This window comes from Epinephelus lanceolatus, chromosome 11, assembly GCF_041903045.1.
Source record: "Epinephelus lanceolatus isolate andai-2023 chromosome 11, ASM4190304v1, whole genome shotgun sequence".
Taxonomy (NCBI): Eukaryota; Metazoa; Chordata; class Actinopteri; order Perciformes; family Serranidae; genus Epinephelus; species Epinephelus lanceolatus.
In genome coordinates this window covers 32,572,709-32,687,176 of record NC_135744.1, presented here as the reverse complement: position 1 = coordinate 32,687,176, position 114,468 = coordinate 32,572,709, and the positions used below count along the sequence as shown (strand labels likewise).

The following is a 114,468-nucleotide window of genomic DNA, read 5'->3' as shown; positions in this document are numbered from 1 at the left end:
TAGTAGGCTATTTTGACTATTATTAGCCTACTGTTATTGTAAGTCATAGCAGTAGCAGGCCTGGTAAATTTAGACTTGTAAGTTAATACAGTAAAAGATGACATAGCTCATCAAATATAGCTTGTAGCCTACTATTGATTTTTAGAAACTAGAAGCATTAGAATAATGTTTAGCAGCATTTCTACACCATATTAATATAAAATATAACTTAGTGAGACATAGTTTCATCATGGTTTTATTCAGAATATTTTTTTTTTTATTGTTATAGGTTTGACCTGGCGGTGCATGAGTGCGCCTGTAGTTGGACGGCTCGGACACATGGTGGAGCTGTTGCGTCGTTTTTAGACTTGAGTGGGAAGTGATCCAGGATCCAAACCGCCGCTGGTGACACACACACACACACGAACACACACACAAACACCGAGGACTATTTTTGTCACAGTACTGTAGGGACTCAGTGTGCACAACAGTGAGTTTATAGTGGTTTTATATCGTGTTTCTCTTTAATCTGCCATGTTGTTCCTGTTTTTCAAGGGGCTGCTGTTGGGCGCGCGCATGTTTCTGTATTATTAGGTTCCTTAATTGTGCTGCTTTTTTTTTTTTTTTTTTTTTTTAAGATTGTTACTTATGATTTAATCTTGCTTTTGACATCTACACTACTTTAAATTTAACGTGAATAAATGATATTTATGATGCGTAATTCACCTTTAAAATGACCTTTTTATACTAATTCAGCTTCTTATGATATAAAAAATGTACAAACTTAGATACACTTCAGGTGTTCAGTCTGACCTGACTGGACTCAAATGAACAAATCTTTTATTGTGTTTATAAATGGGTGATATTAAGAGATAACAGTTTGGCATCCAGCTGTTTTAATTCTAAAATGTGCTTTTATCTTTACGAGAGAACTCATTGTCACTTTGCATTTCATCTCATTACATCAAATTTTAAGCATTTCATTTAAAACATCCTATGACAGCTGACATTCACAGATAAATATCCTCTTTCATATTTTTTTTTTAATAAACTGATACAGATGCTTTCAGCGCACTCGGATCGATCCAAACACCAGAGCCTCTTAACACTCCTCCATTCACATATATATATATTTTTCCCTTGACTGTGAGCCCGCTTAAATCCTATACGGGCTGATCCACCACTGTCTCTCTCCCTCTATAAGCAGGAAACTGGAGCATAAAAGACTCTTATTCTCCATAATCAAGGTCAAGAGCGTTTTTCAATAACCTTTGGGAATTAAACCCTGGAACCGCGCCAGCTCGCCCCTGCCAATCATTCCCACAGCCGGCTGAATAATACAAAAGTTGTTGACCTTTTGCACCTCGACAGATCAATACGCTGTAGCTTTATTTTATTAAAAGGGTTCACGGAATTATCTATTAATATTTGTATTTTGTTTGGAGTCCCTCTCGGCGGGCGTGATAAATTGTTTCAAATAACAGATGGTGCTGGAGGGAGAGACAAAGCAGCGAAATCTGGTAGCAATTATCCTCAATTATGTTCATTGTTATTTTGAGCTAATTATTGTTATTGTCACTTTTGTTTGTGAGTCTTGCGGCGCAAGCCTGCAATAAGCAGGCCCGGGGAAGACAATGGGGAGCAGGGATATGTTGTGACGATGAAATATGGCTTTTAGAATTGAGCTTAACCAGTTGGTCTAAATAAAACTCAGATGTAAATGTACAGGCTGCGGGTTTATATCAAATTTACCAAATGTCTGCAGCTAAAATTAGTCTAATAATGACCCCAGAGTATTTGATGCGTAAAGATATTAAATGTTTTCTTTCAATTACCGTTTTTAAGGCAGTAAATCCTCCAGAAAAAATAAATTTAGTTAATGGGATTTTATAGATTTTATATGGGAAAGCTTAATTTTATGAATAAAAATTAGAAATAAGTAAATAATATTTTCATGCAAACCAGAAGCATTTTTGTTTCCTTATTTATTAATATTTCCTTGATGATCTGTCGTGCGTAAAAGTAGATGTTTGATATAATGAAGTCGTGAGAAGCGTCCATCCTGCTGAAGTGCCACTGAGCAAACTGGACTTCTCCCAGTAACTGAGCGCAGATCTGCAGCCGACTCTGCTCTGCATGAGCAGAAAGAAACTTTCCCGATCGATTGCAGTGTTGAAGTGCGCACAGGAATTGATCTCCACATTTACAGAGAAGAGTCGCTTTTGCAGAAATCCCTGTAACAGGCACAGAGAGTGTGTCCGGACCGGGCAAAGGGAGGACAGAGGGACAGAGGAGAGGAGCTCCGACCTGACTCCTCCACTCTCGCCTTTGTTTGGGGGCGTCTCCTCTCTCTGCTCTCCTCCCGTCCTGTCCCCTCCCCTCCTCTCCTCCGGTCCCCTCCCCTCTTTCCCTTCCCATCCTAGCTCCCTCTCTCTCCCCCCGGGGCGGGAGAAGCCCGTGTTTGGTTCTCAGAGAGAGTCCTTTGGGAAGAGTCACAAAGCGTTTTCCTCCGAGAGGGAGCGGAGTGGCGAGAGCTCGGGAGTCATCCGCAGGAAGCAGCGCTGCTCTGGACACCGCAGACCTCAACACGTCCCGGACCGCTGGGCTGAGGGGAGCACAAGAGAGCGCAAAGAGCCAAAAGAGGAAGAAAGAAGTGTCAGATAATGATGACATCTGATCCGGGTGCGAGTTGATCTCTCTTTTCTGTCTGACAGCTTGAACTGTGGATCTCCAAAGCGCACCGGGAGTGACTTTTTAACACCTTTTCACACCAGGTCTGCCCGCGTCCTGCCATCCTTCTGGCGATTTTAATCCGTCTGTGGACATTTTGGATTCTAATGTTCCGATATGATTTTCCTTCCGTTTTAGAGCACACTTTCTCACGAGGACTAGAAATAAAGGAATAAACAGTCTTGATCTGAAGCGAAGCGCACGCGGCAGCCGCAGCACAGAGCGCACCCACGTTGCTTCTCTTGAGTCCGTGTGAAGGATCTACAGGAGAACAAGTGCACAGCCAGCCGGGGAGAGACCGAGACACAGAAGGACAGGCACCGAGCTACGGAGGTTTGTTAATGTTTGGGATCCAGGAGAGCATCCAGCGAAGCGGCAGCAGCCTGAAGGAGGAACCGCTGGGAGGCATGAACACTGTCCGGAGCTGGATGCAGGGGGGCGGCGTGCTGGACGCCAACACGGCCGCCCAAAGGTGAGCTCTGCTCGGGTGACAGAAACACGCTACCACCTTCCTTCACTCACGGAAACAGCGTGGTTTTGCTGTCAGGACCCTGCAGCCGCCCGTGCAGGACACGAGGCTGCTGATGGGGAGAAGCAGACGGAGCTGCTGTCCGGAGGAAGAAAATTGGATTTCTGTTGCTAGGATAATTTGTGTAATTAAGATTCGTGTGCAGGATATAAAATTCCAAACACATTTAATACGCTGTATAATTTTAAAAGAAGGCACTAAATAGTTAATGGCAACATGTGTTTGTGGTACAGATTTTTACGCACAGGCAACGTGCGCCTTCTGGACATTGTTGGCTGAGGTTTAATGAGCATGAAGGCAAAGGGACAAATAGATAATTCTAGGCCTGTGTTTGGGGGTTAAAGTATGGGGGAAAATCAGCCCATCTCCCCTTTTTTCTAAACATACATGGCTGTAGGAGAGGGGAGCAAGATTCTTAATTTTGCCCACAGAGATGTAAAGGTGGATAAATCATGACCTCCTGTCTGAGATTACCATGACAAGAGCAGACTTCAACACAAACACATTTGATTATATTTTCAGAAAATTGTAGATTTAGGTTTTGTTTTTCAGAAAATAAACTTTCATGATAAGGAAAGATTAGCCTTAGTAAAATCAATACAGTATAAAATGGATTACTGGCTGCGTATAGGTCCTGAGATTTGTTTTTACCTGCCTTTACAAAATCAAACTTTTTAGCCTCTAACACCGACTCATCCACGCCTGTGTGTCCGCAGTGGAGTGGGTCTGGCCCGGGCTCACTTTGAGAAGCAGCCGCCCTCCAACCTGCGGAAGTCCAACTTCTTCCACTTCGTCCTGGCTCTGTACGACCGGCAGGGTCAGCCGGTGGAGATCGAGAGGACCAACTTCGTGGACTTCATCGAGAAGGAGAAGGTCGGTGCAGACACTCCCGGTGGTCTGATGATTTCTTATTGTTATTAAATATGCTGAAAAACAATTTAGATTTCCCAAAGGCCTGATTATACCACTGTGGAGTCTGATAATGGTGACAGTGTTACATTTTAAATACTTACAGTAAGTCATCAATAAAATATTTGCTGCATTTATAAACCATTATTATTATTATATTTATTTTTATTATTAGTAGTAGTATTATTAGTAATATTATTGTAGAATAATTTGGATATAAATAGACAGCAATATGCACATGTTGTAACTCAAAAACTTCTTTCGAGCCAGCTGCGATATTTGACAAATAAGAAAACTACTCTGTGCGTTTAAATTGTTTTAATTTACAGCTGGATCCAACACAGACACTTGTTCTGTACAAACTGCGGCGGGGCAACCGGTCTCCTCATCAATTATGACACCGTTTAAATTAGCTGAAATGCAGCGGGAGAATTTAGTGTGGGATTTATTTGCCCTCCAAACACAACCAGTAATTACAGAGGAATTAAAAAGCCACAATAACACCCTGATTACACGTGGAGAAATGACAGGGCTGCCCTGCTTTAATATGTCCGCTCTGAACATAAATCATTTATTTAATGTGTGACCGGTGTGAGGAATTCAATAAGTCGGATGTACACTTCACGGCCCTGCATGTGCAGAGAGATGCGTTTTAATTTGTCCTAAAAATATTTCATTAAACAGCTCAGTGTGTGTTGTGTGTGTTAAGGAGACGAGCGGAGAGAAGACCAATAACGGGATTCATTACCGGCTGCAGCTCCTGTACAGTAACGGTGAGTGAGCCACACACACTCATTAAGTTATTTACAATAAATTTAACCAAATCAGCTTGATTGCGTGTTCTTCTCTTGCAACATAATACCCAGAATGCACACAGGAAGCAGATTATATATTTTTTAGATTTAATGTGGAAAACTGTGCAGCAGAGGGCCAACATGCTGCCACAATGTGTTTATATCAGTGTTGTGTTGCGCTATTGTGTAATCTGACTGATTTCTGAATAAATGTCGTGATTTCATAGCAGCTGTTGCGGGTGATTCACGCCAGCTTTATGGCTTCATCACTGTCACTGTCCCTAAATGAGCTTGTCCAGTCTGAAGTGGGCTGTGTGACAGTTGCATGTTGTGGTGGTTGTGGATTGTGGTGGAAGGGAGACAACATAAACTGGCACCAGCCTCCTCTCAGATCAAGACATGAGGACATAATTTGTGAATTAGTATTATTATTTTAATATCATTTGCATGTGGAAATAGACAACAAAGCTGCACCTACAAACCATTTATCAGTATTATTGACTGTTAATATAAAGATGTGTAAACCAAAAGCTGAAGACATTTAACTATTAACGTGTGTGTGTCATGTGTTCAGGGTGATTAAATCACAGCTGTGTGGAACAGAGGTTTGAAGGTGCTGTTGTACATGTGCAAAGGCCTTTGGGGCAAAATTGTGATTTTGAGATATCTAAAAAAAATTAACTTGACTCAGGCTCAGTATTACAGTTTAAAAAAAATATTATTTACTATTATTTTTACAAACACAGCACACACACACAAGCTTCTCCAGGGGTCACCCTTTAAAGTGAAGCTACGTCAGGTTACCTGCTCCACCAGGAATGATTATTGCCCCTCAGATTGTTTAACTTTGCTAATTTTTCCAAGGCCTAAATTATTATTTTTAAAAGATAGGAAAAGAGAGTCTAAAAAAAAAAATTGTATATCAGAAATATGTTTGTTATCCTCCTATGACCCCTAATTTTCAGGGGAGCTTCCTCCTGTGTGAGGCAGGAGTCTATCACTTTTTATGTTTGCTTAATTTGACACATATACTAATGCAGTTTTGTATGTCGTTCTGCTTTTCTTTTTTCTTCTCTGCATCCCAACAGGCATCAGAACAGAGCAGGACTTTTATGTTCGACTCATAGACTCCATGACTAAACAGGTAAACACACATTTCAAAACACACACACATACACACACACACTCTCACAGAGGTCTGTCACCTCTCCTGTTACCTCTCTGACAATGAGCTGCTCCACTGATCCGCCTGTACTCCGCCGCCCTCCTCTATCTGCATGTACTCACACACACAAAAACGTGTGTTTATGTGTGTGTGTGTGATTCTGTGGGTGGGTGTTTCCACAGTGTGTGTGGGTGGGGGCACACACACACACACACACACACACACATACACATACACATACACACCGCATGGCTCCAGGCGTTTTTGCCTGTACTTCTCTTGCTGTGATTAGAGCGAGGAGGCAGCGAGCGGGTGTTGAGGAACAGGGGCGTAATTCTGCTGCTCACAGTAGGAAGTGGAAAGATATAACAGCACCTCTGGGATTTGGTCTGCCGAGTGTAGCGAGCATTTTCTGATCAGATCCAATTTTTCTGTTAATGTTTGTGTTTTTGTTTATATGTACCTTTATGACAGAGAGGTAGGGAGGGAGACAGACTGAACAACAGACAGAAGACAGACAGGTTTAGTGTTTGTTCTCAGTGTTCCTCAGGTAAACTGAGTTTTTGTGTTTTTGCACAATAAACAGAGAGTGATGCAGTGTGTGTGTGTGTGTGTGTGTGTGTGGTATGAGGAGCCAAGAAGCCACGCAATACACTGAATACTTGCTAATGTGACTGCAGGCTCTGATAGAGTCTCACATTGCTGCTGCCACGCTGCAACACATACTGTGTGTATGTGTGTGTGAGTCTGGCAGGCCTAAGGGACCACACTGTTCCCTAATAACACTGTTTAGCTTCAGCTTGGTGGGGTGACAGCCAGCTACACACACACACACACACACACACACACACACACTCAGTCGGCCCTTGCGGTGGAAGTCCAGGAGAGGAGGAGGAGTGGAGTTTTGACCTCCCAAACACACACACACACACACACACACACACTTCCACGCACACACACATACACATACATTTTCATGCCTGAAAAATTAAATGGCTGATTTCTTTTTCGCCTGTGCGCAGAGATTTTAAGTTTGAAAAGGAAAAGTCATTTTTCCTCAAGACGCTGATGCAGGCAGGTGTGTGCTGCACCTGTGGGCGTCTGCAGGCTGGTGTGTGTGTGTGTGCATGGCTGAGTGCTGGTCTGTGTGTGTGGAAACATGTGTGGTAGTGCAGGGGTTCATATGTGAGTGAGAGGGAGAGAAAGAGATGAACTAATGGGAAACAGTGCAGATATTTAATGCTGTACGTATGTATGTGTACAGGCAAAAATGCACATCGAGCAATAAAGCATGCTCTGTTGCATGTGAGCGTGTGTGTGTGTGTGTGTGTGTGTGTGTGTGTGTGTGTGTGTGTGTGTGTGTGAGAAAGTGTGAGATTCCCAGTGGTAGAGGATTGGAACATTAACAGGTGGTCAAACCAAAACAGCCGTGTGGTTGGCTTAGTTGGTCAGTGATGTCATGGCCACTGTCCCTCTAACACACACGTACACGCACACGCACACACACACACACACACACACACACATACACACTGCTGGTCTGCCCTCTCATTGTTCCATGTCATTGTTGTCTCACTAAACAGGAAAACTGAAGCGTCTCAACAATACAGAGTTTGGTGTCTATCTGATCTCACTTTACCGATAAAGACACCCTTTTGATCTAAAACAGAATCACGAGACTGGAATCTTCCGTCATTAATAGTTTTATTGACAGGTTTTTTAATATACAGCCAACAACCAAGCTATTAATGTTTTCAGATATAACTTCTTTAGGCCGTACAACTTAACCTTGCTCAAGAGTACGCCGTGCGATTTACTATATTAGTCCAGACGGAGAGGTAAAAAAAGCAACAAAAAAATCCCCACAAGCCCGCGGCTGTCGAGGGTTTAACGTCACCAGCTTGACACACTGAAGCTGGACAAGTGGCAGCGGCTACAAGAACTGGCTGGTCACTTTCCCTAGTCTTTATTTGGTTGCAACCATAGCATCAGCTGTACCCGTCTTTAAAGATACACTATGCAGAATTTTTCTAAAAAAAACAACAACAATGTACAGACTCATACAGACGTAATCCCTCTCAGTCATCACTTATGACCCAGTACAAGTGTGTGGTAGTGTATTTGTCTGCAGAGACTCTGCCCTCTACTTATTTTCTGTGCTCGGGACATTTATGGGTGTAGACCGCCACGGGGCTCAGGTGAGGTCTGGGAATTTTTGCAAAGGTAGCAACCAGGTGCCAGACAGTAAGGAGCACGCATCCAAGAGACACAGCACCAAAAAAAAAAAAAAAAAAAAAAAGCTAATACATGAGGGAAAACGCCAATGAGAGTGAATCTGAGGTTGGCTTTTAATTTCACTTTTGCTGGCGATAGTCTTTGCAGCCAGTAATCGACCATCCTGCCTGGTGTACCTTTAAAGAAAAGCCCCAAAACAGAGAGAGGCGGAGTTAAAGATAAGGTTGAAACAGTTTAAATGTCGTATAAAAACTCGATAAATGTCATGAGTCACAAAAGAGTCAGATAGCAAATCCTTAAAGGAATACTGTACTCGCATAATGATCACTGTTACTCACCTTGTGTTATGCTAAATCGTGAAGAAGACTTTGTTTTTGCACGTCTCCATGGTGAACGAAGAATCCACAAATGGAGAAAATTCTTGATCAATTGTAGTAAAAGGGAGGCCGCGTTAAACAACAGCAAAACTATATCATAGCTACTTCAGTTCATTAAGAATTTTCCTTGTTTTTGGATTCTTCGTTCACCGTGGAATTGTTCTTTACAAATTCAGCATAACACAGAGTGAGTAATTGATACAAATGATCATTTTGCTGGTGAAATATTCCTTTAAAGTAGTGATTTCTCTTAGATTAGTGGTTCCCAAGCAGTGGGTCGCGGTCCAAAAGTGGGTTGCGGGTCCACGCTGAATGGACCACAAGTGGGTTGAGAACTTGTCAAAAACAGCACATTTTGAAATACAGTGAATTTCTGGCACAGAGCCTTTAATTTGAAGTGTTGTTTCCTGCTGTAGTGTGAGAGACTAATAGACAGCTACATGACAGAGACAGCAAACTAGGCTAACGACATGTCCAACCACAAGTATGATGCTGACTGTATTAAACTGTGTGAACCTTGAACTAATGACTAAAGAAAAATTTGGACCCTGTGGTGCACCACTGTCTTAGAATATGGGCAGTGAACCCCTGTAACACATTTCATATTTTTATAAACTCCAATCAGTGAAAGAAACCATTAATGAGACATTGCTTTGGGTCACAGAAACTAGTGGCGTATCAGCTTTCAGCAAACTTTGACTCTATCTTATTTGTCTATGATTAATTCAGTAACATGCAACTTTCTTAATTTTTGTATACACATGGGTGCATTTTATCCAGTCAAAATGTACCAATGGGATCCTTAAAGTGCTTTGTATGTTAATCAGGGTTGTCAAGAATGGAAATGCACGGTCTTATATTTTTGTATTATGCTGAGTATATTAGGCTCATATCACTGATTCTGTTTATTTCACAGTTCTGACTGTGATTCTTCTCCCGGGAAAGTAAAGCCTCCAACGTTTGGCACCTAAAGCTGGCACTTACATCTGTTATTCTGCTATTTCTGTCTGTCTACCTGCTTTGTGTGTGTGCTGAGAGGGCCAGCACTGATTGTGTTAAATGGAGGGGGAGAGTGCCTCCCAGTCTTCATAAGCCGAGCGTTGAGCGTCGGTTGATCACGACTCTGTCCCGGAGAATAAAGCATCTGTCACTGCGGCCCTGTCGGATCACTAGCTCGCTAGTCGACCTGACACTAACGCAGGAGGAAGTGTGTTCCCCTGCTTAACGGCTCCTTGTTTACACGCCGCGCATGTCACGCTACTTCAAAGGTGGAGGAGAGAGAGCGGTGGAGATGCTGTATGAAACGGCCTGGTGGTGAGGCGGAGAGGGGGAGGAGGCAGAGGAGGAAAAAAGCAGATGAAAGACAAGAGGAGAGCGAGCGAGGTGACAGTGTGATGAAGACAAACGTGGGCTGGGATGGTGAAAGAAGTTATGGGAGAAGAAGTTACATGGTTACACAAGAGCCTGCCACAGAAGCAGGATTAAATATTATTTTCAGATCATTCTTTGATCCTGATTGGAGCTCCAGATGCCTCAGATTGCAGAGCAGGACAGACTAAGTGATATTAGAAACTTTAGACCTCAGTTTTAGTTCATTTTTCCGTGATTGGGAACTGTTCTTATCCCACAGTGTTTGAGCAATCATGATGCAGTGAAGGGCACCCCTCATGGTGTCCAACCAGGGGGCCAGGATTGTTAGACTTTGACCCCAGTCTGCCTCAGAGGGACACGACTCAAAAGTCGGCAAAGCAGGGAGTGTGCTGGGAATAAGTGGATATAATCTACTGTATATCTACATAGTGAAACAGTGACCTGCTTACTTAGTTTATCACTTCCTGCATAGAAAATGATCTGTTACATAAGCTGCATTGTTAGCACCACTTTTGCTCGTAGAAACTTGACATGATCAGATTAAATTTTGCAGGGTTTAACACAAAATAGAGATGTGTTTCAGCGCTATTGACTTTTCTGCTACGTTTGCCACCTCTGTATGAGTTTAGACAAAATATTTCACTTCTCACTCCCCTTGTTGAAGAACTCCTGCTGCTCACAGACATCTGTCCTCTATCCAGCTAAAGTTATGGTCGACTGGGATAAAGGAAATATGAGTAATGTGTGTGTCATCGTATCAGCACTATGAATTCTTCTATATTTACCAGCTGCGACAGCGGGGCTGGTATTGTTTTCGCCTTGAGAGCCTGTGTGTGTGTCATTGTGGCAAAATGTGATCCTGGTGACATCTAGTGTAGCGGGAACTACCACAGAAGCTGTTTGGAGTATTTTGCCAGGTGTTTATTTGTCTGTCTGTATGAGATTTTGTCACTGCGATTGCGTCACAGCTGTGCAGTCATGAAAGTTGCAGGTGTGTCGATGAGATCATGATCGAGGCAGAGTTTGAAGATGGGTTTGGTCCAAGCCATAGGGCTGGGAATAGGAAGTAGGCAAGGGGCCATTGTCCGTCCTCTTTACTCCCCTGGTCCACATTCATTTCAAGGTGCAAATTGCTGTATGGTGACTGTAGTGACCCCATCACAAGATGGTCTCTAGTTTTAATGCTGTATGAATTGATGTCTGTTGCAGAGGTGATAGATTTAAGTAACCTAAAAAAGGGCATGTAAGGATTTATTGACCTATTCTGTGATTTTGGAGAATAACTCAGTTACATCAGACCTAATTCTGTTCATAAAGATAAATGTATTCACCTGCCCCAAGGTGTGAAGGGTTTCTTTTGTGTGTATGTGTAAGAGAGAGAACAAAAGAGCAAAAGTGCATAAAGAGAGAAGACGAGAGAGGTTGAGATGGCATTGATGCATGTTTCGTCCAGGGTAGGAAAGTTCAGAGGAAGCTGCCTGGCCCACACTTTTCCCATGGCACAATGAGCAGGTCTAATCATAGACAGAACTATGGCTTATAAAGTGCGTCTCTTCTTCAGACTCTCTCTGTTGTATCTTTTCTTACAGTTCCCACACTCACATTTGTTTTCATTAGGCCACAACTGAAGGAAAATATTACAGTTCAGTTTGTGATGGAGAGGGATTAGAGAAAGAGTTTCATATGTCTTGGGGTTGGATCAGCATCAGTGGTGTGTCAACGGGAGCTTCTTTGCTTCGGCCACAGCCAGTTGAACTCTTTTCAGTATGGATATCATTTTATTCTGCTCTCTGGATTGGTTCATTAGTTTCTCATTTGGCTGAAGTTGCACATCAGCCATTGCTGTACCATCCTGTCTGTCACCTTGTAGAACAGCTTCTTGACATCTTAGCATAGCACCAGCTCTGTCTCGCTCTGTTGTTGCACTTTTTGCCTGGAAATTAGATTATTTTTGATTCATATCACACAGCTCATGCCTGCACTGACTGGGCGTACACAGAACTGGAGTCCTGGACCACCAGGAGCCCTTTAGGCTTCAGATTCATGCATCGACTCAATTTCTGCAGACGTTTTTTAGCAACTGGAATATGTGCACATGCATTGAAAATTGTTACTGACAGAGGCCCCGGGCCCTGAAACAAATGGGGGCTCCAATTCCAGAAAACACAGAGGGTCCTGGAGACAAGTAGCTATTAGTATGAAACGCTTTAGGCTACAACAATATTGTAATGGGGCCCTCAGACTGCACAGCCCCTGTTGCTGCTATCCATTAATGCCGCAAAGCTCCAAGCTACTTTCTGAGGACCATGTTTGGCTGTAGTTTCTACAAATGAGGGGCTCAGTCTACATTTCGGTTCATGCTGGGGCCCCGTGTGGAACATGTTCGCCCTGGGGCCCCTGGTGGGACAGTCCAAGCTCATAGGCAAGATTTTTACAATGCTAGTCTTTAAAAGTCCTCTTCTACTTTTTCACATAACTGCATCATCTGTGAATTGTTTGAGCCCAATTTTTACAAATGTCAGACTTCTCCACTGCCAGTCAAAGGTCTACTGAGAATAATACTGAGTCTCGTTATTTGATTTATGACATCAGAACTATGCAGCCTTGAACTTTGCTTTTTTAGTGTGAAGGACTAAGAAAATGTGTGACCTTAGTAGACCAATAAAAGGTTTTCGAATGTCCAGATATCATCAGCACAAGTTGTTGCAAATTGTTTTGATTTGTTAAAGGGACAGTTCACCTTGAAATCAAAACTACATATTTTTTTTCTCACCTGTAGTGCTATTTATCAGTCTACGTTGTTTTGGTGTGAGTTGCAGAGTGTTGGAGATATCAGCTGTAGAGATGTCTGCCTTCTCTTCAATATAATGGAACTAGATGGCACTCAGCCTGTTGTGCTCAAAGTGCAAAAAAAAATACATTTGAAAAACTCAGCAGCAATGTCTCTTTCCAGAAATCATGATCCGGTTACTCAAGATAATCCACAGACCTTGTTGTGAGCAGTTTCATGTAGGAACTATTTTCTTTCAACCGAACTACACCCGCCAACTGTATCACCATGCAGAAGCAATCATGCATCTACTAGCACCACTGAGCTAGCTAACATTACAGCTCAGCCGAGGTGGACGCCATTAATGTTTACATCTCGTGCTGTCACAAGCACAATTCTCTTGTCCATGAGTAGATGCACGCTTCCTTCTGCGCAGTGATACAGTCAGCAGGTGTAGTTTGGTAGAAAGAAAATAGTTCCCAGATGAAACTGCTCACAACAAGGTCTGTGGATTATCTTGAGCAACCAGGTCATGATTTCTGGAAAGAGACATTGCTGTTGAGTTTTTGTATTGTATTTTTTTGGCACTTTGAGCGCCACAAGCCGAGTGCCATCTAGTTCCATTATATTTGAGAAAAAGCAGACATCTCTACGATCGATATCTCCAACACTTAGCAACTCAAACCAAAACAATCTAGACTGATAAACAGCACCACAGGTAAGATAAAAAATATGTTTTTGATTTTGGGGGTGAACTGTCCCCTTAAGCTTTCACTAAGCTGAATGACCTTTATTTACAAACTCAAACTAACGTTCAGTTGATGGCAGCAGGTAGTCTGAACCCCCGCTGAAGACTATTGGAGAGGACAGTGAAACTTCTTCAGCGCTCTCAGAGAAAAGTGAGCTTGTCACTCGGTGAGACTTGCTGGAGTTTAGAACGACAGATCAAACAGACTGGAATAGACCAAAGACAGACGGGGTGTGTGTATTGACTGATAGATAGCTTAGTGGTGTGTGACTTGTGCTTTCGCTTTATTCTGAGCTTCCTTACCAGAAGCAGGAGGACTGCATAATGGAAGCAGGTAAAGCCTCAACTGAAACTATGGCCAAAGCTTTTTAACATTAGACTTCACCTGATGTGAGCAGAGGAGGAGATGTTGGTGTCATTGTTTAGATTTTCTAAAACAAGGTGTGTGAACAAGGTGTGCGTGTGGTGATGGTGGTGGTGGGGGGTGACAGACTCCCAGTGAAAAGACAATGGGTGTGAGTGTGTGTATGTGAAGTAGAGGTGTTACTGCTAAACTTCGTGTTCTTTTAGGTGAATTGAACCTGTTACCCTCAAAAACACCCCAATGGAAGAAAATCACACCACAGCTACAGCATGAAAAAAAGAATCAAATTCCTCTCAGTTTGACATCATCTTTGTGTTTTCCCATAGCGCACTGCTGCAGAATATAGTCATCTCCTCTCATCAATTTGGTAGATGTAGAGTGCAGTGGTCTGAAAACATGCAAATAAGTTTTTATGCATCCATGCACCGATGCAGACAATGACTCGCATCTATGGGAGGGTCTGATTGGCAGCGCTTTGTTGACTCTGACAAGATTATGAACAATGTGCCTATGCTTAGTCTGAATTTTGAAAATAATGATATGAAGTTTTATAATATGAGGATGCAACTAATGTTTGGAGATTTGTCTGTAATTGAAAGATATGGCAGGTGATATTGTATGCTCTTCATATTGTCAGCAAATTCCAACAGTGAATTGATCCTACTAATGTCTACTAATTGTCTTTTCAGCCAAAGCACAAAGTACTTTATTTCTCTGTGCCACAGAGCTCCATTGTTGTCCATAAAAAACACATTAATAAACCACATTTTGCACTGGGTGACATTACCTTCATTGTGATGAGCATTGGCACTGTAGTTAATTTTCAGTTAATCCCACATACATAACAACCTTGTGTCATAAACACTCACTTAGAGCACCAAATGCATATTAATCCGCAGTTAAAAGGTTCAATCGAATGCACCGTTTACTCCTGTTTGAGTCACATTAGCTAAAACCACAGTGCCCAGCTGTTTTAGGAAATCACTCAAGTTTTTTTGTAAACTTTTTTGTATTGAAACTATATATTGCAGTTCCTCCAGGATTTTTCAGGCTACTTTGGGGGATTGTTGATGGCTAATTTCATGGCAGCTTTTCTAAAAATTGTTTACATGTTGCAACGTTTTTAGGTAAGTGCAGTGAAGTTGCAGGAGCATGCAAAAATTGCAAAATTAGCTGCAATTTTTTCTGTGTAATTCTTTAAAAATCAAAAGCAACTTGTTCCAGTGGGAATAAAACTGCACTGTTCGGACTACACTAACATTACCGTTAACCTTGCATGTTTAATCTAACTCACCTTGATTCTGTCAGCACTTACTGTAGATGTGTATGCAGTAGCCTCCGTCATGGTGATCTGTCTATTGTCCTCGCGTTTCAGCCCTTTTTCGTGTGTGTTGTGTAGTAGAAAAGTGTTTGTCAATGGATGTCATTTGTGTTCCAGAACAGGAAAGTTTACCACCGCTTTCGTGCAGGACATCAGGGGACTAGCTTGCACAGTTTTAATCGTAACTTTTGTTGGTAAATTTGAGACGTTTGTGTTGCACATGTCTGCATCTTCACAACCAGAAACAACAAAGTGATTTTGCTCAAGGTCCGGCAGAATTCATTGTTAATTGTTGCAATCGCGACATTGCAACATCCTTGAGGGGCTGATATTGGTCACCAAGTTAAAAAATGTTAACCTTCACAGACACAATATCTTTTCTCCTATTTATACAATTCTTTGCTGTTGACAGCTTTATTTAACAAACAAATAAAAGAAAATTGCACTGATATGACTTTGGCTACCATGCTGTAGAATGGCTCATTTTGAATCAATTGCACAACACAGACATCCTAAATCAAACAACTTAAACACTTGTTTTTGTTACCATATCTCAATCCTTCCTCAACTTGGATGAAGCACACTTGAAACTAGCACCCTAGCGAAGATGGAGAGGACTATTTGCTGGATCTGAACTTTGTGTTAATTCAGTTTTGCTGTCTGTGAGCTAACAATGTGTTTTCTACCCCTCTCTACTTTGTCTCTCTTAACAGGCAATTGTTTATGAAGGCCAAGACAAGAACCCAGAGATGTGCAGAGTGCTGCTGACACACGAGATCATGTGCAGGTGACGATGAGTGCATCAAAATTATTTCCTCTTCCCAAACTATCTTCACACGATTGTTCTCGCTTTACTTTTCCTTCCATCCCCTCTCCTCTCCCCTCCTCTTTTCTCCCGCAACATACTTTGTTCATCTGCAGAAAGTTCTCACCAATCACCTCTCTGTTCTCAATACATTTCTTATTTTGTCACCCTCATTAACCCCCCCACACATACACACCCAGACGCATGCATACACATCCACATGAAGCCGTATCTGTTGAGGAAGATGAGTTTTAGCTCTCAGAGTCGTTGCTTTAATTATAATCTAAAGATGAATTTCTTCGGAAGTAGGTTGGGAGGAAAGAGATCTATTTATAGAGGCATTTTACCAACCTATCCTATACAATAGGAAACGTGTGTGTGGATGCATGCGTGGTGTGTGTGTGTGTGTGTCTGTGACGCCTGGTTAATTAGGACACAGAGAAACTCATTAGTCAATCTGAACCCTCCTGTTGTTTCATGGCTAACAAATGGGCCTTCCTCCACAATCTGACTATAAAATATAGGCAGGGTCTCTCTCCCTCTCACTTACACACACACACACACACACACACACACACACAAAGAAGTATGCATATGCACGCTCCCTCATGCACACTACAGTTATAAAAATTCAAATTTAGCACATGAATTAAGTTGTTCTTATTCCCTGACCTTGTCACTGAACAACTTTAACTGTAACAATATAAATTGGGGTTCATCTATATGCACAAGCAGGGACTTTAGCCGTGAAATCAGGCCCACTAATATTTTATTCTATAGCTCACTGAATAATCTGCAGGCAGCTCAGTTACAGAGCTTTATACTATAGAAACCCCTTTGAAATTCTGATATGATTTACAAGGAATTTATGAATAAATACAGATTTTATCGTAAATTATTGTTGTTCATCATGTTTGGGACGCACCGTGAACACAGATAAACTGTTATGTACAGTGTACATGAACTTGTACAGCAGAATGGCCTCCAATATTCAAACATTTCCCATTGGGGAGCAACAGTGCAGCGGCAGCAGTGCAGAAAGTACGTAAACACTCGCCTGTCTGCGGCAGCCACCGAGGTCAAAGTTACGGCTGTTGCCTCGTGTTCTCACATGCTGATTCTGCAGCGGGGGCCTCACACACAACACGCGACGTGGAACACACACACAAAGAGCTCAGGGCGTCCATTAATCAGTGTGGCTCATTGTCATGGTGGTGCTATTAGCCATATGCTCCCAGCCAATCTGCCACCACATAGACCTGCGTCGCAAACTTGGTTGGAGCTCTGGCACGAATACATAAAAGGTTTTACTACAGAATGGACGACAGAGGCTGCTGTACTGTTTATATCATGTGTTTAGCACAGTTTTTGGCTTTTCAAACAGTTGTCCCTTTAGTTTAAGGTTGGGAAAATATCTTATCCCACACATTAAGATATGTATCAGCTTTTTCCAGCTCGTTGTGGAAGATACGTGATGTTTCCACTTGCTCTGTTCCATCAAATTGAAATATTGTAAATATTTTGTGCATCATTTTATACACCAATTCAGTCCGGCATATTTGGTTTCTCTGGAAACTTCTTGAATAAAATGTGAGGAAATCATTCCCAGCGCCTAAAAATGACACTGTCAAATTGCTTGTTAAAGATATTTAATTTCAAATGGTACAAAGCAGAGAAAAGCAGCAAATTCTCACATTGAGACGCTGGAACCTTTTTCATTTATTGACTAATTGATTAATTGCTGGCTGACCTCATCTAAAGCTATTGTAAACCTTTATTACTTAGATTTTCACATATAGATCTGGTGTAAGTGGCACCTCCAATTCATGCTATTGAGACTCTATTGTTTACAAGTGTGTGTGTGTGTGTGTGTGTGTGTGTGTGTGGTGGGAGGAGGGGAGATGCAGGGGGGACAGCAGATGATTAGATCACCAGGATCCAGAGCAATAAGTGCTACATTACCCCCGTCCCGCCCCTCGTTTTCCTTCCCACTACCCCTCCATTTATAACATCTTCCACTCTGTTCCCATCTCCTCTTCCTCTTCTGTCCTCCCTTAATCTCCCCTCCTCATCTACCTCCCCACCCCCTCCCCCCTCTCCACCCACCCCTCCCTCCTCAGGCTTTCTCTCTTCCTGTGCTCCCCATTTTCCCATTCCCCCCATCTCCGGTATTCCTCCTCTCACCTCCTCCTGGTGCCGGGGCCGGGGCCGCGTAGTGACCCAGTTCATAGAGCAGCAGAAAGGAAATGACAGGGAGAGAGCAGAAAGAGACGCAGAGCAGCAGATAGTAGAGACAATGTGTAAGGTGTAACGTATCAGTCTCTTTCTTTCCACCTCTGCCATCTGTGACGGTGGGAAACCTGAGACGTCTCCCCTTCCTCTTCTTCCCACCCAAACCTCTCCCCTCCCATCGCCCCCCCTCCCTCTCACCCTCTTGTTTTAGCTTTCCCACCCACGCTCATCCTTTCACTCTTCATCACCGCTCCTCCCACCCCCCCGGCTTTATCCTTCCCCTCCTGCTTACACCTTTATTGATAATTGATGCACGCAAGAAAGCTTTGACAGACTTGCAGTACATATGTGTGAATTTTGGAGTGCATGCCAGTTTTTTTTACTTGTCTGTGTGTGTGTGTGTATCCCACCCTCTCCTCCTCTTCTGAGCCTCAGGCCTATTCAATTGTCTCCACCCTCCACTTCACCTGTTCGTCAGTACAATTAAGATAGAGTGGAAGTTGTCATATAGTGTTTAAAAAGAACTTGCATGGTCCAAATTCAATTAACTTCTTGATTAAAAAAAAAAAAAGTGATTCTTTCTGGGTTCAAAACGATATAATGTGTTGCTCACGACCTCAAACGCGTACACACAGTTTCCAGGAGATGAGAACACAGACATCAAAATGATCTCTGAACGCAATTTTTATACAATACAGTTGAAAAATCAAAATGATTTTAGGTTTAGGGCAAGATCATGTTTTTGGTTAAGGTTACGGAACAATCATGGTCATATTTAAAGGGACAGTCCACCCCAAAATCAAAAGTATATATTTTTCCTCTTGCCTGTAGTGGTACTAATCAGTCTAGATTGTTTCGGTGTGAGTTGCCGAGCGTTGGAGATATCGGCCGTAGAGATGTCTGCCTTCTCTCAATTTTAATAAACCTAGATGACACTTGGCTTGTGGTGCTTAAAACGCCAAAAAAAATACATTTGAAAAACTCATGACCCATTTACTCAAGATAATCTACAGACCACCTGTGAGGAGTTTCATGTAGGAACTACTTTCTTTCTACTGAACTACATCCATCAAGCATATCACCATGCAGAAGGAAGAGTGCATCTACTCATGACTGAGAGGCTCGTGCTCGTGACAGCGTGAAATGTAAACATTAATGGCGTCCTCCTTGGCTGTGCTGTTAGGTAAGACAAGTTTGAGTAGATGCACTCCTCCTTCTGCGTAGTGATTAAAAAAGAAAATAGTTTCTACATGAAACTGCTCACAACAAGGTCTGTAGATTATCTTGAGCAACTGGGTCATGCTTTCTGGAAAGAGACATTGCTGTTGAGTTTTTCAAATGTATTTTTTGGCACTTTTTTTTTGAGCATCTAAGTGCTATTATGCTCGAAAGAAGACAGACATCTCTACGGCCGATTTCTCACACACTCTGCAACAACTCAAACCAAACCAATCCAGACTGATAGAAAAGAAACCAAAACTGACTGTTGGTCAGCGATGTTAAAGTCAGAGAATTTGTTGACTCATCCTTCCACCTGGACGTCCTCCCTTTGTGACTTTGTGGTTCTATAATAGCATCACCTTACTTCCTCCTTTGCTCCCAACAGAAAAAAGTCACAGTTATGACCGCTGCAGGGCTTTGTCACTTGAATGTAAACCAAAGTCATTTTGGGGCACATGCTAAAACAACTGATCCGTGGTGGATGTTTTATTTTTTTTTTTTTGGAGGACAGAATGCACAAGCAACTCCTTGACTGATGATGGAGGTTTTAATCCATGTAGTTGAACTCACTACAGGAGTATTTGTGTATGTATTAAGATACAGCAGGATTTTGGAGCATATCACAAAATGGCTAAGCTCACCAGCAGGCTAGTCCTCTCTCTCAGATCCTGCCATACGCTCACTTCCTATGCCATATGGGTCTATTTTTATCCGTGCTGTCAGCATGGAGCTGCTAGACTTTCTGTAAAACTCAATTTGGTGTTAAGTTCTCTACATCAGTGCAGACAAAGCACATGGTATGCTGTAACACTCCCATTTAAACATCTAAATGTGAACTCCCGTATAAAGTACTGTATGTTCCCTGTGTCTAACTCCTTTCTCACTTTGACCCGTGTCTTCTACTTCCACTGTCTTCTCTTTTCGTAGTCGGTGCTGTGACAAGAAGAGCTGCGGCAACCGTAATGAGACACCCTCAGACCCTGTTATCATCGACAGGTACTGTCTCTCACTCCGTCTCTATCTTTGTCTCTCCTTCACACACACTCTCACACACTCTCTCACACTCACATACTGGATGATGGACTGCGGTGACCTGTTTGAATGGCGGTGTGTGACGGGATGTTTGCGTGTTTAGATGATCTGCTGTCACTCCTGAAATAGACACTCCTTAGATAGAATCGATGGCTTCTGACAGATTGAAACATTTGAAACCAAAGCTTTGCGTTTATGAGCCAAACAGCAGGACTTGTGTGTGATTTGATGAGAGGAATTAAACGTTCACACGCATGTTACACTGACATGAGCTCACTTCAGTAATGCAGTCACTGACCCGTGCAGAGGGGACATCAGCTGCTCAGTTACTCTTACCTGGCAGATTCAGGCACATGCATACACACATGTGCACTTACGCACATCTTCAGACTTGAGTGAACAAACAGCGCTTAGACAAGTGTGTGTGTGTTTCCTCTACGTAATGCAAAACACAGAGCTGTTTACTAGCAGAAGCTGTCTGTCGTTTTCACTGCCACTTTTTTTCTACCTGTCTGTCTGTCTGTCTGCGTCTTTCTTTCTTCCTGTCTGTCTGTCTGTCGAGGTGGAGGACTGAAGTTACCCCCCCCCCCCTTCCCCTCCCCCTCCTCTCTCAGTCTCTGTCTCTCCTGCAGCAGCAGCGCAGAAAAATGGGTCATGAGCAAAGAAAAAAGTGACAGAGAAAAACTGAAATGAGATCCAACCTCATTTTAATCTGATTTCTTCTTGGCAGTTGTTTTAACCCTCTGTGAGCAGGTTTCTCTCCGTGCACATCTCCGTGTGTGTTTTAAGGAGTAATTCACAGGGAGTGAAAGAGTGCTGATTGTCATCACTATCGCCACATTATCAGAGATCATTTTTTGGTTGCTGTAACCAGCAGAAGGTAAAACCCACTTTAAGTCATAGAACAAAATATATAATTTACATAGATTTTTATGGAAATACAAGTCATTTTTAATGAGATCATAGTAAATATCTTACAGTATGATCTGATGTAAGATAAAAAAAAAATCATCTGTGATTATGTGAAATAATTTGGCACTCTTTTTAAATAGAGAGGTGGAGCACTTCCCTTGTGGCAGATCACCATGGGACCTTATTTTGGAAAATGTGTACAAAGGTCAAGGACGAGAGACAATTTTTTTTTAATCCCATTTGAGTTGTGCCAGGAATTACACATATGATATTTGCCAATTTAAAAGACAATTTTGCAACTGAAGAAAGTCAGTTTGTCGTGAAACTGTTGAAGTATAAAGGCTCGGACATACACACGCAGTCCTATTTATAATACAAATGAGGGTCCACGTCAACCCACTGCAGTAAACGAGGGCTGGGAGAAACATTTACCATCCTCCTACTGCCAGGTGAAACTGAAACTAAGAACATGCAGCTGGGTCTAGAGTTTATGTCTGTCAAATATCACACTTAAAACTAACTTCACCATGGTGCAGAGGCTGCAGCAGGCTTGACTGCAGAGTTTTGGACTGACCTCTGGAGTGAAATGTGTGCAGTCCCCACTGTCACAAAAATGGGCTCAATGCAGACGTCTACACAGGAGTCTCGCAGCCCCTTGAGGACATGGGTAAATGACGTCATTAATGTCACATGGACTAAAACAAACCCTTGCAAGACACATGGACACGGAAACTATGAATTGGCCCTAAGATTGTGAGATAAGATAATTAGAAGGACTACACACTAAAAAAAAGTTGTCTAAGTGACATCATAACTTTTTCCCTCACTGAAGCTATAATGCCTGTGTGTTCGGACCAGGGTGTACTCACATGAGCAGCAGGTCTTGCTTGTTACCTCTCAGCTGATAAAAAGACCAGGAGTCGCTGGATAAAACACATCAGGCAAGATACATTTACATTTGTGCCAAGGTAACAGGAATGTTGGTGTCAGTGACGTATACTGTGCAATATGAGAGACGTAGGTCACTGAGCAGTTTCACACGAAACTTAATTGCGCTTCAACAAATTTCTGACAAACAGCGACTTCCTTGACTTATAAAAAAGGTCTTCTACATTGACAAACATCTTTTTATTTGTCTCTTGCTGTTGAGTACATATTTTTTCTGAATTAAGGTCCCATGGGGTACACTGGAAGGGGAGGCACTATGCCCTTCTATAAAAAACATAATCATGTCACTTTGTGAAGACTGGGCATCACTGTGTATTCAGCTTTTTCAAACTTTATACATACCTTTCTATACCTGGTATTTTTAAGGTACAATGGACTGCTGCCGCTATTAATGCTAGCTTTGTCTTGACTAGTTTTGGGGACGTGCTTCAGTGATTGCATGCTTATGGTTTCTTACAAACCCAATTTAACAAACTCAAGTGACTTTGAAATCAGAATATTGCAGTCTTTTATCAGTGTTTGATTCTTTGCCTTTTGGAGGGGAGGTTCAAGGTTTTAACCCCAAAGGCAATTATTTAGGACAGTTTTGACAGTTGAGACAGCCGACCCTGTACAAGTATTGTTGTTTTGTCTTCCATCAGAGACCACAAAGGAAACACATGTTTTAGGTAACGTAACACTTTCATGTACTCTCTTCTCGGGTCAAATATACATGAATTGATGTTTCATGTATTTTTCTTTTTTTTTTTTTTTAATCAAATCAAATCAAATCAAGATGAATATATCACAGTAGCTCTCAGTGTCTCCGGTGTAATTTCTGCTGTCAACATCTATTTATATATATTTTAACATTTTGAACTCACTCTTAACACCTAGACCCCAAGGAAATAAATTTCTATCTTTGTCATGTATGATGATAAACTCAACTGCTCTCCTCTCCTCTCCTCTCCTCTCCCAAATCAAACACCTTAATTCAGAGTTTTAGCTTTAAGGATTCGGCTCCACTTTCTCTCACCTCCCCCACTTATTTTTGTGTTTGGAGAAATCTTATGAAGTGGATAAACACTTGTGTCTCAAAGTGATCTTTGATGGAGCTTTTTCAAAGAGCACAATACTCAGTTTGTGTGTGTGTGTGTGTGTGTGTGTGTGTGTGTGTCCTATGTGAGACACAAAGAGCAAAAGGCGTCTTGATCGACAGCTACACATGATTGTCTTATTTATATGTGTGCGTTTGTGTGTGTGTGTGCGTGCGTGCGTGTGCATGGCCCATTGGCAAAATAACATTTTCAATTGCTAATTCAATTACTAAAGCTAGCAGAAAGAGGCAAACTTCTGGTCTTGCCCCCCAGTACCTGTCTGACCTCCTCCACCCCTTTACTCTGCCCCAGAACCCTCACATACAGAGGTGGTCTGGTTGACTGTGGAAGACTGTGGTAGATATTTATCCAGCTAAATATTTTATAACACTAATAACAGTGGAATTATTTTATTTAAAAAATGCAATTGCAATTTCTGATGAAACTGTGGGTGTGAGTTAGGGGTGTAATGATCCACCGATCTGGATGGGTATATCAGTTCAATGATCAATGATCCAGTATCATCGATGCAAAGTGAAAACATCCATCCATATCATCATCTTCAGAATACACGTTTATTTTGAAAGTCTGTGTCACCGTCAAACAGCAGCAGGCAGATGGCAAGCAGCCAAGAGAAAGATGATGAGGATGACGTTGTTTACTTGGAAAAAATTAGCAGTGTGGACATACTTTGGATTTCGGAGAAAAAAGGGGTCAACAGACAGAGCACATGCTGAACATAAATGCTGTTATGAGATAAAACACGACGCAATGTTACCTGCCTGGATGGGCGTCTCATTCTACTAACGTCTCACTTCAGCAACATTAACTGCTCTGTTTGAACAGTGTTAGGCTGAAAAAACATTGCTGTTCTGTCAGGAGACTCAATGATGTAAACCAACAGTGAGAAAGAAGAAGTTAAAATAATACATGTAATTTGTTAAGTTATGAATGGAGTAAAGTCCGCTAGCGGCTAGGCTAATTCATGCAATGTAAACATGCTTGTGCTTATAATGGGTGGCTAGCAAAAAACAACTGACATGTCTATGAACCATGACAGGTATTACTGAGCTGAATTTTATGCCTTTGTTAAATGATCTTGTTGTTAATCCATATTTTATGGCTGTTTGGAGAAGTTTGTCTTCAGGGCTTTAAGCCAGATAGACCTGAAATTTTATGAAAAAGATGATGGTTGGGTTAAAATGAAAAGATTTCTTCCAGAAAGGAATTTCTGACAGAAAGCCCTGAAGGCCAATGAATTCCATGTGCTGTGTAATATCTGATAGTGGAGTCAGTATTAAGTAAACTTTACTGCACTTAAGCAGTTACAAGTACTTAACATTATTTGTGTTGTTTTTATCTTTAATGGCCAAAAGCAAAAAAGAAAAGGGTGGCAGCTTCTTCTGTAATCAGTTTTGTTAAATGGGTAGATGTTATTGTCTCATATCGATCGCAGGCCCCTGAATCGCATTGTATCGAAATCATATCGTGGCAGACGTATCATTGTCCAAAGAATCTATATGATATTGTTTCGTGATGAAACCAGTGAATTACACCCCTAGTGTGAATGCTACTTGCTGAATAGCTGACACTACACTGCAATGCTTGCTATCAATATTGAACAATACCATTAATGTATGAATGATGAGGAATATTTTAGGGTGTTTTTAAACTCTGTTTATATACTGCAATGAAGAGGATGTGTATGACTGTCATTGGATAGCTGAATGATACCAATACTGGGGACTATTTCAAGGTTTTTGAAAGCTGACGCTACACTGCAAAGCTGGCTTAAATGTGTTAGACGAAGGTGAAGGAGTAGCAGTAGTTGGAACAGTGTGAATAGGTTTAATAAGTATGAATGTCATTGAAAATTTGAATGATAACAACACTGTAGAATAGTTCAAGGTGTTTGAAAGGCTGCCTCTACACCGCAGTGCTGGCTTAAGTGTGTAAGAATGAGGTGAAGTAATAGAGCGAAATGGGTCCAATTAGTATGACTATCATTGGAAAGTTGAATAATACCCATGGAATATAGACAGTTAACTTCACAGAGATTGAGCTGAGGATCACCTCCCATGTTTGAGATTTCCGGTCAAAAAATATAACTTGCTTTTATATAATATTGTGAGAGAGATAGGACACCCTGATGACCACAGTGTGTGAAATTTGTGTGTGTCAAAAATGTCGTTGGGGCAGCAGGTTGTCCAGTTTTGTTTGTAAAATGTCTTCAGTCCTGTGTGTGTGTGTGTGTGTGTGTGTGTGTGTGTGTGTATGTGTGTGTGTGCGCAGGACATTATAGTATCCTTATGCCACTGCCTTTTGTTTTTGTCGGCTATCTCAGACATCTCAGCTTACACCCCATTATATATTCACCTGGAAGGCGTATGTATGTGTGTGTATGTGTGTGTACGTGTGTGTGGTTGGCTGTGACTTGGGTTGGGCCACCGTCTGAAGACAAAGTGACAAAATAATGGAAATATAATCATAAGATGTGTGTTACTGAACTGTTTAGAGCGTTGATGTTTAGTATTAGTGTGTGTGTGTGTGTGTGTGTGTGTGTGGGGAGGAGCAGAGTGAATTGTGGGAGATTTCGGGGAACTTGGTCAGGATGGAATGTCAAGGTTACCGTGGATACCGTGGGATACTTCCTGTAGCCCCCCCGCCACTTTGCAGTGGTTCACAGCCTCTCAGTTTAACATCTGGAAATCTGCTGTCCGACCCAAACATGTGGAGACAGAGAGACAAAATAAGAGCTGTAAGTGTGTCGCTGCTTGTAAACACACAAATACTCTCCAAGTCCAACTGAAAATTCATCTAGTCATCCATTTTTTTGCAGTCAGAAGTAATGTTGTGTTTTTTAGATTCAAAGTTAACAGTTTTTTTTATTAGAAGGGATAAAAACAGATCTTTGGGGAAATATCAGAAATGTTCCTTCTCCTCTCAGTGGCTGGAGGGGTGTGTGGGTGTCTGTGCTTGATTGACAGCAGCTGTGAGGCTGAGCCCCAGCAAGAGAACAAGGGATTAAGTGACAAACTTGCGCTGTAGTTTACAAGTCATGTGCAGTATGTTGTTAGCAGTGGTATTAAAGAGTGAGAGCCACATCAGCACCTGAATGCACCGAGGTGACATTCACAGGTAAGTTGATGTGATTAAATGTGCTGCAGCTGTGCAGCTAATTAGCTGTCAAGCCTACGAACACTGTTCTCCAGTGAATGTTTGGTTGGTCATCCAACAAGCTGAGGTGCCAAACAAGATGTGTGGTCATGTAACGTATCCTCATACAGCGGTTTGTATGATATCTAATGATTTAGCGTCCCATGAATGACATTACGTACTTAATGTTAAATTACATAGGTTTAGGCAATTGAAATTAGTGGGTCTGGTTTAGGGAAATAAACATGGTGATGACGTAACTTAATTTTGGACCACAGTGAGGGCCAAATTACCGAGCACACTGGACAGCTGTGGAGAAGCGGAACCAGCATCTAAGACAAAAAAAAAAGCCCCCAGGAACGGTGCCTGGTTTTGAAACCAATTTTACATAATGACCAAACTTTAAATTACAACTTCCGGGTCCATCATGTGATGCCATGGGGCCCAAAAAGACTTTTTCCCATAGACTTCCATTGTGAAAGAGATGTCTGTAAATCAGTGGATACATGTTTTGGAGCATCAGAATCCCCGCGAAATGATTCGTTCCACTATCAGGATTTGATCCGTTAGGTCCGATAACATTTAGAAAGTCTAGGAGAGCTGCATGATTAAATCATTTTTATCCCCATTTAAGTTAGCAGGGCACTGAACCGGAAGTTAGGTACTCTGTTGGCAGAAGTTAGCCGCTCATCTCTAGCCTCTAGTGCTCTTGCTCTATGGGCTTTACAATGAGGAAGATCCATGTATACTGCAGAAACTCAGCTTATGTGGCTTGATGCGCCACTGAGCAACTCTAACAGGAATGAATGGGGCACCGCCTCAATCGCTGTATCCAGTTCTCTTTATACATCCATCTGTTATAAGTAGCTTGTATTAAGCAAGTTGCTCGGTGCTGCATTGCACTTCCTCCTGTTTCTGCTTTGACTGTTAGTGTTTACACGGATGGGAAGCCAGTGAGGGATCATGTTCCTGTCCCTGCACTAATGACTCCCATTTGCTGCTTATAGCACTTAGACAGAGGAGAATTACTGGAGGAAACACAAGATGTGGGGTGAACAGTGAGAAAGACTGCAGTGCAGGGTGAATCACACCAGTAAAACCATTTCAGATTTGCCTCTAAAGAATGCTTCCTTTTTCAGCAGCATGTCCTCTCTAACATCCTGTTTCAAAAGGAAATACATCGAACTGAGAAAATAAGATGGCGGCAAAATACATGATTTAAAAAGTTATGCCATTCCGGTGTTTATCTCGATATAACAAATTCAAACACTCTGCTGGCTTCTTATTTGTACGTACAAACAGGTGACAGACATGGAGAAAGGAGTGCTTGCATGTGACTGACAGCTCATTGCATGGTGTCAGTGTGGATATCAGTCCTTGTGTGCATTTGTGTGTGTGTATGTGTGTGACTGACAGCTAGCTCATCGTGCCGGTTTTTGTGTATGTGTGTGAGTGTGTGTGTGGCCCAGTTAATCCATGTTGTAGTGCAGCAAGTGTCCCGCTGCCTCTCAGGGTTAATATAGGGTTAACGACATGCAATGATATCCTATCATACGCCTGCTTGACTCCTAAAGAGCCACATCCACCTCTCCTCCTCTTGTATGTATGTGTGTTTGTGTGTGTGTGTGTGTGTGTGTGTGTGTGTGTCTGCCATTCAGTTTCTCCTCCTTGTATCTCCTACTGTCTTTTCTCACTCAACATCCTCATCTCTTCTTATGTTTCTTTCTCCTCCCACACTTTCAGTTCCCCTCTTCCTCATCTCTCTCTTTCGTCCTCTTTCTTGCCCTTGCTCCCCCTCACCCTGTCTCACCCGCCTCACTCTCCCTCCCTCCGTCTCCTTCTCTTATTCTCTTTTTCGTTCTTGACTCTGTTTTACTCTCTCTGTGGCCCTGAGGGGTTACCTACCTCACTGCTCAGTTCGCTGCCTGTTTAGACTTCCACGATTGGCTTAATAGGCTCAGGCTGTGTGTGTGTGTGTGTGTGTGTGTGTGTGTGTGTGTGTGTGTGGGTGGGTGGGTGGGTGGGTGGTTGCGAGTGTAGTTCGAGGGGGGTTATAGTCTCAGGCAGTGTGTGCTCAAGGCTTAGATCGGTGTCAAGACTTGAGGAAGGCAGTTTGAGTGTGTATGATATTGTGTGTGTGTGTGTGTGTGTGTGTGTGTGTGTGTGTGTGTGTAGGGGGGGTTATGGGTACCAGTGTGTGTCCTCGCAAAGTCTAAAGGGGCCCACATAAGCCTGAGGGGTTTAAGGGGTTCCCCGTGTGTGTGCGCACTTGTGCGTGTTTGTGTGTGTGTAATCTATAGGGTTAAGAGGGGTCACTGCTTGAGGAAGAGATGATGGGAAAGAGAGGAAGGAGGAAAGGATAGAAAAACGATAGAAGGAGGAGGTAAACATGATAAGAGAGCATTTACAGGGAGTAAAAGGGAGAGAGGAGGAGCGAGAGGAGGAAGAGGGTAAGAGAGGGAGAAGGAGAGGGAAAGGGAGAGGGAGGGGGCTTGTCTCAGCAGATAGGAGAGAAAGGAGGTGAGGAGGAGCAGAGTGGGGTTTGTTTCAGGGGATAAGAGCTTCAGTCTGGGGAGTCCTGTCAATCAAAGAGCGCCGGGTGGGGGAGGAGGGGGCTCTGTCAATCAGCTGGGAGAGTAGGCAGAGTAGGAGGAGGAGGGGGAGGAGGTGAAGAAAAGCGATAAAGGGAGCGAGGGGGATCTTCTAAACGATCTCTTCATCTTTTCTGCCTTTGTCTTCCTCCCTCTCTCTCCCTTCTCTCCTACTATCTGTCTCTCTTGTCCTAGTTACCAAAATATCTCTGCCAACCTGGTATGTCACTGTTCGCTCAACTGTCACTGTCTGACGCGCACACATACACACTCACTTATCTAAAATAGACAGTGAGATATTATGCTTTCTCCTTTCTTGACCCGTCCTCATGTCTCTTCTCCTTCTTTGGCCTCCTTTTGTTCAGATCATCTCATCCTCACAAATTTAACTTTGCTCTATTGGCATGACCACGTTTTGGTACAGTGTTGCCAGTTTAAGTATAATAATGTAGTGTGTCAGGAAGAAGACAACAAATGGATAGTACGTCCCTAAACAAAGTAAATACTACAATGTTTTGTACAGACATTCATGGTTTCCAGAGGATGACTTCTACTGAGTTAAGTGATCCCCTAACTTTTCCTCTCATGCCACCGTGAGGTTGACATTGTATTTTTGAGAAGATGTCTTAACAATCTATCGCATGGATTGTCCTGACATTATATTTAATTTGGTGATCCTTCAGCGTTTTATCTTGTGACATCCTCAGGTAAAAATTTTAATTCGTCCAACACTTTTTTTTCTTTATGATCAAATAACTGCAAAACTAATGATGCCCTCATCAGCCTCAGCTGTACTTTGGGTTTGGTAGCAAATGTTACTATGCTAACCCACTGAACCGAGACTTTATACCATGTTAGCCTGCTGATGTTAGCATGTAGCTCAAAGTATTGCAGAGCGCAAGTGCAGCTTCACAGAGCTGCTAGCATAGTTGTAGACATGCAGTCTTGTGTGGCTATAGTTTTGTTGGTCCAGATTGGGTCATACTGTTTACGTGTGATCAGACAATAGACTGTATCCAAAGATGAACGAAGTGTCTCCACTTCCTCCCACTGTACAAAAATGAAGCCAAAATATCCTGGATGTGGCCGCTGCCATCTTGCGCTGCTGATGTCATTTGGAGCCAGAGTTTGCACATTAGCAGTCTAGCAGCCCATACTTTACATCCATCTAGCCAATAACAAGCGGGGCTATTGATCGCCAGCGCACTGAATGGCACACACAGCTGGCAATCATGACATCAACTCCTCTTTTTACAGCATTAAATAATTAATTAAAACCAAACTAATCAGAAATATGAACACTTGAACAAATAGCTGAGTGAGAAGAACTACATAAAATGACAGACACCATCTTTGAGAAAAAAATATTTGAAATGTACTTTGATTTTTTATTTTGTCCTGTGTCCCATCTGCTAACATAGAGGGGCTGGGATTTATGACAGATACTGCAGCCAGCCACCAGGGGGCACACAATATGTTTTGGCTTCATTTTAAAGGAGCTGTCATGTCGTCAATCTTTATATTCCAGACCAAATGCTACTTGAATGGATACGGCTGCTCGACTGCCAGCTGTGCTAATGGTTGTGCTAAGGCAGCTAAGGCTTGCATTTGAGTTAACTTGGTTCGTAGTGAAGAACAACTGATAATTGGAATCAATGAACAAATGCATATTTTCAAAACTTATCATGTGGTCCTGTGGCTTTACTTACATTTCTCCAAGCCCTCTCCTTTTCCCACAAATTTTTCACTAAAGCTGAAACATGTCAACTTGCACAGTCGTATTTGCGTCTGTTCACATCTTTGTATTTGTATTGACTTTACATTTGCACTGAACACACCTTTAGAAGAGCCTCATCAAATCTGTCTATCTGAGAGGACTTTCTCCATCTTCTCATGACAACACATACCTTTGACACCAGACACTTTATCGGTAAGGTCCTTGGTTTTGAGGTTTTCATATAATGCTCTTTTTTTTAGATCTTAATTCTCCTCTGGATCCATTGTTTGTTGAGTTTCTTTGGCTGCAGATGCTTTTAAATTAGCGGGGTGTCATTTGGGTGTTTTCACTCTTTCAAGTAGTCCTGGTTTGTCAAGAGGGTTCCATACGCAATGACCATAAAGTGAAATTGGTTAAGATTTGAATACTTTTAGGCAAGTTTGGGTATACTGTTCATTCAACTCTCTGACTGTTTCTCTGTGTCTCTGTTGCTCTCTCTTGTGTTGCAGTATCACTTCCTGTGTTAAAGGTCAGCAGTTGCTTGGAGATGACGACTATTGGGAATTATTCATACCATCGACTTAATGTCAGCATTCACTGCTCTCACTGTGTTTGTGCTTGTGTGTGTGTGTGAGGGTGAGAGACTGAGAGAGAGAAAGAGAGAGAGAGGAGGATCTTTTATTCATTTCTTTCATTTAGTCCCTCAGTCTGCACCTGTCCTAGCATTTAGAAGCTCGGCATTCACATTAGTTGCTGATTTAGTTTAACTGCTCGCTCTAATGGACACACACACACACACACACACACACACACACCATTTTTTTGTCGACTAAGTGTCTAAACTAACCGTACTTGACTCGCTCAGGGTCAGAGCTGGAGGCTGTGTTGACAATATTGGGAGCAATTGTGCTTTATTAGTGTTTCCTCTCTCTTTTTCTCTCCTTTTATTTATCTTTTCTTTTTTCTCTGTGTATTAGAAGAAGTATTTGTCTCTAAATTTCTCTTCCTTTTCATCTCCCAACAAATATCTAAGGGCCAAGGTTGCATGCTGAGGATGGATTGCAGAAGTGTTTTTTTTTTGTTTGTTTGTTTTTGGTAGAAAATGAGATACAGAGCTGAGGAAAGAAAAAGTTTTTAATCCTCCCTTGCTTTCTTTTTCTCCATCCATCTTGTTGTCCATGTGTTAGGGGAATGAGACTGTGTATATCAGTAAGAAAACTGAACCACCACGGGCTATGACTGGAGTGGAGCCCACACAGATGTGTATCGTGTGCTTGCCTCCCCCCACACACACTTTTCCTCCCTCTGTCCTCCCCCTTTCCTACTCTTTCACCTCCCTCATCCTCCCTTCCTGCTCCTGTCTTCCACTCTGCACTCTCCCCCAACACACACACACACACACACACACACACAAACATACCCTTAGGCAGGGATCACGTTACCCTAAAAGCTACAAACACAGACATGATGGCCTCACACACTCACACACTCACACATTTTCCCATCTGCTCCTGTCGAAGTTGTTATGATGCCTCGTTTACTCTAAGAGGCTGCTTGTTGTCAGAAACTACAATTACGTTTATGCAGTGTGTGAGTGGTTCAATGGATATATAGGTTCAGGATAACTGGAGGTGTGCAACATTTAGGGTGACACTTTGATGGTGTTTTCTGCGATTAAAATGAATTAGGAAAAGTATTGGAACATGTATTAGTTTTCTTTTAAAGTGAGAATACATAAAGTGGTGCCTGTCTTGCTGAAGACATTTTAGTGTGGCAATTTAAAGTTATCATCATGAAAGTTATCATTATAAAATAAATGTTGATTGCACAGTGTAATGGCAATAGAATAATGACACCATCAGCATGTAGATTGGTTCCCATAAATCTCGCTTTCACCATGCTATTCTGTCTGCCACCGGATACGATCTCCCGGGAAGATGTACTCTCAATGTACAGCACAAAGGAAACACGTCAACCATTGCACAACCAAAACAGGCAGAAGATAATACTTATGTCTTCCCTGGTAGCTATCCCAAGTTAACAATAACTGGGTTTCCATCCAAATGTATCGCAAATTTTAAGCGAATTTTGTGAAAATGCGCAAAAGAAAATGCGAATTTATGCATGTTTTCATTCATTATTGTTTTGCGAGTATTGGGAGTCAACAGGTCGAGCAGTAGGTGGCGCTTCTCATGAAAAATAAAAATGCAAAAGAACACCCGTAGAAGAAGAGGGCGCCGTGAGATGATGTCATTGAGAGCGTCTCCACAACTGATGTAAACAATTACCAGCACATCCATGACTACGACGAGATGGAGAGATTCCTTGGGAACTTCTTGGCTATTGTGAGAGCTCTCATCACACTCATATCAGCGTTGTCAGCATAGCCTACATAATGCCGTGATGTCTGTGTTGGTACACCAGGCAGCGCACATGATGCAGCGGTATTCAACACATCCAGTCTATTCAGGTAAGCTGTGAAATAGCCTACACTCACCTGACACTGGAGTAATTACCACTCTCTAAGTTCACACAGGTGTGTGTGTGAAGTAGAAGTAGGATTCGGTAGCCTACGTCATTGTTTATTTGCTAAATCTGTTTCCATTGCCAAAAGTCGCATTTTCCTAATATCGATACGCATCTCGATCGCCCCCTGGTGGCTGGCTGCAGTAAAGGTTGTAAACCCCGCCCCTTCGTGTGAGCAGATAGGACATGGGCCAAACTAAAAACTCAAATTGGTTTGATTTCTTTCATTTGGGTAGTTCTTCACATGCGGATGTATGTGGCTTTAATTAGTTATTTGATGCTACAAAAAAGGGGGTGTGATGTCATGATTGACTGCTGTGCATGCCAATTGGTGCTCACGATCAATGGTGCTGCCTGCGAAGGTCAGACAGGTGTATGGGCGGGAACTTGAACCCTCAAGAACACTACTGTGCAGACTCTGGCTCTAAATGACAATGGCAAAGGTGGCAGCAGATGATTTTGGCTGCATTTTTGTAGAGTAGGAGGAAGTGGAGATGGGTTGTTCATCTTTATACACAGCCAATAGTTGCTAGGCTCTGAGGGAAAACAAGACAGTGATCTTGTTGTCTTTGTCACAGCAGCACTAACAATAATACCACTTGGAAATGCTGGGGGGAAAGTTGTCTGTTTCCACTTTTACAGTGTTTTTTTTATCATTATGAAGGCATCAGATAAAGTAACAAATCTACCATAAATGTGGCTACCAGATATTTTTAACAGCCACCCCAAAGGCATGGCTCAATGCCGGCCAGTTCAATACCACCAGCAAAGTCGATGTATTCTGCTTGTCGATGTCATTTTTAATCCTGCCTCCAAAAACTCTGATTGGCCCAGTTGTCTTTTCAACCAGGGAAACAAACAGCCGTCAATAAGCACAAAAACCTATTTGAGTTGCTGAAAAAGATTGGATATGTGGGCAGTGATTCAGAGGTCTGGAACCAGGCTATGGTGCAACACTCCAGGGATTTATTAGACCTGACACAGTGCATCAGAAATCATTTCAAGCCACAAGTATTCCAGTTTACTGGATATTGTATCATGGAGGGGGAAAATCCAGCCTGAGTGTGCTGTAGGCTACGTGGAACAGGAAAAATAATTTCATGCTAAATCTATATCAATCATTTCCCTTCAGTTAACTGACTAATTAGCTGACTGACTAATTAACCTACTGACTGACGGATTTACCGACTTGGCTGATTGATCAACAAACTTACAAACTGACTGACTCAGCGAGTGATTATCTAACCTACTATTGGACAGGATGACTTCTTCTCTGGCAATCAACCAAAACTAGCTGACGCATATGTGTGTGTGTGTGTGTGTGTGTGTGTGTATTTGTGTGGTATGTGGATAACCTCCTGGTGGGCCATGAGACCGTGCTTAGGAGCCTCTGGGTACCTACACACAGAGATCTCTCTTACCATGCACCCATTACTGGACAACCATTAGTCTCTCTCCCTCGCACACACTCTCTCTCACACACACACACACACACACACACACACACACACACACACAGTGTTAAGGGGGTATAGTACAGAGCGGCTCATTCACGATAGGTGGTTGGTGGTGGTGTGTGTGCATGTGTGTGTGAATATCTTAAGCTCTGTCATTAAAAAGCAAACACATTTAGTTGATCTGGAAACTCCCTGCAGACTACACACACACACACACACATTAACAGACACACGTTAACAGACACACTGATGGGAGTGGGAATTTTCCCCTTACCACAAAGTGAACTGGTGGTTGAGGTGTTTTGGGAGGCTAAGCGAGAGTGTGTTTACCTACTGTAAGAGAGTTTGTACAACTGTAAAAAGGAATTTGGAGAGGAGAGGAGAGGAGAGGAGAGGAGAGGAGAGGAAAGGAGAGAGTGTAAATGTGCCAGCCATGCATCATTTCATTATTAATAGCTGTGTCGGAATAAAAATGCTAACCTTGTCCGATCTAACGGACGGCTGAGTCTGCAAGCACTACACTCCTGTAAGTGTGTATGTGTGTGTGTGTGTGTGTGTGTGTGTGTGTGTGTGTGTGTTGGGGGACACCAGTCCACAATGAGGTCTTGTTTCCCTTTGTTAGGGCTGTGCAGGGCGAGCTGGTGAAGTCATTGTAACCCACACAGGTATAAATATCTGTGTGTGTGTGTGTGTGTGTGTGTGTGTGTGTTGGGGCGGTGTTTCCCGTGCAGAGCAAGCCAGGAAGAGAGCACCAGTGTCCTGCCGAGAGGGGCATTGTTATCTGCCTCCTAACACACACACACACACACACACCTTCACAAACACACACATCCAAATGCATCACCACTCCCAGACCAAGCTGCCTGATCTGCACACCGTCTGTTTCACCACGGTAACACATAGCACACGCCCAAACAACAACAAACACTGTTTTTTGCACCGCTGTAGACGACAAAACATCCAACCACACACACACAATCCCATGTACAGTCATGTCATTGTAACATACATGTTTATGTGAAATGGACCATCCTTTCTGAGACATGTTGTTGTAATTTCTGATCTGTTGTGCAGCTAGAGAGCGAGAAAAGAAGAGACACACACAAATACTCGCACACACACAGGCAGGCGAATGCAGTCCTATGGAACTGCGGAGGTGTAATCTGTCAGACAGGAAGCTAGCAGGGTCAGAGGTCACCAAGCACTAATCGATTAGCCGTCAGTTAGTGCCTCGCTCAAGAGGAGAGCACAGCTGAGGCCAGCTCTTCCACAGTGCGTGTGTGTGTGCTTCACGCTGAAGTGTTCAGGTTTTTGAGTTTGTGTGTGCCCATTAGGAATGTGTATTTGTTTATGTGTATTTGTGACAGCATTGCGTGGGTGCGCGTATTTTTTGGACTTACTGATCACAGAGAACTGAATTTTTTGGTCCGACCCTCCGAGGTTAAATGCTGCTCTCTCCCTCGCTCCCTCGCGTTCTTTCTCTCTCTCTCTCTGTATCTTTCTCCGAGCACAGAAAGAGAGATAGAAACACTTGAACTCGGGGCACGCTGCGTAGGTGTTAGCCAGCTCAAGTGTCAAACCCGCTGCTATCATCTGGGTGTTTATTTAAAATGAAAGACAGTTTCTGTAAATCTGCATTTCTTCTCTGTGACCTGTGGCTCTGGCATAAATATAACTGGTCTTCTTGGAGTATTTATAATGCACACTTTTAAGAGAAACTGCCCCCAAAGCCAAAAGGTGACAGCAACTTGGTGGTTTTGTTTTGTTGCTTGTGCTGACAGACAGAAGAAGACGGACAGATGAAGAGTTTCAATGCAGAAGCAGCATTTTATCACCTTAGTGATGTAACGTAACAATTTGATTATGCCCAATAATCAGAAGAGCTTTGTATTCAGAATTTTTGAATTTGGATGGTTTATATAATTTTAATTATATTCCAATTTTCACGCCACAGAACGTAGCAGATTGTTAGCATATAAAACACCTCCTCATGTCATGTGTAAACCTAAATTTCCAGCCAGTTTGCTTTCCTACAACTGCATCTTTATATCAAGTCTCTTCATGCAAATGTTGAAAGACTCTTGACTTTCTTTTAATGTCAGAAAAGGGTAAAATGTAATTTACATAGTCATGCAGCTTGTTTCGGATTAATTCATCCAGGTTTTAAGATGCATGCCGATAACTGCCCTCACTTCAATAAGGTGATGGGAATTTTGTTTGTGTTGCTCACAGCACATAAGATTGATTCCACGCTTATATCTATCCGTTTAATGTAACGCTACAGTCAGCACCCGGTCAGCTTAGCTTAGCATAAAGACTGGAAACAGTGGCAAAACTGCCAGCACCTTTTAAAGCTCAATAATACCCCACTGAGGCCAGTGAAATGTAACTGTGGACATTTCTTTTTTACATCTCTTTCTAATTCAGTCTCTCTTTCAGCCTCGGTGCCGGCTAAAGTAAAGTTCTATCTTATCTTATCTCACATTATCTTAAAAATAAGTTTCCTCTGATAAATATACAGCATTCTGTAGATAATAACAGGTGTTTAGAGAGCGCTCGTAATGACAAAACACGAGAGTCAACACATTGAAATTTCAGACCGGCTGAACACCATTGATATGCATCTTCAAACATTTAGACTACCTTGCGTGTTACAAAGCACCAAAGTTTGCAGTCCTCTAGAGGTTAACATTAAATATATGGTGTGTTTGCTTTATGTATTTTTGACATAATGATGATATATTCATATGGCGTTTATCAGATCTTTTTCAAGATTATTTTGACTGGGGTGTCGTATCCTGGATTTTGCATTAATTATCGCCCAACTATGGACCATAGTCTCCAATCAGATGTGTTGTGTGAGTCTGTGTCTCCCATGTCTGTGTCCCCGTGTCTAATTACGAGTCCCTCACAGTCAGCGGGTCTCATGGGAGGCTGGTAGGTGAGAGTGAGAGAGAGACATGAGGGGGTTAGTTTTTAGAAGGTTTAGAAGGTGACCACCTCATTATAAGACTGCATGTTCTAATGATTTGCAGTATATAGAGCATGTGTGTGTGTGTGTGTGAGTGTGTGTGTGTTTTATAATGACACTCAGAGTCTCTTCCTTTGGGAGCAGCAGTGTTTGTTGTCTTTCTCTGGGGACCCGAGCTTCTGACCTTTCACCTTCCTAACTACCCCCAAACCTACGTACCTAAGATTTCCCTGCTTTGAGTTACCAGTGGCCTTTACCCAACACACACACACACACACGCACACACACATGCATATAAAGAAAAATTCCCTTTCATGACTTAGGAGCAATTTTGGAACAATTGCAGCTTCTCACCGCAGCTGAAAGTCAGATTTATCCCCTTTACTAACTATATGTTCATTCTGCATTTACGTGTATGTGTGTGGCGGCTGTTAAGCAGTAACAGATAGCCTGAGCGCGCTGCGTGGCGATGCTGTCATTACCGTTGTGCTTCTCCGCTGATGTGTCATGGCTGATGTCACACGCTCAATTGGCCCCGCCGACAGCCGCCATCACTCAGACTGTTTACTACACTTTTACTACAGTTATCACTCACTCGCTGTCGCCGCCGCCGCTGTGACGACTAGACGCCCCACGCTGCTGCAAAAACCATGCGCTGAGATAACACCAGAGGCGTTCAAGCCTTCACACACACAAATACTTACACACACACAGTGGAGGCTGCTTGTGCTCTTTGTCTTGCACATCAACACACGGAAACACTCATTTAGGCAGGAGTGTGTGTTTGTGTGTGTGTTAGAGGAAGAGAGGGAAGGTGGGGGACAGGCCTGAAACAAAACATCTGTGGTTAAGTGTTGCATTGTTTTTAATTTTTGTGATCACTTTATTTTGTTTGTCTTTGTCTATATAGTTTATGAAAGTGTTTGTGTGTGTGAGTGTGTGTATTGTGGGTGCACGTGTCGGTGTGTATTCAAGTATAACACTGCATGAACCTGTGTATGTGTGTTTCCCCACATTAGTGTGTGTGTGCTGTGTGTGTGAATCTAGGTTATGCTTCTTATTTCCACATGATTAACTAACTCGCGTCTCTGAGACTGTTCCCTCCACCTCGGCCCGTGCCTACCCATAAGGCCGCGTGTCAGTGGGGAGCTCTTGATTTATGCCGGTTGAATATGTAACGAGAGGTTGTAAATTCACCAGCCGGGGCTACATGCATCACTATTCTGCACTGTCGTAATTTAGGTGCCACCCGCATATCTGAGATGCTAATGGGTTAAATTACTGGGTTAGTTCTGGAGATTTATACCCGACTAACGAGAGTGGCGCGAGGGGAGAGGGATGAGGTGGGGAGGAATAACTAGGGGGGTGGGGTGAGGGAGGAAGGTTGGAAAAAAGAAGGCTTGAATAAAGAGTGGAGGTTGAGGAGAGGAGGAGCGTGATGGGGCGGAGGTGGAGGGATGGCATGGAGAGAAATAGAGGGAAGACAGCGACAGGAGAGGTTTGGACTAAAGGAGAGCACCGGAGCCTAAAAATAGAACCACAAAAAAACTATCTTTTCCCTTTTTCAGAAGAGACATACCTTTATCCGTCCAGGAAAAGTCAACTTGATCTTCTTTTATAGCCACAAGCTCATGCAGTCACCTTTGAAACTGGGCTCTGTTTTATTGGAGTGTCCAAGTACGCCATGACAGTGAGACAGTGAGCCAGCATGGACAACACCAGGACCCTGAACAGCCCAGTTGCTAGAAAAGAATGATGGCATTATACATTTCTGCAAATCATGGCTACATTACACTTGTGCATTTCACATGTATCATGTCAACATTTCCATATGAGCTGACCTTGTCATGTGGAGGTGATGGGAATGGCCGCTGTTTGAGACCAACAACAGAGCAACAAAAGCAATTGCTCATTAGCAACAGGTCCTGGTGTTTTCAGCTGCAATTGTCATTGTCACATTTTTACATTTTTGACACATATATGACTGAAGTCACATTTCATTTGGAAGCTACAATCTGCGCCCACCACCACTACAAGACAAACCCATAAACATGACATATGAGGCCAAAATTAGCAATAATCCACTTTATAATTCATTAGGAAGTTGAATAATTGAAAATGTGATTCACCTTATGAGTAACTACATGTCACCCTCATCTTAACCCCAACCCTGACTGCCTTCCTTTTAACCTAACACTCTAAAGCTAGCTAAATGCTAACTCAGCATTTTCTTCAGGGCTTCTGCTTCCACAGGGAGGGGCAGAGGGGGCTGATTGCAGACTGATGTGTAGGTATGTTGAGCAAGTGACATAGTTTTTGGGCAAAACATGATTTGTTCCTGACCATAACCAAGTGATTTTTGTGCCTAAATACACACATGAACAACAGCACTGTTGAAGCGTAAAGAAACATAAAATTTCAATGTATCTGCTACATAATAACGTACAAATGTTGAATATCTTTGGTTTGCAGAAACGTACAATGCCAACATTTACGCTGGCTAGTTGGTTGCCCTGAAACCAAAGCAGCTAAATGGTACTCAGCCATGATTGATTTTTCTATTTAACATGCCAGAATGAGCGCGTTTACGTGCACACTAATAAACCGATTATTATCTGATTTCTGGAGTTACCTGATTATTCGAGTGGTCATGTAAACAGCATAATCCGATAGGCTTAATCAGATAAAAGCCATTATCTGATTATGAGAAATCAGATAAACACACCTAGCTTAGATTATTCAGTGCATGTATACCCTTTAATCTGGTTTCTTTTGGGTTTTGCTATTTTATACTCCCACTCCACTACATTTTAGAGGGAAATATTGTACTTTCTACTCCACTACGTTATTCTGACAACTTTTATTTCCTTTCAGATAAAGACTTTACATAAAATAATATATTTTTATATTCTCAGTGTTTAAATTGTCACTTTTATTTTATCTTACTTATATGTTATGCACTTTGTGTGACAAGCTTATATACAATACACTTGTATATTGCTCTTTGCAGTACTTTTACTCCGAATCTGCCCAGAGTATGTAAAATTGGCTCCACATTGATAAACTACACATTAGAATGCTCTCACATGTAATGATAAAAACAAACAGTACTGTAAGAATATAAGCTGTCAGCATGATAAGTGCTTTATTTTGCAAATATATGACTTGCGTACTTTTCAAGGTTTTTCAAGGATATGAGTACCTACTGTAACAGGAAGTTTAAGTTTTATGTCATGTACTTGAGGAGAAATCCAACTGAAGGACTGAATCATGTAAACCAGGTTTTTCTGATTATCAGATTATTGAAGTGCACGTAAACGTGTCAAATGGGATTATTACCATTACCTGATTATTCCCAGTGATCTGATTATTGTGCGCATGTAACCGTGCTCAGTGTCTATCATGAAAAGGGCCCACTGGAAAATATGTGCTTTGCTCAACAGCAACTTGACAAAAGCAGCAGTAATAAGAGTCCAATCCTTCACAGAACAATCTAAAAAAACACAACAGTGACATATTTATGAAGTTGTTTTGGCAAACAGTTGCCAATATACACACCCAGCAGACATGGAGCAGCATTATCATTCATTCTGAGTCATGTTTCTGGCCACTTGGTCAATATAAGCCCAATATTCACTCTGCTTATAGCTCTGTTTTGGTTTCCATTAACTTCTGAGAGGAATATTCAGCTTCTAAATGCTTCATTATGCTCCCCAGCTCGTCACTAACTTTATTTGTCTGCAACAGTTGCCTGCTCCTGCTGGAAACGAGGCTGATGGCAGTGGTGAGACTGAACCAAAACAATAAAGTTGTGGGCCGTAAAAGCTCTTGTCATTTAGATCGGAGGACTTGTTGACAGCTACTCACGCTAACCACCCTGCTCCTCTTTTATTCATCCCCGAGCATTTGTGCCCATTGTATCAGTCAGAATGTAACAACAAAAGGGGGCATTTTCAGATATTAAAATGCTGCCTGTTGTGAGAGTCAGCGGAGGAATGAAACCGGCATCAGACATCAGCTTGTAACGATCGGGCGGTTCTTTTGTCTGCTGCAGGGTGGATGGTAATAATTGACGCAAATTAGCTCATGTACACAAACCAACACATAGACTTGAACGACAATATATATCTTTTCATTTTCCTCCCCGCGTGCTCCTTCTCCACCTCTCTCTCTCTCTCTCTCTCTCTCTCTCTCTACCATCTGTCTGCACTCAGTGCCAGCCGGTAATTAGTCCTTGTAAAGTCAGTGTAGTGAGGAGTCCCTGTGTTTGGATACTGCTGTCTAGTCAAACACTGGGGGGAGAGGAGCGGGGGGGTGCTAACAGCCCGTGTTTTATCTGTCAAGTTTGCTGCTGTTATGCAACACACTTCAGGGTTAAGGTTAAATCTCAGGAGAGTGTTGTGACTTTATTTACCAGTTAAATCAGTTTGTTTGCCTCAGCGAACGGGCAGCCACATAAATGGTGGGAGAGAGAGAGAGGATTTAATTTTTTTTCTCAATTTGTGTGTTTTATTTTATGCAAATTCTTCGTCTTTGAACATCTTATCCATGCAGAGTTTATTTACTCACTGTTTGTTTTCTGCTAAAATCAGTCAGTTGAAACATTAAACATGCCTGCTTTATGTGGGCACACATAAAGAAAAGTCTGTCGGAAGAGTTATTATTATTATTATGAATATATTATAGAATACATTACAAATGTATGGGATTACCAGTAAGAAATCTGTGAAAGTTTATTCTGTTTTGTTTTGTAATCATGGCTTAAAAGTCAAATGCATAGACTATTAAAATGTATTTTCTCAGTAATGCAAGATGTGACAACGTGTTTTCTTTATGTAGCTTGAATATCACACAAAATAAATTCCACACAATGTCTAATTTATTCAAACGGATCAGATAAACAAAAGTTTAGTTTAGTTCTTTTACTTACCTCAAATGTGTCCGACATCATGGCCCAGAAACTTTGCCTCCTGATGTAATTATCTTGTGATACTTGTTTAGTCTTGGAAGCTCGACATAATTTGGTTTTGGCAGCTTTTCCACTATATATTTTTAATTAGTCTTTTAATTAGTCTCATAGGAAAACTCAAAAAAAACTTTCCATCTTGATCTTTATTACCTCCGCCAAGGAGCTTATGTTTTTTAGAATGGTTTGTCTGTTTGTCAGCAGGATAATGGATTTTTATGAACATCGGTGGAAGGGTGTAACATGGGCCAAGGAAGAACCCGTGAAATTTTGGAGGAGATCCGCATCATGGGGCGGATACACAAATCATTTCTTGCTTTCGTTTACATTGTGAGATGGGGCAAGTGCCCTTTTAGCTTTCATAGTTTTTGCAACGTCATTGTTTGTCTGGTTCCTTGATCATTTTCGTTGCTTACCCCACGTGGTTAGAATTTATGAAACAAATTTAAATTTTATTCACTTCAAATTCTAGTTCAGAACAAACCCTTAAAAAGTCAGAAATTCGAAATAATCCTGAAACAGATGGATGGGAGGGTAGTGCCATGGTAACTGTATGATATACTGGTTCAAACTCAGAGGCCTTACACTTGATACAACCGAGTAAAAACAGCATTTATTAATAGGACTGTTGTTATTGGTTTATGGAATGAGCACACACACACAAACACACACATGCACACACAGAAAAAGCCCCCTAAGCAGAGCTGGGCTGAGAACAAAGAGTTTGTATTTACTGTAAGCTGAGGTGACAATACATGACAAACTGAAATAGACTGGGTGGTGGTCGGCACTGTGTGTGTGTGTGTGTGTGTGTGTGTGTGTGTGTGTGTGTTTGTTCTTCCATATATTTGTGCTCCAGCATGTGTGCATTAGTGTGTGTTTGTGTGTGGTAACACCCTGGGCAGCTCGCCCCGCAGATGAGATTTCCATCCGAACAGGAAGTGGATTGCTGCCACTTCCTGTGTAGAACACAGCCAGCCCATGAATACTGTTTCATCACAACCATACATACACAGACATGTGCAGAGGCGACTTGGTTGATGGGTTTATTCTTACGGAGTTGATTTATATCTGACACTTGCACCTTTTCTGTCTGTGTATACTCTGTATGTGTAAATGCAACATGACATTTCCGGACTTCCAAGACACTCACAGACAATAGGAGGCAAGTTCAGACTGATGTTAGTACCTCTTCACTGTCTGGCCTTTTGCCTTTTTCTCCCTCTATCCTCTCTGTTCTGTCCGCCCTCCATCTTCTCCTACGTTTGTGGAAAGAAATCTAGGCACTGCTTAACTTATTCTGGATTTAATTTACAATCTTAAAACAATTTTATATTTTAACCATTTGATATAAGAAGTCAAAGTTTGTGAGCTGTGCGGTGTGTGAACTTGCAGGGACAGATTTAAATAGACATCTTATACTATCTGACTGAAATAGATGAAACCACAGATATGTCAGGGTTTACTGTAGATAAACAGACAGACAGCCAAGTGGGCATTGAGTTACAGCACAGACAGACACACAGACAGACAGGCGGGCAGACAGGGTTGGTGAGTTACTGTTGTTGCTTTTTATAATTAGTTCAGGAAGCTTTGACAATCGTCCGTCAGTAAAGAGAGGCGGTATCAATCTCCGTCTGACAATAGCAGGAAAGACAAACACACACACACACACACACACACACACACACAGCTCTGCTTTCCACCACATTCCTCCCCTGTGTGTGTGTGTGTGTGTGTGCGTGTGTGTGAGTACAGTATAGTCTAGTGTTTACCCGTGTAGCTTGTGTGCACAGTTTACCAACGGTGAGGAGACTCACACTTCTGCAAAGAGGCAGATTCCTTGTACATTCACAGAGGTGCTTCAGACTGGGAACAGAAAAGGTTGTAATCTCTCTTTCTGTGATTAAATGAAATTTTAATGATGCCAAGAGACAAACTGTCACTGCAGCAGCAAACAGCAATGGGACAAAACACAGAAAAGAAACACAGAATGAACACTGGGATAGAGAATCCTGTGGGAAAACATAAATAAAGTATGTGGTAACTTGGTAAGGCTGTAGGGTTTGAAGTATAACAACGTCAGAGTTTATTAAGGTGAAATTATCCAGGTTTCATCAAAGGCATCAGACGTACTACAGTATGTTGAAGTTATAAACAATCAGACCTTTAATGCCACATTAAAAAAAACATTTTAAAAAATTACCTTACACATGCCATGTCTTTAAACGCCTGGAAAACGTGCGGTTGGTAGGTTGCGTCTGAGGTTGTCTTCTTCAAGGCACTGTTCATGTGTGTGGGCGTATCATCCATGGGACAGATGTAAAGCTCTGGCAGCCCTGCACTGAAATGATCAACTTTTCCATATTTACCACAGACTGATATGTACGGAAGAAGGGAAATGTGGTATGCGCTGCATCGTTCCAAAAGTTGAATTCGGTTTATCTCAGGAGTGTATCTCAGGACGCAGTCGTCGTGTCCTGAAAAATAGGCACTTGGGAACGTGGTGTTGCTCTGGCGTTTGAGCACACCTGCCACGTGTCCATATTGAAAACAATGAATTTGAGAAATTTGAAAATGCGGCATGTGTACGGCCTCATAAGATGCATCATTGAGTTTAGTCAAAATCATATCACTGGTATCTGAGATACCAAGTTAGATAAATGGACCGCAGCCCAGTTGCCAGAATAAAATTGTACATTTGTGGAAACCACAGATATGTTACATTTGTACGCTTCATACGTATGACATATGTCAGATTGCATGTATATAAGCTGAGTTTTTACTATCACAAGGAGGAAGGGATGGTGGATGATAGGATATTGAAGTGAGAGGCAGCAGACCACTGTTCAAGATCAACAAGAGTGGGTGTTTTTTAATGAGAGTTCAGGACCTTTCCAGCTGTGCTTGTGGCAGCCAAACTGGGTATTCTACTGTATGCCAAAACATGATGTTTTCCTAACCCTGACCAAGTGTTTTTTATGCCTAAACATAACCACATGTTAACCACTGCATAAAATTGAAAATTGAAAAGCAAAGACACATAAAGTTTTAATATATCAACAATATGTGACCCATAGAAATGTACCATATCTGTGGTTTGCATAAGACGCACAATGGCAACATTTATTCTGACGACTGGGTTGTGGAGCAACGCGTCTTAGTATGTGGAAGATCTTAAAATGTAAGTACACTAAATATGTATGCAGGAGAAACCACTGTAAAAGCATTGATATAGAACAAAAGACGTATCAGAATGGATTTAATATATATTTTGATATACTTTCATCAACAATAGAAAAACTTGAGGTGATATAAAAATCCTTCTGACCTCAGTGTTATATTCACTTAACTGAGGCAAATAATAAATGTACAAAATCTGCCAAATTGTCTACTCCATTGCCTCTTTTCTCTGCATCCCTCCAAGTTTGTCTCCCCTCCAGGCCAGAGCTCCTGCATTTAGTCAGTAAACTGAAAATGTGTTTTTAAGGAACTGTTTTACAGCGATCCCACGCTGTGTTTACGACTCCTCTTGCCCAGGAGGAGAAAGGCCGAGCCAGCAAGCAAGGAGGCCACAAACATGAACCAGGAAGCCGCTTAACTCACACAAAGCCTGCTGAACTTGACCGGGTCTCTCCTCCTTCCCACCTATACTCCTTGCCTCCTACTTAGGCTTGTACTCCTCCGAACTCATCTCATCCCTACCATTTTCACCTTCAACCCTCCACTTCTCCCTCCCACTGCTCATATTGTTACTTACCTTCTTCTCTCCTTCCTTCATTTGTCTCCCAGCTCTTCCTCTGCGCCTTTCTCACCACCCTCTTCCTCCACCCTTTATTTTTGCTCCTTCTCCTCCTATCCTTACCACTGCTCCTCCACCATTTCCATATTGTTATTCTTCCAGAAATGTGCATGTGAAGGCATATACAGTATATGTATGTATGCATGTGCGTTTGGCCTTGTGTATGGACTCGTGTGTGTGTGTGTGCGTGTGTAAAGGTGTTCATCTCATCTCTACAGGGAGTTCAGCATCCTCAGCTTCTCCTGAACACAGAAGGACGACGGAGGAGGAGGAAGAGGAGGAGGAGGGAAGGCAGATTCCAAAGCATTTTCTTTGGTCTATCCAGACATCGCAGAGCCCTCCTTCTCCACCTCCTCCTCCTCCTCCTCCTCCCTCCATCCCTCTTTCTCACCCCCCACCTCCCGCTCCTTCACATTAATTCAGTGAGGTACTAAATATTTCTTTTAGTAGAAAAAGCGATTTCTCTCCGTGGCTCGCTGGGGCTGCCGCTGCGCTCGCCAGCGCTTTCACCCTCTCCGCACACCTCACCCCTCACCCCTGCACACATGGGAAGTGCTTTTTTTATGGACTAGCCAGAATTATAAATGTTCAGCTGTGTTTATGGCTTATTAGGCAGTTACAGGAAGGAGGGGAGCATGTGTTTTATTGGCTTAATTGGGAAAGAACAGCTTCCTTGCTGCATTAGCACTATTTTCCTCTCATCAACGGCCTTGGCTGGCGCGTCGGCGCTCCGTGCAGTCAAAGGTGCCCTCGCTGTGCCATTCTTTCTGCTGAGGACGAGTAAAGGGCTTCCGTGCATGTGTGTCTGTCTGTGCGTTTGTTTTTTGGATGCGAGTGTGCTGCAGAAAAAGAAAGGTGTGAGCTGGAGCTGAACGTGCACAGACACATTGATGCTAAACAACTAAATAAAATCTCTTCTGTCATGCGAATGCGAGGTAAATGTATGTATGGTTGTTTTCTGAAGGCTAAGAGTGTTCGTGTGTGCACATTTGTTTGTGTGTGTGTGTATGTTTTCAAGCAGGCATGTGTCCTGGTACTTGACTGTGAAGCTGCTCCTTTCATTAGTCAAGAGGAGAGACGATCCTGGATACTCCTTTGAGTCTGACAACACAGAGCGATCTTGTAATATGTTTTATCTCTTTTTTTTTCCCATCCCTCCTTCCCTCCTCCCACCACTCCATCCCTCCCCAATCCCTTTAATTCTCCCCTCTCTCACCTCCCTCCCTCTCCGGCGCGTGTTGCGCTCTGTCGCTCCCCCAGCGTCTGAGGTGGAGACTAAACAGCCGAGTTATTTATTGTGATGTTTTCGTGGCCGCCTGGTTTAAATAACAGTTTGGTCTCTCTGCAATCCTCCCTCTCATCTCTCTGCCTTTATTCTCTCTTTTTTGCTGCTTGCTCTGTCGCTTTTTTTCTTGCTCTCTCCTTCTCCCCCCTCCACACACACATACACACACACACCCCTCCTCCCATCATGCTCTGGATAATGGTACATTGTTAACGGGCTGTCTATTGTTTGGGTTGTGTTCTTGGCTAAGTGGAGGGTGAATATTTTTTAGATGACAAACATGTAAGCTCGCTGCCAGCCATTCTGATCTGCTGGGCTGGAGCTAGTTATACACAGAGCCGTCTGAAGCCCGCTTACCCTCAATCAGTGGAGATTTACAGTGCACGATGGTGTCACAGCAAGAGTTGTGTGAGCACATGTGTGTCTGTGGGTACGCCTCTGTGCGTTGGTGCATTTTTTGTGACACCAATAAGACTGCGAGTTTGAAATACAGACTTGGCCTCACTGATTGGCATTTAAAAGTTGTTGTGCCAAACTGACAGTGTTGTTTAGATTCTCGGCTTCTCGGCAGATGAATATAGCTCTCATGACTCTCATCTCCAGGGACAGAGAGCAGCATTACCCCAGTGTAATTCACTCTACCCACCTCTTAAGGATGTTACAGCTCCATTGTATAATATAATAAGTAGATTGCCAGCTATTTTATTCATCAGTGGCCATCTGCAAGTCTTTTTGTTGATGAGTAAAGGTTAATAATTAACTTTTTTTTGAGAATCATTGTCAAAGGGTTGTTTTCAACACAACAGCTCAACAGTGTCTCCAAGGTGCCTTCAATCTGGCGCTATCCAATAGGGATGGGAATCCAAAACAGGTTCCAAATTGGAATTGGAATAGTATGCCTCCGAGCTTACCAATTCCTTTCATCGATGCCGGTATGTTTTTCTTAGAGTTGCACCACTGCAAAACAATGGCATCAAACTCATGTGTCTACGCTGCTGGAAACTTGCAACAAGAAGATCCATGGCATGGCTTCATTTCTTAAAAAAGATGACATCGGTGTCGCTTGTGGTGTCTGAAAAATGATCATTTCAAATGAGGGTGGAAACACCAACAATATGCTGCAACATCTGTCTATGCAACACAGGCCTGAATTCCAGGAATGCCATGTCTTTGACACTTTGCGCACGACTCCCACTGCTTCCTTACCATGCAGTATGTGCATTACCAAGTGTAACGATCCTGCTATAACAACAATAGTGTTATAGTAGGTAGTTTGTAAATATAAATATATATATATATATATGTATCTTGTGACCTATCTCACACATCCAGAAACATATCTTCAGTCTCTCACCAGGCTTTTTAGACCCAGATATATCATAGCTGAGTGATGCATGTGTGAATGTGTGTATATACTCACATTCACACACACACACACACACACACACACACACACACACACACACCAACAGCATTTATGGCAGCAGCTCCATCGTGGACCTGATGGAGGGTGTGAAGCTGCATTTTAATGGATGATTATGTTTTATGTTTTCTCTACAATGACCTGCAGTGGCAGACCAATATTGTTCCCCTCCCATTCCACCCCTCACACGCACACACATGCACACACATTACTACTACTATGGATACCCCCCCCCCCCCCCCCCCCGCAATATCTGTCCACCACATGCCCCTCACCCAACCACCCTCACACACACACACACACACACACACACACAAACACATGGTGCCTCCTCCCCTCTCACCCCGGGCTGTGTTGGGGTGACATCAGGTGCTCTCCTTCCTCTTTGGGGCCAGAGCAGAGCGTGACTTAACATCCAGCCTTTATAGTAAAGGACATTCTCCTCTCTATTACCTACTGATGGAAAGGTCAACCAGCATGAATAGAAAGGTTGGAACCACTCATAATGTAAAACGCATGCTCCTCTCCTCTCCCCTCCCCTCCTCTCTGCTCTACATGCCCTGTCAGCACTCTCAACACCTTACCTTTCTTAATCTGACGTACAGAATAAGCGCGATAGAAAGACAGACGGAGAGACTGACAGGACTCAAAATCACATCCTGTCAGTGTGTAGACAGAGATGGAGGAAGAGGGAGAGAGAGAGAGAGGGAGAGATACCACTCCTCTATCAGTGCTGAGTGGCAGAGCGGGACAAAGAAGAAATTATTTTGAATTCTGAGGACCATTAGCATGACTATAGATGCATTAAAATGCTAGATAGTGGGAGCAGAGAGGGGGACGTGGGTGAGGAGAGTGTGTGGAAGAGGGAAAGTGGAGGGAGGAGCAAGATGTATGAGCGTATCATAGTAACTTGACTCTTGGATGCTTACTCAATCTATTCCAGGTTTATGGCAGCTTTAGTAGCTAAAGCATGGACAAAGGAGAATCATTTTAAGAGGAATTTGATTAAATTGTTTTGATCGCTCATTTCGTAGGAAGCCTGGTGGGACTGTGGAGCTGTGGAGGACTGTTGGCCTTCACCCACATGTAAATCATCCACCCTGTTAAATGTGGAGGTGGAGGACAAGGGAAAATTAATTAGTTACACAACAACTGTGTTCTTTTGGAAATGCAAAGTTTTGCCAAATAATATCCAAACTCTTCCAACACTCCACCAACTAACATGACCCATGAGCTCACAAAGTGGAGAGGGGTTTCGATACGATTAGCTGGCCACAAATCCACAGTGGCTGAGACTTTTGGAATTGACTGCATATCCAAAACACTTTGCAAATGTGAACAGAAGTGCATCAACGGAAAACACATGTGCCAAATCCACAACACAAACATAAAAGCGAACCATTGCTGCCTACACATGTGGAAGAGGAAAGGTTTTGCCCATTTGAGAGGTAAACAACAACAAAATGTGTCTGTGGTTACCATGGAGATTACTTAAAACTGTTTGCTAAAGTGTATGAAAACGACACGCCACTGTTTAATTTCTGTCGAGCACAACCAACCATAAATAAGCCTTAACGCTGCTAAGTCTCCATACATGGTACAGCTGAGGCTTCAGTCATCTGATTGACTAACGTAAGCTAAATGATGTAATGCTAACGATACTGCATAGCTAGTTTCATATTAGCCTAATGTTCAAATGCAGAGTTCATAAATATAAATAATGTTAATCGGCAACAATATTCAGCCGTTGTTCAATTGTGGCTTTTGCCTCCGTGTTTTCTATTAATGTGTTTGTATTTTTTTAATTTGTAAAGCTTTTTGTGTATGCCATTGGCTCAAAATGTCTCGGCCACCATACAGATCAAATTTAATTGCTTTCATTTTAGATTTCTTTTTCCCCTTGGACTTTCTTTTGTTTTTGATTGTTTCCTTTTCTGTGTTTCTTTCATCTGCTTTTGTTACCATTGTTGTGTCTTGTTTTTAATATCAGACTTTTTTTTAAACTTGGCAGTACTTCATATAAACCTTAACCTCTTCCCTCCTCTGCACACATCCATTTCCTGCCACGATCTTATATTTGCACAAACAAATGAACTAAACTAACAAACTAAATGAAAAACAGGCAGAGAAAGAATAGCAGTTCATTTCTTTTTCTCTCCTCTCCTCTCAAACAGTCCAGGCATCACAGTTTCAAATACCAGTGTAGTGCTCTCTCTCTTTCCATCACTCTGTCACCACTAATTCAGTTAATGTTGTCTGAGAGGAAGTGTGACGCCTCAGATACCTCCATTACATCACCAATGGAGATTACACTGTGAAAATTAACAACACGGGTCACAATGTGCACTCACACACATTTCCAGACCAAATTCTTTTCAAGTCTCTTTTTTTGTGTCCCATATGGACCGATGTGTTTCATGTTTTTAGTAGTTTTAGCAAGAATTGGTTTGGAATAAATAGAAGAGGGTTAGAGCAGCAACCAGAAACCTGTACCTGTAATGGTAACACCGTATACAGTTATTATCTCTGGGGAGGGCAATGCAAAAAACTGAAATGACCGTCATAAACTATCTGCCACATAGGATACAGTAGGAAAAAAATAAAACAAAAAGTAGTTGCCAGATGTTTTTGCATATTCTGTTACAAAGCAGTAGTTAGTTCATTCTTAAGCCTAAAAAAAGAAGCATGAGCAAAGAAGCATAACATATGATGAAAAAGCCGCTTTAACTCTAAGACCCACCAGCATTTTTGTCAATTTTAGGAGAATGGAGGGTCTTTTTGAGGAGATAGCAGGTCAACACTAAATGCCACACAGAACTGGTATACATCATCTGAAAGCTGGGAACCTGAATATTAATTTGAGATGCAGCTCAGCACTGTTTATGACAGTTTAGTGTGTGGGGCTTAGAAAATAATAATGGAAGCACATGGCGGCCATTCCCATGCTCAATTATATGTTATAAGTTGTTGCAGCAATTTCTTGTACAGATTTGGTGCTAAATATGAGCATTTTTTTTTACAACTCGAGAACTGATGAAAATGTTTGAAAATCCCCTCATATATATTACATTTAGACACCAAGACCTTGAGAGACACGTGCTGTGAATTGGTATCAAGAAGTTTTGACCTTTGGAGATTTCTGCAAGAAGTCCGTTTTCATGCGATTGGATGGCGAGCACCTCTATTTTGGAAACTGCTGAGAAACCCTGCTATTGTCAGTATCCCTATGAGAGCCATACATTCTCTGAATGCTACATGTCTCTAGTTTGGCTGGTCTCAGAGGGTTAAAGCTGCCTGAGAGAGCAGATAATTTCCAAAACAAGCCCAGAGATACATACCCCTCAATTATTATCACTTTACAATAAAGTTATGATGGACATATGAACAAATAACTTCCTGTTTACACAACTGGCAGTGCAAAAAAGGCCTACATTTGGTGTCTCTTTCTGCCACCTGATGAATGTACATTCAGTATTTTCTTTGGTTTTAGCTCTGGTTTGGTCTCCACCAACTCCTGAAGAGAATATTGTTTTTAGCTACTAGCTTTACGACTTAGCTAGTTGCTAACTTTATCCGTTGCTCTTTGCTGTGTAGAAGCAAAAATCAGGGCCTGGAAGTGGGCCAGATGGCTCCCGACCTCGTCTTCTACTTCTCCTGCAAATCGTCCTCTGAGTTGAATTAGTAGTTTAGGTTCGGCTGGCTGACACTTAGAGAAACACTGGAGTCGAGTAGAATCAGGTGCAATCGAGTTTAATGTGTTCACAAGCAACAACACATACAACTCATTGAGTCAGGCTTCGGAGCACGACTGAAGTGTCGCTCTCTGCGTTCTCCCTTTTATGCTGGTGAAGGTTTGAGAGAATCTCCACCCTTTTTCCTTTAATCCTTCCCACCTAAGCCCAAATCTACTGGTGGCAGACCTTGTCCAAACATGACCTCTGGGCCTGGAAGTCCCCAAATTCTCCCACCATTAGATTCGAGCCTGGTTTCACTTTATTTTTTAAAAATATATGAAACCTGGGGACTTTCTCTATACAGTCCCCTGTGCTTTCATGCAATGTGAGCTTTTGAGTGTGTGTCATGCTTTGAGTGTGTGTCATGCAATACAAACATTAAAGAGTGTGTGTGTGCTATTTTTAAACAATGCGTAGTGTGGTATATGTGTGCTCTTCAGTGTGAATACATAACCTTGTGTTGTGAATACATAAACTTGTATAACATTGTTTTATCACACATAGATGCATAACAAACAGTTTTATAGGACCTTATACATAAAACATGGTTATATGACTTTAACTCTTAATCAACTTATGCAGTACATCATCTTTACCTGATTAGAGATTAAATCTTACACTACAGCTGCTGTGGAAAGGCTTACAGTGGGTTTATCGGATCTTTAGCTGAGCTGGGAAATGTTGATGACTGCACAAGACGAAAAGGCTTTGTACTGTTACAGATTTGCGTTACAATTTTCTGTAGGTTCATTGTCGGTAGAAATGGACATCCACCTGGTAGCCTACATTCCTGCCAGAACAACTGGTTCACACACATCTGGCTGTGTGTGTTTGTCGTAAGAAGTAACGCCTCTACTGCACCCTACTACTTCATGTGTGTGTTGCTGTGTGTCCCAGTATCTTTACTGGACCGATTCTTTCTCCCTATATCTGCCATTAGACTCTGCCATTGTCTGTGTCTTAGCTGTGAGCTTTAATCTAATGAAGTGTGTGTGTGTTTGTGCACGTGTGTTTTTTGTGTGTCCATCTGTGTGTGCGCAAATCAATAGTGATATATAATTCACTGCATCCCGGCCCCACCACTCTTTATACCCACACATACTGCCTATTTAATATTGCATGAGGACACACACACATACAGATGTGGGGGCAGGGGGAAGGAATATATGTGTGTGCGTGTGTGTACATGTGTGTGTGTGCCCCCCTTAGGATCGTAAAAGAGGGTCTTTTACGCCCCTCTAACCTCCTCTGCCTACGTGATCTGAGTGCAGTTTTAGCTCTTTAAACTTCCCTCTTTTTTTGCTTCCGTCACTTTTTCCATCTTTCTCCGTCTTTTCTCATTTTTCCCTCTTTCTCGCTTTCTTTTCTAATCTTTGTTTTTCTCCTTCTTTCCTGTATCTATATTCGTCTCCCTCTCTCTCTCTGTATTGTTTTGAACCCTTACCCCTGGGGTCTTCACATTCACTCTTTTTCTGTGTGAATAAATAAGAATTCATCTCCACATTTAAATAGCTTCAGGGTTTCCCGGACACACACACTCACGTACACACACACACACTCCTCAGTCGTGTTTATAAATCATTAGAGTTTGGGGTCACAAGGGGTCATATCTCTCTCTCTGGCCACCGTGCTCCATCCTGATTGGTTGTTGACACTGCGGGCCACTCAGCATGCCTGTTAGCTTAGCTGTGCTTTTACCCTCACCTTGCCTCCAGTGTGTGTTTGTGTATGCTGAATTATTTAACAGTTACTGCCTCTGTTTATGTATTTCCATATGTGGATGTGTGCGTACATGTGTGTGTGCAGGAAAAAGCTCAAAGACTCACAATGCCCCCCGTCCTCCTCCTCCTATTTGTTAGCTTAGAGTTTCATCACATTGAAATGTACTTTATTCCCGTTTGCACACACACATACAAATATGTGCACAAACACACACTTTCTCCTCATCTTTCGAGCATTCATATTTCATATCCTTATGACTCTTTATGAGTTGCTTCAGTGTGTTTTATTGCAACATGAAAGAGCTGCTCCATAAACATGTTAATGGCTTTGATCACATAATGAGCTGAACAAATAGGAAACAACAGCGAGATTAAACAGAGAAGGATAAAAAAAAAAAAAAACTGTATGCACACTGCCTGTACAATCTTGGTTTGTCTGAGTGGGAGCTAATTATTACGCTCTGCCATTCTTTTACTCTGGGAGACTTAACACACACACACACACTCACACACTCACACATATGATATTTGTCATGATAACATCCACCCATGACAGAGAACAAAAGGGGGAAGCTGTTAACTGAATGAAGGCTCTAATTAAATTGGGTCATGTGTTTTTAAATTATTAATTGTTTTTCTTTGTTTAATTGATTGCAAGGGAAAGAAAGAAAGAAAGAAAGAAAGAAAGAAAGAAAGAAAGGGAACACTCATAAATCTTTTCAACAACCTGTGGTTTTTCACAGAGAAGACATTCTGACACATCACAGTCAGAAAAACAAAAGTGTAAATAAGAAGGTGTAAATGATCAAATGAATGATGGCTGGGTTCCATTTAGCTGCTTCAGTCTCATGGTCCTGGTGTTGTGAATGCTGGCTCACTGTCACTCCGTCATGACTTACTGGGACACTTAAATAAAACAGAGCCATTGTTAATATTATTATTAACATCTGTGCTTTATATGACAGGTCATAGTGTGTGCTGTAGAGAAAAGGGAGACAGCTGAGTAGATGTTTTTTTGTTTGATGAAATGCAATAACTTAATGGTTCTGATGTTGTTTATTTACCAAACAAAGACTTAAGTGTATTAGCTCTGATTGATACTGTCTGTCCTGGCTTTGCGATCCATTCTGCACATGTGCAACTCTCAACAGAGACGAGAAGGAGGCAAGGTGACTCACTCGTTAGCTACTTCAGTCATCAGCCCATCAAAAAACAGTGTGTTTAATTCAGACTTTTTAATGTTTTAATCTTTAGGAAATTAAAAAATTGGACTTTGGACCAAATTTGATTTTGATATTCAATGTGTCCAGTTTGTGTGACCAGGAAGATACTGACTTCTTTGTGTTTTGCATTTGATATACTTGCAGCAAATACACTTGGATGATGGTGATACCTGATTTAATGAAAGGAATATGAGCTTGAACATCAGGATAAGTTTTTTTTCAATGAAGTAGTATGAGAAATAAAATATCAGGCTCAATTTGCAGAACATCCAATGGCACACAGAAAAAAATAAACTGTTAATTGTTAATTCATCAGACAAATATAAAACTGCTCGGTGTATTCATGGCAAAATTACACTTCTTGTTTCTTGTAAAAGTTTATCTGTTCATATTCATATCACTTACTTCATCAGACTGCATCCAGAAGACGTTAAAAGTCTGGACTTAACCTTAGGACGAATCAGGCACTGACAGACAGATCCAGAGTCTGTTGTGTGTGTACAACTGTTGGTTGGGTCCCACAGTAAAGGCCCTGTGACACCCTCTTGCAGTTGGTGTAGACAAACGACACCATGTACAAAATGATTGTTGACTGTTGTCCCAAGAGAAATTACACCATCAGTCGTTTCAGCCCTAAAACATTTGTTCCAGTTAAATTACCAAAGCACTGTGGTGGCTGTAGTAGCTGTGACAGGAGCAGAGAAAGAGGTCGGGCGACTGAATTATAGAAAACCGCTTTTCAATTTTGGTTTCCAACCAACATTTAGCGTTGGTTTCTTAACCTCGACCACAGTCCTCCCATACCCTTAACCACGTTGTTATTGTTGTAACCATGGCAACGATGGTTCCCCTTAACCTTAACAAAGTGGTCATTTGAAGCCAGACCACAATGTTTTTCTTTAACCTAAACTAAGTACTTTCTTTAACATGAGCCATGATCTTTCCACCAACCTAACCATGTTGTTTGTGACAGTCTTAATTAATGTTCTGCCAATAGGTGCGTCAGATCAGAAGATGCATGTTTGTGTTGCAATAGACGGAAGTTACAATGTATTTTGTCAATTAATTTAAGCCTTGTTGATAGTTGTAATTAGTGTGAACAACTCAATCCGCCACGAAGATAAAAGACTTGCAGCTTCCAATTCACACCAGCAATCACCACTGCTACATGTCTCAAGATTAGTATGAAAACACCTTTGTTTCCCGCCACAGATGGGTGGGAAACAATCAAAAGTCTTCTCTTTAGTCTTAAGATAAATATGTAGGGAGTGATCTCTCTATTTTCTTTTTCATTTTCCACTTCTTCAACCAAGAGACACTGTGTCTCTCCTCTGCGTGCAGTAAAACACTGACAATGATCTGTTATAAATCTAAATCTGAACGAGAGCTGCCAATCATATTAGCAGTGTGAGATAATCAGAGTCACATTTTAAAATTAGAATCAATATGACTTGCAAGTGATGATGTAGCACTTCCTGTGAAAACTTGTCTGTTACTTTAGATGTAAAGGCGAATTAACACAAAGCGAGGAGAGGAGAGATAAGTGGAGGAGTGCAGATTTGTTTCTATTTTCATCATTATCCAGTCGTCTGTACTCTTCCTGAGTGGAGCTCCTTGTTTAGGAGTTCTGGCTTGTTTTGTAGTCAGAGCGTCTCTTTTCTTCTTGTTTCTCTTCTTCTTCTTCTTCTTCTTTTTTTTTGGTGTTTTTGTCGTGTGTCTTCCTTGTACTTCTTCTCCTGTGTTCTTGATCTGTGAGGTGTTGTGAGTTGTTTTGTCTGGTTAATTACCTACACCCCAGTTGGGAGGTGAGTGCTTGACAGTTGTCAGCGCTAAGCGTGTGTTTGTGTGTGTGTAAGAAAGAGAGAAGGAATGAGGTGTAAGTCTGATTGTATTGTAAGACCTCACTTATGTGACAGCATGTAGACATGATGGCTTTGCTGTCGTTCAGGTACTAGTCAATGCTGCTGTCTCTCTCTCTCTATCTCTCTCTCTCACACACACACACACACACACAGTGAGGAGTCTCCCATTGTACTCCGTCTCTTGCTGTCACTTTCTGTGGAGGTAGTATTTCTTTGATCACAGCAGCGACACTGATTAAAAGGAATGATGCCTGTCGTGAAGACAGCTGTATTCATAAGACTAAAGGGGGACAAGGTAGCATTTCTTTCTCTCTCTCTCTCTCACTCTCTCTCTCTCTCTCTCTCTCTCTCTCTCTCTCTCTCTCTCTCTTTCACACACACACACACACACACACACACACACATATTTTCTTCATTTCTCTCATCCTTTTCCTCCTTCCTTTCACTCTGTTTTTAAATACTCACCTTATTGTCAACTTAATTTCTCTATAGTGTTAGTGACACAGCCCACTGATTCAGTATTCACTGGTATGTATGTGAGCATGTTGGCATGTGTGTGTGTGTGTGTGTGTGTGTGCATGTATATGTGTGTATGTCTGTATGCTAAGCGGAGTGCCAGATCAGGTAGTTTTGAACAGGACAGCAGAACCTGTCTCCTTCCTCCCCTTCATCTCTCTTTAACAAGTTCATTTATTCATGAGTGTGAACACACACACACACACACACACACACACACACACACACACACACTTTTGTTGGGTGGCAGGACGATAGACTGTTGGCAGATGAAAGAGAGAGTTCCTGAGCTGTTGTTAAATAGTCTGTCAGCATCACACACACACACACACACACACACACACACACACACACACACTATCACATACTCTTGAATTGAAAGTTGGTGGTGGGGGGGAAAAATGAGCCATTTTGTTTTCAGATTTATAGATTTTAATTATTAAAAATTTAAAAGGGAGAAAATAATAAGCATTAATTATTCATAAACAGCATGTTAATTGGTTCTTGAATATTCAAAACAAAACAAGTCCATGAATATTCAGGCGTATAAAGAGAGGATTAGAGAGCACAAATGAAGAAAAAGCTGCTCTTCTAATGAGAGGAGAGGAGAGGAAAGAAATGTGATAGGTGTGCTGGAGGAGTGAGAGGAGAAGAGCAAAGGAGGAGAGGAGGACAGGGTGAGAGAAAATGAGTAAGGAGGGGAGGAGGTAGTTTGGAGGAGAGAAAATGAGATGAGGAAACAGCGACGGTGAGGAGAGAGGAGCAAAAAAGGGAAAACAGTGAGAGTCAGGGGGGTCTTTTGTGTTTTCACCATGATGGATGACAGTGTTGACTAAACGAGCTAAATTAGAAGCTTTTTCCTGCAACTCTGTTGAAATATTATTAACACGCAGCAACTTTAGTGAAACATATGATTCAGCTGCACATAATGACCTTGGCTATTGATTTGGGAATAGAGGGAGCGGTGGTGTTTTTGTACCAGAAGAGTGGGGGGTGCATCACATGGTCTGTTGCAATGCAGGTTATATTGTGTCATTAAAACATTAACTCCTGAAATGCCTTAATATACACCCTCTCCCACACACACACACACACACATATACACACACAAATTTAATAGCTTTAATTAGCCGGGCATGTGTCCAGTCTTGTAATTAGCTAATAACAGCAACATGGATGTGGTTAATTAGTGGTAGGAGGTGCTTGTGAATTAGAAAGCCAATGACACCATTACTGGACCTGCTGCAGAAACAACACTGCTAGCTGAGAGTACATACACAAAATGATGCTTTTTAAAAATCAGGAAGAAGGTGTCTCAGCAGTGTTGTTTAATGCTGGAAGTCTGTGTTATTAATTGCACATTTATCAGAAGTAATATTGTGAGTTCACTATCTAATCACCCACACTCTCTGTCTCCTCTTTTTCATGCTTCTTCCTGTTCATCCTGCTGTGATATCCACAAAGGTAAGAGAAGTGTGCTGTTTGTTTTACACTCTGTGTCTTTAAAGGGACATTACATCATTTCAGCCTAATCTCTCATTACACATGAAAAGGAAGAGATTATCTGAAGAGCTTGTCATCTTTCTTCTCTTCCTCCTCCTCTCTCCTCCTCCTCATCCTCCACTTAATTGGTGCCCCATCAACCCGTTAATCAAATTACTTCTGAACCAAAATTGACAGTTTTCATTAATTATAAAGGATTATTCTAATTGCAATTCAAATTTATTCATTTGCAACAGACGGCGCTCAGTAATATTTCAGTGAATTAGCATATTAAATGGAGTGGTTCGTACATTAGTTATGGTAATGAATGCATATTTCCTTATTTGGACCGGGTGAGCCATATGCGTGCCACGCGGGCAGTGTATGTGTGTGTTTGTGTGTGTGTACGTGCACAGGTGAGGAACCTGGACAGCGTTTAATTTGTTTGACAAACGTAGCGGGAGTTAAATCCTCCAGCCTGCCCCGTACATCTCCCTCGCCTTCTCTTTTTTTCTCCCCCTGTTTCTTTCTGTGCTCTCACTGCTTTCCTCTTCCTGTTAAGGTCACAAATAAACCTTAAGGTTGCTGTCCTCCAAAAGTAGACCTTTAAGAGTGAGACCTTTCAAACCACTTGATATATCCGTCTTTTTCTTCCTTTCATTAGTTTTCAGTTATGGGTTTTTGTGGAAAGAAAAAAACGGCAAAAATCCATTGTATCATGCCTCTGTTGGGGATGACTGAAAGAAAATTAGATCAATCATCGCTTCGCTGTTTCAGTATTGCATGAGGACTACTGGGTAGCGTCTTGGATGTCCAGCATACCAATCTGTTTCACTCTCTGCATCTCTGTCTGAGGAGACTCAGGGGCAGAATAAAAAAAGAAACCCGATGCAAACCATTTTTAGCAGTTAGAGTTAAAGGGGCAACCTGAGTGAACAGTCGGTGTCCAGATCGGACCAGAGCAGAAGAAGGAGTGTGTTTTTCTAAATATTTCATTACACAAGGATGTTGTGACTAAATAAGGCATCACCCCTCTATGGAGTACACACATAGTCCCTAAGCGTAATGCACACATGCACACAAATGGATGCAACTGCAGAGAGATACACACACTGACACTCAGATACATGCTTGAATACAATATCTTTAATTTGCAGTACCTCTGAAACAGTGTGTTTTGTTTGCATGTTTTTCTTTTATGCTGTTTTTCTGCATTATTCACTTTGTAAATGAATAGATAGTACACACCCACAAGCCCTCATATGTCAATGACCAAGGGGGTCATTTATTACTGCCTTCTGAAATGACCCATTTGACTGTCACAAGAATGGATTTATATGACTATTTTCTGGTTTCATTCCCAACTTGTCAAATACTGATGCTTGGTCAGTTGTGTCACACACAGAGGCACCCTTTAGTGGCAGTATGAGACACAGCAGGTGGCGAAAGTCTATATAGGATGGACAGAAGGGGAGGTAGATGGGTCAAACTCCAGACTTTTTCCAGGAGACCGCTGTCCGTTTCCCAAGTTGTTTTAATATAATGTAGTGTGTTAGTATATGTAGCATACTCCACTAGTAATGTATGTCATGTGACGTTACATTACGTTTATAACAATTGCACTTATTTTAAGACAAACCATGATTTTTTTTCTTAAATTAACCACAGGTTTTTGTTGCCTAAACCTAAGGATGTAAACCTAAAAATGATTTTTAGCCTACATTCTAAGTTTATTTTAAAAAGAGACTGCATGCATTTACCGACTGGAAACTGTACTTTTTCTGTGAAAAGGGAAGTTTATTTTGAAAAGACAAAATGCATGTAATGAGAGTAAATTGACCCGCTGTCCCAGGTCATCCAAAACCGACGCTAGAGGGGTCCCTAGAGTGTCATAGTTTGATGTTTAGGGCCACTGACCAAGCCGAGATGGGCATGAGAATGTTTTGTTGTCTGATCCCTAATGCTTAGTCCATGCAACCACAACTACTCAGTTAAAGATCGTGGTCATGGTTAAAAGAAACCACCACTGACAGCTGGTAGGGGACAACATGTGAACACTGCTCTCCAGTCAGTGCTTGAACCCCAAGAGGTTTTACGGCACAACGACAACTTGATAATACTTGTACTTGATAATACTAGCTGAAGGGAGTAGAAACAGCATGCAGAAAGAAAGAGTCAGATATGGCAAGAGAGGAGCAAGTAAATCTAACACACATCATATCTCTGAATGGAGAAGAGCCTTATAAATCGGTCCCTTCAAGGTGTTGCAATCTCAACAATTAGCGCAAATTAAGCCAATCCCTGTGAAATCCGTGCGACCATGCAAATTTTGTCCAATAACCACAACTTTAGCACACATTTAAAATAGGTAAAATCTTACTCCATTGTAGAGCTGCACACAGCATATTGATCTGCTTGGTCCCTCCTTGCCCTGCTCTCTGTTTCTTCTGCTGCACAAACACAGTGACAGGCGTAACTGCTAGCATCACGTGGTTAATGCTACCCAACATTTATTAACATGTTTAACGACATAGTCATTTCGGTATCAGTGTGAGATTGTTGGGACTGTTAAACAGCTTACTGTTGGATGTTAGCCGCTGCTGCTGTGGTAATTTTTGCTAATTGTGCAGAGAGAGCAAAAGGAGAGCGATTCATGGAGATTGTTTGTCAGTGCTGCTTCCCATCCTTTCCCCCCAAACACTGAATGCTTATAATAATAGACTCTGAATCTGAGACAGTATCGCAACTATTTTTGCAATTTTTACTTGCCCCCCCCCCCCCCCCCCCCCCAAATGTCATTGCAAAAGAACAGCTAAAAACATTGCAACATGCAGCTCAAGTTTGGCATTTGAGGCTGCAACAATCCCAAAAAGAACCCACGAAATTCTGGAGGGACTGATAAATGCTTCTCTCAATCAGCATCATTACACCTGAGAAATTCCCTTTGCAGCTTGTGTGTGTGTGTGTGTGTGAGAGAGAGAGAGAGAGACAGAGAGAGAGACAGAGACAGAGACAGAGAAAGTGCATGTGAGTGTGTGATGTTGGTGATTTCTCAGGCAGCGATCCTGTGTATGCGTGTCTGTGTGTGTGTGTGGGCAAGTGCATATGGATGTGTGATGTAGGTGATCTCACAGGCAGTGATCCTGTGTGTGTGTGTGTGTGTGTGTGTGAGAGAGAGAGAGTTTGAGTGAGTGACTGATGGAGAGAGGAGGAGACAGGAGGAGAGAAAAGGAAGAGGTTCCTGTCAATATCACTTCCTTCATCACTCCCGTCCTCTCCTCTCTTCCTTTTCATTTCCCCCACCCAACATGAATTATTTGTAACACCAATGACAAAGGAACACACACACACACACACACACACACACACACATGGAAAACCCTACTAGTTTAGTTTATCTGCCTGCTGCACTGCAGGTCACTGTTGTCTTGTTACCATGTAATCACCAAGATTGTGTGAGTGCGTCTGTGTTTGTGAGGGCACTTGGAGTAATGGGTGTGTGTGTGGATGCGTGCGTGTGTTTGGTAGTGGTGATAAAGTGTGTGTGTGTGTGTGTGTGCGTGTGTGTGTCTGTGTGAGAGCAACAGAGAGAAGTAAAAAGGAGAGCGAGCCTGAGCTTTAGATCGATTTGAGGTAAGCTCTGTGTGTGTGTGTGTGTGTGTGTGTGTGTGTGTGTGTGTGTACATGTTTGGCCTAGAGCGAGCGATCCTTTAGCTGCTCACCCTTCACTCACTCCCCCCTCCTCCCTGCCTCCCCCCCTCTCCTCTGTCCCTCCTTCCACCTCTTCTCTCCTTTTTTCTTCGCCCTCCTCCCAAATCAATCTCTCTCATCTATAATTCAACAGTTTGCCTTCAGCCTTTAAAATATACACCACAGTAACCTCCTCCTTCCTTCGCAGTCTGTCTAGCCCCTCATCTCTGCCCTCATCTCCTCACTGTTCTCCCCCTGCGATGAGTAAGACCTCTGACAGTATTTGTCTTGAAGGTGATCATGTTATAATTTAATGTTATCATGGCCCCAAACTGTAGAGAGGCATCACAGTGTTGACATCTTATTAAGGGCCATTGTGTCTGATGTGACTCCTGGTCAGCAGCTTCACTATTGTTTAAGTATTTAGCAAAATTCTTTACATTAAAGGCCAATTCATCTGCATACAAGTAAACCTGACAGTGAATCTGTGGGTTTATTATACATGTACAACATCACTAAGTTGACATTTTGCAGATTTTTCCATTAGCCTGTCAGTGCTGTCTCTTGAATGCCTGCTGCTCACAGTCTGGCACCTGGTCACTACCTTTTTTTTTTAAGTCCTGACCTCACCTGAGTGCCCATAAATGTTCTGAACACAGAAAAGAAAACACTGTCAGAGGGCAGAGTCTCTGCAGATTAACACTCTGCCTCACACTTCTAGCAACCCTGTCCACTCTGAAGTCATCCAAATCCAGTGCTTGGGCAGTGACTTGCAGCGTCAGAGGGAAACGCGGCAGGAAAAGGACAAAAGTTAAGCCGTTGAAAGTCCGAGTAGGGCAGGTGGGAGGGGTGGTGGATGGGTCCAACAAACACAGAGTTTCACCCGGGAGAGCAGCGTTCATCTCCTGTAAGATTATAAAGCCAAACGTGTGTTAGTTGTTGAAGAAAAAAAGGTCAATTTGCAGTGTTGTACTGATGTAGTGCCTTTATTTTGAAAGAGACTGTGTGTAAATGGTATATCTCCTATGAAAACAGAAAACAGAAGTGTGTTTTAAAAGAAGACAATGCATGTAACAGGCAGAACGTCAACAACCAACACACCCAGGGTACCTTTCACGTCATATGTGGACATGGAAAGTCCATGACCAAACGTTGATATGTGACGAGGTTGTGAATGTGTTGTTTCTGGTGGGTCATAGCTGATGACTGAGAGGGATTACTTCTGTATTAGTTTATACATAATTCTTCAGGAAAATCCTGCATAGTATATGTTAACTATAACACATAAAAATTCCCTCTTACTAAAATTTGGGGCTTATTTTCATAGTTTCTGCCATTAATCGGTGATATAACGGGTGATATGAACTGCACTGAAGATAATACTCACAGAGTTATCTGCTGAAATCTGAGAACGCAGCAACATCACCAAAAAGAAATCTGATGAGTCAAGAAACACACAGCCAGACTATGAAACAGGTTTTAAACAAACCCAGGTTAGCTGGATGTATGGACTGAATTCTAAATTTGACCAAGAAAGCAGTAATTGCTGTAGTTGTGTACACAGTTTATGGGTAATGTTACCTCCAAATACAGTGGTGTAGATAAACTAGCTTGTGTCTGATTGCCTGATTGTCCATGCTTCTTTCTCTGTTGGCCAAAACTACAAAAAAAGGCCTCAGTTGTAATAGGTAGTTATTATTCTTAGCAGGAAAGTGGTTGTTATCATTATTTCTTTCCAATTTCAGTTCCTGTACATCAGAATGTTGGCATTAAATAGACAAATTAATAATCATGTGAACTCATCAGACCATATCTTTGTCTATAAATGTACTGATGATCCCTCACCCTGTACACATGCTGCTTGTGGTCCATAGATAATGACTGTGTGTCACTCTGAGCGACACTGAGCTGCCATGTCACAAACTGATGACATCAGTGTCACCGTTACATGTAGCAATGATGTAATGACACTTGTACAGGTCCATACCCGTGCTGAACAAGTAGACTGTGCAGGTTATTAACACTCACTTTATCTCAGCCCTGGCAGACGGTACAAGGCCCCTCATAGACATCACACAGACTGGCTATCACCACCCTGGCCTCCTCTGTCATTTAAATATGCAGAGATGACAACAATGACAGCATTAATAGTAATGATAGCAATATGAAGCTAAGCCCTCATCATCATCACCATTAGCATATCTCCTGGGAGATGAGCGGTGATTGACAGCTAGCTGGGTGTTTTTTGGGCTGCAGCTCAGCTATCAATTACCTCTGTGCATATCAACCATCATTATGTAAAATAACTCCGCTTCGCTCGGCTCTGCTCAATTCTCTTAAGTCTTGTTCCCTCGCATAACTCTCTTTCCCTCTCCCATGCATTTCCTCCCTCCCGTCCTCCCTCCCTCCCTCCCTCCTTCCCTCCAATGCTGCCTTTTTTCTTTCTTTTTGCACTCCATTTCGCTCCCGACCACTCGCCCCCCTTTTACTCGCACTTTCTCCTATGTGTCTACGTTTCTTATTCTCTCCTCTCCTCTTCCCCGCTCTTCTCACGCTTCAGTTACTTTCAGCATTGCTCATGCATGGCTCTGAGTGTGTGCATGTGGACGCCTTCCCAGGTCTTTCTTTTTTCTTTTTTTTTTTGCAAATGGCAGCATGTTTTCAGCCGCTGAAGTTACTTCTTACAGCAAAAGTTCTGGTGCATCTCAAGCATAAAAGAAAACTGATGGTCAGTCTGGAAACACATCACTCCTTTTTCATTCATCTCAGTTTGTTACATAACATTTATTGTGAGGTTTTGTTGTCCTATGGCTGTTAGTTTGATAAACTGTGTGTTTTAAGAGCTGAAATAGTTGGTCAACTGACATTATTGGTATTAATAATTGATTTATGAGTCATTTTTCAAGCAAAAATGCCAAACATTTGCTGTTTCCTGCTTCTCAAATGTGAGGATTTACTGCTTTTCTCTACGTTTTGGACTGTTGTTCAGACAAAACAAGTAATTCGAAGGTGTTATCTTCAGCTCTGGGAATATGTGTGTTTACTCTTTTCTGACATTTAATTAACCAAACAATTCATTAATTAACCAGGAAAAAAATCAGCAGATAAATCGGTAATGAAAATAATCATCAGTTGCAGCCCTATGTGCTTGAAAGACAATTAATTAAAGTTTATACATCATACAATGGAGCGTTTATACAGATTATCAGATCTCAGTTTGGCTGTGGCACTGAAGTTTCCATGTTATGCAAGACTTGGTGAAACTCACATATTATTGAACCAAGACTAAAGTGTATTTCCAGTTATCTTTCCAAGTAAAATGAATTCATCTTCCTCATCAGATTCCTTCTCATCTCTGTGCTACTTTCTGTCATTTTAATCTCCCTGATCCTTTTAAAAACACCTTGTCAGCTTATAAATTAGTTTTAGACACACCTCTGGCCTGCAACTCTTCATTTGGTTACACAAACCACAACAAACCCGACTTCTTCTTGTTTAAAGGCAGGACTGTTGATTACTGGGACTGTCCCTGTACTGTAGTTCAGCATGAGCATCAGCAAGCATTATCTCTGCTGAAGTGCTCTTGAACAAGAAACTACAAAGGCAAAGGGAAAAAAACAAGCATTTCCTCCACAGGAAGCAATACACTATCACATTATTATTGCGATAACAGCCGAATAGAGGGCGTAATAGTATTTCATATCCTTGTTTTTTCCACTGCATGACTTCTCAGATAGCAGGCACGGGGCCCAGCAATGCTATCTGATGTCATCACATTAAACAATAACAAGCACTCAGTGTAAACAGGAAACAGGAAGTTGATCTCTGACAGATCAACAGACAGAGAGGGAAACTCTCAAATATTAGCTAGATTGGCTATATGAAATGACAGAGTAGAGATAAAAATGAGTTTGACTGAAACAGTGTTGTAGTTGTATTGTGTTTGTTTGTAGTTGAGGTAGTTTATTGTATTTTTAGTTTGTTTGTGTCTCTCTCTCTGTTTTTTTTGTGCGTCTCTTTGTGGTAATTTTGTGTCTCTTTGAAGTATTTTTGTGTCTCTTCAAGTTTATTTTGTATCTTTTTTTGTCACTTAGTGTCTTTTTTGGTAATTTTTATCAGTTGTTTTGCTCCTTTTTGTAGTTAGTTTGCGTGCCTTTGCAGTTCCTTTGCATCTTTTTGTTGTCTTTCTGTGTTTCTCTGTAGTTGTTTTGTGTCTCTTTGCAGTCTTTTTGTGTCCTTTTTTGTCATTTTCCTAAGGCTTCCTAGTTGGTACGTGTTAATTTGAGTGACATTTTGCAGGTGAAGGCCAGGAGGGTTCCTGACGCTTTGGGCCCTGTGCCTGTAGACCTGTTCAGTAATCTATCCATGTGTATAGGCTATGATATAAATCATTATATTTGAATGCAGCTCTTCTCCAGAGTTACTTACAGTATTTTCAATGATATTCAAATATGTCTTGAATCATATTCACACGTTGTTTGCAAACAGGCTTCCTCGTCGTGCAGACTGGTGTTATTTTGTAAAGCGTGCAGCCAGTAACTGATCAGTTACTGGCAGTTACGATAGGTACACACACGCATTAGCAAGTTGTTTAACACACATGCAGGAAGAGGAAGATAGTGAATATCATCATTCTGTCAGAAAGCTCTGCCAAGAAACTTGGCAGGCAGGTGAAATAAGACATCTAAAGGAAGCAGGGAGACAGAGAAGAGACAGAGGAGGCAGGAGCAGCAAAAGCACTGATCTGTTGTTCAGTTTGTCTGCACTAACTGACTGCAATTTCTCCACCTGTCAGCAACAACTCACCAGAATGCTGTGTGTGAGTGTTTGTGTGTATGTGTGCATGTGTGTGTGATATTTTGTTTTTTCTCTTCCAAGGCGGCATCGTTATTCTTGGCTCAGTAGAATAGCGAGTCTTTAGGGAATAAAACGGACACAGACATTCAGTCTTAGACACTCTCACTCTTTACACACACAAATACAGACACACACACACACACACACACAAACATACACAAAGCTGGAATTCCCCCGGATGTCACCCTTGCCCTGTTGTCATTGTAACTGTTTAAATGACAGGAGGGTGGTCAAAACAAACTCCCACAATCCTCATCATTCTCTCCTCCATTTGTTTCTTCCCTTACACACTCTCCGTATCCCCCTCCTCTCCTGCGCTGTGTTTCTCTAGCTCTACAGCCCAACGCCCTCTCCATCCCCTCGCTCTGTCACTTCCTGTCTCTCTCTTCAGGTCTGTGTTAGCCCTATATATTAAATATTAATGTCAGTTGTGCTCTGAGCCATAATTGCCATCTCAGCCTCTGAATAATGGATGTAACCGTGCCGTTCACTACTAGGCTACACTATGGCTAACAGGCCAAAAAAACAGCATCCAGCCATGGTTTGTTACATTACTGTGGATTGCAGGCTAAATAAGACTAGCATCATAGTATGGCTGATTACATTATCATGGCTAACAGTAACAACAGTAGCTACAAAAATGACGCAATGGTTGACTCCATCATCATCTTTTAAAAGAAGAGAAAAACTTGCATTGTAATGAGTGGTGTCACAGCTTTACTGCAGCAGGAAGGTACAAACTAGCAGGTGAAGTTAATCAACTACATGTAAAACCTAAGGGGCGAGAGTCAAAAACCGAGACAGACAGAGAGTGAATATTTGGATATTCATCAGGTGGTCAGAAACACAACCCCAAATCAGTGCTAATGTTGCTCTGTGTCTGCTGGATTTGTAGGTAGACAATGTTTGCTAACACGTTATCAACCTCATATCAATCAGGAGAGACAGGTGAATGAAGTTTAACACAGAGTGTGTGTGAACAGATTAACAGATGATTTGAGCTGATTAGGATTTAATAGAAGTCTTTGGCACTTGGACACCAGAGGGAGATTTCTTTGTGATTGAGGGTCATCTGAGCGGCAGTAACATAAATCCCCCCATTGAGTCCAGACACTGGTGGTGGTGGTGGATGCAGCTCTGAGGCTAATGGCTGATGAGGTGCATGAGGCTGATGAATCTGTGAAGATTAGGCAGCGACGGGGAGGTGGAGGGTGCACATGACTGCAGCATGAAAGAACTACAGGCAGAAAATGAACCATATTTAAAATAAGAAGCAGTAAGATGATCGGCAAACAGAGAAGGTGTGTCACTGTGCAGTTGGTTAACTGTGAATCAGCTGCAGAACTACTGATGACTCAATTGACAGCCACGGATAATGACAACTAGAAATAGTGAGTGAGCGTGGGTGCAAGGGGTGAATGGCACAATGTATGAGAGATGAATAACAGAGCATGGCAAGTCTCCTGACTAAATTTTCACCAGAGCTTCATAAGGTGATGATACAGGACCAGTGGCCCCACCAAGGGGTGACAAAGCGGGGCCACAAAGCGGGGCCACAGCCACCCTGCTTTAGTCACTTGTCCCCTAACTGGTGATTGGAGACCTCTCTGTAGTGTTTTTGAACTTAGGTAGGCCTGTTCCCAAAAAATGTCTCGTTCCTTACAATAGGATTGGGCCAATTGACAATGCCACTGATGGCTGTCGGTCTACACCAACACTGAGGTGCAGGTTTAAGATGCCGCTAATGGCGTTCATTATGTGCTTAAAAAGTAACAATTCAGATTTATCTACCAGATGAACTGTAGGCTGCCACATGGGCAAAGTGGCACACTTTTTAGCAACCAAGTTTGCTGCTGCCATCGTGAAGATCTGCCACTATCACTGATCAATATCAGCTCACATATGCTGGGCTGATTGTTGTTTTTTTTAATTATTATTATTTACTGGTTACATTTTATAAAAAGCATGGGTTCCGGTAGGTGGGTCAAAAAGTGGCAAAGCAGCGCTCCCTGTAGTTATTAATTTTGCAGCCTAGAAAACAGTGCCTAGTCCTTATTGTCTCTGTCCTTGTCTCAGTCCTGACAGTCCTGTAATGCACCAAGTTGGCAGTTTGTGGGTCTGGCTCAGGTGGCTGATTTACACATGTTTTGCATCAGGAGTGGCTGTGGATTGGAAGATCTTTGGTTCGATCCCGGCTTCTCCAGTCTGCTTGTTAAAGTATCCTTGGCCAAGATATTGAACCCCAAATTGCTCCTGATGGCTGTTCCATCTTTGTGTGAATGCAAGTGAATGGTTACTGAGTAGCAGGTGGCACCTTGTATGGTAGCCTCAACCACCAGCGTGTAAATGTGTGTGAATGGGTGAATGTTACATGCCGTGTAAATGCACTTTGAGCAGTCAGACAACTAGAAAAGCGTTGTACAAGTGCAGTCCATTAACCATTTATCATGTAACATGTATTTTCAGACACTGGTGGGAAAAAACACACTGTAGTAGAAAAGGTGTCAGAGCCTTTAAGTTACATATTTAATTAAGCTATTATATTTCATTGACCATAATACAAACCATTTATGGTTTTCATTTAAAAAACATACTGACCAGCATCTTAGAATAAGTTGATTGCGCTGTTGCAAATACCTTGCTACAGCAAGGTGCTGAGCCACATCTCTAACCTTTTATTGGGAAGGAAGAGGAAACATAAAGATGATTTGGTTAGGGGACTAAAAAGTTAATTACAGTTTGGTTTTTTATTGAACTTTCCCTGTAGTTGCCATGCAAATAGTGAGTTTTAAAAAAGTGTAATAACATTATTGGCATTAAAAGTTTAATAAAAGTTTAATAACATTATTTGGCATTAAAAGTTTAATAAAAGTTTAATAACATTATTGAACGTAATCCAATTTTTTCAAAAAATCCAATATATTCAATATTGACAATCTTGTTTTGCGATAGACTCCGCAGTCACCATGTAAACTGACAACCATGGTGCGTCTTTGGGCCTGCTGGTTAAATGCGTGGACTCTTGTTGCATGTCATACCTTCTCTTTCTCTTCCCATGTTTCTTGTTTGTATGTATACCGTCACAATCTAATAAAAGCAAAACACCAAGAATAATAATCTTGACAAAAGTTTAAAAAGAATTAATAATCTTGTACTTAGTGTTCCTTCTTTCTTCTTACATTGTTTCTTTACATCTTTATTTTTTACCCTCTGCTTACTATCATTCTTACCCTTGCCTTGCCAGATGGTGTGTGTGTGTGTGTGTGTGTGTGTGAGTCTCTTTGTGTGTCAGCGGGGTCAGCTCTCTGAGTGTGGTGCTCACAGTATAGCAAAGGTCAACAGCGCTGTTATCACTTGAACATGATCGGGCCTCGGAGAGAGGGAGCGAGATAGAGAAGAGAGGGGGAGAGTGCTCCCCTCCCCCACAGTCATTCAGACTCTTATAATTGCCCGGTTTAATTGGAGGCCTCTTAACGACCAGTGACTGGACCAGCCAATCAATTCACACAAGGTGTCTGTGTGTGTGTGCCTGTGTGCGTGTAGCTGCAGGGCCTTTTTGTAGCAGAGTTGATTAGGCCAGATGGGGTCAAGTGAAGAGGGAAGATGAACGCACACATACTGCATTAAAATGTAGAATATGTTCTGTTGGCAATCAATGAGAGAAAATGCTCTCACAGGAAATAGAAGGACGGAGTGGAGCAGTAGATGGAAATACAAGAAATAACGAGCGATACTCAGATCATCGGCGAAATAAGCCAATGATAGATGACAATTATTCGGCTTGTGAATACACTGAGAGGGGGGAAACTGATATTGTTAAAGTGATGGGTCAGATGAGATCATGGTGATGATTTAAGTAATTTTTTATGGCACCCTTATCTTTGTCAGTGTTGCAGTAACTAGAGACGAGGTCCTTTCTTATTCACCTTTGCAGAAATAGGGTAACAGAGACCACAGAGCAGAGAAGCATTACACAAAGCACTACACTTAAAGGAACCCTGTGGAGTTGTTGACCACTATTAGCACCATAGAAGAAAGGTTTAATGAACAGTTCCCTGTACTGTTAATATCTTGTGTTCTAACTGATGACTGTATCTGTATAAAAAGACGGACAACGCATCTCTACTTCCTCTCACTGTACAAAAATGAAGCCAAAATATCTCAAATATGGGCGCTGCCATCTTGTACTGGTGACATCATGTGAAGCCAGAGTCTGCGCGGTAGCGATCTCATCTCTGTAGTATAGAGTTCCCACCCATACACCCACACACAACCAATCGCGAGCACAGCGGCTGGCAAATGAAGCTGTCAATCATGACGTCAAACCCTTTTTAAAGCACCAAATAACTAATTAAAACCAAACTTGTTAGAAAAATTATATGAACAGAAACAATCTTTGGGAATTTTTTTTAGTTTGGCCCTTGTCCCATCTGCCAACCTGGAGTGGGCGGGGTTTATGATGTAAGCTTCAGTCTGCAGTAGATGGAAAGCTGTCAACTTTCTATGATTCTAACAAATACAAGTTTGTGCAGACTGCAGATGGGATTAACAGTTGGTGGCAGTAGTGAGCTGCAAAAAGCAGCAATGTGCCAGTAAAAGAGAAGCAGAAGAAGCCCTCAAGCTAACGTAAACACTGCAGGTTTCAAATATTCAAAACACTTTTTGTTATAAAGGTAAGAAATCCATTCAGCTTCGTTATTTTACAAATTTAAGGATATATTGATATTGTTTTCTCCTTTGATACTGTTGCAGATACCAATTATCAATCCAAAACCTGTGCTATCACTTTTCCCAGTATTTAATCTGTATACCACACTGTGTGGAACAAATTTGAATAATTTTTATTTAGAGTAACGTGAAGCCAGGGATTGTTGTGGCACTTAAGAGTCAGCTGCCTGAGACACAGACAATGAATGCTGTGGCCAGTACCTGATTTGCTTAGTAATGTGGGTATTGGTACTGGTGCCCATCCTGTGTATTGGATCTGTGTATCTGTTTTGTCATTTTATTCTTCCTTATACTTCTACTTCAGTACATTTCAGAAGCATATTGAATTTTATATTGACATATAGCACCACCTGAACCAGCTAAAACAATGCTGTACTTTAAATGTAACACTGGAATCTGTTTGTCAGATTGAGTCCTAACATTTTGTGCTTCACTTTATATTACTGTGATTCAGGGACTTGTTCATGTAATTAATGAAGTTTTTCTAAAACATCTCAACTCTTCTTCCACCCCTGCTTTAGTCTTTTCACATTTCAGCCAGATGAGCAGGAGAGTGTGTGAGCCTCCCAGCCGCCTCCTTTACACAGAGATGTAACAGCGGAGGGTCAGCTGAGGTGGTCATGTTAACGCTATGCTAGTGTTGTGAGAAGGACTAGACAGTGGGAGGTCAGCAGGGGTCACCGTGGCTGTCCTCCACTGTGATAGGCTGTCACCCAGGGGTGAAGGGTCAACATAATTAGGCATGCAGAATCCAAGCGCCGGTGTTCTAACGAAGCCTGAGCTCGTTAACGCAGAGTTTTACACTCAGACCTGCCACTGGGCTGTGCTGCACCGTCACACACGCACATACACTCACATGTGGAGTACATGTTTGCACACACGCACACACATACAAGCGCACACCTCTGCTTTGTTCTGGCGGTCCAGTACAAGGGCTGTCATCTCTTGAACGGTAGAGTTCCAGGCTCTGCCACGAGGGATAGGAGGTGATGCAGAAAAGTTGAAATTATTTAAGTCTGAAGTGTAACTGTGTGAAAATAAATACAGAGGGTGGACACAATGTGATGAAACCCGATATAATAGCTCTGCAATTTCTGTGGAACTTAGAATATTACTTTTTGGTAGCAACAGAGAGATTTTGATTTTTTAGGTGGTGCTTTATCTATGCCTTGCCTTGAACACTCGGATGTGTTTGTTTCTGTCTAACTCTACTAAGTAATAAAATCAAGCGCTTATAAATAGATGCACAAAATGCAGTATACATGGAGGAAATAATGCCTGGCACGTGAAGTTGTGTTGCTTTTATCGTGCTGTGTGTTGTGTTGTAGTCAAGACCACCTAGACCAAGATCAAAGTGTGATTGAGAGAGTGACAAGACCAAGACTTTACAGGGTTGATAGTGACTGAAGACCAAGACCAGACCAGTGCGAGTCCCACATTGCATAACACACCTCCGATTCCCATAAAAACACCCATAGAAATAGTTCATGCATCTCTTTGCATGCATACTGTATATGTGTGTGTATGTATAAGTGTACCATGACATGGCAGAGGTGAATTTTATGGGAATTTTCCTTTGTTGTCTATGTGCAAACAAATATGAACACTAAGAGGCTGAAATCAACTTAACCATGTTCATTTAATACTCCTTTTTTGCACAGGCAATTTAGTGATATCCCTTCATTTGTGGTTTTCACAGATCTTGAAATAAAATCCAAATTCCTCTTTCTCTGAGACAGAGACAAGACCGAGTTAAAATGCAGTCGATTCCAAGATGAGACCTTCAAAAAGTGGTCTCGAGAACAGTTTCAAGACGAGTACACAACCCTGCTTTTATCGAGCTGTGACAACACACAGATGTAACACAAACCTACACGCAAACATGTGTGTGTCTGTGTTATTTTGCGAGTGTGGCTTGTTGCTTCTGCCAGGCTGGCCAGCTGGCTCACACCAAAACACAACCTGGATGTGTTTGTTAGCTGTTGATGGCCATCTGTGTGTTTGATTTATGCTGTAATATAGATTCATGACATATGGTGCTGTTTCAAACACCCAATGTCAACACAGATCCCCATTTCTTCATGATTTAGCTCAGTGTCAGAGTTAGGAAAGCACCCCTACAGGAAAGATTTGAACATGTGGGCTTTTCACATGTTTAAAGCTGTTTTGAGATTGTTTGTGAATCTTAACAAGCACGTTAAGATTGTTAAGTGAAACTCTAAAGAACAGTTGCAGTAAGCCCTCACGTGCATCTAGAACTCACAAAGGATGAAGGTCAGGTTGAACAAAGACCTAAGGAAAGACAAAGGCAGTATGCTGAAGTTTGGATTCACAAAACTATAAAACTGAAGGTCAAACTTAAGGTTTTCTCAAACTTAAACTGGCTCACAGTCACAGATTTCCACCAGTTTTGCTGGAGTGTGCTGCTTTATTTGCCTTCTCGTATGTTCTTCCAACGCCTTTATGTGGCGTTTCAAAGCGCTCTCAGTTGGTGTGGATTTAAGAACAAAAATACATGTTCCACACATCCACAAGGAATTTTCACAAGGAAATTCATTCTGACTTTCCAACAGTATGAAATATTAATTTCTCTATCTGTATTTGGGGTGTCTGTCTGTGTGCTGTATGTTGGGGATTGACCTTGAATTCACATATCCTGAAGGAACGCTGTCCTCGCTCTGGTCTAACCTCAAATATCGCCTGTCCTCTCTGTCTCTACAGATTCTTCCTCAAGTTTTTCCTCAAGTGCAACCAGAACTGTCTAAAAAATGCAGGAAACCCACGAGACATGAGGAGGTTCCAGGTAGAAACCACCACACTTTTGTTTTTACTCTCATCCTTTAAGTCTTCCTTTTTCTGAGTGTGTTTGCATGTCCTCTCCCTCTGTCCTCAGCTCCTCTCCCTGTGTTTTCTGTGGACATAACACAAAGTTACACACATGACTTTATGGTTATTGTAACACATAAACACAGGAATGTATGTGTGTGTGTTTCTCTGTAAGTAAATAAGCTATCAGCGCCTTTACAGGAAACATGAGATCCTGACCTTGACTGGTCAGAACATAAATATACACACAATGCAGAGAAACAGACAGACAGACAGACAGACAGACAGAGAGAGAAAGAAAGAAAGAAAGAAAGAAAGAAGGAAAGAAGGACAGGATGTTGTGGGGTTGTGAATAAGATTTAAGGCTGTGCAGACTTTATTATTTCCTTATCTTCATGGCCACAACACAATCAGGAAGACACCACTTGAGTCTGAGTGGAGATACTGGACTCCCAGAAGATTCTGATAGATTTATTACTATGGCACGTGTGTGTGTGTGTGTGTGTGTGTGTGTGTGTGTGTGTGTGTGTGTGTTATATGTATATGTGTGTTTTTTGCTTCTGTGTGTGTGTGTGTGTGTGTGTGTGTTAGATAGATAGGACAGAGAGAGGGAGAGCGAGAGTCATACGGTAGCGAGTGTGTGACAGTATCTGTGCCTCTAATTGTGCAGCTCTATTGTAGTGGAACCAGAGAAGACAGCTCTGTTTCCCTGGGAGATAATTAAGGGCTGGACCCATCAGGAACTATTGAACAGAGGAGGATAGACACCACACACACACACACACACACACACACAGACTTAGTGTGTGTTGAGCGTGATGGTAATAGCAGTGATAACGGGTTACATTTAAGGAGCTTTTCACAGTTTCACGCTTTAACTCCTCCTCGCAATGATCTCTAAACCCCACACTTTGTAATTCCTCTTTTTTTTTCCTTCTTTGCTCTCTTCCTCTACTCCTCTGCCCCTTTGTCCACCATTCCTCCCCTTCTTCCTCTTTTCCACTTTCTTTCCCCTCCTCCCGTCTATCCCCCACTAAACTCGGCCCCCTCATCCCGACCTGTCCCCTGCTTCCTCTCCAGGTGGTCGTATCGACTACGGTGAGCGTGGAGGGACATGTTCTGTCAGTCTCGGACAACATGTTCGTCCACAACAACTCCAAACATGGCCGTCGGGCCCGCAGGCTCGACACCGTGGAAGGAACGCCGTCCTACCTAGAACACGGTAACACACAAGTGTGTGTGTACACGTGTGTGTGCGTGTGTCTGTCTGTGCGTGAATGTGTGTGAGCGTAAGCAGCATGGCCACCAGATGGTTGATGGTTTAATCCTATCAGGTGATTCCTGCCCCTCCATCTGGCTAATCCAACCCACTACGCACACACACACACACAAAATGCTTGGTGTGATGATGTGTGTGTGTGTGTGTGTGTGTGTGTGTGTGTGTGTTGCTAGGTCTAATATCATTATGATTCTTTTTCATAAACACACCCAGACTAAAGGATGTTGTTGTAATTCAGATGAATGCTGATAATCTGACACACACACACTTGGAGGAGAGCTGTTTTTTGACAGATGAGCTTTTATTGCTGTGATATGGGATTGGATATGAGCTTACACACACTCACACAATGCTGATGTGACATAAAGCTGACTGTATCCATTCTGTTTGGAGTAATATGATGCATACTGAGCCGTCTGTGTGTGTTTTTATCCATGTCGTATCATTAGTTTCAAATATGAAGTACTGTAATCTCACATCAGTCTGGCTTTGGGATAAACAAACAGCGAGGAAACAGTACGGGTTCTGTTTAAACTACATTTAATTTTTTTTTCTCAGCTTCTCTGAATAATAAGGCAGTATTTTGAAAGAAGTCTCTAAAAGAAATAAATTAAGTAAACCTCTGACTCTTCTCTGGCTCATAAGACATATTTGTTTTGAGCATATTTGTTCTTGAAATTTGGGGACAGCGAATGTTAGATCAACATATACAACAAATTAGCGTCCTACTAATGTTGTTACATTACATACTTAACATTAAGTTACATAGGTTAGGTTTAGAAAAAGAATTATATTTGGTTTTGTCACTTTACATACTTAACATAATGTACTTCATGAAATGTTATGTAGGTAAGGTTTAGGAAGATAATCACAGTGAGTCTCCTGGGTGAAAGTCCTGTGTTCATTTGACTCATCCACCACCCCAACCTGCATCCTTAGCCAGGGCCACACTGCCTGCGAAGCGCAGCGCACCGAAATTCTCGCGCGAGCCGGAGCACCTCCGTTCACATCAGACACGCATTTCTCCGCGCCGGTCGACAAGCGATTCTGCTCCCAGCTGTTGTTTTTCCATCATGGGTAACTGGCCGGCTTGACTGAGCGTGGCCACTTCCTGTGTCTGTTCTTTCAAATTAAATTCCCACATTGTCCAGTCATATGGGTTTAGATTTATTTTGATTTGGGTTTCTTCAAATAAGCTACCATTGAAATCTTGCCGACTAATGTCCTTTCTGGTCGACTAACATTTGGGCGACTATTAGGGGGCAGCCCTAGTACAGACAGTGCATGGGAACAGCCTGGTTAGAAAGAACTAAACTGAGGTTCACCCACACAGTTTCAGAGTTTTCAACTGCATCTTGTGGTCCAGAAAAATAGAGATACATTGTGTTATTCTGATAGTGTAATCTTTCAGGATGTCAGTGCGCCTTAAAGAGTCGGAAAATGTCCTTAGAAAGTGAATAAATGATGGTGTGAAAATAAAAAGAAAAGACGCCCAGAACTTAATCTAAAACTTTTGCACTTATCGGCTCTGTTTATTCTCTCATTTTCAATCGCTAAAACAATTTACAAAGAGAAAGCTCACTGCTGAAGGACCAATTGAGAAGGACTTTGAATCTGCAGTGTCTTCAGAGTAAAAGTGTGGTGTGCTGATCTGGACCACAGCCAAAAGCCAAGGGTGTAGCAAGAAGAAATATGAAGTGCAGATGCAACAGGGATGAAAAGGCTCCGAGCCAGATTTCCCTCCTTATTTAGAGACTGAGTGGTCTTTAAATGAAACAAATGTTTTCCCTGCAGCCATGCCTTGTCGAGTAAAATTTAAAATGCCAAGAGTGAATGTTGAAAGATGCACTCAAATGCCAACAACGTTTAATATTTGTTTTACTCCTTTTTTTCCTCTCTTGGCTACTCTAATCCTCCTCTCCTCCCTCCAGGAGCAGCACCCTGCATTAAAGCCATCAGTCCCAGCGAGGGCTGGACTACGGGGGGCGCCACAGTCATCATCATAGGAGACAACTTCTTCGATGGTCTCCAAGTCATCTTCGGTACCATGCTGGTTTGGAGCGAGGTCAGTTTGCCAGCAATCATCATCCTGTCTCGATGTTGTTTCAACCCCTCGACTGTGTGCTTTTGCCCTCGGACCGTTGGAAGTAATTCAATATGAAAACATACTTTTTCCTCACGGTCGGGCTCTTAACTGTGTGTGATCATGTCTGTGTGCGTGTGTGTTAATGTTTGTCTAAATGAGGTTTGCCTCTCTAATGAGTCCCCACCAACAAGCGACCGCCGCCCCTCTCTACCTTCCTCACCCACACTCCCCGTGTCTCTTTCTCTGTGGAATACTGATCAAATCAGCAGATTTTGATAGCCATCGGCTTAATGTTCACAAAAACACACACTCACTCACGCACACACACATACAGAGCTCACTGTCGTACTTTTCCCCAGCGCAACTCCTCTACAGAATGTTTATTTGTCTTCTGACTCCACTCACCGTGTGTGCCGAGCGACCATGGCTCTCTTCCAACAACAACACCCAGTGTGTGTGTGTGTGTGTGTGTGTGTGTGTGTGTGCATGCTGGCATACATGGATGGGTGTGTATGTTAAGAGCTGAGGGGTTTGTTTACAGTGTTGAGAGCTACACTTACACACACTAACATGTGTACAGAGTCTCAGTTCAGTTCAGTTCAAACTGACTCAGCTCTCCTGGCGTTCCTCAGACTGGCTTCTAATGGATTTTGGCCAACTAAATGTTTCATTTGCACTCAACCTGATTATTGATTCCAAAGCAAGAAGACACAGTTTGAAAAATTTGTCGGAGTGAAGCGATTGCATGTTCGCCAAGTTCTGTTTGTCTGCAGCTCTCTGTCCTACCTACAGACATTTTGAAACCTGGGCCAAATGGTAAAAACTATTTTTGAAAACCATCCATAAAATGTGATGCGTAAAAATTAGTGTATGTCACATACAGCTCAATACAATGACTCATTTTGCTGGGAAATAAGATTGTATCTGAATTCAAGTCATTTTTTGTTTATATAATCAAATCATAACTAAAAGTTGACTCAGGACACTCCTCATACTCTTTTAATTTGCAGACCCAACAATCCAAATCACATCCCACCATTAACAAGCACATTGTGCAACAGTGGTGAAGAAAAACTTACTTAACTGCTGAACATAAAGTTCCTCTCCACTTATGTCCACTAAAATGCAAAGTTCGTCACTAAAGGGGTGTTTTTACATTCCTCTACTGAGGGGAGTGGTATCAGTGCTCTTCCCTCAAATCTGAGATTTAAACAGATGCCGGGCAGGCTAGATGAGATATGTCACTAATTTGAAAGCCAATCACTGTCTAATATTGGAAACACATATCAAGAAGGGAAGAGACTTCAACATAGAACCAGCAAAGAAACCTGAAATCTCCTGTGCAGAGCGTACTTGTCAGTACAGTTATCAGAATTTGCATCTGTAGAGTAAAGGCTTTGACAGCAAAATGGTAGTGCAGTATTTGGATGTAAACCGGATCCTGGAAGTTCCAATCATACCTATATGCCTATACGTATATTTGCAAGCTAAATAACAGTATAACTAAATAGAAGCCGCCATCTACAATTACCATTCTGAAACGTCTGCTAGTTGCCGACATTGGCGGACCAAAGACTCCTCATCTGAGTCTGGGTCTGACTGAGGTTTAAACATGTATGGCCAAATCTCTGTGATGTTTCCTCTGATGCAAATTCGTGCCATTATGATGCACGCTAGAGTATTGAAAAGAAAAGTGAGACATACCACGAGCAAATTTATCAATGAGGGAGAAGGGGTATATCTGCTGCCAGCCCGTTATTTTTTTTTTTTTTAACTATTATGTGGGAAAACCCAGTTAAAACTTAAACATCAGCGAACATCAGCCTCAGATTATGATCAGAAAATGCATCCAATCCAAGTGTAAATACAGCTCAGTTAGAGATGCTTTCACCACATTAACAACTGCAAATGCAACATCTCCAACCCACCAACTAAAATAAACTTTAGAGTGGAGCTCCAGCAAGAAAGCTCATACTGAATGAAATACTGTGATGGTCAGGACATGATCTGGGGTCAGATTTAAAGTGAGAGAAACTCTTTATTAATGCACGGTGTAAACAACAGAACCCGGTCACACCAAATCAAGATTCAAAATGTCAAAGACAAAAAATTGTGTCAGTGATTGTTGTGATTTTGTAACAGTTGACAAGACGCCACTGTCCTGATACAGAGAGCTTCATTATTTTTTCTCAGTCAGGTGATGTGTTTTTGTGCACTGACTCCTGTTCCGCCTTTTCCTTCCTCATCTAGTTGATCACGCCGCACGCCATCCGGGTGCAGACGCCTCCCAGACACATCCCCGGGGTTGTCGAGGTCACTCTGTCTTACAAGTCCAAACAGTTCTGCAAAGGCACACCAGGAAGGTTCATATACACAGGTAGGTCAGCCAGACACACACACACACACACACACACACACGCTAACGTACTTGCTCTTTATTAAAGGATATTGCTGTGATTTTTCTTCTGATTTCGAGAGGCTACATTTCATTTTTCTTTTTTTTTCAAATGCGTGTTTGCGTATGTAAAAACTTTTGCCTGTGTGTGTCTGCGTGTGTGTGTGTGTGTGTGTGTGTGTGTGAATAGAGTCTGTGAGTTGCAGTTCACTCTCAGGCCAGACAGTGTTGAACTAATGACTGTAGATTAGTCAACATTAACGACCCACACTCGTTAGAATGCTGCCATAATCAGAGGCTCGTTAAAACCAGCTACAATTAAACAGTCTGCTCTTTATAGCCCTCCATGCTGAAACTATTAGTGAAATCATCCAGAACACCCAGTTTACTAACACACACACACACACACACACACACACACACACAATGTTGGAAAAAGAGTGTGCGATTTCTGACCAGATTGTTGACAGTGAACGAGCGTTTTCCTGCTAAACTCAGTTGACAAGGAAAAGGAGAGAAAAGAATAAGAAACTCTGTGTGTGTGTGTGTGTGTGTGTGTGTGTGTGTGTGCGCGTGTTTGTGTGTGTGTGTGTGTGTGTGTGTGTGACACATACATGTGGAAATGGATGGAGGTGATGTGATGTCTGGTATTGATCCACTCAACATGGCTCCATCACCGTGATGATGACGTCATTCCCAGAAAGACAGAGAAGAAAAATGGGTGCTGTGTGAATTCTTTTGGGTACAAGACATTAATGACTCAAAGATAAAGACGAGGATTTAAACCTGATCAATAGAGTTGGGGGGAAAAAAAACCTCACCATGAATAAATTGTCAGCTTTAATGTTGGTGTCAAGTTTATGAAAGCTTTAATATTTCCTGCTCACAATAAAAAGTGCTAAAGAAAGTGATGAGATTTGTGTTTCAAGTTTCAGCTACAGTCATTAGTTTTCCACATCAAAATTTTTACAACTACACCTATGTTTTTGTTGAGTTGTGTACTTACAAAATCCCAAATGTTTCCAACAATGCATTTTATTTGGTCGCGTCAATGGCATCATAAATCCTTTACCAAAGATACTCTATAACTGAAGATAACCCACTACAAGCTGCACCAATGGTACACATGTCCAGTCTCCTAAGTGGCCATGGTTGTGCCTCTCCCACGTACCTCCACCTCCTTTGGAAGTGTAGTAAACATCATGTGGATGGATGAAATCAGATTCAGAACAATACAATACTATATACATAACAAATTTAATGTTGGTTTTATCTGCTGGCTTCATGTCTGATATCAACCGAGTGTCAGATCAAGTCAGTTTTGTATGATGTCACAAGAGTATGCTGCCAAAACAGAGAAATGTCTCAAACAATTTTCTCCTGATTTGTTTGTAGAAAAAATGCCATTTCAGGTTTGAGGCTTGTCAAAAATAGGTCCACTATTCACTTTAGTGACTATGGAGTGAAGGAAACGGTCATAATCTATACTTACGTTCACTTTTCTCATTGGAATGAATAGACTCAGGACTGCCACTAGTCTCCTAAAGGAGCAGGGCAGTGGCGAAATCCACGTGACACAGATACAAGAAATGAATCTAAGGTGGGACATCTCGGTTTATCAATGGTCTCTGCCTGTGCCTTAAACACGGGAAGCAACATAATGTTTCCTTTGCCCCTGCTGCCTTTTACATGTTAACTTGTAGATAGTATTTATCTATGTGTAGGTTGCACAGATTGCTTACATTGTTTACTTGTTTGTTTTTTTTGACCTGGACGCTGTAAAACCTGCTTTTGAATGACTTTGTAGACTATGTCCTGTTGTTATTGTTGTTGTTGTCCATCAGTATAAGTGTGTTTTGTATGAATCCTGGCTGCAAACCAATTTTCCTGTGAGGGACAATAAAGATACTTTGAACTTTGGAAACACCAGCAGATAGATCAGAGAGTTAGGAAGGAAGTCGGCGAGTCATTGTTACATTAGCTAACTTTACTTGTGGCTGCTACATTATATGAAATGACGTGAGAAAACTTGGCAAAACGTCATGTGAAAAAAACTTTAATGCATTAGCTCTATCATGAATATGGTTTCTGTCTGAGTCCAGTCATCAGCAATGGAGGTTGCTTAACAATAAAGACAACACTTCCCATGATCTCATGCTTATTCACTAAGTATTTGTCTTTTCTTATTGTTCTCACTGAGAGACCACTAGTGGCAGAAATTACATACTGTGCATTTACATCGTGTAGCATATGTATTAAAATCAACTAAAGTGCTTCAAAGCAATAATATTTAACAAGAAAATACAATAAAATGCAACAACAACAGAAAAGAAGAAGAAAAGTGGGGTAGAAGTCAAATAGTTTGGCTGACTAGACAAAGAAAACAGCTCCACCCATAGGAACTCATGGAAAGTGTTGTAAAAAGAACTAAGTGAAAAAATAAAACTAACTCCAAATATTTTTTTTAGTTTGGAATGCCTTGATGAAGTTTGAAAGACTAAAACAAGTCAGATGATTTTCTTGGGGGCAGTGTGAGTTGTGCTTCAGGTTGTTTAAATGGTTGGTCGGTAGTTTCTTTGTACAGACTCGGCCTGTGTGCCTCCTTCAATGTTCTTCAGTCAAAACATCTTTGGTCTGACCCCGAGGCTAGCCGGCTGGTAATTGGTCCGTCTGGTGACTAAATGCATCTCCTATTGGGCAGAGATGACCCCCCGTGACCTCAGGATTGGCTGATGGCTTCAGCATGTGACCCAGGAAACGTGAGCCGTTACTGCGGTTGCCTGACCCCGCCCCAAGGTCGACTTTTCTCTGGAAGTCGCTGGTGAAAGGTCACGGCGGTGGGAGCTGATTGGCTGTTGAGGTTTTTCAGTACTCCTTAGCTGTGGTTGCCTCTGGGTGTAAGGACCGAGCAATTAAACACACTCACGCAACAACACACACATTGTAAATGCACACAACGCCAACCCTCGCATAGGGTCATGTCTTACACAACTTACCACACACACTTTCAAACAGGGGCAGGAGTTGAAAGTAATTGTAAATCAGAGAGATATGAGGGAAAGATGGTGAGTAGTCTGGTAAACAGATGGTCTACCACATACACACACACACACACACACACACACACACACACACACACACACACACACACACACACACACATAGTGCCGTATGGCTGCTTCATCGGCCTGGTGGGAAAAATTAAAATTCTCGACATCACACACTCCTATAAAAATACAATGGTACAAAGTGACAATCAATAAATGCTCTCACACACACAGAGACGTTACACATAAGCACATGCACACACAACGCGCATACACACACACACTCACATATATTAGAGCTGATTTATCGTCAATGCAGCTGCGTAAGAAAATCCATATCTCAGCTGTGGAGAAGAAACTTTTAGTAAAAAGCTGAAAAAGCTTCACAATTTTTTCTCTGTTTTATGAGCAATTCAACTTTCATTCATGCAGACACAGACAGAGGGAAATAAAACAGATTGAAATATAGAGGGAGAGACAGTAAAAAGAAGGAGAGGCACATATAAAAAAAGAGAGACAGAAAGGTGGACTTTTAAAACCAGATTGTAAAGTATCGATCGGCTCATAAGTGGATCACACATATACTGAGACACACATGCAGATACACACATGTACATACACACAGAAAGTCACAGGGAGGAGAAGAGCTGGAGAGAAAGAGATCTCATCTCATAAGGGGAAGAATGAAGCAATAATTCAGTGGTATTGAACTGCTGGCTGGCCAGAGAATCGATCTCACCACACCTCCTCTCCTCCTCCTCCTCCTCTTCTTCTTCTTCTCCTTTTACATCAGCCCTGTCTGTCCTTTCATCCACTCAGTTTCACCCTTGTTCTTCTCCCTCACCCACCCTTGCTCTCTTTTGTTTAAACACTGCCAACAGATAACTAGAAAAGTGCCATCATTGTACAATAAAAGCACATAAGAAATCCTAGACTAGCAGCTTCAGTATCTTTCCCCTTTTCCACCATGTTTTTTTCTCAGAGCCACCTCCCCCTCTTCTTTTCTTCTGTCTCCCTCCTTCTGTTCACATTTTATTGTGAAACAGGAGTGGAGGGTCTGTCCTCATGAAACTTCTATGAGTATTGATCTGCGGGCGGCTCTGGACTCTGAAAGGAAGAGCGAGGCTGGAGGGGGAGTGATGGAGGAATGGATGGGTGGATGGATGGATGAAAGTGGCAGAAGGTGTAGTTAAGAAAGAGGGGGAAGGAGATGGTGCAGAAGAGAGGTGGGGGAGGTAAAGGGGAGCAGGAGGGACTCATGTAGAGAAGCTTTCACAGGCAGCAGGGTGGCAGAATGAGTCGAGGTAGAACAAGTTCAAGCCTCAGTGTCTTTTTTTGTAGTGTAGGGTGTCATGACAAGACATCTGTGGACATTTTAAGGGTTTAAGAAAAGCAGAATTTGCTGGAAAACAAGAAATAATGAAAAGGCGTTGCATATCCTGATGTTCCAACACATTTTGTGTATGTTTTATCTTGTTACTCTGTTGCTCACTGTTGTTGCCGCTGCTCTTGGCCAGGAAAACTCTGGATCAGATTTTACAGAGCAGCTGATCAGAGCCAGAAAATACAGCATCAGTTTCTGTCTTTCAGACAACGACCTCTTGTAACCATGTGAATACTGAGTGTTGTCTCTGAAAAGCAATGTTGGAAGTAACATGTTTTAAGTGCATTAATCGTCCCCTTCAACACATCCTCATACCTTAACAATAGAACAGGTCATTTGCCAAAACTCCCAACACCCATATAATTGTTGGAGAGTACAGGCAACAGACGCACATGCTCATAAGACTAGAGTTACATCCATCAACGACTAATTAACGTCATAAAATGGTCACAGTTTGGGTAGGTTTAGGCCACAAAACTGCTGGGTAGGTTTTGGAAAAAAATTTGTTTTGGACAAACAGGTGAAAGTCCTGTGTTTGTTTGACCAATCCATCCAGCCCAACTTCTTCTGCAGACTTTGTCATTCATTCTTTACACTACATCACCTGACTTCCTTCTTTATTACCATCGTAATTACTATGGCCACTAGAAGAAGAACTGGAATTTCTGTAACCTTCTTTTCTCTATTGTAGGTGTTCCCCAGTTCTTCCACGCTGTGGGTAATAAGCAGGCCACAACATTTGTTTCTTCCTCTTGGTTAAATTATGACCAACATGGCAAGACAGTACTAACACATTCCAACTCAGGGGTACAGCAACTGTTATGCATGAGGCACTCACACACACCCGTCCCCATAAAACAAGGGCAGGTAGGAACCAATTAGCTCAGAACCAAGGGAATACAATGACACTTAAATACTAAACATGAAAATACAAATGAAACAATATACAAAGTACTTTAAATGAGACTAAAATAAGAATTTACCAGTAACTCAATAATGCTGAATTTATAACTACTTAAGTATAAATAATGTACCCATTAATAAATTATACAGTAACTTAAGTAATAAAATAACCACAGAATATAATGTGGGCAGTAATTATGGTTACACTTCTATACAATAGCTTAAAGAATATGAATAAGCCGATTCAGTGCCATTTTCAATGCCGCAGGGAAAAACTGACATTGAGGGCATACAATTTTAAACTTTTATTAAGAGATAAATAAAACAAGGTCATAACATGACACTGACGACTTATCTTTTCTCGGTTAGTAGCAGAGAACAGCAGAATAACTATTAAACATTAACAATGAAAGAGAGAGAGAAAGTGCAGCAGGTACTGGGTATTGATGCTGCAAAAAATGCATATTGAAGCTGTTTCAAATATTCAGAATTGATGTTTATCAATAAAACAATAAACAATAAATCAATATTTTTGACAACACTAGCCACTAGAGGTTGCCTCAACAACAGTAAACATAAATATGGGTCTTAGTAAGCTGCTGGCACAGCCAACAAATACAGTCGATTTTTTGGGAGGATGGTCATTCCTCAGCACCAGGGACTGCTGACATTAGAGGACAGATTTGCATTTTTTTCAGTCTGTCTTAAAACAATACTCACATGCCCATGTTTGTTAAAAGAGTCACTGGGCCCTGTTGTCATTCTCTCTTTCCAACTGGCCATAAGGACATCCCTTTCTAATGCAGTTCCCCCAAAATCTGCTGTCCTCGTTCTCTGCAAAAATGCACTCTAAGGCTCAGCTGAAGCTCAAGTTTGATCTTAAAAAGTTATAGACTTTTTACTACAAAATTTCCTCTTCTTGTCATCTCTCCCAGCAACTCAGCAAGGAAGCAAAAATGGGGGGATTTTGTGCTGATATACTGTTGGACTAAAACTTTGCAAGATACTACCTTGATTTGTCTAGAGTGTTGATGCCTCCCATGAGCTTCAGATGAACTTAATAATGCATTTGTCCCCTATCACTTTCATTAGAATTGTGTCAGTAATGTCCATTTCAGACCAAAGATTGGTGACGTGACAAGTTGAAACATGAACCTACTTGCAATCGTTTCACACCAATGCAACTAGATTAGATGGTGTATCATCTGTATGCAATAACTCTCTGTGCTTCTGTTCTGATTTCCAGCTTTTCAGGCTTATTTTGTGGCTGAATATAATTCGTAGCTTCCTAAAATATGAATGAGGATAGTGATAGTGAGGTACTGGCTACAGATGTATTTGTAGAAGTGGCGAAACGCTGAAAAAACAGAAACAAAACAAGCATCAGATGGACTGTATTGAAAGTAAATGCGCCACAATAATGTAAGTAAGCAGTGCCAATTAGTTGGCAATGAAAATGTGTTTGTGTGAGGGGGCATAAGCACATATAGCGAGCAGCACCAGTGACCCACCGTCTGACACCAGTACATGTGAGGACAGAAACAGAAGGCTTGGCAGGGACAAAGCCACAGCAAGCAAACACACTGCCTACAGTCATTTTGACCTGACCAGCCAATTGGCCTTGGAAACAGGCGACGTACCTTACGTTCTAAAACCATGGAAGGTGCAGGTGACACCATCACTTGGCTTGAGTCCAGCTCAGATGGCCAGTTCACACCAATGCAACTTTTCTCTGCAACGTTCTAAAACGATTTCGTCTTGACGCGAATCTTTGGTCTGAACTGAGCTTTAGGGATCACTTCATAGCCAACTATCTCATCGTACATACTGTTTTAAGACTTGCCTTTTAAGCATGCAGTCACTCTTTATTTCACTCTTTCTTTTCTTCTCTGCATTGGGAAACATATGCTGCTAGAAAACACTCTTAAAGGGCCAGTGTGTAATATTTGGCATGGCTTATTGTCAAATCTGAATCTGAATCTGAATACCCATTAATATGTTTATATAAGTGTATAATCGCTATAAAATAAAATTCGTTTGGTTTTCGTAGCCTTATAATTATGCTTTTACATATATATATATATATATATATATATATATATATATAGCAAGGGCCTTGCTTTAGAGAGGTCGCCATCTTGTGCCGCCATGTATGTACGGCAGACCGAGCAGACAATCCAGCCAGCCAGAGAACGCATTTCGCATGTATAAATGAACCAACGAAGACAGCAGAAGGAAGGAAGGAGGAGAAAACAGCAGAGAGTGTTAGTAGTTTGTCGATAGAGAGTAGTGAAAAGTTTTTCTAGTTATAAAGTTTGCGAATGGACCACACTTACCACGCAACAGGAGAGAATGAACCCGAACCGTCATCTGCGAGGAAAAGAAGACGCAACTTCACTCCTTGTGATGCACTCTCTGCGGCGCTTTTCCTCCTGATGATATATCTCCCCAACGATGGTAGCACCGAATCCCATTCTGTGCATTCAGCCTCTCTTCTCGCCCACTCAGCATCAAACACATGGAGTTCCTCATCTGTATGCTCCGGCTCAAACAGGTATGGCTCTGGGTCTGTGTCCGCTACAAGAAACTCTTCAAAATCGCGTTCAAAGTCGTCCATTGCAGCTACTATAGTCCAGAGATATTGCTAGGCTAAATAAACAGCTGAGCTCTGTTTACTGGCTACACTGTCAGTCAGTGTGCGGGCTGGAGATTGGCGGAGCAGAGAGGGGAGGGGGGTCCCCACTCATTATGGTAAACGAGTATGTGTGTAAAGTTATGAAGTGTGTCTGTTACGCTAGAAGAGTCAGAGTTTGGGACGGAGTCTTTTACCCCCTGGAGTGTTACCGGAGTTTCTGGAGTGCTCAAATAAACAGGCCTTTTTCCCGAACGCTCCTCTGGTCTCCTGCTTGTGAGGGATTCATTACAATATCGTAACATGGCTTAGATTTCTAAATAAATATTCACCTCATCACTAGATAGACCTACTCCTGAAAAACTCATGCACAAGGCTTTTTGTCCCTACAAGGCCACCGTCTTGGGACCCGACGGGAGGGGTGAGCGAGTGAGCCCTGCAATCTAGAATTTGGCCACTGATGTCACTGTTTTCAACGGTTTTCAACCCATTTTACACACTGGCCCTTTAACCGAGATTGATTGTTATTGGGAAACAGAAACCAGTTTTGTCGTTCACATTGGATGTTGGGATAGTTAATACCTTCGTTGGGAGTTTCTCAGCAGTAGTCACACAAATCAAAACTGCATCGCTGGGAAATCCATCTGTTAGTTTAGAGATAAATGTTTTCGGGTGTCAGAGTGACCGGTGTTTCTGTGGTGGATACACTATGGCTGTTATTATCATTGCCTTCTACAGCTGATGTGTAATCAATTGGATGGCTTTTGCTGCACTGATACTATTTCTGTTTCTGTGCTGAAAGAAACCGCCAAAGAAATCGTTGCAGAAACCTGACCTTTTGCCTTCAAAGTACACACACATATGCACTCTGACACCAGCCTACACACACATATGCACAAAGACCTACACAAACCCATAAACACACGCACAAACATTCACACGCCATCCGATCATTTAAGGAGTATATTGTTCTATTAATAAAGAGTCAGTTGGAAACACTTCAGGCCCAAGGCATCGAAAGTACTCAGGGTCATCCTGTTGTGTACATTATGTGTCTTTGTGTCAGTGTGTGTGTGTGTGTGTGTGTTATATTAGAGTTGGCATCGGTTAAACGTCTCTAGAGATGTACAGAGAGTGGATCTGACACTGGCAGTTAATTCTGACAGTTGATATCCCACCGACTGTTAGGCAGCTGTTTCTGTAGTTTTGTTTTTCTCAACCATAACTGAGTTTAGTTTTTTTTTTTCCCCTTTCTTTTTTTGGATGATTTAACAAATGCTCTCTTCTCCTCTTAATATCCTTCCAACTCTTCTCTCATCTGAATCTTCTAGTCTCTTTTCTTAAAGCATAAAGTCATACCTTGTACAGAATTTTAAAAAAGTTACATTTCCTCTGAGTGGGAGAAGTATTGTTCATGACAGTTAAACATCTGGTATTTTTACAGCTCACAATTTATGAAGTTATGTTGCTAACAAATTGAGTGGTTTAGGACATAACAGAAACCAGAAACTTGGGTGTGATGTGATAATAAAACAGACATACATATAAAACACACACACACACACACGGACACACACATGTGAAAAGAAACTAGAAAACAACACATAAGACATTCAGCTGCAAGTAATTTATCGTTGCTGGATGTGGAAAGTACCAAATATCACTCCAGCTGCACATTTGGACATCACACACACACACACACACACACACACATACACATGCACACACACACCCTCTGCACCCCACACCTACATCTCCTCATCTAACGCAGCCTCTTTACCTCTTTTTTCTCTCATTTCTCCTCCCTCCATCTGTCATACACACGCACGCAGGAACTTTGGCATAGGAGTTTCAGCACAACTGGGTGAAGACACATGTTCAGTGCAGATTAATAGACACACACCCAATACTTTGAACCATCACTGCGACTGACAGAGCTTTCAGAGCTCGACTTGATTGACATACTGATTGGATAAAGACTGCAGAAGAACGTAATTGTATCACTAAAGTGAACACTAAGCATTCTTTAAGAACCTTTAAATTATACCTGCAGTTGTATTATCATACAGATTACAGCATTAGATACTCCACCAGGTCTATCCACTTCTGAACATTTGCATGTACCTGAATCAGAATTTTCCAAGTTGAGTCTGAGTGGCAAGTTTAGACCAAATACTCAACTTTTCAGCACTCTGTATTATTTTTTTCAAGACACGTACAACTGCAGGTCAAGTCTCAGGTTTTACTGACAAGACCAGCCCAGTCACCAGAAGAAAACGTTGGCGTACACGTTTCTGCACAACACGAATAATGATGAGCTGACTTCTCATCACACCATTTGTGATGAATGGTGTGTCACCTGGGCTAGACAGCTGCCAACTGTAGACTACTGTAGACCACTGTTCAAGATCAACAAACCGGTTGTGTTCTAGCAAGTCATTGCTGTTTCAGCTTTTTAGGCTCCAAACTTGGGTGTTTTATAGCGACCCATTGGCGAGGATAGTGCCACAAAAAGCCAACTCAGTCTCACTCCGAAATCATTGAAATCCGGCAGTGACTTGCGCCATCAGACACTGACGAAAAAGCTGTCCTTCAACGTCGGCATGATACGCAGCTGGTTGCTTTTATAGTTTAATGGCGTTTGGCTATGTTAGGGAAACGTGGCAGGACAAAAATGAAAGTTAAGACAGCGAACATCTGAGTAGGGCAGGCGGGAGGGGTGTTGGATGGGACCAACATACACTGGCCTTCACCCAGGAGAGCAGTGTTTGTGTCCTGTAAAATAATAAAGCCAAAACCTGTTCTTTTTTCCTAAACCCAACTGCATGTTTTTGTTGCCTAAACCCAACCACTTGTTTTAGTTGTTGGAGGGAAAAAAAGTCAATTCATATTGTTGTACTGACATAGTGCATTTATTTTGAAAGAGACTGTATGTAAACGGTAAAACATATTTCAAACCAGGAGCCTCCCAGAACAACCAGTCCTCCCCTGCTGTCCAATAAGGCAGTTCACTGGAGAATGTCCAGTGGAAAAATTCACAGTAGTTGTTGGAAGATGTGGTTTCCCCAGTTAAAGTTTCCCAGCCAGATTTTGAACTGACGACCTTTTAGTCACAAGCCCGTCTCTCTAACCTCCAGTGCTTCTGTCGGCTTTTAGAGATCATGCTGAGCAGGTTCATTATTTTCCAACCCAGTCTTACAAAAAACCTACTAGATACCAGCGTGGTGCTTGGGAACAAAATGTCACAAAATGGGATGTCATCCTCTCTCCTCACCGCTCGTATCCCCCCTGCTGATTGGCACAGATGTTGTGATTCTGTGTCTGTTTATCATGTGTGCAGGCTCAGGTTGAACACCAACAGCATTAAAGTTCCACTGTGTAACATTTTAACACCCATAATGTGCTGCCATATTCTTTTGGAAACAAGGATACTGAAGCTTCAAAGCGAGACATTTGACTGTGGCATAAACCAGCTGAAATCGATAAGGCAGAAAGGAGTGTGATGTGGAGGAAGCCATAACAGTGATATTGTGCATATTAAGTATATTAGGTCAATGTGAAATCCTACAGGGAAGTCTGCATAATGAGATTAAAGTAGAAGAGAGTCAACTGTCTTTTTTTCCCATCAGCGCTCATTTGTCAGTCTCTACTTTCTCTATATTTTACAATATATGACACCACTGGGATTTGCTGGAAATCAGCAGGATGGCTTTTCACCATAAAAGAGGTTAAGGGTGCAAAAACAAAGCTTTCTAGAAGCAGCAGATGGTGGAAATGCAGAAAAGGCTGATGGAAAATCTTAACACGTGTTCTCCTTCACTGAAACCAAATAGGCCACAACATCCTTTTTGTGACAGAAAGCAACTGGGATTGTAAAAAATGTCTTCAAGTAGCTATAATAAATATATTTTTACATTAAAAATGGATCACATGACACGCGAAAGGTCACTTGTAGTGAGAAATCCACAAAGAATTAGATCTCGACTCAGCTTTATAGCACCCTTCACCTCATTTGGCATCACTCTCACCTCACTCAGGAGCATCCTTTACAGATACAGCAAGCAGCTGTTTTCGTTTAACAGGTAAAGAGCCAAATATTTATCTCAGGGGTTGGTGGAGCCCTCATGCAGCATGAGGTCACCACTACATTTTCACACTTTTCAAAGAGGTGAAGAAGTAGGAGTATTTTATTAATCCCTTATTGGTGGAATTCAGTTTTCACACACATTGGCCCAAAATGCACACATGCACACACAGAACCTATAAACATGCATTAGTCAGAGTGATGCTAGAACAGCTCCAAGCAATCAGCGGTTCATCAGGTGAACTGGCATAGCTAGCAGTGCTTACTCCATACCATTGTCCGTGGGGGGATTTCATGACATCTTTTCGTAAATTCTGTCAAGATAATGCAGATAACCTTCTGTAGCTGAACTATAAAACAAGCATTTTTCTCATTTTTACTCATTCCTCTTTCTGTTTCTCTGTATTGTCTGCAGCACTGAATGAGCCAACCATCGACTACGGTTTCCAGAGGCTTCAGAAGGTCATCCCTCGGCACCCTGGGGACCCAGAGAGGCTGCCAAAGGTATGGGAAGAAATTTACATTCACCTTTTGTGCACTTAGCTGATGTTTTCACTGGACGATAAACCCAGAGTGCGCAGAATGGTTTCCTCTCTTGCTTCTGGGCACTTCAACAGAGAAACTGTAGCTCTGACAGAGATCAAACATGCAACTTCTCAGTTACACAGAGCTGCACTGAGTTGCTCTGCTATCAAAGAGCAAGCACACAGAGATGCACGCACATTAATTCAAAACAATAAGAACAAAATAATTTTGTGTTTACGTTTTGTTTGTTTTGTGTGTGTGTGTTATTTTTATATTTCTGAGCAGAGTATGTGTTTTCAAATCTCCTGTGGGTTGTGTTTCTACCTCTTCATGAACTCTGTGTGTGTGAGCTGCTTAAACCCGTTTACGGGGTGAGCGTTTGAATCTTCTCCAGATCAGAGAGTCATATCTGATTATTTGTTTATCAGCTGGAGATCAAGTGGAGTGTATAAAGGATCAGCAGATGTAAACAATTAGCACCAAACGATGAGCGCCACTTTGATACCGAACCCCTGTCATCTTGATCTGTACATGCAGGGTGACTTTTCAAAGGGCATATGTGTGAGTCTGTGAGTGTATATGTGTGTTTGTTTGTGTATGTGTGCGTGTGAGCTTACTGAGCCGACCTGATTCAAGTTAGAACTTGTCTTCCTGGGTGGGCAGGGTCATGACCTTTCAAACAGCTGCTGTTGATTGGCTCCCCGTCTCCACCAGAGCTGATCCAGGATTGACTGTCTTTGCCGTGACATCATTAAAGAATGGGCGCCGGTCATGATGTGATGATTTAACTATGACACAACGTCATCATCGCCGTGCCAACACCCTGGCCATAGCTCATGTGTTAACAATGTGATGTGCGTTGTCACTGTGGGAACGTGTTCTATACATCAGACAAACCTCAAATGTTTGTGAAGTCTGTGGATTCATGGTCAGGAGTATTTATTACTTTCACTTGTTTACAGTTTCCTGTACTGTTATTATAGTGTTGTTCAGCCTCATTGTTGTCTGAATGCTGATGTTATAGCCTCCTTAGGAAACAGGATAAATACAATGAGGGTCACGTGACTGATGGCAGCTAAAATCTAAAAGCTATATTTGGTTTAATAGTAGATTGTTTGGGGAGAATTAAAGGAGCATATCTGTGAGTCCAAGCCAGGACTGTGTGCACACAGCTCTTAACGTGGAGGTGGCTAAGCCAGTGGCTAGCAACAATGAACAATGCTAACAATGGCAACAGTGCTGACAGAGATAACAGTGTTAACCTGGGGGCAAATACGTTCCAGTATTAGCAGTAACTGCCATATGAGCGCGGTGCAGAGCGGCAGGGATTAGCTAGCCAGAGGTATACACACACAGACTCACATGCACTAAAATGCACGAACGGCCGGACCAGCTACCACAACAAAAAACACAGAAACTCAGACTGCGACACACACACAGGGAGTATGACTTCATTCTGCTCAGGACGCCATTACTCCACCATATCTTTACATAGCAAATAGTTGTTTGCTGCTTTATTAATGCTTTAAACATTATAACTCCCTTAAGTATTATTTAATGTTAGAGCATTTACAGTTAGGGGCCAGAGTATTATAACGAGGCATGAACTTGTTTTGCTGGCTTTTTATTCCTTAACTTTAACATTGGCTATTGTGGGCCATAGCTAATGCAAAAAACAACAAACCTGTCTGCTTTACAAGGTGTTCTCTGCATTAGCGGCTACTTCAACAACACCCAATCCTCGGCTATACACACACAAACTAGCAGGAATAACAACAACCCTCCCTACTAAAACCTCTGCCAATCACAGGTGGGTATCTCACACAAATCACCGTCATAGGTGCTAGTATTGACCGACAGGCTTCACAGCGTCTAAAAGTATACAACTTGGCTGGGAGTAACATGATCACTGACAGAGTAACTGCCATTACAGACCTTTTTACTGTAGCTGAACATAACACATTCTTAACAGTGACAGAAGCCATACAGTTAACATCACGTCACCCAGTCCATTACAGTATGTTTAGGAACTGTTACAGATAGTTTAATTGATTGTGTTAACAGATCAGGTAAGAAATAGTTGACTGGTGTAGTGCAGTCAAATTCAGTCCAGTATCATAAGAATTATGTCCACATCAGTCGATAACGCAGCACGAGGTTTACAATCATTGCCAACCTCCAGTGCCAGAATGGTGCCCTAAGGCTGCAACTAACGATTATATTCATAATCAAGTAGTCTGAGAATTATATTCATGATTAATTGATTAACTTTAGTCTATAAGACATCAGAGAATCGTTAAAAAGTGCACATCACTATTTCCCTGAGCCTGAGGTGATGATCAAATGTCTTGCTTTTCTCCTACCAACCAATTCAATTTGCTCAAATGTTAAGACATGGAAAGGCAGCAAATTCTCATATTTCAGAAACTAGAACTTGATTTAAAAACTTGAGCCAAATGAAACACTGTGCACATTCATACAGAGTGACTGTTCTTTCCATGAAGTAACTCGTATCTTCCTTTTCTGATACTGGTGATTTGTTTGTGTCATGAAAGGAAGTTGTTGTCGAAGGTCGTCAGACGTGTTGCAACAGTGTTGTTTAAGTCTTAACAAAACTAAATCATGAATTCTGCAAAAGGCAGTGGGAGTCGAGAATAGAGTGGAGCAATGAAGTCAACCTCTCGGAGGAGAATGTAGCTCTTTTAAAAGCTTTTACCTTCAGTATGACCCGGTCTGTTATATTTAGAGCGACTAACAATGAGTGCTGCAGAGAAATCTGTTCAGGAAATGATGTTAGCAGCCCAAAGTATGTGATACCATAAGTAGTAAAGGCTGAGTCAGAGCAGAAGAGGCATTGACTCACTTTTTACGCACACACACCTAACTCGATTTGTGAGAGATTTACAGAGCATGACGCACACCTTGTTAACACAGAATCTGTAATGCTTCCTGTTTTTCCTGCCTGGATTTCCTCGGAATTGTAAAGGGGAAATAAAGCTTTACTACTTTTCTTGTTAGATTTATTTATACAACGGATAATTTGATCCAAGCAATCTAATTGGTCAGACCTGCATATTGAGCTGTTAGTTCCCATGAAGCATACAGGAGTGTGGAAAAAGTGTGGTTGATACATAACTAGTTAGCTATTTTTCTTTTATTATCATTTCTTTTTTTTCCTTTATTATTCTTGGTATTATGTTTTTGCATTACACCCCCACACAGATAGCACAAATGCATACAGTAAGCCAGAATACCCAGTATGACATTGTAACAGTGACCTAAAGAGAGTTAAAGTTCCTGCGACATAGAAGTTGGAGCATCTTAAGCTTCTGTGCTGTGACGTATTTCCCTATGAAACTGAATATTTGAGTGGTGTCCAGTTACTGTCGCAGTTCTGCATTATTGGTCACCTGCTCACATCTGCCTGCCCAGTCACCCATTTCCCGTTCAATAATTTCCCACCTCATCAAAGCAGCTTCTTCACCTGCTCCTGATTACACACAGCCAGTATATTTACCCCAGCCTCACAGACAATCTTTGCCTGATTGTTCTTCGGCATTCCCATCCAAGACTTTGCAGTGTTCACTCTCAGACTGATTCCTCGGTGCCGACCCTGCCTGTCTGGCATGTAACAAGAGATAAGTGATCAGTTAACATAGGGACACAGGATTAAAACTGAGAAAATGTATTTTTGATTTCATGGGGACTTTAACATTTACTCTAACATTTTAATAGTGGCAAATACTTTCTCTGGTGGCTGTGCTTGTCAGGTGAAATAAAACAAATGAGCATGTTACTTGTACTTAATGGGTCCATAAATACCTTAAGAACCAAATATTGATATCACGTCTGACCCCAGTCTACCATTAAGCACTTTAGCATTATTAAAAAACTACATTGGCTCTGAACCTTACTGGACCTGTTTGTATTTTTCTTATTCCCGTGGATAACCAGTCAGGTTTATGAAAAGCAACATGATGTCACACAAGATATTTCCAGGCAGAATTACAAGAAGAACCACCGAGCTGCTGGATATGCCACCAGGGTAGCTGGATGCATCAGTCGAGTATCAGGTCCAACCAACGGACGATAGAAAGATGATTCGGTGCCAAAATGTTGGGTAACTTTCAAAGCTTTTCCATCATGACGAAATCAAGAGCACATTGTTAGATTTTGATTCAGACTTAAGCTGAAACTTTCTCTGAACACACAAGTTGGACGTCTGATGTCTCCTTCTTTTTGCTGCTAACTGTGTCGTACAGTCGAAGGTCCCTGTTTAGAGCAATGTTCTTCTTACATGTATGTATGTGTTTGTCTGTGTGTGTGTGTGTGTGTGTGTGTGTGTGAGTGTGTGCATGCATGCATTTATATGTACGTTCCTGGGTAATTCATCATGGTGTAGACTAGTGGTCGATCGAACCCTGCGACTTTATTGCTGCTGCCCACCAGCAGTAACTTGGGTGTGTGTGTGTGTGTGTGTGTGTGTGTGTGTGTATGTGTGTGAGAAAGATAGAAAGAGAGAGACTGTAAATGTATTTGTCTCATCTGTATTTATTTGGATGCTGGATGCATGTTGTAATGATATGAAAATGTTTGTTGCATGTGTGTATGTGGTGTGTGTGTGCGTGTATTGATATGGGTGGCTGACTGAATATACCGGGTGTTGTGATTGGCGCCACACACACACACTTGCCTGCTCATTGCGAGTATCGATTGGCCTTTTTATTGAAGTTATGAGAGTTTGCTACAGGTACTATGAAGAAGGCAGACAGTCAGTCAGACAGGCAGACAGACAGACAGGCAGACAGACGGGGCAGTGGAGTGTATGAGAGGATTACCAGTGGACAGCCAATTCTTTAATTGTTCAGTGAACATTGAGGGGATTTTGCTTGCCACACACACACACACGTACACACACACACTAATGTTCAACTGCCAGTTTGTGTCACTCTCATCTCTTCTGAATCCATCCATATGTGCACATACACTTACTGCACACAGTGACACACATATGTACAGAGAAGCCTGAAAACACATAAGGGCGAATTCACAGAAGGTTTGTGCGGCTTTTGCGGCCACTAAACCTGCACAAGACAAAAAGAAGCTGTGTAATTCTCAAAGCATCTGCAAAGGGTAAGATGCACCTGTGACTGTGCTGCAAAGCGAATCGCATCTCAGTGCTCTTCTGCTGTTTGTGTGTATTTCAGTAATATGCACACATTTTCTGCACTGGCAAACTGGGATATTAAATAAAATTACCAAACACATTAATTCTCTGTCATGTTTCAGTTTCTCGCCTGAACCGCCACACCTTGTCGGTCAGGACCTGCAGCTTGCTATCTGAAAATGTCACTTTACTTTTCTTTTTCTGCCATTGTTCTGCCTACTGTGTTCTTGGCGCAAAGGCTTATACTTTGCCACATGGATAACTGCAGTCAGCTGCAAAACCTAATGCGTATTTTTGTGCTGTAATATCATTAGTGTGACTCGGACCTTGAGATGAGACATATGGTGGTTGCAAGTGATGCACAACTGATGGTGCAATCAGTGGCCGAAATCCATTCCTTGTGAATTCCCGCTTGTGTTTTCATTGTCCCATTTGAAACACTTTAGAGTTACATGGAACAGTCTGGTACTTATTTGTTGGTATATCAGGGACTTTTCCGTGGGACTCCAGCTTTTTTATGCCCCAGTTACTGTGCACACTCCCAGACCTGGAGCTTCTCAGTGCACAAACACTAGTAATACAAATGCTGCAACAAATAGCCATTTCTTTTTAATGCATGTTTAATAATCAAGAACTGGATTTGGCTATGAAACCATTTTTATACTCTAATCTGCTGCTGATCTTCTTGTGTGGGCGATCAGCCAGTAACTAAGAGCGTAAGAGGCAGAAATGCCTCTTTGGATGCAAAAAGAAATCAATCACCTCTCTTGGCTTTTAGCCCTCTTCGCTGCAGCAGATAAATGATGGAAGAAAAAATAAAACAGCACTGAAAGACAATAGCCGCCCTCTCAGGTTTTGGAATATTTTCTGTAACTTAATGAATAAAATCGGATGATTTCACCAGCACCCACTATGAACCCAGATTTTGTTTCCTTTCACCTATTTTTATGTACGTTTTTAATTTGTGCTTATAAAAACCTGAGTGGAAAAATTAGTCTTAGCGGAGGTGAAAAAGTTTGTGAACAAAAATAAAACCAAAATGCTACAAAGTGCATTGAGAAGGCATTTTCGCAAATAAATCATGATGAAAATACTGACGAATCTTAAATTGAGGAAAACATCAGTGTTCCTCCAAGTAACACATAAAACAGTCATAAATGCCAGATTTATTTTTTTCTTGTATTTTCCACCCTGTTTTCCATCATTTCAGAGCTGACTCGTTCTCTTTAAATTAAGTCATCTCATTTTTAGGGCTGTCATGGTAGAGGAATTTCCCCTGCGGTTATTAAGGGTGGCTCAAGAGTGCGAAATATGATATTACCACCACTTTCTGTTGTTTTTGCAAATTACTTCATTTATTCTGATGGACGCAGTTTTAAAACAAACTCGAAGCAAACTGCAAAAAAACAGCATATGTGCAGCACTCAGTGCACAATAGATGCTCAGCAGTTTGTCCCGCTGCTGGCATTTGCAGCATAGTGTATGTACGGGTTGCTCCCATGAAACATAGAAAAAGTATGAACATAGCAGTAGTGGCATTGGCTGCCATCTCCTGCGGTTGGCTTGTCAATATTGTGGTATAGCAATTTTGCAGCTATTGTGACAGCCCTAATGTTTTCCCCTCTTCTTCTTCTTCTTCTTCATCTTAAAATCTGCGTTATATTCAAATGTAAACTTGACTTGTGATCCCTAGAAAAAAGAAGCACCATGGAAGCACCAGTCTGTTGGTGTAACTTAAAAGAACAGTCAGATTTATTTAGTTATACTGGAGGTAATTATTTCTCAGAAGGAATCATTATGTGCAGAAATGTGTGTTTCTCAGTGAAGGTTTGAACGGTTGACCAGTGTGTGTCACCCCCGTTAGACTGGTGACTTCCTCTGGTGACTCACACAGCTGACATCTGTACGCGACTCATTTTTATGATGTCATGCATTGTACTGAGGTCATGTCATCAGCTTCACCAAAATGAGTAATCCTAGTGATGCATGAACACACAGAGATGAAACCATCTCAATATATACATGCACTTAAACTCACATGTCGATGTCCAGCAGTGCGAAGAGAGGAAATCTGAAACCACACATTCTAACACCATCAACATATTAGAAGATGTTCCCCAGAGGATGTGTGTGTGTGTGTGTGTGTGTGTGTGTGTGTGTGTGTGTGTGCACGCGCACATATCAATACTTTTGTGTATCTGTGTGATTGTGGCCCACATCCCTCTGAGCCTATATGTACAGTATGACATCATCTCTGAGCAAGGTGTGACCCTGCATGTACGGCATCCCTAATGGGACATTAGAAGCGGATCAAGCGGCTAATGTACCAGCATTAGGGAGGAATAAGTCATGTGTGTGTCATGTCTGTGCTGGCCTGGCACACGCACATCACACACACATCTGACCCCACAGATACTCAGCTCAGCATTTCCTGGTCCTAATGCATACAACATATGTGTGTGCGTTCGTGTGTGTGTGTGTGTGTATGTGTGTGAAAGAGAGTGTGTGTAATGTATGGTTATCACATTAGGGCTGGTCATAACTCAGACAGTAAAAGCACCTAGACACCTCCTGTTATTCTTTCTCCCTGCCAGCAGATCTGTCTTTTCTTTCACTCATCCTCTTCTTCACTGTCTGTCTGCATACCTGAAACAGACAAGAATAGATTACACTAAAAAAAGTCTTGATGATGAGTTAAATAAACTCAAGGCTTTCAGTTTGAAAATTATTTTTAAAGACTGACAAGACATGACAATGACAGCTACATGTCAGGCGTATATTCCATAAATATTTGACAGCAGATAAAGACAGTGTAGGACCACGACATGAATCAAGGCGAATGTTTTACTTTTAGATTAAAGCTTTAAAATCAGGCTTTATTGCAGCAATTACAGGAATCAAAGAAAAAAAGGCAGCAATCTGTGATTAAAAAAGACACGTTTCAGAGTTGGTTCCTGTCACTCTGTTGTCATAATTCATCATGATCTACTGTAAACCCAGACAGCAGGTGATGGACAGAAACGTGAGGGAGAGGGTCAATCTCAACATAACCCAGTTAAAGCACTGATTTGGTGATTTGCATATCGTGACATCCAGGTCAGAACTAGACTAAATTTGTCCTCTTACATACCGAGCAGACTTCATTTGCTGATGAAGGCCATAATATGCTGGAAAAAGATAGTAAGAGTACCTGAAATTAAGATTATCTTGTCAAACTACTACTGTAAAGGTCGAGATTGAACTTCATCCCTGGACAAAATTTGGTGCAATGTATTTTAGATGTCTCGGAATGTTGAAATTCAATTTTGTTATATAACCCAATATCACAAATCACAATTTGACTCGTCCCTCTGTCCTTGGACCGTCACAGCAGATAAGAAAGAGCAGCCAAGGAGGGATCACTCTCTCAGGACAGACAGACATGCAATGCATGTTTTGCGTCCAGAACAGATCAACAAAATACAATTGCAGTATAGACAATTTAAATGACAAAATGATAAACAGAGGGAGACAGAGAGACAGACAGAAAGAGGGAGAGCCAAAATAATTTATGTATGTTTGTAAATGATCAATATTTTTTCTGAAAAAGGAACAGAATCAAATTTATTTATAAGAGCACATTTAAAAACAACCGCAGCTGACCAAAGTGCTGTACAGATTAAAAGAATGACACACAAATATGAAACAAATATAACACTAGTAAGAACAATTACATACATAAAAAAGGTAATAAAATACTAAAATATCAAAACCACTACAAACAATCAAAGGCCAAAGAAAACATGCACGTTTTAAGATTTGTCTTAAAAGTGTCAATAGAGGGGGGCATTTGATTGAAAGCAGAAGGTTATTCCAGAGCTCTGGAGCAGCTACTGCAAAGGAACGATTTCCCTTACCCACCAGCCTCAGTCGTTGGACATTGTTCTGTGGGTCTAAGAGGTCGGGAGTTGGAGTAGGGGCAGAAACTATCTAACAGGGTTGAAATTTTGGGGTTAAAACAGATTTTCAATGACCACACTTTAAGGTATATTTGGGACAGGTGAACCCCCAGAAATTTTTCATATCTTGTCAGGTAATTTGGGACTCAGGTTGGCTCAGATAGAGCGGCACTACACAGTTTTTTGACCGCATTTGATTTGTCCTTAAATAGGTTGTCTTAGAGGCTTGAAGCCGTTTTTTCGTTTATTTTTTATATAGTCAATTGGGGCTGTTGTGTGAGAATATTTTCGCATTTCTTCTAGAATAAATAAGTTCATTTTTATACAATTCTCATGGGATCCCTCCCTTCCTTTTTTTTTCCCCTTCCTTTTTTTGGTCAATTCAAGCGTGTCCGACTGCAAGCGGCATACCTGAAGCCAGAAGGCAGCAAGATTGGTTTGTAGAACTGCCCTAACATTGCATATAGGCTAGCTGAAAACTATGTCAGTGTGAGAGTAAAGGAATTGCATAATGATATACTTTGGTTTCTTGTCTTGCAGTTAATGTACAAATGATCTGATGTGCAAATGCTAGTTCTGACACATTTTGATTTCCACAGCAATCCTGTTTTAATGTTATGTGTCTGTATGTACATGTCAGGTGATTCATTGTTCAAGTAGGCTACATTTTCTTAAAAAGACAAAGATACAACTTTAACTGAAGGAGTACAGTGGTTTTTAAGAACTAAACATTTACTGTGAACAAGCTGAATAAAGTTTGAAAACACCACACAGGGGCCTCCAATTATTTTCAATTATTTTCACGAGGGTGGGGGTTAGCGAGGGTGGCTCTGCCCTCCCCTGGCCACCCCTTGGCGGCATTACTGATTTGGGACCTATTGAAATTTAAAATTTAAATTTAAAAAGGCTGTTGAAACAACAGTTTCTATCATCAGTGCCTGATATGTAAAATATATTCACTTTTCAACCGAGTATCTCAGTTTTAACCCGGGCACATAGATACCTATTGACATGCAAATCATTACATCAAGGACACAGATAACATTTTTGCTGTATTGTGGCACTAACTGATACCTGAAAGATCTATTTACTCCCCGATTTCATTTTGATTTTGTTGCTACAATTAGATGTATTTTTGTTGTTGCTGCAGGCGATCCTATTAACAAAAGTTTAGGCCCTCAGGACATCAAAGCTGGATTATTTTAGACTTTTTAATCAGTTTTGAAACACAAATGATGCCCACAAGATCGACAACAGCACTTTCATTCTCATTCATATCAACACAATGCAGCTGGAAGCATTATTCATTCGTATTGAGCAGGAGGTAATCCGACAAACAATGCGTTCTTATTTACAGACGCAACCTGGGAGAGATTAATTAGGTGATTCGAGTAGCTGTGTGTCTAAATATGAAGAGACGTAAACAGGCAGAGTATTCAAAGTGCATCGATCCCAGCAGTCAGAGGCTTTGAGTGATTTAGTAGCAGAAGCCTGCAGACCTGATAATGATGATGTTACTAGAGGATCATCTTTCCTTCCCGTTTATCAGCTACCGCCTTACTGGAACCGCTCGAACATTTAGGATCAGGTTTCTGGGAGTGAGTATATATGTGTGTGTGTGTGTGTGTGTGTGTGTGTGTGTGTAAGCCACTCAGCTCAACAGTCTAATAATGAGAGGTTAACAGAGAGCCAGCCTGGCCATAATAATGTGTAAAAGATTGAATTTAGCACCATGGACAGGCACACTAAAACTGCTGACTGGCTCTGTGACCTCTCATATCATCACACACACACACACTCACACACAGACACACACACTGATGGAGAGGCAATATGTTCCACCAGGCACAAACTCAAAAGGAGCACACATGCAGCCAACCATAAGTGTGTGTGTGTGAGTGTGTGTCACACAGTGCAGGTTAATACTGTGAAGCACAGAGTAATTTTCTCTCTGTCGCCGGGCGGCCTCACGCTGTGGAAACGACAACACATTAACTGTTAAACAAGACACCTTAGACCCCGGGGTGGGAGCCGAGAGAGGAAGAGGGAGAGGCTGAGAGGGTGGGCGGCTGAGGAAGAGAAGAGAAACAATAAAGAGACTGGGAAAAAGAGAAAATTGTTGAAGGGTTTGGTGGGTGGGGAATACAAGAAGGGCAATTCCCAATGTGGGAAGATTGGAGTGGTGGAGGGAAAGGTGAAAATGGACCGCGGGAAGCAAAAGAGGTGGAGGAGGACATTGAAACATCACATTTAGCAATAACTGATAACAATAAACGCAAGCGAACTCCAAGCCAAATCCAGTCCTTCTTGCCGCAAAGCTGTTCATCTTTACAAACACTGTTAGGAGAATTTTAGATCATAGAATATAGGGAAAAAAATCTAAGATGTTATCCTTTAAAGGGCTGTCACTCCAGAATGGCTCACATTGGATCATTGTGGTCTCATTTGAACAGCAGTGCACAGCAGAAGAGCCTACAGAGCACTTTAGATTTACTTTAGAGTATATTTTAAATGCCTGTCACTTTAAGATGTCATTTAGACACAAAGGGAAAAAAAGACACATAAAAGCACTTGACTTGACAGCAGATAATCTGCCTTTAAAAGGAGTGAAGAGCAATTTGTTTATCATGAATAGATGGTGAAATGGATGTTGGGTGATGGTGCGTTGGGGGGAGAAAGGAGGCTGCACATGCGTTTTGTTGTTTTTTTTAATAACTTTTATGTGTGTGATTTTATGTGTGATTGTGCATCTGCCTTTATATCTTCACATGCATCTAAAACCTTGATGTAACTTATTGATGAATTTTGATGTTTTTCCCAAGAAAGAACTGAGTACAAACTGAGGCTAATACTGCTGCCTTCTTTTTCTGTGTTTCTCTCAGGAAGTTATTTTGAAGAGAGCAGCCGACCTGGTAGAAGCCCTTTATGGTTTGCCCCACAATAACCAGGTAAGGAACACAGAAACACACACACACACACACACACACACACACACAAATATCCACAAGGACAGTGAAGAGAATTAACATGTTCCATTCCTTTATACTTTTTCTTTTTGGTTTCACTGCGTACTGCATTTGTGAAAGTACTGTTGTATGGAGTGTACACACAGTTAGGACGTACAACTTCATCATGAACTTTAACCCTCTTGCTCATATTTTCGACGCAGTTTGTAGTGCGAAATTAAGGGATATTGATGCATTGATTATACCCACGACGTGCAAAAAATATGTGGTACTTGCACATGAATTCATTGTCATCCATCATTGTCAGCTGTCAATAAACTGTCATTGAGCTTTTGGTATATTTTCTGGTATACTAAACAATAGTATGGGTATTAGAATGCAGGTTATTTTACCTGTCCTGTTTGTTGTCATCAATCTTAATGCTTTTCTCTTCCTGTAGGAGATCATCCTGAAGCGTGCGGCAGACATTGCAGAAGCTCTCTACAGCGTTCCACGAGGACACACCCAGCTCTCCGGCTCCACCCACGGCAGCATGATGGGGGTCAACTCCTTCACTGGGCAGCTGTCTGTCAACGTCTCGGAACCCCCGCAGGGCAATCAGGGTAAGACTTTTCAAATGCACATCACCACTTTACAACAAAGATACTACCTGAATGATCTGCGTTCACTTCACTTCGACCATTCACCTCATGCTCCTCTTCCTCTCCCCCACACGTCCTGCAGGCTTTGTGCGCAGCAGCAGTAGTGTGTCTCCTCATGGTTACGTGCCCAGCTCCACGCCTCAGCAGACCGGCTACACTTCAGTCACCAGCACCATGAACGGCTACGCTAACAACACCGGCATGACCAACCTGGGAGGCTCGCCCACTTTCCTCAACGGCTCTGCAGCCAACTCGCCTTATGCTAGTGAGTGTGCATGTGTGCATTTACTTTACAGACATGAATACACACACACACACTCACACTGTACTGATGTTACCTATTATAGAGTCATTTAGCTGCCACCGAGCTACTTCAAAATGCAGTTACACAGCTACCAGTTTGATTACATGTGTTCAGCACTGCATACATGCATGCAGATCTTACACACTGTACCTACACACGTCCGTGGACAGGAAGTGAAAGTCTCAGATCTGCCGAGTGGAGATTCCCCCATGGGGCTTTCTGTCTCTGTGTCTTCAAAAACAATCACCAACTCCATTTTGTCCTCCGTCCATCTCCTCCCTCCTTCCCTTGCTTCCTTTCATCTGACAACCACACCTCCCTTCTCTCTGTTGGTTAATTGCATCTTTTTTCCATTTAGCAGAAAGAGGGAGAGAGGAAGGAGGGTTCATTGAGATGTTGCCTGCTGATATTTTTCTCACTGATGGTGATGATGGAAAATGAAGATCTGACTTTGGAAGAGTGGAACCTTTAGGTGTCACTTCTTATAAAAGATCATTTTAAGCCACAATTTAAAAATACACTACATGGCTAAAGGTGAATATGAACATGAATATTAACATGTGATTTATAAACATCACATTCAGGCATCAATATGCCTCCGTAACAGCCTCCCATTCTTTGGGAAAAATTTCGACATGATTTTGGAACCTGGCTGCAGGGACTTTCTTCGATTCAGCCACAAGAGCATCAGTAAGCTCGAGCAGTGGCCTGGCTCACAGTCTGGTTGTTAAAATCAATCCCAAAGGTGTTGGACAGGGTTGAGGTCAGGATTGTGCAGGCCAGTCAAGTTCTCTCACACCAAACTCTTTCGTTATGATCCTGGCTTTGTGTGTAGGGGTATTGTCATGTTAAAACACTTGAGGGCCTTCCCCAAACTGTTGCCAGCAGTAAGATTTCCCTTCATCAGAACTAAAGGGCCTAACCCAAACCAAGAAAACAACCCCTGACAAAGGGCCTTGACACACTAAGCCGATGATGGGCTATTGGTCAATGCTGGGTCATCGATGAGGCAAGGCAAGACAAGGCACATTTATTTATATAGCACATTTCATACCCAAAGGCAACTCAAAGTGCTTTACAGATTAGTCCAGTCAAAGTTCATTGTAGCCCAATCACAAAGCATGCTTGAAAGGGCTGTACAAAGAGTAATTTCAATTTCAATTTGATCTATAAAGTCCAATAACACAAAGTACAATTAGACTTAGAGGGATTTAAAGCGTAGGACAATCCTCTGTCCTTGGACCCTCACAGTGGAAAAGGAAAAACTCCCCCAAAACAAACCTTTAATGGGGAAAAAATCATCTGTAAGTGTCTGTTGCCCTAATTTTTGTGGGGTGTCCCTCACCTTCAGCGCTAGTCGAACGTTATTGGCAGAAATGGTTTGTTATTTCCTCTCACGCAGGCAGAGAACATACATACTAGTTGGCTGTTAGCTGTCGTCTCTGCTGTGTGCTGAAGTGCAACTTTTTGGCTAAGATTTAAGTGACCTGAGGAGACGCAAGAGTCGGCCTTCGTTGCCACCAGTTCTTTGCAGTCAGCTTGGTGTGTTTGGGCCTTTAAACACAAACATATGTGGACAGGGTTGTCTACAGACTTTTGGTCATATTGTTTATTCCCAAAAGGCCAATTTCAAGCCACTTTTTGTCACATATCGAAGTCAAATTTCTTTGACCCAACATGTAATGTATATCATTATGCATCACACATTGTACAGAATTTTGAATGTAATTGATGAGACAATAAGTTGGAGCCTCATGTTCAATACAGTAACCATAATCTGTCTCTTTCCTTTATTTTCACCCTTCATTCCTCATCCACCCTTGTCTTCTCCATCCCATCTCTCTCATCCCTTTCTCCCTATTTTTCTGCTCTCCGCTAAAAAAATTTAATTACCACCACCCCAGTTGTCCCCTCCAGTCCCACTATGGCCTCCTCCACCTCTCTCCCCTCCAACTGCTCCTCCTCCTCTGGCGTCTTCTCCTTCTCTCCGGCCAACATGGTGTCGGCGGCCGTTAAGCAGAAGTCCGCCTTCGCTCCAGTGGTCAGGCCCTCCTCCTCCCCTCCACCCTCCTGTACCAGCGCCAATGGCAACGGGCTCCAAGGTAATTTACCATGACAACAGTCAGTCAGTCAGGGGATGCTTAGCAGGAGGACTTCCCCAGCAGATATACTGCCATTAGAGTCCCTGTCACGTCCTTGTCTGATCAGTCAGTATGAGCATATATTCTTACCACTTAGCACTTTGGTCCAGACTGAAATACCTCAACAACCATTAGATGGATTTGCCATGAACATTTGTGCAGACATTTATGGTCTCTAATGGGTGAATCGTAACAACTTTGGTGGTCATTTGACTTTTCCTCTAGTGCCACCATTAGACCCCATTAGACTTTTTTTTTTTTTTTTTGAAAATTTCTCCACAAGTATTGAATGGATTGCCATGAAATTTCAAACACGCATTCATTTTTCCCCTCAGGATGAACTGTAATAACTTTGCTGATCCCTTTTCATTTAATTTAGTTTGGTCTAGTTCATCCAGCACTTTGGTTTATGACCAAATACCTGCACAGCTAATTCCCATCAGCCTCAGTGCCACATGGTGTTTTTTGCTACGTAGCAAATGTTAACATGTTTACAGACTACGCTAAAACACTGTTTACACTTGGGTTTAAAATGCATTCTGATGACCTGGACACAGCCTAGACACATCACCGTTTACAGTTGTGTCTGTCATGTGTCCAGCTGACCTCCTATGTTCAGATTTCATTGCTGCCTACATCACTTTCATTAGAACAGTGATATTCAGCTTGCAGGCTGGGTGCCAAATCAGGTCCACAATGGGGTGCTTGATGGCCACAGACCATTTTCTAATTTTACTATCAAAATAAATTGATTGACACTAGGTTGTTTTTTTTTTTAATTTTCATGTAAATAAGATGCTAAAGTGCATTAAAATCATCAAAATAGAGTTTGTTTATTTAACAAAAATGCCCAGGAAGGCTCCCCAGGACCCCCCGGCAGAGGTCCAGACTAATTAATATCTGTTTATTAACTGGCCTCTGGCCTCCTGTCATTTTGCATAAGTGGCCCCAGGCAAAGCAAGTTAAGTATCCCTGCGCAAGAATTATTATGTCCACGCTCTCAATAGTCACAACAGCATGATGTTTCGTTACATCTGGAGATATCGCTGTCAGTAGAATTCAACATGTCTCCTTTCATAGGGCAAAATACTTCACGCAACACTTCATCCAACTAGTTGTGAAATGGGCAAGTTATAGAGCAGCAAAACAACCACTACATCCTGTATTGATGACGTAGTCTGTGTCAGGGACGCATCAGGACACAAAACATACGTGGTCAGACGCACCCCAGACTACCTTGGCAAGTGGTTTAAGTGATTGGATCACAATGTGTCTTGGTGGTCATTTACATTTGTATTTAGTGCTGTCCACTTGAGCTCTGATCGTGCAAGAAGCATTTTAAAACCAAGTGTAAACAGGTAGAGGGAATCTCTTGCGCTTCAGCCCTTCCGCAATTGGAGGTCGGTGCTTCTCAGAACAGGACAATATAGATCAAGATAACCCCGTGGAGGAATCCAAGTGTAAACAGGGTTAAAGATGGTTAACATGAAAAACATTATATCTGTTAAATGTCAGTGTGTCAGCATACCAAAACAACAAGATATGTGTAAACTATTATGAGAGGTTTGTCTGTTAAATCTGTCATGCAGAGGACAATATGGACAATTTTATCCAAGTCAACTTGTATGACTTCACCCTTTGGATTGACAGTTTGTTTCATTCTCTGTCCTCCCTCCTGTCTTTTCTCTTGACTTATAACCCTTCCCTCTTTTTATTCCTCTGACCTTACACCCTTCCTTTGTCGTGACTCTGCCCCTGTCTGTCTTCTGCCTGTGTCTCTACCAGATCAAACATTTGTGGACTCTAGCAAGTACTCAACAGCCAGCTCTCTACAAGGCCTGGCCTTCACCTGAAGTATGTCCCTCAACTTTCTCTTCCTCCAACTTTGTTGACTAATTGCATTTGCAACTTTCATTAAACTGACTTATTTCAATCAAGTGATGATTGTCTTGCACGTGAGACATTATTTATCCCTGTTTCTGATCTATCACTCACTTTCCTGACTTTTTACCCTCAACTTTCCTTTCATCTCGTACTTTCATTTTTTTCAGTCTCCATCTTCCCTCTGTCTCATCATCACCTCTCCATCCTCCTCCTCCTTAACTTTTCCATCCACATCTCATCCCACAGCACAGATGCAGCTATTCTGTTGCCTGGTAACACCCCCTGTCTTTCTATTGGCTGGGAAAAAAAGACAGGAAGTTAGATATTTACAGAAACCCCCAAAAAAAGACATTTGGCAGAGAGGATTTATTTCTCAACATCACCGGTTTTGTTTAGCTGTGTGTGCATTTGCTCTTGATTTTCCGTGTGTGTGTGTGTGTGTGTGTGTGGAGAAAGAGAGAAAGAGCATGTGCGGGGGTGTGGGAACTCAAAGCTCAGCCTCAAAGCACAGCTGAAATAAACACTCCCCACTTACAGCTTACACACACACTTTCCTCTATCACACACACTGGGTGATCACACACTGGCAGCTTACTAGGGAGCGATCAACAATGACAGCTGTTCGACTCTCTTGACAGTTTATACTGGCAGTATACCTGCCCTATGGTGTGTGTGTGTGTGTGTGTGTGTGTGTGGGTGTGGGTGTGGGTGTGGGTGTGTGTGTGTGTGTGTGGGTGTGTGGACGTGTGTGTGTGTGTGTGTGTGTGTGTGTGTGTGCTCCTGAGACAAAAAAGAAAAAAAGGGGAAAAAACGAAACCTCCACTGAAACAATACATTTTGCGGTATTTTGTCACACTGGTACTAAAAACGAACTCTTTTCTCTTTAAAGTTTTCACCCACCATGAAATATATAAAACACATATATTTAATCATTTCTCAACTGTGCTGTGTGTGTGTGTTTGTGTGTGTGTTTGTGAGTGTGTGATTTTGGGCTGGGCTCTGCCTCTCACATGTTGACACCCATCCCTTGGGTTTAAATACAACACACGCCATGATGCAATCTGTCAGGCACACACACAAACATACAGTAAAATACGCCAACTGTTCCCGCACAGAATTAAATGTGTGTGTGTGCGTGTGCGTGTGCGTGTGCGTGTGTGTGTGAGTGTGAGAGAGCATCACCAAGAGCCAACTTATATGATGTGTCCCCGCTCAATTTTACTGATTTATTCATCTATTGATGTTTTAAATGTCGCTGCAGTCACACAGCTGCACAGATGGGAAAACATATTGATGTATTTACGAGGGAAATTTTTTTATGACGATGAAAAATATTTGGCTGTGTTTTAAAAGTTTTTTCACTCCCTCTCCCCCCTCCCCTCCTCTCCCTCTGTTTCTTTTTCCACCCAACAGCAATCCCAGGAATGATCGTCCCACCCATGTAAAGGTGTGAGTGCATGACTGTGCGTGTGTTTGTGTGTGAGACTGTGTGTGAGATGAACCAAGCACACTCACACCGATCCTGGCGGAGGATTTCGGTGCGAGTCAGACTCCGGTCGGGGATGGAAGCAGCTGTCCCGATCTGAAGGAACAAACCCAACTCAGGCCCTTTCTAACACAAAAACAACTACGAGAAAAACAGACGAAGAACAAAAAAAAGACAAAGACTGTTTGCGAGGAAATAAGTTGTTTAGACTTTGTACACCTTGATGCTTTTATAGGAGAACGGCCACGCCTACATTTTGACTCTCCACGGACACAGGAGGTGTATTTATTTTGGAGAGAATCCACTTCTTCCCTTGAGTGATTTTTCTTTTTGTGCAACAGTTAACGTGTGATAATCATCCTCTAACTGTATCTCACATGAGGGATTTTCTATTTATGAAGTTTGGTCATTAATGAAGGATTATAATGTGAAGAATACCTGACGATGATGGTGATGATGATGAAGAGGCAGCAGGATTCACATAGGGTCGAATCCAGCTGACACAGACAAGCCAAACCAGACACACACTTTCACTTCTCATTGCCAAATCCACACCACCGTCACTCTTTCTGCACAGACACTCAGACAGTGAGGTCTTCCTCTGCATTTAATCGATCAGATGAAGGATTGAGATGCTGCAGTTTTAGCCAGTCGCCATGTTTGCTTTGAGCTCGCTTCACATACATTTACACCGCTGCTCCAGTGTGCTATATTTTCTAGAAGGAGAAAATCTTTCAAGTGCAGAGAGAAACAAAATTCAGTCATCTAACAAACCAAGAAGACACATATTTCCACCGTGCAAGATTCAAGAAATGAGACTTGCTGCAGTTCAGATTCAGGACAGATTTGAGGAGCTGACTGTAAAAGGGCCATAATGAGTGTGTGATCACTGGGTGCCAACAGCAGCTTCACTGTTGAAGATTTGACCCAACAACTCTGCCACTGAGTCCGTCCCTCGACCCTGTTACCAAACGATCTGTTACAAAGTCAGACACCGCCACAGCAACCTCTATAAGAGGGGGAACATGTCTTAAAGACTGCTGCCATTTTGAGTTTGATTTTGTTGTGTGAGGGTTGCCTTCTCAAATGTTTGTCTTAATACATAAATTCTTATTTCTGTTTGGTTTTTCTTTTGGTTTGCTGTGTTCTTTATATTTTTCCTGCCATCAGCCGGCCAATCAGATTGTGTTTCTTTTGATGCCTGCCCACTTATCTGGTGTGATGGACAACTTGAGTGAGAAAATGATCCAATGGTGTGTCTTAAATGCTGCGCTGCAAAGAATGTCATTATATGTATACTGAGTCTTAAAAATTTTTGTGAAAACATCTTCCACTGCGGTTTCAAATCTGCCCATGAATTCAGTTCAATTTTTTATTTTGTTTACAGTACAACTGTATATAATTGAACACCATTGTAGCATTATTGCATCCCATCTTGCACTTGTTTTCTTGAGAAGTAAAAATTTCCAAAAGAAAGACTTTTTTTTTGCAGCGCAGGATAATTAGCCAGCGACATGTCTTAAATACCCGGTGTGCAACAATGAAAGAAGTAGCT

General features: G+C 41.9%; 1 protein-coding gene across 4 annotated transcripts; it reads left to right on the top strand.

The window, feature by feature from the left end:
• Nucleotides 1-2,468: 2,468 nt before the first annotated feature.
• On the top strand, nt 2,469-113,819 carry LOC117270712 (transcription factor COE1). Of its 4 annotated transcripts, none has more exons than XM_033648484.2 (17): nt 2,469-3,181; nt 3,955-4,111; nt 4,860-4,920; nt 6,030-6,085; nt 16,006-16,079; nt 20,478-20,546; nt 75,947-76,028; nt 77,132-77,273; nt 79,262-79,395; nt 81,667-81,793; nt 94,277-94,365; nt 106,374-106,439; nt 106,897-107,059; nt 107,181-107,363; nt 109,307-109,504; nt 111,329-111,397; nt 112,841-113,819. In XM_033648484.2, the coding sequence occupies exons 1-16, from the start codon at nt 3,051-3,053 to the stop codon at nt 111,394-111,396; spliced, it is 1,800 nt and encodes a 599-aa protein (XP_033504375.1). In that variant the 5' UTR covers nt 2,469-3,050; the 3' UTR covers nt 111,397; nt 112,841-113,819. The 4 variants fall into 4 exon arrangements, with proteins under 4 accessions (XP_033504375.1, XP_033504365.1, XP_078028656.1 ...); XM_033648474.2 differs by having other exon boundaries at nt 4,857-4,920; XM_078172530.1 differs by lacking the exon at nt 111,329-111,397 and having other exon boundaries at nt 112,841-113,066.
• Nucleotides 113,820-114,468: the final 649 nt, after the last annotated feature.

Excerpts from the sequence above, each read along its gene's own strand:
- LOC117270712 (XM_033648474.2), top strand. The coding sequence starts at position 3,051 with ATGTTTGGGATCCAGGAGAGCATCCAGCGAAGCGGCAGCAGCCTGAAG. Across the intron at positions 79,396-81,666 it reads CCATGCTGGTTTGGAGCGAG|TTGATCACGCCGCACGCCAT; the intron begins GTCAGTTTGCCA and ends TTCCTCATCTAG. Across the intron at positions 94,366-106,373 it reads ACCCAGAGAGGCTGCCAAAG|GAAGTTATTTTGAAGAGAGC; the intron begins GTATGGGAAGAA and ends TGTTTCTCTCAG.